Here is a 144,179-nt window from a genome sequence, read left to right on the forward strand (position 1 = left end):
TAGGTGGACAAAATCAAAAGGGGAATAATAGCTCATGATGTAAAAATTATATAAAATTGAAATTAATATCAGCATTCTTTCTTTCTTTCTTTTTTTTTTTTGAGAGGGAGTCTCGCTCTGTCACCCAGGCTGGAGTGCAGTGGCGTGATCTTGGCTCACTGCAAGCTCTGACTCCCGGGTTCACACCATTCTCCTGCCTCAGCCTCCCAAGTAGCTGGGACTACAGGTGCCCACCACCACACCCAACTAATATTTATTTTTACTTTTTTAGTAGAGATGGGGTTTCACCGTGTTGGCCAGGATGGTCTCAATCTCCTGACCTTGTTATCCACCTGCCTCAGCCTCCCAAAGTGTTGGGATTACAGGCGTGAGCTACCACACCCGGCCAAATGTCAACAATCTTAAATAAATTTTTATTGGAACACACACACACACACACACACACACACACACACACACACACAAAGAATGTGGACTCCTGCCCTCACCGTCCACCACACTGGCACCACCTCACTCAGTTGCATCAGAAGTTCATTAGTTGTTCTCTGTGGGTTCTCTTCAGTTCTCCAGAAGATAAAAGAAGCCCTATGTGCTCCTACATCCCTTGTAAAGAGGTCGCCAAGGAAATTCTGCCATTTTCCTTCACAGTCAATGGGGCTGCCCTCAGGCATTGTCATTTGCTGTGTCTTCATGGAGGTCTACGTGGCTTGTCATCCTGCTTGCACAGGCCAGTATGAAGCCGTTCGTAGTGAGGATCTTCCAGGTGGGGCACCACTCCCAGGCATTACCCAGGCTTGCAAGAACCGTAGGCATTACCCAGACGTGTAAGAACCTGAGGCTTGTTATCAAGTCATTTCCTGATCCCCTAGGAGGTTTTGGTGTTTTGGCTGTGCCCACTCAGACTGGTCAGGGTCTCATGCACCTGTGGAAGCTATAACCATCCATTCCCCAGTGTTCTGCATCTAATTACTGCCCCATGGTGGGTTCCCATGCTTTCCTATTTTACTCTTTGTGTACAAAAGTTTCCATGCCCTCCCCATTTGAGGTTTCACGTGGATTCCCTTCAGAGCTTAAATAACGAAAGTTGCTAACTTAACATCTCGGAAGGTACAAATTGAAACACCCTCTGCAGGTAGTTAGGCAGTAATATACAGATTAACGGAGAGTGGGAGTGTCTAGTGAACTGCAGAGCACACGCTCAGTCTAAATAGGTAGGTGTTACTTGTGTTCTGCTGATCTTGTTGGTAATAAATGCCCAGTGTTGCCTAATTCTAATGACTTTTCAAGAGTTGTTGAAAATTTGGATTTTATAAAAGAAAGCATGTGAAACAACTTTAATTTAAAATATTGCTAATGACTAATTTATATTTTAAAAATTACACTGTAGATTTTACATTTAGAAACCAGAGTTACCCTGTGGGTCACAGTTATAACCTCTGGCTAGAATTTACCAATACAGGCTGGCCCAGCTAACTCTCCTGGTGTGAAGAGGAAGAAATGGCTTTTGATTTGATTCCAAGGAATATAAAGCAAAAAAAGAAAACAAACAGGTGGATTACCTGAGGTGGGCGGATCACCTGAGGTCAGGAGTTCAAGACCAGCCTGGCCAACATAGTGAAACCCAGTCTTTATTAAAAATACAAAAAATTAGCTGGGCGTGGTAATGAGCACCTGTAATCCCAGCTACTTGGGAGGTTGAGGCAGGAGAATTGCTTGAACCCAGGAAGTGGAGGTTGCAGTGAGCTGAGATTGTGCCATTGAACTCCAGCCTGGGCAACAGAGCAAGACTCTGTCTCAAAAAATAAATAAATAAATAAATAAAATTAAATACGTAAATAAATAAAATAACATGACACCCATTACTTTCTTAATTAATCACTCTCTTACTTCAATAATCATGTTGTAGAAATTAAGTGATAAATTAAATAATATTAGTGCATGAAACATAGCACAGTGTGCCCTCACTTAACACCATGGATAGGTTCTTGGAAGCTGTGACTTTAAGTGAAACAATGAACAACAAGTCCTCCAATAATGTTGTCTCCTTCAGTGTTGTTGTTTCATTATAACACTGATGAGAAAAAAATACTGGTTTCATTATATGTCACTTTGCTTAAAGTCACAGTTTCCAAGGATGTATTGAAGACATTGAGGACTTACTATAGTTGGCACATGTTGAGTGATTAAACAATGTATAAGTTTTATCTGATATCCTTGGGTCTACTTCTAGACCAAGCTTTTGGTTGTGTTCTAAGCTTTCGGTTGTGCTTTCCTATTTCTGCACTCTTACCATATTCTGTTATTGTGGGTTTATATTTAATAAGACACATCTTAGAAATGGTACAGTATATTGTTGAAGTACATTATTTTAACTCACTCATATATATGCAAATGTTTAGACAGATGAAATGATCATCCTGCTTTTTCATTGGAAGGAGTTTATCTTGCACTTTACAAATGGGGAAACAGAGTCCCAGAAACAGTAGATGGCTTGCTTAAAGTTTTCCAGTTAGTTTGTGGTTGTGTCTGATTAGAAATGATATGGTAGGACTTCTTGTCCAGGTCTTTTGTCTGCACTGAGCCTCTGCAACTCCCCCGCATCCTACTGGTGCACCTGACATTTTCCCCCTTCAAGTCATTCGTCATGATTAAGGTGTTATTTACAAAAGTAGTCTGTATGCACATCACTTTACAAAGTAATGTATTAACATGGCAGTTTATATTAGGTTCCTCAAGTTACACTGGAGTGGGGGGAAAAAAGAGAAAGATCTGGGAGTGAGGTGTCTGGGTTGACGAGCAGTGCCAGGGTGACCTGGGGAGGCAGAGAGCATGTAGCTCCCTGGTAAATGTACTACTGAGAGGACTGAAGGACAAATTTTAATATTTTCTTGACTTTTTCTCTGATCTGCTTTGTCACAATAGTAAAATCAGGGAGACAAGGAGAAAAGAATGGGGGTTAGAAGAAATTTGCTGAATGCTTTGACAAAAGCAGCAACATGAACACAATTAAAAAGAAAAAGTAAGCATAGAATATCTTTCTATTCAAATAGATCAAGGCTAACTCCAACTTGATTTTGTAAAATAAAAAATATGTTGGTAAAGATGTGTAAAAGTTGGAACCCTTGTACATTGCTGGGGAGGACATAAAATGATGTAGTTGCTCTGGGAAACACTATGGTCTTTCCTCAAAAATTAAACATTGAATTATTATATGATCCACAGTTCCATTCCTGGTTATACACCTCAAATAATTGAAAGCAGGAACTCAAACAGATATTTGTACACCCATGTTCATAGCATACTTCTTTACAATTGCCAAGTGGTAGAAAGAACCCAAATGTCCATCAATAGATGAATGAATAAACAAAATGTGGTGAATACATACAGTGAGGTATTATTCTGCCTTAGAAAAAAAATGGAATTTGGATGTATGCCATAACCTAAATGAAACTGGAAGACATTATGCCAAGTGAAAAAGCCAGACATAAAATAACAAATATTCTATGACTCCATTTACTTGAGGTATCTAAGGTAGTCAAATTCATAGAGACTGAAAATGAATGGTGGGTGCCAGGGGCTGACGGGAGTGAGGATGGAAGGTGATTGTTTAATGGGTATAGAGTTTCAATTTGGGGTTCTGGAGAGATGGTGGTTATGGTTGCACTGCAATATGAATGGACTTAATGCCATTAAGTTGAACACCTAAAATAGTTAAAATGGCAAGTTTTATGTTTTGTATTAATATATTTTAGCATAATAAAAAAAGGATTATTTGTTTTCCTTCCCTCTAAGTAAAATTCTAAATGTTTGAGTATCATAGGCTTCTAGTTTGCATTTAATTTGCCTTTCTTCGTTGGAGAATACTAGAAACTCAGGACTACATGTGCTAATTTAACCTATTCCTCCTTTACAAGGAGGAATTGGGGCCTGGGTTTTGTAGTCCACTTTCAGTGAACACTTTTGGGGGAATATAATATAATAAATACATATTACAGTAATAATCTCATTATAATAATCTAGCAGTTCACCAACCTAAGTAAGAAATAAATGTAAATTTATTTTTCTATAACTAAATTTTACTTTTGTGTGCTAATATTCTGGGGTCTATAAACACTTAATTTCAAATTACTTGGTCTTCTGTTTTTCTCTCTGATTCCATCATATTTCTGGGAGACTTAAACTATGCCAAAGACCTGGAAGGAGGGGCAACATTTGGTCTTAGCTGCCATCTGTCCATGACTGTATCCACTGAGGTGTCATTGAACCCACCTGGTCCTTGGCCAATGGTCTATAAAAGTTGCTGCTGAGTCATCCTTTGCCCCTGCTCTCTAGGCGTCCTCAGGTTCAGGCTGCTGTTGCTGGTTCTTTGCCAGCCCTCGAGCAGGCACACAGACATCCACTTCCAAGCTACTCCAGGACTCTGGCAACCTGTGAGGCTGGTCATTCCTGGGCACAAGGCTCTGTTTACCTAGACACACCTTTATAGGACTCAGGCTGGATGGTGAGATCAGGCCACCTCCACCTCACAATGTTACATGGGGTTCAAACACCTCTTAGTGTGACACACAGGAAAAGTGGTGTGGAGTCATAGGCATGATGTTTACTTCTCTCTGCCCTCTTTGATTCTGTTAAGCCCTTTATTTCTACCATGAAAGATCTGCCTGGGAGACCTAAGAAGTGACACATGAGACAGGCAAGAATGTTACCCGGTACTGAAGCATATGAAATCCTTCTCAGACAGGCTGGGGCAAATAACACCTACACCCTGGGTTAGAAGTAACTTGTTTGTTGAGGTAGAGAGGGATAAAGGTGGCAAAATGATAGTTTTGAAATATTGCTTAATGTCCTCACTTATCCCACGCTTTAGCTAGACTATTCCAAGTTTGTTTTCTTAGAAACATCAGAAGAAAATCAGAAAGAATCTGAAAGAAAATAAAAGAGAATTAATTCTTTAAAAAAAAAGAGAGTAAATTCTTAGTGTTTGAGTGTCAAGGGCTAGACCCTGCACTGTCCGATATGGTAGCTACCAGCATATAGCAAGCAGCTATTTAAACTTAAATTAATTAACAGTAAATAAAATGAAAAAGCCAGTTTCTTATTTGCACTAGCCACATTTAAAGTGCTTAATAGATAAATGTGACTAGGTTACTGTATTGTATGGCTCAGAATTACAGATCATTTTTACTGTAGCTGAAATTGGATAGTGCCAGGCTAGACCATAATACTTAATGAGTAAAAGCCATGTTTTCAGCCTTTGGGATTTGAAAAGATTTCCTTTGCTGGGAAAAGAAAAAGGGATGGAGGGAGCATAAGAAAGGAAAGAGGATGATGGGCCATCTGATAAGGGTAGAGTCCACATCTGGAGGGACTCAGTCTCTGTTGGGGAATGCTGCTCACTGATGCCAGCCAGGAACTGTGGAGGAGTTGAGTATTGTCTGGAAGCCATTTAGTCTCCAGTCAAGATTTCATCCTACAGAGCCTACCTTGAGGAAAAATGTTAGGTGTTTTTCCCCATGTCATGAGTCATGGGATGGTTTGTTTGCTAATGTCTGGATTCAGTGCACTGACAGGGTCTATTTGAAGTGTGATGTTGTGGGCGCAGAGGATAATGGTGTAAATTAAGAGGGTGGTAGGCAAGTTGCTCAGTGCTGTTTCTTTAAAAGAGCCCAACAAAGTCATGGTCAACTCTAGAAGATTCAGCATGTCACTGTCCAGAATTATTTTCCAGAGGTTCCCAGAGGGTCCCAGTTAGTTGGCTAGCCATTATTGCATCTGAAGATTGTGGGGATAGAAGTAAAGATGCAAGTGGTGGGTGAATGTAATGCTGGGAGGTTGCCTGTCCTTCTTAAGCTCTGCTTAGTCAATTCTCTTGAGTTGTAATTTTCCTGGATTTTAAGGTGGGGCTCAAAATGGATCTCAGATTGTCCCTGAAAGACTCCTGATTTCCTTAACCCATATTTATCTGGCCTTCTCTTTCCCTGTTCCAGAAGACCCAGTACCTAGTTTTAATAAATATTAGCTTGCAATCTTCACAAAGCCAGAACTGCTCCCAGTCCCATTTGTCCCACTGCCATCAGCTCAGTGTGCCATTCACCAGGTCCAGTGGATGCAAGTGCAGAAAGGATACAGGTAGGTAAGAGCGAATTATCAACCTGGGCCAGCTGGTCAAGGACAAAACAAACAAGCAAGCAAAAATCCGAGAACTGATGTTATTGTCTGTGAACTATTTCCAGCTGAATGGAAATGTTGCATATAACAGTTTTTGAAAGTTTTCAGATAGGAATATTGTGGCCTTGGCTTCTCGTTCACCTTTGCCAGAACTGACACAAAATTGTTTTGCGAAGTGAATTTCATCTTTGGCAATGGTCCATCTCTGCACTATTTTGAAGTTGTGTTTTTATATTTAGGAACTTGTCCTTATTAAACTCATCAACTTTGACCCAAAGGTGTCACTGTATCGACTGTTAAAGAGCACAAGTCTGGACATTAACCAGAAACATGTAATGTCCATGCTCAAACTGGCCACAACTATGGAACCACCTAGTCCTCGTTAATGTATAAACGAGAAAAAAAGTCCATCCCAAATGTTGTAACTAGCCTATTTCTTGTTCCCAGCAACAGAAAAACCACTCTGGCTCAAAATTAAAAGTGGAATTTATTTAAGTAATACTAGGGTAGCTCATGTAAGTGGAGACACAGCTGAAAAAACAAGCTATAGGAAGGACAGGAACCAGAGAAGCTCGTGAGACTTCCGCATCAGCAGCAGTAGGAATTTCTCTCTAGGGTGCTGCTGTGTGATGATTCAGCTCCCACACCCTGAAGACTCTGTATGTCTATTCAAGATTGAAATTCAGGAAGGAGAATTTTGTTGACTTGCTTAAGTCAGGCATCTCTATCCTTGGATTAGTGAACTGCAGCCAGTGGACATTGGGAGGTGTGTGTAGGTGGGTATGGCCAATGAGGGACCCGTGGGCCACCACCTAAATTATGTCTAACACTCTGATGTGCTAGGTTATGCCCTCTGTTCCTTTTTGCTCCTGCAGATTCATTTTCCATCCTTCTCTTCTACTCTGTGTCACAGGAAGTCAACCACTACAGACTACATCACCTACTCATCTGTGCCAACTCTTCTGGCACCAACAGGAAAATCAGAGGGTGAAGAGAAGAGAATCATCAAGATATTTCTTTCCCACCTTTTCCTGGCTGTAAGGCTGCTTCCCTGGGAGCAAGCCCCTTCCTCCACAGCCATAGCTCCACAGGCAAAGCCATGCCCCTTTGGCGATAGGAGTTTTAACAACATAATAATGCCGCTAGATTTTTGGTGCCAAAACATCCTTCTTATATTGTTCTTATCCCTTCCCACATCTTTATACATAGCTTTTTTCTTAAAGTCTGTTTGTTTAAACCATCTGAGTGAATTCTAGTTTATTCCAGAGCCCTGACAAGTAGAACCCCACTACACCATACTAAAAGAGAGTTGTATCCCTGGCCAACACTATACTGACCTTTGTAGAATTGTAGAGTTTTATTGTAAGAACATGTACCCCACTTGGGGGAATGTATAAGATTCAACGTTATTAGATAAATACTTACCTGTTTTGCTATTATCATGTTGTTGGGGTATGCAGGGAGCATGATTCTGCTTGGTCAGGTTTCCTTTAAGGAACCACCCATCTCTGATTCTAAGTCCATGTGGTTTGGATGCCACAAATTCCACCCCAGCACCAGGAGACACAGAAATTTCCCTGGACAGAAGCTGTGGTGGAAGCTGGGGCTTTTTAAAAAAAGGAAATCTGTTCTTTTTGGAGTTGCTAATCTGGTAGAATTTACACCCGGAACTGCTGGTAGTCACTGTCACTTCTGAGTGAGGAGAGTCTTTTTGGAAATGGGGCCACACGAAGGAAAGGCAGCACTGAGATCTGGGGAGAGATTCCTGACAACACTGTGTGAGCACCTGGACCGGCAACACCTGAAATCATAGATTAAGAACTTTTTTTTTTTTTGAGATGGAGTCTGGCTCTGTCGCCCGGGCTGGAGTGTAGTGGCCGGATCTCAGCTCACTGCAAGCTCCGCCTCCTGGGTTCACGCCATTCTCCTGCCTCAGCCTCCCAAGTAGCTGGGACTACAGGCGCCCGCCACCTCGCCTGGCTAGTTTTTTTGTATTTTTTTTAGTAGAGATGGGGTTTCACCGTGTTAGCCAGGATGGTCTCGATCTCCTGACCTCGTGATCCGCCCGTCTCAGCCTCCCAAAGTGCTGGGATTACAGGCTTGAGCCACTGCACCCGGCCAGATTAAGAACTTAACTTTTTAATTTTTTTAGCTTACACACTTTTTGTTACATGAGTCAATAAGTTCCCTTTTATGCTTAAGCCAGTTATAATTTACAGCTGAAAGAGTGCTGACCACTGCAACATATTAAACTTTACCTCTTTTTTAAAAAGATGGCCCACTGTGAGCGAGCTGGAAATGCCTGATCTCCCTTGGTTTAATGGAGAGGAAGGGATCCAAAGACAGGAAGACTGAAATGGTGGAGTGAATTAGTCACTTTACACCTACTCATCCCAGCTGGGACAGTCCAGAAGATACACCCTCAATCATGCTTTGCAAAATAGATTTGTGAGGGTAGCACCTGCATCTTTGAAGAGCCCTGTAATTGCTCTTCTCTGTATGTCAGATCTAACCATGGGAACTGCATAGGAACAGTTACTCAACTACAAAATTTAAATACGATGGGAATAATTGGATCGCAAGGTGGCAGGGGCCAATTGGTGGCACTCAGTCATCACAGGCAAGGTGGGCATAGCTACTGTAATGGACAGCAGAAGCAAAGCAGCAAACAGAATAGTCTGACTCATGCAGAGCTATGGCATTGGCTAATTTATCACATTGTTCCTAGAAGTGAAACTGACAGGAAGCCTACTGCATTTCGTTTTTTTTTTTTTTTTTTTTTTTTTTTTTTTGAGATGGAGTCTTGCTGCGTCGCCCAGGCTGGAGTGCAGTGGTGTGATCTTGACTCGCTGCAACCTCTGCCTCCCAGGTTCAAGCAATTCTCCTGCCTCAGCCTCTTGAGTAGCTGGGACTACAGGTGCCCAACATCACACTTGGCTAATTTTTGTATTTTTAGATAAGACAGGGTTTCATCATATTGGCCAGGCTTGTCTCGAACTCCTGATCTTGTGATCCACCCGCCTCAGCCTCCCAAAGTGCTGGGATTACAGGTGTGAGCCACTGTGCCCGGCCCATTCCTGTAATTTATATAAGCAGAAAACTTCTAGGTCGAATGGACAAAAGACTAATTTGAATTATAAAAACAGAGAATCATGGCCCCTCAATCAGTTTCCAGACTTGAATCAGTTTACAAACCCAGAACCCCGTGAATGAAGGGGAGGCCGGGTCCCCTTGAGGAAGGAACCCACTACACTACTGACAATTTATGCTGTTACTTTTTCTCCCATCCTCCACCAAGGAGACCTCCAGCCTCTTACCAGGGTAACTGTGCACTGGAGAAAGGGAAATGATCAGACATTTTAGGCACTACTGGACACTGGCTCTGAGCTGATGTTGCTGGGGCAAATAACACCTACACCCTTGGTTAGAAGTAACTTGTTTGTTGAGATAGAGAGGGATAAATATGGCAAAATGATAGTTTTGAAACATTGATTCTAGGGCACCCAAAATGTCACTGTGGTCCTCCAGTTAAAGTAGGGGATTATGGAGGTCAGGTGATTAATGGAGTTTTAGCTCAGGTCCGACTTAACAGTGGGTCCAGTGAGTCCCCGGACTCATCCTGTAGTCATTTCCCCAGGGCCAGAATGCATAATTGCCAAAGACATACTTAGCAGCTGGCAGAACCCCCACATTGGCTCCCTGACTGGTAGGGTGAGGGCTATTACGGTGGGAAAGGCCCCATGGAAGCCATTTGAGCTGCTGCCTCTACCTAGGAAAATAGTAAGTTAAAAACGATATTGCATCCCTGGAGGGATTGCAGAGATTAGTGCCACCATAAAGGACTTGAAATACACAGGGGTGGTGATTCCCACCATATCCCTGTTCAACTCTCCCATTTGGCCTGTGCAGAAGACAGATCGATCTTGGAGAATGATAGTGGATTATCATAAGCTTAACCAAGTGGTGACTCCAATGCAGCTGCTGTACCAGATGTGGTTTCATTGCTTGAGCAAATTAACACGTCTCCTGGCACCTGGTATGTAGCCATGGACTTGGCAAATGCCTCTTTCTCCATTCCTGTCCATAAGGCCCACCAGAAGCAATTTGCCTTCAGCTGGCAAGGCCAGCAATATACCTTTACTGTCCTTCCTCAGGGGTATATTGACTCTCCAGTTTGTGTCACAATCTTATTCAGAGAGACCTCAGTCGCTTTTCACTTCCACAAGATATCACACTGGTCCATTACATTGATGACATTATGCTGACTGGATTCAGTGAGCAAACACACTGGACTTATTGGTGAGACATTTGAGTGCCAGAGGATGGGAAATAAATCCGACTAAAATTCAGGGACCTTCTACCTCAGTAAAATTTCTAGGGGTCCAGTGGTGTAGGGCTTGTCGAGATATTCCTTCTAAGATGAAGGATAAGTTGCTGCATTTGGCCCCTCCTATGGCCAAGAAAGAGGCACAATGCCTAGTGGGCCTATTTGGATTTTGGAGGTAACACATTCCTCATTTGGGTGCGTTACTCTGACCCATTTATCAAACGACCTGAAAGGCTGCCAGTTTTGAGTGGGATCTAGAAGAGGAGAAGGCTCTGCAACCGGTCCAGGATGCTGTGCAAGCTGCTCTGCCACTTGGGCCATATGACCCAGCAGATCCAGTGGTGCTTGAGGTGTCAGTGGCAGATAGGGATGCTGTTTGGAACCTTTGACAGGCCCCCATAGGTGAATCACAGTGGAGGCCTCTAGGATTTTGAACAGACTCTCGGCCTGTTACTGGACTTTGGTGGAAACTGAATGTTTGACTATGGGTCATCAAGTCACCATGTGACCTGAACTGTCTATCATGAACTGGGTGCTTTCTGATCTATCTAGCCGTAAAGTGGGTCATGTAGCCTTCCATCATCAAATGGAAGTGATATATACATGATCAGGCTTGAGCAGGTCCTGAAGGCACAGGTCAGTTACATGAGGAACTGGCTCAAATGCCCATGGTCTCCATGCCTACCACCCTGCCTTGTCTCCCCCAGCCTGCACTGATGGCCTCATGGGGAGTTTCCTATGATCAGTTGGCAGAGGAGGAGAAGACTAGGGTGTAGTTCACAAATGGTTCTGCACGATATGCGGGCACCACCCGCAAGTGGACAGCTGCAGCACTACAGTCCCTTTATAAGACATATTGAAGCACAGCAGTGAAGGGAAATCTTCCCAGTGGGCAGAACATTGAGCAGTGCACCTGGTTGTGCATTTTGCATGGAAGGAGCAATTGCCAGATGTGTGATTATATACTGATTCATGGGCTGTAGTCAATGATTTGGCTGGATGGTCAGGGACTTGGAAGAAGCATGATTGGAAAATCAGCGACAAAAAAATTTGAGGAAGAGGTATGTAGATGGACCTCTCTGAGTGGTCAAAAGCTGTGAAGATATTTGTATCCCATGTGAGTGCTCACCAACAGGTGACCTCAGCAGAGGAGGATTTTAATAATCAAGTGGACAAGATTAATATGGAGGGCTCCACCCCTGGGCCTGTGCCCTCAGACCTAGGTGAGGAGGGGCACCCCTGCCTTTGCACCTAAATGTTGCATTTCCTAAGTCCACCCTGGCCAACCATGCCCCCATCCTGTGTCTACAAAGAGCCCTGAGGCCCTAGCAGGCAGTCACACAAGTGGCTGCATGTTGAGAGGAGCACATCAGAGGAGGAACACATGGGCAGCTGGACGTCAAGAGGAAAACACTGGTGTGGGAGATGCTGGTATGCCGGCAGGCCATCAACTGGTGGAATGAGGTAGAGTTTGGCAGGGGCAGTTGGAGGAGAGCCCAGGCCACCAAGCGACCTGACCCCGGGGAAAACCATCTCCCTTCTGGCTCCCCCATCTGCTGAGAGCTACTTCCACTCAATAAAACCTTGCACTCATTCTCTAAGCCCATGTGTGATCCCATTCTTCCAGTACACCAAGACAAGAACCCTGGGATACAGAAAGCCCTCTGTCCTTGCAATAAGGCAGAGGATCTAACTGAGCTAACGCAAGCCCCCTATGGACAACTAAACTAAAAGAGCACCCTGTAACACACGCCCACTGTGCCTTCAGAAGCTGTAAACATTCACTCTAGACACTGCTGTGGGGTCGGAGCCCCACAGCCTGCCCGTCTGTATGCTTCCTAAGACATTTGAGCAGTGGGGCGCTGAAGAAGCGAGCCACACCCCCATCACATGCCCTGCGAGGGAGACAAGGGAACTTTTCCCATTTCAACTGGGGACCTCGCCTGGGATCCTGGAAGGTGAGTGTGAACGAATGTAAAACTGTGGGGTCTGCCTCTCTCTTCCAAGACCCTACCATCTCTCTCTATTTCTTGTGGGTAAGAAGCTCTGTTTTCTTTCACAGAATTTTTTTTTTTTTTTTTTTTTTTTCCCAGACGCAATTTCACTCTTGTTACCCAGGCTGGAGTGCAGTGGTGCAATCTCAGCTCACCTCAACCTCTGCCTCCTGGGTTCAAGCGATTCTTCTGTCTCAGCCTCCTGAGTAGCTAGGATTACAGGCATGCACCACCACGCCCAGCTAATTTTGTATTTTTAGTAGAGACGGGGTTCTCCATATTGGTCAGGCTGGTCTCGAACTCCCCATCTCAGGTGATCCGCCCGCCTCCGCCTCTGCCCTAACTGGGACAGTCAAAACCCGCAGAGTTTATCTCTTTTCTCATGGTTTGAAATGGCTCTTATCTCTTCCTTTATAACGTTAAGAGTTTTGCTACAGGCTGCGGCAAAGTTACCAAGTAAAACGAGCATTTGGCCCAGACTCCAAAGGTGCAAATCAGACCAACTGTTCCTAGAGTTGCCATGTATGCCTCCATCTCCCAGCAGCAAGCACGCATGGCTCAGGGCACCTCTCCTTATCCTTTCCCCTCCCAGCTCGGGTGCCTGGGCATGCCCACAGCAGACAAAGGCTGAGTCCAAAAGCCATGAAGGGGTGGAGACTGGGAGAAAGCTGTAGTGGTAGCCATGACCCCACGGGGCTAATGGACAAATGAATGCTTCTCGCCTGCTGTGCAATGGAACCTTTCCTCCCCTGGCCAAGGAATTCAACCCCGTCTGAATCGGGGGAAAGATACAAGGATTAGAAAGGCCCAGTTACACTAAGCAAGGGTGTCTTCCCCAGGATCTCCCCCTTTTGCCACTTAATCTGTTATTCTCTTTTTCCTTTTCTAAGTGAGAGGGCTCCCCACTTCCAACTCTGTTTCTAATAGGGAAATTAACAGAGGAGTGACCCCTGCTGGCTGATAACTGCAAATTTGGCAGGGTACATTTGAGACACTAAACACATAAAAACAGCCTCTAAAATATCTTTTCAGTCCCAAACTCAATTTCAAGCTCCAGGCTCAGGCCCTAGAAAAAAAAACCAGGTCTGAAGGATCGAAAGACAGGCAATGGCACAATGTAAATGGGCAGGACCAATTTCTGCCAACTGAACCCCACCCCACAGAAGGAGGCCATGCTTTGTGGCATAAACAGGCCCAGGGAACTCAAAGTTTGCTGACACTGGGGAGAAATGACGGCATAGGTGAGGGTGGTTAACTCCTATCCTCCAGGTTTTCCCTGCTTCATGGGTCTATGTCGCATCGATACCCATGGCTGGCACCTGCCAAGGTCACGGGGGCTGAGGAATAAGGGGTGGGGAGTGAAGGGAGGATGCTTGCTTTCTTTCTTCATCTCACCTGGAGTTTTTGCTGAGAGAAGGAAGGGAATGAGGAACGTCTCTATCCCCTGTCTTTCAGAATGGGCAACCAGTTCTCTTCATCACCCCCAGCTTATACTCCTGTGGAGTGTATACTGAACCACTGGAATTGCTTTCACCCTCAGAATCTGGAGGAAAAGTACCTCATAGCTCTCTGCACAAAGGTTTGGCCAAATTATGATTTAAAGGAAGGACTGGCTTGACCTCAGAAAGGAACCTTCGGTTTGGATGCAATTTGGCAATTGGAGCTTTTCTGTATATGTGAGGACAGATGGTCTGAGGCTCCATATGTGCAGACTTTCTGCACCTTACAAGGCAATCCAGACCTTTACCAACAATGTAGGATTGATCTAGCCCTCCTGTTTGCCATCTCAGGGAAGGCTGCAAGGGGCAAGCCCAGAGAATTAAAGATATGAGTCCCAGAGGCACCTCCAGCAGAGGAGCCAACTTCCTCCAGTCCTGGTCCTCTGGGTCCACCCCAACCTTCCTATTTAGCTTCAGCCTCTCACTTACCCTCTCCTAGAAATTCTCACTCTAAATAAGCTCCAGTCTCACTCTTGCCCCTCCAACAGATGCCCAGTGAATTTGGGTCCAGTAAGTTCCAGGTTCCTTTTTCCCTACAGGACTTAAAGCAAATTAAGGGGGATCTTGGAAAGTTTTTGGATGACCCTGATAGATACATAGAGGCTTTCCAGAATTTCACTCAAATATTTGAACTCTCCTGGAGAGACATTATGTTACTTTTGAATCAGACCCTGATGGAAACTGAGAGGGAGGCTGCTCTGCAAGCAGCAGAGAGATTTGGGGATGAGCTTTGCATTACATATAGCATCAGAGAAGGGGGCAAATATTATCCACCTGGAAGAGAAGCATTACCAGTGAATGACCCTAAATGAGATCCCAATGACATAGTGGAAGACTGGAAAAAGAGACACTGTCAGGTGTGCATAATGGAGGGCTTACGTACAACTAGAACCAAGCCTCTCAATTATACTAAGTTGCCCAGGATTGACCAGGGATTTGATGAAAATCCCACTGCATTCCTGGAAAGGCTAACAGAGGCCTTGGTAAAGCACACCTTTCTATCTCCTGATTCAGTTGAGGGACAGCTACCCTAAAGGATAAATTTATTACTCAGGCAGCTCCTGATATCAGGAGGAAGTTGCAGAAGTAGGCCCTGGGACCAGATAGTACTTTAGAGGACCTTCTGAAAGTAGCCACCTCAATCTTACACAATAGAGAAAGGGAAACACAGGAAAGAGACAGAAGCTTTAATGGTTGCCAGGCAAGCCCACAAACCCAAGAATTCCCAGGGTGCACCTGTTAACTGCTAAAGATATGGCAAGAACAGTTATCTCTCTTCTAAAAGTTTAATCGCTCCCATACAAGGTTTAACTTCTTTCACCAGGGTGAAACAACTCGGGGTACAGTGGTGTTGTTAGTATATTTTACTTCTTGTTTCTTTAATCTTTGGCATGAAATTCTTTCCTTGTATAATACACACGTTTAACCCGTGCATACTTACCCTTATAAAACTTGTTATTTTCCTGTCACTTAGAAGCCATCAAACTCGAAACAGTCAGGCAACCAGAACCTCGGATGATGGTTCTCCTTTGCTAGGAACTCTTAGAAAGAACTCTAGGAGGAATCTGACTGCTGGTTTCTGCAAAACAATGCCTTCTGTAAGCAGGAAGCACTAAGCTCAGTTATTGTCCACATTCTAAAGGCAGTTAGATGTACCCCTTCAGAGCGGGGATGTGATATGGAAAGGGAGGAGAAGGGCAGGTACCTAGTGAGGGTTCCACCCACAGGCATGTGCTCACATACCTAGGTGGGGACAGGTACTCATGGCTTTGTGCCCAAATGTTGCACTTTCCAAGACCACCTTGGCCCACCATGCCCCCATCCTGTGCCTATAAAAACCCATGAGGCCCTAGCAGGCAGGTATGCAGGTGGCTGGATGTTGAGAGGAGCACATCAGCAGAGAATCACACAACGGCTGGACATCAAGAGAAATGCACTGGTATAGGGGATGCTGGCATGCTGGCAGGCCATCGACTGGTGGAACGAGGCAGAGTTTGGCTGGGGTAGTCAGAGGAGAGCCTGTGCCACTGAGCAGCCCTTCTCCAGGCCCACTGGGACTTCAGGAGCTGTAAACATTCACCCCTAGACACTGCCTGGGTCGGAGCCTCACAGCCTGCCCGTCTGCATGCTCCATGAGAGTTTTGAGTAGCAGGGCGCTGAAGAAGCGAGCCATACCCCCATTGCACAAACTATGAGGGGGACACCGGAACTTTTACTGTTCCAGGATAACCCATTCTGTGGACAACACTCAGCTCCTTTCCCCAGCCACCCCTGTCATCATCAAATGGGCCCACGAACAAAGTGGCCATGGTGGCAGTGATGGAGTTACACATGGGCTTAGCAACAGGGACTTCCACTCACTAAGACTGACCTGGCCACAGCCACTGCTGAGTGCCCAATTTGTCAGTGGTGGAGACCAACACTGAGCCCTCAATATGGCACCATTCCTTGGGGTGATCAGCAAGCTACCTGGTGGCAGGTTGATTTTATTGAATCTCTTCCATCATGGAAAGGGCAGAGGTTTGCCCTTACTGGAATAGACACTTACTCTGGATATGGGTTTACTTATCCTACTCACAGTGCTTCTGCCAAGACTACCATCCATGGACTCACAGAATGCCTTATCCACCATCATGATATTCCACACAGCATTGCCTCTGACCAAGGCACTCACTTTACTGCTAAAGAAGTGCAGCAGTGGGCTTATGCTGATGGAATTCATTGGTCTTACCATGTTCCCCATCATCCTGAAGCAGCTGGATTGTAAGAACAATGGAATGGCCTTTTGAAGTCACAATTACAATGCCAACTAGGTGACAACACTTTGCAGGACTGGGGCAAAGTTCTCCAGAAGGCTGTATATGCCCCGAATCGGCATCCAATATATGTTTCTCCCATAGCCAGGATTCATGGGTACAGGAATCAAGGGGTGAAAGTGGAAGTGGCACCTCTCACCATCACGTCTAGTGATCTACTAGCAAAATTTTTGCTTCTTGTTCCTGCAACATTACGTTCTGCTGGCCCAGGGGTCTTAATTCCAGAGGGAATGCTGCCACCAGGAGACACAACAATGAATCCGTTAAACTGGAAGTTAAGATTGTCACCTGGACACTTTGGACTCCTCCCACCTTTAAGTCAACAGGCTAAGAAAGGAGTCACAGTGTTGGCTGGGGTAACTGACCCACACTACCAAGATGAAATTAGTCTACTACTCCACAATGGAGGTAAGGAAGAGTACGCATGGAATACAGGAGATCCATTAGGGTGTCTCTTAGTATTACCATGCCCTGTGATTAAAGTCAATGGGAGACTACAATAGCCCAATCCAGGCAGAACTACAAATGGCCAAGACCCTTGGGGAATGAAGGTTTGTGTCACTCCACCAGGAAGAAAACCCACGACCTGCTGATGTGCTAGCTGAAGGCAAAGGGAATACTTAATGGGTAGTAGAAGAAGGTAGTCATCAATACCAGTACTACCACATGACCAGTTGCAGGAACGAGGGCTGTAATTGCCACGGGTATTTCCTCCTTCTTTTGTTAAAAACATGTTTGTGCGTGTATACACTTATACTAAAAAATAATCTTCATTTTATTTCCTTTTTCCTTTATCATGTGACATGAGATTTATTGACTTCATATCAGCATTGAAATATTGTTAACTTTATGTAATAGCATTTGGGTTGGGGATTGGAGCATTTTCAGTTGTATGAAAGATAGTTGTATTATGTTAGGTGGAATTATGACCTTATTATTGTCTTAATATTATGTATGATCTCAGGAGATGTGTATGGGTTCAAGTTGACAAGGGGTGGACTTGTGATGGTTAATACTGAGTGTCAACTTGATTGGATTGAACATGCAAAGTATTGCTCCTGGATGTGTCTGTGAGGATGTTGCCAAAAGGGATTAAGATTTGAGTCAGTGGGCTGGGAAAGGCAGACCCATCCTCAATCTGGGTGGCACCATCTGATCAGCTGCCAGCATGGCCAGAATATAAAGCAGACAGAAAAACATGCAAAGACTAGACTGGCTTAGCCTCCCAGCCTATATCTTTCTCCCATGCTGGATGCTTCCTGCCCTTGAACATCGGACTCCAAGCTCTTCGGCTTTGGGACTCGAACTGGTTTCCTTGCTCCTCAGCTTGCAGACGGCCTATTTTGGGACCTTGTGATCATGTGAGTTAATACTTCTTAATAAATTCCCCTTTATATATCTATCTATCCTATTAGGTTCGTCCCTCTATAGAACTCTGACTAATACAACCCCACAAAAGAAAGGCAGCACTAAGATCTGGGGAGAGATTCCTGACAACACTCTTTGAGCATCTGGATTGGCAATACCCGAAATCATAGATTAAGAATTTAATTTTTAATTTTTGTAGCTTACACATTTTTAGTTACATGAATCAATGAATTCCCTTTTCTGCTTAAGCCAGTTTGAGTTGGGCTTTCTCTCACTTGCAAATGAAAGAGTACTGACCACTACAACATATTAAATTTTACCTCTTTTTTTTGAGAGTTGTCAAGAGAAAATCTTTTGGAATCTTAGATCCAGGAATGACTTTTTTCCCTTCTGAGTAAATAGTTTGTTTTATGGATACTGTATATCACATAAACAATTCTTCATTGGGCAGAAAATTGAGAATCAAATTTTGGATTCACTTCTAATCAGTGAAGGGCTTTACCTCATCATTGTTGTTATATATATATTTTTAAATACACCAACATTATTCATGGCTCTATCTTATTTTTCCTACTTTTACTATTCTTTTGCCCTGGTTCCATCACCTTTTAAATTTTATCTTGCTTTATTTTATCTCTGTAAACTTGTCTAATTAAATTTTTTTTAGCAAAGGCAGTATATAAATAAATAAATAGGCTAAACGATGAGAACACTCTGTATGATTCTGTTTACGTTTCTATTGTTAACCAAGAACATCTGTTTCTTTTCAGAATATATGTCTTTAGTGTATTACAAACATCACTGCCTGCCTATAGGAGATAATGCGTATAATCTTGCATTTTCTAATAGGCTTGTGGCTTTACTTAGTATCTTTGCCCAAAAATATTGTTTTGAGGGGAGAGCACAGGGTCTTATTTAGGTGGTTATATAATTTCCCCTCACAGTAAAAATGTAAACAAGACATGAATGCATAGATTTACTTTAAGTGAGCCACCATGTTGGGATGTCAGCCTAAATTACTGGATTCAGCATAACACCTTAACATTTTGTGTATGTGGTTTCATAACTGTGAGATTCTGTGGTCAGACGATGTCTTCTCATTTCCCATGCTTTCTTCATACAAATTCTCTTGCATGACCATAGCCCGGTTCTTTATCCTTTTGTTCCTTGGTTTCAATAAAGCTCCATCTCTTTCTTCTGAAAGAGATATTTCTTAAACACTTGGACAGGCATGCTATGGCCAGTTCATGTGCCTACTATGGTTCAGTAATTGCTTATGATTTCAGAACCACCTACCACAGGGCCCCTAGATTCTGTCTCCCACTTCCACTGTTCCCAGCAGCAATTCTCTTTCTCATCCCCACTTATCTCCTCTTTGTGTTCAGAGCAGAATTGTACTCGTGCTTTCCTCCTAGCACAAGTGTCATCTCCAAAAAGTCCTTCCTCTTTCTCTATTCATCCACATTCTAAGGTTTTTCAAGATTGAACTCCACAAAGTTCTTCCCAGGCATTATGCTCTGCACAGGTCTTTCTTGTCATCAAACCTTCCTGGAGTGCATATTCAGAGGCTGGCATCACATTATGTGCTATACATTGCATGCATTTTCCTCTAAATAGCATTAAGTGTGTGCATTTGTTTTATGTAAATATTTTGTTTCTCAAGAATAAATCTGGGCCAGGCACGGTGGCTCAGCACTTTGGGACGCCAAAGCAGAAGGATCACCTGAGGTCAGGAATTTGAGACCAGCTTGGCCAACATGTGAAACCCCGTACTACTAAAAATACAAAAATTATCTGGGTGTGGTGGCATATGCCTGTAATCCCAGCTACTCAGAGGCTGAGGCAGGAGAATTGCTTGAACCTGGGCGGTGGAGGTTGCAGTGAGCTGAGTTCACGTCACTGCACTCCATTGGGTGACAGAGCGAGATATTGTCTCCAAAAAAACAAAAAGAAAACATCTAAAGCTTCTTGAGACGAATATTAGGTTTTATTTATTTCTTATCCCCAAAGTATTTAACACAGTGCTAAATGTACAGTACGTATTTAAAGAAAATAAACTAAATGTACTATGAATTAGGAGACCTGAACTTTAGCTGCAAGTTTATTTTTGGTTAGCTATCTGACTCTTGGTTACTCACCATTTTATCTTTTGAGTCTTTTAATTTCTCATTTAAAATAGGAAAAAATAAATGTCAAGGACTTTGCTAAAAGAAAAAATAAATCACATGGGGCAGCTAAGGAAATGCACATAAACAAAAAAAGGGCACATTTTTCTCCTTTGTCTTACTAATGATTGAGAGGTTAGGTACGGAAGGAAATCCCCAAGACCAATGTCCTACTCCTGAGCGTGCACCCATGTACAAACTTGCAGTGTCCCTGACAGTGAAGTGTGGCTGGGAAACTGAGTTCTTTCCAGTGGAATGTGAGGAGGTCATGTGTTGCTGTCTGGTTCTAGCTCACAAAAATTCTCCCATGCTTACTTTTTTCTTTCTTTTTTTCTGAGACAGAGTCTCACTCTGTCGCCCAGGCTGGAGTGCCTTGGCACGATCTCAGCTCACTGCAACCTCCGCCTCTCAGGTTCAAGTGATTCTCCTTCCCCAGCCTCCCAAGTAGCTGGAATTACAGGCACTTGCTACCACGCCTGACTCATTTTTTTAGTAGAGATGGGGTTTCACCATGTTGGCCAGGCTGGTCTTGAACTTCTGACTTCAGGTGATCCACCGGCTTTAGCCTCCCAAAGTGCTGGGATTACAGGCATGAGTCACTGGGCCCAGCCCTCTCATACTTTCATTGCTCTCTTTTCCTGTCAGCTGGTGGAATATAGACAGCTGGGAGGACCTGGTGTGGGTGTTCTCTTTATCTCCTGGGTACACTGCTGGATGATATTTCCTGGATTTCAGCATAGTTAGGTGTGGCCGAGCTCTGGCCAGTGGAATTTGAACAGAAGTCACATGTCCAAATCCCATGCCTGGTCTATAAAATCTTGCCATCCATAATCCTCCTTTCTTTACTCACTGAATAGAGAAAAATTCCAGGTACGTGGAGGAGTGTAGGACCACAAGCTGGAAGCAGCCTAGATCCCGAGGAACATCATGGAAAACAGTGCCCTCACCCCTTCCTGTGAGGTAAGTCAGGAGCTGAGATTTCAGGGTTCATTTATTTTTTTAAATAACAGCCAACATTATTTCCCCTAAGCAATTCATGTTTTATAGGCTAACTAGAAAGACACGTGCCTTAGATGAATATTACCCCAGCCAGCAAAGACTCCTTCTACCCACATGACTGCTTCTTTGAATTTTTGCCCAGTAATTACAAGGCTCTGATCACTGAAATTATGGAGCACCCTAGTCTGCAAGCTCTCTGAAGACATGGGATCATGTTTGTCTTGCTCCCACTGTATCCTTAGCACTCGTTGTAGAGCATGGCACACAGTAGGTGTTCAGTAAGTACTTTTAGGATGACAGAGTCCCTTGAAGTGATCGTGATGTAGGTGTGAGTTTTCCTAGTCCTCTTTGTATCTGTGTCAAGTCGTACCTACTCAAGGACTGCAAATTTATATAAGTACTTTATTATGACAAACTAGGAACTCTCTCTTTGTTGACTTGAAGTAAGAGATATTAATACAAATGGAAAATTATTTTAAAAGGTCAATAATTTTACAATATTAGGGGGTAAGAGCGCTCATAGAACTGAAGTAAGAATCTGTGCTATTACCTGCTCTCCTTGGTAGAAAGTCATATGTAAAGGCAAGCTATTGCATTCACACGCGAAAATACATAAACCACCAAAGCCTTTACTTCTTTTGCTGTTGGGAAGCCCTGGCCTCTGGGGTGGACAGTAATATGCAAAGAGGCATCTATTACTCAGTAGGGAAGGGAGGCCTTGGGCCACCCTCACACGAATTTACTTTTCTAAAGTCTTCACCTGGGTCTTGGTCAGTGTATAGGATATCGGTTTTTATGGAAATACTCGATCCTCATTTTGTCCGTCAGATTGAACTTGCTGTGCAGTTAGCTGAGAAGCGTCACACCTGGTTCTTGGTTCACTAAGCTATGCTACCAGTGGTTTCCATGTAAATGATGGTAGAAACGGCCCTATGTGCCTGAGTTGTTAGAGCTGCCAGCTGGACTCTGAGGGGAGCTGCTTTTCCCCTTGACATTCAGAGCCTATCACCAGCACGGACAAGATCGCAGGCTGTCATGACCTCTGAGTAGGCCCTAAAGCTCCAGCCCTTCAAATGGCTGAGGAAATCTGATGTTTTTGGTTATAATTTGAAAAACTTTTTCAGAAACAAATTACTTATTGGATACCTTTTGTTTTCAAATATTAACATTCAAATATTAACATTCCCCCTCAGTGTAGATTTATAGATCTAATGTAGTGGTTAGTGAATGACTTTTATAAATATGAACTTGTCCAGATTATTAAAAATTCTCTGACCTTTTAGTTAGGGGAAAAAACCCTGAATATTGTTTATTTTATGAGTATTCAATGAAAAATATGTCCTCAAATATTTCATGGTAAATTGGGAATATGTGTAAGTATCTTTGTTAAACTTTGGAACTATTTTTAGACCCTGCTGGTAACTTACTAGGGGAATTGGTTAAACTGTCCAATTTTTTGTTACCTTTGTTTCCTAATTTATTAAATAAAGTTTCAGTGAAGTGGGAGTAGTGAAGACTGAAGTCTACTCTGACAGAAATGGTCATAAAGTTCCTGATAGAGGGTGGATGTTTACTAAAGTGTACCAACAAGTAGATGTAACTAAATCTTGATCATTTGTGAATGATCACACATTGGGCTGTTCTGGGAAAATTAATATTCTGCTTTATTTATTGTTTAAATATAATCCGCATATAGCCCATCAATATTCAAACAATTTAATACAATATGATATATTCTGCATTTATACCACACACAATTTAGTCTTTGATGATTCACTGATTATGTAAATGGATAGTATACAAGGAAAACCAGTTTACAGAGTACAGTGTCAAACATTAAAAATGGGAAACAACAGATAAACATCCCTTCTTCCCCTTTAAAATTATTTTAATTTAATTGTAAAAATTCATATTTGACAACCTTACCTTTATCACAAAAATAGAGCTCAGGAAAATCATCCTGATTATGTGATGGCTCTTCTGGCTTAGGCTATGAATAGAAGGGAGGCTAATAAACTATAAAAACAAATATGATAATATTAATAGGTACATCTCAGTGAGAAAAAGACTCAAGATTCACCAGTGTACTTGGAAGGAAAAAAACCTGTTCTGATCTAATGGCTAAAATACGTGTATGTAAATTACAACTGGAAAGCATCTCCTCTGCACTTGTAAATATGTATGTTACCTGAAGCTGGGCAAGTCATCAGGGGCAGAATGTGATCATTGTTAAAAACAGGAAACATGATATTTTGAGTAGACTTCAGGTTTACTATAGAATATGGAAATTCCCACCAGGAACACAGTCAAGTTCATTGATATTTCCCATGCCATTTGATTATCTTACCCTTCATATGATACCAGTTTGCTTTTTGAAATTTTCATGTTAGCAATTATTTTTTATATTCAAGTCACAGTACTCAGGATATTACAGCTTCTGATATTTGAATTTAATATCCTTATAGGACAACTGCTGAATCCATTAGTTAGCCATCTGGTTTAGGGTAGCTTGCCTGCTATTTCTTTAGGCTTTCAAATTCTTGAAATGTTTTGTACTTATGATCATTTGCATTTTAAATGTGTGCATGTGTGTTCATGTATATACTGACATCTTGCTTTAACAATTCACTCTGAATGAAATGAAAGGGTGACTTCCAAGAAGATTTAGTAATTGAAATGCCAAAGTGATCTCATTACATGGTTTTGTTCCCAAGTGTATTAGTTTCTTATGGCTGCTGTAACAAATTGCCACAAACTACGTGGCTTAAAACAAGACACATTTATTCTCTTACAGTTCTGGAGATCAGAAGTCTGAAATCTGAACTGAAATTAAGGTGTTGGTCGGGCCATCCTCCATCTGGGGGCTGTAGGGGGGATGCTTTTTCTTGTCTTTTCTAGCTGCATTCTTTGCATCACTTGGCCCATGACTCCTTCCTCTCCAAAGCCAGCAGCTTCACATCTTGATTTAGTTTTCATGTTGCCCTCTGTCTGGTTCTGGACCAGGGTCATCAGCCTCTAATTCTGATGCATGATCTCGCCAAGATCACTGGATACAGGATCCCTCTGTTTCCCCCTTATAAAATACCCTTATGATTACACTTAGAGTTTACCCAAATAATCCTAGATAATCTCAATATTCTTGATTTAATCGTATCCACAAAGTCCCTTTTGCCATATAATGTAAGATTCACAGATCTCAAAAATTAGGATCTGTGTATCTTTGAGGACTATTATTCAGTTGTTCAGAAAAGGGTTAGCTCAGCAGGCCCAGGTTGCTCAAATCCTGCATATTCTCAATGTCTTTAGGACTGGCCCTTGGCCTAGTCTCTAAGAGAAGACCTCTGAGTCTGTATAGTATCCTACCTGATACGTTTCTTTGGAAGGTCTTCAGCCACACCAGATAGTTCATGTCAATAATATAATTTATGATGAATGCCTGTTTTTGTGTGCTTGAGGCCATAGGTCAGACTCTGTTGGACCTCTTGGGAGTGGGGGCCTGGAGATTGAGTAGCTCAGGTCAGTCATATGAATGTTACATGCCTATGTGACTGAACCCTTAATAAAATCTCTGGACACTAAGTCTGGGTGAGCTTACCTGGTTCACAACATTTAGCAATTAGCATGTGTTGTCACACCTTGTTAGTGAGAGAATTATGCACTGTCCATGTAACTCCACTGGGAAAGGACAACTGAAGCTCGTGTCAGGCTTCTCCTGGATTCTGTCCAGTATGCCTTTTCTCTTTGCAAATTTCAATAGGTATCTTCTCACTGGAATAAATTGGAACTGTGTTTACAACAGCTTTCTTGAGTCCTGTGAGTCTTTCTATTCAATCTTCTAGCCTGAGGGTTGTCTTCAGGACTCCCAATACATCAACCTACCGTAACTAGTTAGTACAATAGCCTAGAATTGAAGATGATATTAGAATAAGAGGTGTCTGTGTGTATACAGTGTGTTGTGCAAATACAGTATATGTATAACAGAAAAGACCACCTTTGGTAAAATATTAATCTTAATTAAAAATGGAAACATTGTTAGTATATATTAAAAAATTACTGAAAGCCATGGAAATTAGATACTGTATCACTATTGCATGGACAAGTATGGAAACAGGGTAAATATTTTAGTTCTGTATACAAATGTATAAGCCCAAACCTTGGAAATATACACAGAAATACTATGCATGTTTCGGAAGCTTAAAAGTAAAATATAATCCTACATGCCTTTGAGAAATAATGGAAAATAAATGCATTTAATTTATTGTGTTTTCATTGCCAATTCACCTAAATCTAGAGCAAACATAAGAAGCAGAAGGGTGTGAATTAGGCTATTTTCTTTGTGAGAGCAACCATGATCTAATGAGCTGAAAAAAATTACGTCAGAAAATTATTTTCTTTAATTTCGAAGAAGACAGTGTTTAGAAAATTGATTAAGCTAATAAGTTAGATCCTTATGGAATCTGAATTCTTGTGGAATGTTCTTGAATGCCAAAAATAAGAAGAGTTACTATTATTCTGCAGGGAAAATGAATCAAGGAATATGGGCTTGTATCAAGCATTTTTCATTGTAATGCTTTCTACTTCTGAAACTTCAGTGAAATTACTTCAGTAGTTTTTTTCTTATTTCGCTTGTTTGTGTGTGTGTGCTTAGTGAAAACTGGTGAGTGGCTGAATCTTATATGCCTAATCAAATTGGGACAGAGCTAGGCAACCGATGTATATGTGAGAATGAGGAAGTAGGATGAGGTTTTAGAAAATAATCCCCCGATCATAGAATGGATTTTAAACTATCACAAAACTACAGAAACATGACTTGTCGAATTTTGCAGATTTTTTTTTTTTTTTTTTTTTTTTTGAGAGGCACTCTCACTCTGTTGCCTAGGCTGGAGTGTAGTGGTGCAAACTCAGCTTACTGCAAACTTCACCTCCAGAGTTTAACCTATTCTCCTGCCTCAGCCTCCTAGGTAGCTGGGATTACAGGTGTCCGCCACCATGCCTGGCTAATTTTTGTATTTTTAGTAGAGACAGGGTTTTACTATGTTGGCTAGGCTGGTCTCGAACTCCTGACCTCAAGTGATCCGCACGCCTCAGCCTTCCAAAGTGCTGGGATTACAGGCATGAGCCACCATGCCCGGCCAAGTTTTCTAGATTTTTTTAAAGGAGAGTTTGGCTGTTATATGGGCTTGCATGGAATTGTTGAACTAGATTAATCAGATGAATCCTAAATTGGGCCAGAAATGCACCCTCACTCTGAATGTCAAATCACTGGACTCAGGGTGCAAGATAATTGGGTCTGCTGTGTCAGGGTCATGGTGCACATGGTGCACTGCAGCTTTTGGGGAAACTCTGACACTTGGGATGAGTTCTGTTCTATAGGTTTTATAGGCTGTTCTGCTAGAACCATACACACTCAATGTTTCGCAATGTTATTTGTTGAAGCCCAAGAAAAACTTTTCTTACGAAAATTTTCTTATGAACAAACCAATGCAGAAAGTTGCCAAAAACTTCTGCTTGACTTACTTCAAATGACACTCAATTTCATTTGAAAAATCAAACAGTCTTAGGAGGGCCATGACAGACAAGCTTTGGCTGATTCCAGACCAGGGTCATGGGTTAGTAATTCTGATACTTTTATGTTGTACGAATACAGAGGGTGGCTATGAAATTCTGTCAATCACCTAAGAAACTTACTTAAATTTTCTGTGCCTCAGTTTCTTCACTTCACAAATGCAGACAGCACCAATAAATTGAAACTTTGAAATTCTGGGTTGATGCCCCTTCTCTGTCGCCTAAGCATCCCTTGGTACACAGAGCCTCTGCTTACGGACCAGTATATTTTAATGTAGAATTCAGGAGAAGGGTGAGAAGTTGGTTGTGCTTCCTGCTCAGATAATTAATTCCTCTATTAATTCCTAATAGAGGAATTATGAGGTTTAAATGATACAATACTTGTAAAGTATAATTAGCTGTTCCTGGTATATAACAAGCTTTTATTATTAAATGCTTCAGGTGGTGAAACAGAATTTTCTGAAGACCAGACACTTGTACATAATCGGAATTTTCTTCTAGAAGTTAGAGGCATTTTAAGGACTTCATGTGCCTCAGAGAGGAGAAGATAATTCTGAGTAGTTGTTAAAACATGCTACTGACATATATAGCATGATAGAGCATGGGAGGCCTTGGGGATGGGGAAGTATCAACAATTAAAGAAAGTCTGTTGGGTCTGATGTTAGGGTTTATATGTGGCTTTGTTTCTGCCAGGGTCTGTTTCTATGGCAGAATACCTGACACTATTCAAACCAGTATTTGGGAAGCTAGAAGTTTCAGGGACACTTTTTGGTCAATGCCTGACCACATCCTGGGAGGAAAGACTTCATCATACACACATACAATTGAGTGATTTTTGCAGCAAATTGTACCAGAGGATACTATGGAATGCCATTTGGAAAAATCAGACTCTGCTAGAATATGCTGCTGGGAGTGTGAGAAGCTTACAGCAACATTCACTGGAGAAGTTCAGGCTTATAGCAGTCCTCAAATCCTTGCTATTAGTGAAACTAATTCCAGAAAAGCAAAAAAGAGGCAATGAGGCTCTCAGGGACAAAACACAACAGTAGGATTGTGACTAGAAATGGAGCAGAGGTGAGTCTCAGGGTGAGGTCTGAGCAGTGCTCTTCAGATCTTTTTGGATCTCCACATCCTGTACAGGGCCCTGGATGGGACCAAATCCTTCAGTTGGTGCCAGTGAGGGAAGCCTGGTAACAAAAAGAAGAGCTGGAATCATTTGCAAGCCCATCCCTGGTAGCCAGCAGGCCTCACTAAATATAGAAAAGGTTGAGGAGGAAAAAAAATGGTGAAGGCAATGGCTTCCTCTCAAGGCATTATTTGGTGAACCAGTGTACTATTGTTACTTAGACTGCATGATTATTTTGAGAGACTTTGGTGGAGACATTGAAACTTTGAAATTTTGGGATGATGCTCCTTTGCTGTCCCCTAAACGTTTCTTGGTACACACAGCCTCTGCTTATGGACCAGTAGATTTTAATGTGGAATTCAGAAGAAGGGTGCTTCCTGGCCAGAGTGATGGAGACAGAAGCATAAGGAAGAATCCTGCAGGAGTCATGGGAAGGACTCTCTATTCTATATGGGTAGAAATTGAGATTTAGGTCTAGGATAAACAGATTCCCAAGGAATAGAAAACCCATAGCTAATACACAGAATCCAACAATAATGGTAAATATAATAGCTTCTTACTTTTAAAATATATTCAATTACTTGAAATTAACTCTGCTTATGTTGTTTGATTTAATCTTCAAAACGAATGAGAAAATATTATTACTTCCATTTTTATTAATGCTAACTGTGAGGTTCTAGATGATAGAGCCTGATTTCACACTAAAGTGGGACTAATTTGATTTCTTTGTCTTTCCTTGTATGACAAACTATTCAAAAAACATGATTTAAAACCAGTGCTGATATACACTGAGAAGTTCACAGAATTTTCTATAGATTACAGGAGTTACGTTTTCCGAGGGAGCATTGTACTTATCGGTACCTTACCCTTGGCATTTAGTCATGGATTTTCCACATGGCTTTTCTTGCATTACTGGCCTGAGATTTAGATCTGTAAATCTTTCTCTTTAACAAAACAATACTCTTCCTAAGGGTAGGCAAATGTTTCTGTAAGTTACACAGTGCCTAGCCCAATGACATCTGCACAGTGTTACTAAATTACTGACTATTTGGTGATTTTTTTCTGTAATAGTGTGAGATAAAACTGTCTGTAATAGTGTGAGATAAAACTGTCTTTGTTATTTTGTGAATTTTACACAGATGACAGCCTTTAAAATTTTGTATCCTGTGTGATTTTTCTGTAATTTCTTTTTACTAGCATGTGATAAGGACTTGCCTAATAATAAAAAAGCACATGTGCACAGATATGAAATCCTCAGTGTTGGAATTTCCATCTCTCTCTTTGTGAAATATTGTTTTGTAAAATAAAGTAAGTAAAAATCAGCAGTAGCTGGTTAGTGTTAAGAAAAAATGTTATCTGAGTGGCCCTTAAATTTCTAGTTTGTTAGACATTAACATCCTCAGGCGTGCAAGTGAAAGATTCCTAAAGAAGATTTCAAAAGTACTTCCAACGTGTTTAAGACATTATGAGAAAACTATGTGCTAACAGGATTCAGTGACATTGAATGGGGGATGTGTTCCAACAGGTTCAGATGTCTGTTTCACAGCAACAGACCAATATACTGAGACAACAGGGTTTGCAGCAGAGAAAGAGTTTGATTGCAGAGTGGGAGGAGACTCTCAAATTCATCTTCCTGAGACAGAAGTTTGCTCTGTCACCCAGACTGGAGTGCAGTGCAGTGGCACGATCTTAGCTCACTGCAACCTCCGCCTCCCGGGTTCAAGCAATACTCCTGCCTCAGCCTCCCAAGTAGCTGGGATTACCAGTGCCCACCACCACACCCAGCTAATTTTTGTATTTTTAGTAGAGTTGGGGTTTCACCATGTTGGCCAGGCTTGCCTCAAACTCCTGACCTCAAGTGATCCTCCTGCCTCAGCCTCCCAAAGTGCTAGGATTACAGGCATGAGCTACCAGGCCCAGCCCTGGTTTGGGGTTTTTAAGGGGATCATGGAGGGCAACGTGCTAGAAAACTGGGGTCATTGATCGGTCAAGGTAAGGAGGATGAAATCATCAGGATGTAGAAATTGCATTCTTTCATAGGTTGGCTTCCCATGGGGTCCTTCAGACCAGTTGAAATCAATTAGTCCCACTTTAGTGTGAAATCAGTTTCACTGATATGCAAGACATGAAAAAAGGTCTCAAAGGGAAAACTTAACATTTTGTAATGTTCAAGTTGCTGTCTATAGAGCAAGTAAGGGAAACTATAATCTTGTGATAGTGTTTATGTGATTCTGGGGTGATAGTCAGCAAACAACTATGAGGAAGCAGGTCCGACAGCAGGTTGACCTAATGTTAATGCCGAGTGTGCTGCAAACTGGGTTTAATTTTCATGTCTCTCCTACCCTTCTTCCTGGATTAATTTTACAAAGTTTATGGAATGGGTTTAGATTTACAGTATAAATGGAAAGACTTTCAGAGTTTAGCTACTTTCATAGTCTTCTTTATTTCTCAGGAAATTATATTTATTTTTTTCATCTATTGGGAATGATACAGTTAACTCGTTCCATACTTAGTAAGTTAGGAGAATTTTCTTTCCCCCATCCCCTTTCTTTTATCAAGTCAGGGAAAGAGGATAGAATGAGAAATTTTAGATGAAAGATGACTCTTTTTAAAGAAAAGTTGCTTACTTGAAAACATAAACAAGAGTAAATTATTTCCCCAATATCAAATATTGATGATTTCCACTATGACAAATAGATAACTTGACAAATTTTTCCTTTGAAAATATGTTTTTATGTGTTTGACATGGAGGAAAATATTGATTTTGTTTAAACTTCCAGAAGAGTGTTTCACTTGAGTGCTAATTCATGGTTGTGGTAGAAAGGGAGATGCAGAAATACTGTGATATCATTTGTCTTCTTACCCATCATACTCTTAACAATTTTATTTTTTTCATACAGCTCTATGCATTCTCACTTCTCTCAGACGGTCCCTCTGGACTTCTTAACACTTACAGAACACTTTCAAGACTAAAATTTTTTAATCTAAACCATGCATTAAAATTTTTTTCTACAGATAAGAATAAAACCATTCTCATTAATTTTAATGAGTGTTTAATATATCATAGAGTTTCAGAATTTTTTTAACAAAGACTCTTAATAATTGCTAACTGTCAGCTTTAGTATTTTCTCTGCTTCACCCAGTTTCTCAGAGCTGCTTCAGAGACCAAGAAGTGAAATATGTTCTTTTTCACACCTACATTTTCTAAAAATAAAATGACCAACTGATTAAAAAAAAAAGAAAGAAAAAAAACCTTGTGAGTAGTCAAACTGAAAAGAAAGTCATCAAAAATAAATAACAGAAAACATAAAAATATCTTTTATCCAAACTTTGCATTAAAAAAAAAAAAAGCAAAAAAGGAAAGGAATCTGAGTCAATAAAAAGTTATTCACTGTGGTAAAATAGCACCAGGTAGTTTTACTACTTGGTTTTCTCTTGCTCCTGAGACTGTTTTTAAAGAAAGCTCAAGAGGTGTCGGTTCAGTCTCAGCTGGGGTCATAAACTCATTCCAAAGACCCACTAGATATGGTGGTGACCATAATCAATGTCTTAAAAATAAAACCTAGCTGGGCGCGGTGGCTCGCGCCTGTAATCCCAGCACTTTGGGAGGCCAAGGCAGGTGGATCACGAGGTCAGGAGATTGAGACCATCCTGGCTAACATGGTGAAACCTCGTCTCTAAGAAAAATACAAAAAAATTAGCTGGGCACGGTGGTGGGCGCCTGTAGTCCCAGCTACTTGGGAGGCTGAGGCAGAAGAATGGCGTGAACCTGGGAAGCAGAACTTGCAGTGAGCCAACATGACGCCACTGCACTCCAGCCTGGGCAACAGACCGAGACTCCATCTCAAAAAACAAACAAACAAACAAACAAACAACAACAACAACAAAAAAAACAAAACCAAAAAACCCTTTTATTAAGATTTTTAAAATTGTTGATGTTCACTTAGAGATGTCTTTTCACAAAAAATCAACACTATTTTAAAAATATTTTTACAAAGAAAATTGGCAAAATACAGAGAAATTGAAAGAATAGAAGAGAGTATCGTGAATCCCTCATATGCATCATCTAGATTTCATAATTTACTAGTATTTATTAATATTTTACTATATTTGTTACATGTTTCAGATTTATACAACTTTATTACCCTTGTTTTTTTTTTATTTTTTATTGAGCTATAATTTGCATAAAATAAAATTCCTCAGTGTGAGGTAGATAATTTTATGGGATTTGACAAATGCAGACAGTCAGGGAACAAGCACCAGAATCATGATTGAGAACATTCCATCATCCTGAAATTTTCTAATGGTCATTTGTAATCAGTTCCTTTCCTCCACTGAAACCTCAGTAAAACACTGATTTACCTTCTTATTCTATAGTTTTGCCTTTTCCAGAATTTCATATAAATAGAATCATAAGATGTGTAATATTTTGTGTCTGGCTTCTTTCGCTTCATATAATGCTTTTGAGATTCATACTTGTTATTAAACATCAATGATTTCTCCTTTTTTTCTTGCATTAATGCTCCTTCATATGGATATACTAAAGTTTTCTATTCTGTAGCTAATGGACCTTTGTTTTTTTCCCCAGTTTTTTGAGACTCCGTCTCAAAAAAAAAAAAATCAAATTTAATTTTTAAAATAGATAAACACTTTTCAAATTACACACTTTTTCTTAAGTGAGCCTTACTAATTTGTGATTTTCAAGGAATGTATTCATTTAATCTATTTTTGTGAAATTTATTGGCATGATACTCACTTATTACTCATTTATTTATTTATTTATTTATTTATTTATTTATTTTTTAATTTATTTATTTTATTTATTTATTTTTTTTGAGACGGAGTCTTGCTTTGCCGCCCAGGCTGGAGGTGCAGTGGCCGGATCTCAGCTCACTGCAAGCTCCACCTCCCGGGTTCACGCCATTCTCCTGCCTCAGCCTCCCGAGTAGCTGAGACTACAGGCGCCCACCACCACGCCCGGCTAATTTTTTGTATTTTTTTAGTAGAGATGGGGTTTCGCCATGTTAACCAGGATGGTCTCCATCTCCTGACCTCGTGATCCGCTCACCTCGGCTTCCCAACGTGCTGGGATTACAGGCGTGAGCCACTGTGCCCGGCCCCTTATTACTCTTTTAATGTCTGTAGGGTCTGAAGTGATAGGTGGTAATTTGTTTCTTCTCTTTCTCTTTTTTATTTGATCAACTCAGCTAGAAATTTATCAATTTTATTGATTTTTGAAAAAGCAGTTCTGGCTTCATTGATTTTTTTAAAATTGTTTTTTTAGTATTCTATTTCATTGATTTATTTTCTTACATTTGTTGTTTTCTTCCTTCTATTACTGTAAGTTTAATTTGCTCTTCTTTGGCTAGTTTTTTTTTTTTTTTTTTTTTTAAATAAGATGAATGTTTAGATCACTGGTTTGAAACCTTTGTGCTCTTCTGACATAAGCATTTAATGTTATATTTTTCCTATAAATATTGATTTTGCTGCATATCACAGAAACTCTTACTTAAAGTATTTTCTAATTTATTGTTTTTGGTTCTCACTCATACATAGAGTGTTTAGAGTTAAATTTCAGACATTTGAAACTTTTCTAAATGTTTTATTTTTGTTTACTTTTAATTTAATTCTGTTGTGATCAGAAGGCATATTCTGTAAGATTTAAATATTTTGAGATCTATTGAGACTTGTGTTAAGGCCCAGCATATGATCTATGTTGGTGAATGCTTTATATGCACTTCCAAAAAATGTGTATTCTGCAGTTTCTGAATATAGCGCTCTAAAAATGTCAATTAGGTGAAGATAGTTGTTAGTGTGATTCAGGTCTTCTGTATTCATATAGATATTTTTATCTAGTTTTTCTATTAATTACTGAAAAGAGTGTGTTAGAGTTATTAATGATGATTTGGATTTGTCTGTTTTTCTTTAGTTCTGTAACTTTTTCATATATTTTCATCTCTCTTACTAGGAACATAGATATTTATAATTGTTATATCTTCCTGATATATTGAACCTTATATCATTGTCCATAGCAATATTCCCTGTTTTGATGTCTATTTTGTCTGATTTAATATGCCACTTCAACTTTCTTATGCTTTCTCAGTGTGTTTGTATTTTTGTATTTCAAGTGTGCCCACAGCCGGGTGCAGTGGCTAACACCTGCAATCCCAGAACTTTGGGAGGCCGAGGTGGGTGAATCACCTAAGGTCAGGAGTTCCAGACCAACCTGGCCAACATGGTGAAACCACCGTCTCTACTAAAAATACCAAAAATTAGCTGGGTGTAGTGGCAGATACCTGTAATCCCAGCTAGTTTGGAGGCTGATACAGGAGAATCACTTGAACCCGGGAGGTGGAGGTTGTGGTGAGCCAAGATTGAGCCATTGCACTCCAGCCTGGGCAACAAGAGTGAAATTCCATCTCAAAAAAATAAAGTGTACCCCCTTTGTAGATAACAAAGAGCTGAGTTTTGCTTTTATATCTAGTCTGGCAATCTTTGCCTTTTGATTGGAGTATTTGGTCTATTTATATTTAATATAATTACTGATAAGATGGTTTTTAGTCTGCCATTTTGCTATTTGTTTTATATTGATCTTACTTGATTTTGTTCTCTGTCGTTTGCTGTATTTTGTGTGGGTGTGTGTGTGTGTATGGGGGGGGTAACCACGTATTTTTTGTTTCTATGTTTAGTGGCATAAAAAGTTACCCATGTATTTTTGAAGTATCATGTACAATGTGATTCAATTGATATAAAGTTTTATGTGGAGAGATAAGATACATATATATGATACACATGTGTTACAGCCTAAATATTTGTACACTTCAAAATGTTGAAGGTCTTACCCCAAATTTGACTGTGCATGGAGATAGAGCCTTTATGGAAGTAATTAAGGTTAAATGGGGTCATAAGGGTAGAGTCTTGATCCAAAAGGATTTATATCTTTCTCTCCCTTTCTCTTCTTCCTTTCTTTTTTCCTCCCTCTCTCCCTCCCTCCTTCCCTCCCTCCCTCCCTCCCTCCCTCCCTCCCTCCCTCCCTCCCTCCCTCCCTCTCTTTCTTTCTTTCTTTCTTTCTTTCTTTCTTTCTTTCTTTCTTTCTTTCTTTCTTTCTTTCTTTCTTTCTTTCTTTCTCAATAGCTTTGTGGTACAAGTAGGTTTTGGTTACATGAGTGAATTGTATAGTGGTGAATTCTGATATTGTCATGTATTTGTCACCCAAGTACTGCCCATTGTACCCAATATGTAGTTTTTGTTCCTCACTCCTCTCCCACCTTTCCCCTCTCCTGTTCTGAGTCTCCAGAGTCTGTTATACCACTCTGTATGCCTTTGCATATTCATAACTTATAAATGCGAATATATGGTGTTTGGTTTTCCATTCCTGAGTTACTTCACTTAGAATAGTATTCTACATCTCTATCCAATTTGCTTCAAGACTCTCTCTCTCTTTCTTTCTTTCTTTCTTTCTTTCTTTCTTTCTTTCTTTCTTTCTTTCTTTCTTTCTTTCTTTCTTTCTTTGTTTCTTTCTTTCTTTCTTTCTTTCTTTCTTTCTTTCTTTCTTTTTTTGATGGAATCTTGCTCTGTCACCCAGGCTAGAGTTCAGTGGCATGATCTTGGCTCACTGCAACCTCCGTCTCCCAGGTTCAAGCAATTCTCTTGCCTCAGCCTCCTGAGTATCTGGGACTATAGGCATGCACCACATTCTTGGGTAATTCTTGTATTTTTAGTAACAATAGATACTAAATAATTCTTGTATTTTTAGTAGCAATAGAGAGCATCATGTGGGCCAGGCTGGTCTCTAACTCCTGACCTCAAGTGATCTACCTGCGTTGGCCTCCCAAAGTGCTGGAATTATAAGCATGAGCCATCATGCCCAACCTCATTCTTTTTAATGGTTGAAAAGTATTCCATGGTGCCTGTACACCACATTTTCTGTATCCATTCATTGATCGATGGACACTTAGGCTAGTTCCATATCTTACCAATTGTGGATTGTGCTGTGATAAGCATATGCGTGCAGATGTCTTCTTGATACAATGACTTCTTTTCTTTTGGGTAGATACCCAGTAGTAGGGTTACTGGATCAAATGGTAGACCTACTTTTAGTTCTTTAATAAATCTCCATGCTGTTTTTCATAGAGGTTGTACTAATTTATATTGCCACAGTGTATAAGCATTCCCTTTTCACCACATCCATGCCAAGATCTCTTGTTTTTTGACTCTTTAATAGTAGCCATTCTGGCTGGGGTAAAGTGGTATCTCATTGTGATTTTAATTTGCATTTCCCTGATGATTAGTGATGTTGAGAGTTTTTCATATGTTTGCTGTCCATTTGTAGCTCTTCTTTCGAGAAATATCTTTTCATGTCATTTTGTCACTTTTTGATGGGATTATTTGGGTTTTTTCTTACTGATTTGTTTGAGTCCCTTACAGATTCTTGATATTAGCTCTTTGTTGGATGCATAATTTGCACATATTTCCTGTCATTCTGGGGGTTTTCTGTTTACTCTGATGATTATTTCTTCTGTGGTACAGAAGTTTTTTAGTTAAATAAGTCTCATTTGTTTATTTTTGTTTCTGTCCTATTTGCTTTTAGGGTCTTTGTCATAAATTCTTTGCCTAGGCCAAGGTCCAGAAGAGTTTTTCCTCGGTTTTCTTCTAGAATTTTTATGGTTTCACACCTTAGATATAGGTCTTTGATTCATTTTGAGTTGACTTTTGTATAAATAGAGAGATAGGAATCCAGTTTCATCCTTCCACGTGTGGCTATCCAGTTTTCCCAGCACAATTTTTGAACAGGGTGTCTTGTCCTCAATTTTTGTGTGTGTGCTTTGTCAAAGATCAGTTGGTTGAAAGTATTTGACTTTCTTTCTGGGTTCTCTATTCTGTTCCATTGGTCAATGTATCTACTTTTATATGAGTATCATGCTGTTTTGGAAACTGTTGCCTGTAATATTGTTTAAATTCAGATAATGTGATGCCTCCAGATTTATTCTTTTTGCTTAGAATTGCTTTGGCTATTTGGGCTCTTTTTTTGCCCCATATGAATTTTAGGATTGTTGTTTTCTAATTCTGTTAAAAATAATTTTGTTATTTTGATAGGAATTGTATTGAATCTATAGATTGCTCTGGGCAGTATGGTCATTTTCGTGACATTGATTATTACAATCCTTGAGCATGGGATGTATCTCCATTTGTGTCATCTGTCATTTCTTTCAGCAGTGTTTTGTAGTTCTCCTTGCAGAGCTCTGTCACCTCCTTTGTTAAGTATATTCCTAGGTGTTTTTTAAAATTTATTTTTGCAGCTATTGTAAAAGGGATTGAATTCTTGATTTGATTCTCATCTTGGTTGTTGTTTGTGTACAGCTGTGCTACTCTATTGTATACATTGATTTTGTGACCTGAGACTTTATGCAATTCATTTATCAAATCTAGAAGTCTTCTGGAGAAGTCCTTAGGGTTTTTTAAGTGTGTGATCATGTCATCAGCAAACAGCTGCGAACCCAGAAAACATGAGACAGGTCTTAGGTAATTTAGAAAGTTTACTTTGCCAAAGTTGAGGATGAACCTGTGACCAGTCTCAGGAAGTCCTGACGACATGTGCCCAAGGTGATCAGGGCACAACTTGGTTTTATACAATTTAGGGAGACATGAGACATTCATCAACATATGTAAGAAGTACATTGGTTTGGTCCAAAAAGTGGGACAACTTGAAGCAAAGGCAGGAAGCAGGGAGGGAGCTTCCAAGTCACTTATAGGTGAGACAAAAAGGGTTGCACTCTTTTGAGTTTCTGATTAGCCTTTCCAAAGGAGGCAATCAGACATGCATCTTTCTCAGTGAGCAGAGGGGTAACTTTGAATAGAATGGGACGTAGGTTTGCCCTAAGCAGTTTCCAGCTTGAGTTTTCCTTAGTGATTTTGGGGGCCCAAGATATTTTCCTTTCATATAACCATAGTTTGACTTTCTCTTTTCCAGGTTGGGTGCCTTTCGTTTCTTTCCTTTGCCTGATTGCTCCGGCTAGGACTTCCAATCAATTTTTTTTTTTAGTATTTCGTTTTAATTTCTCGGTGAGATTTTTGGTTGTGTCTCTCTGTATTATTAATTTAGTGGTTGCTATACAGAATATGCACCTTAAAATTAGCACTGTACAATATGCACCTTAAAGTTAGCCTCAGTCAATTAAGAGTTAATATTTGAATTACTTTGGGGGAAAGTATAGCAATGTTAAAACAGGCTATTTTTCTTTGCCAACTCTCAGTACTATATTATATATAGTTCGTGTGTGTATGTTGTAAACCCATTATACGGTGCTGTTATTTTTACTTCAAACATACATATTTCTTTCAAAGAAACTAAGAGAAACAACAAATGATCTACCTATTTACTAGTTTTTCATATTTATCATATATTTACTTCTGGGACTCTTCATTTTGTTGATCTGAGTAGTTGCCACTTAGTAGCATTCCACCTGACTCTTCCCTTCTAGGGATGTATCCACTCAATTTTTGTTTATTTGAAAGTGTCTGTTTTTCTTTTAATTTAAATAATAGCTTTGCTGGATATAGAATTCTTGTTTGTTTTTTCCTTTAGCACTTTGAGCATTTCCTTTCAGTTTCTTCTGGGTCCCATAGTTTCTGAAGAGGAGTTAATCATTAATTTTGTTGTGGCTCTCCTGTATATAATATATGTTTTTCTGGCTGTTTTAAATATTTTCTTGTTATCTTTGGCTTTCAGAAGTTTGATTATGATGTGTATAAGGACAATTTGCTGTTTGTTTATTTGAGTTAATATTTGTTAAAGTTCTTAGACCTATAAATTAATATTTTCCAACAAATTTGGGAAGTTTTAAGACATTATTTAAAATTTTTTTCTGCCCTTTTTTCTCTAGTCTAGGATTTCCATTATACCTATTTAGAGCACTTCATATTGTTCTCAAAGTTTTCTGAGGTTTTTTTTTTGGTCAATATTTTATTTTCTTTCAGCTAGGGCCATTTCTATGGATGTATTTTCAATTACATGAATTACTTTTTTTGGTCTTCTGTCTGCTCTTCAGTCCATTTAGCCATTTTAAATTTCAGTTATTTACTTTTCAGCTCTATATCTTTTTGAAAAACATGATTTCTACTGTTTTGCTGAGATTTCTTATTATCACTAGCAAATTTTCTTTTAATTTCCTTTAAATCCAGCATATTTTCTATTAATTCTTTGAACATATTTATAATAGCTTCTTTGATGTCTTTACCTGCTAAATTCAACATCTGGCCCAAATTGGAGGCAGTTTCTATTGATTGCCATTTTTCTTGAATATAGGTCATAATTTTCCATTTCATTGTACCTATCTTTCTAGCTCTGACTGAACCCAACATTAAAAAGAAATCTGGCTAAAGCAGGTGGATTACCTGAGGTCAGGAGTTCGAGACCAGCCTCGCCAACATGGTGAAACCCCATCTCTACTAAAAATACAAAAATTAGCCAGGCATGGTGGCATGCGCCTGTAGTCCCAGCTACTCAGGAGGGTGAGGCAGTAGAATTGCTTGAATCTGGGAGGTGGAGGTTCCAGTAAACCGAGATCGTGCCACTGCACTCTAGCCTGGGCGACAGAATGAGACACCATCTCAAAAAAAAAAAAAAGAAAAGAAAAGAAAAAAAAGAAGTCTGAATTGACAGAGTACCTCAGTCACTCACCTAAGGTATGTATTAACACACTGTCAAGTATCTGTAGGTTTCCATACCACATATCTTCTCTAGCTATGCTTTGTAAGTCTCTGGCTTCTAAAAGAGTAGTCATTGTCACACTGACAATTTACTCTTTATTTGCTTTGTTTGATTAATATAAATAGCTACAGTGAAAAAAATTAAGACCCTTAAAAATATCTATTTAGGACTGGAGTTACTGATATTGATTCTGTTGACCTAGTCTTCATTATGTATTGAATTCCTGAATCACAGAGAGCTTCTTCTTTTATATTATGCAGTGAGTCTTTTCCTATATATTAGATTATATCAACTTGATTAAATTTGATATAATTTACTGATACAAATAAATATAATTTATTTGATACAACTGGCAGTCATTTCCATGGGCAAAATAAAAACCTTTGAATTATCTTCTTATTTGATTAGGACATGCTGTATTTTTTAAAGCATTTTTTTCTCTTTTCTAAATCAAGATTTAGTCATCTTAATTAGAAGTGGTAGGCCCTACAGCCAAATTTTAAATCAAGCCAACAGCCCCAGTTTTTGACATGGCAGTGGACATTGGTATAAGGAAGTCTTCCTTTATTATCATTCTCTATGGAAGAAGGAAGCGGAGCAATTACTATTGCAGAATAATTTAATACTGTTTTATTAAACATGGCCTTTCATCTTGGTAAGGAGTTCTGGGATTCATGAGGATGTCCATTTTCTGTGAAATACTATCTTGTTTAAACAGATTAATTCATAATCTATAGTCATATTATAAAAACATAAAGGAATAAAGATGAACTAAATTCTGAGAAGAGAATAAAGTGTAAGAATCAATTAACTTGCATCCTTTTTAAAAATTATGATACTATTACTTTAATAGTTAGATGTAGTTTTCCTCTTTCTTATCTGAGTTAAGGTTCTTTCTTTATGTCAGGTACTTGACATGTTAGACTAGAGAATAGGAATTAAAACTTGATTAATGGTCCCAGTTTAGAGTTTAAATCATTCAGATACATTAAATTGTTATAAAGTGATGTTTGTTTTTAAATAGTGGGTAGCTCTTTTAGTAGACATTATTTGGTGTTTAAATTACAGTTTACTTTCTCTACACAGGAAGTGTTTTGGAGGAATAGCATTTTGGGCATTTTGGAACACTTCTATGAAAGGAAATGTTTTTTATGTAAAGCTTTCTATGTAAAAGTGCTATGGAAACAAAGTTTTTCTCATACTTCTTTTAATAGCAACTATTATTTTCTCTAAAGGGAGAGAAAAAAATTAAATTGCAGAGAAATGAAAGGATTTTCTTCTGAAACTAGATGAAGTCTTTAATTCAATGGAATATTCATTTTATTTTTCATACTTGATTAGTCCTTTATTCGTCAGATTATTCCATGTTTTCCATATTTTAATGTCTATGGATCTATGTTTTAATATGTATGTAAAAATTTGCTCCATGGCACTTAAGGCACAAAAAAAACTACATCCATTTATTTTATTGATTTTTAAATAATAATTTGCCCAGGCCCCACTTAACCACAATGTTTTAAATCCTCAGAATCATATTATTTTCCCCAACCTCTGAGTTAGCCACATTAGAATGAGGTATACCTCAGGGTAATATGAGAGCCCCATGTTAATGCCTTCCTGGCTACCTCCAATGGATTATTCAGATGCATATTGGAGAGGTGGCTCTTATGACTATGGCCAATTCCACCTCAACCTGCTATCTATTACCAAATGGGCTTTTAGGCTTTCTTTCTGTTCTCCTTCCTAGGAGTCCTGGCTATTATGGTAATACTAGATATGGATGTCAGGAAACCTATTTTTGCAAGCAAAGCAAAAAGGAGCACTTCTGCTTCCTTAGAGATTGGTTGATATTTTTGAAATATACCACTACTGTACTTGGGCAAAGCAAATATCTTACTCATTTTTCTAGAGATTTAAATCTTGCCTGGTCAAGGTGTCTACACTGTTAGCAGACAAAGGAGCACACCCAAGTGGCCAGACACGGAGTTTAATCCCTCCACTCAGTAGCCATTTCTGAGTATTCTCTGAAGCTGTGAAATGGTCATGATAATTTTCTCAAAATCATATTTTTGCACCAAATCTAGAAGCTGTAGTACATGCTGGGGAATGTTATGCTTAGAAGGATTCTTAGCAATGTAGAGGGAGATTCCTATTATCCAACAAAATGCATTTGCTCCAAACACACCACACCTTTATTTAAAAAAATAAAAGCAAATATGGCTTGATGTTTACTCATCAGAGTTGTCAAAAAATTCAACCTCAGTCATTTGGGACTCACTTTTCCCTATTTCTTCAGGGTGAAACAAGATCAGTAGAACTTGCTTAGACTAGAGCAGAATTTCTTAATCTTGACACTACTGACATTTTAGACCAGATAATTCTTTGTTGTGAGGGCTGTCCTGTATATTGGAGGGTATTTAGCAGCATCCCAGCCTCTACTCACAAGATGCCAGAAGCATCATCTGGGTGCTCATGCAGGAAATGTAGAACCCTACTCCTCTACATATCTAGGCATTGCCAAATATCCCTTTGAAGGGTAGTTACTCCTGGTTGAGAACCACTGCTCTAGAACAATTGGGAAGGGGTCTAGTTTCGGTTTTAGTTTTTATGGCTGCTATTGACATTTGTCTTTGACAATGTCTGCTTGTCACTGAAGGCTTGTGCTTCTATTTTCCTTTTGCGGAGTCATAAAATCTCTGTCAAGGCTCCCAGGCTGTAGTACTTACTGCCTAAACTCTTCAGGCACCCTAGCAATGATCCTTCTTAGAGGTCTTATAAGCCCTGAAAATGCTGTGTACAGAAGGCAGAGTCCTTCTTGGGAGATCCTGCCCCCAGCATCTGGGGACTCAGTTCTTTCTGAGCTCAGATTATTTATTTATTTATTTATTTATTTATTTATTTATATTTATTTTTTATTGAGATAGAGTTTTGCCCTTGTCACCCAGGCTGGAGTGCAATGGCACAATCTCAGCTCACTGCAACCTCAAACTTCCAGGTTCAAGCAATTATCCTGCCTCGGCCCTTCCGAGTAGCTGGGATTATAGGTGCCCACCACCACGCCTGGCTAATTTTTGTGTTTTTAGTAGAGACAGGGATTCACTATGTTGGCCAGGCTGGTTTGAACTCCTGACCTCTGGTGATCCGCCCCAAATTTTTGGGATTACAGGCGTGAGCCACTGTGACCGGCCAAACTCAGATCTTCTCTATCTCCTTCAATTCTACAGTTTTCTTTATCTTAGAAAATCTCAAACAGTGGTATTATGAAACTAACTTTGAGAACAATCCTTAATTATCTTGGAAAAGTAGAACCTCACGTCCAGGACACAAAGCCCTGGTTTTCTTGCCAATACCTCAATGGAAACACTGTAGTCTATGTATCCATTTACTCCTTTTTCTCTTTTTAATTGCTCTTCTCTAATTCTCCTCCCTTCCTATGTTATCTCTCATTTTCTTCTCATTTTGTTTTCTTTATTCTGTCTTCCCTTCTATTTCTTCTTCAGAGCGGCAGTTATTGGCACAGAAAATTTAGGAGAATGAATAGGAATCTCAATTGTGTGTGGTGGCTCATGTCTGTAATCTTAGCACTTTGGGAGGCCAAGGCTTGAGGATTACTTGAGTCTAGGAGTTTGAGACCAGCCTGGGCAACCTAGTGAGAACCCAGCTCTACAAAAAATTTCAAAATTAGCTGGGAATGGCAGTACATGCCTATAGTCCCAGCTATTAGGGAGGCTGAAGCAAGAGGATTGCTTGAGTCTGGGAGGTTGAGGCTGTAGTGAGCCATGATTGCACCGTTGCACTCCAGCCTGGGTAATAGAGTGAGACTCTGTTTCAAAAACAAATACAGCAACAGCAAACATGGGAAAGTCATCAATCCTACGTCTCTGTTAATTTGGAGGAAAGGAATGTTAAGGCAGAGATAGGAAGTTATACCCATTTTCCCAGGAGGAAAAAATGTGTTTATATGGGACCCCAAAATCATTTATTGCAAAGTACAAAATGTAATGTTTGAAAATTTTACAATGTCAATAAAATGGTCTGCTTCTTCTTTTCTTCCTTTCAAGTTCATTTCATTTCTTTTCTTCAGCTGGCAGCATTGTCTGAACCTTGAAGTCAAGAGCTTTGGCTTATGTCCAAGGGTGAGGGAGCAGGCTAAGGAGAGCAATTCACAGCTTAATGGAAATATTTTGCCACAGGAGGGAGAACTACGATCATTTCTTGGAACATTAAAAAAAATAACTTTTGAATCAACCTGAAGGTTGAGGCAGGATTAAGAATCATCCATAAATTTGAGATGGAAAAGTTCTTGGCAGAGTTTACAAGGCTGGAAAATCACTAGTTTCCCTTTTCCTTATCCACAAAAGGTCAGTAAGTTTATTTAGCCCTTGGATAATATACTCACCACTTTCTCAGCCGTATTCCATATCTGACCATGTTCCAGGTCCACTCTTTCTGCACTAGCTTCCACCTGCCACCTCCCTGAAGACCTCCCCGCCGGCCCTCTGGAGATCATTGATGAGGTTGTGTGGGCCTGCCCTCTGGTTCTCTTCTCTCCCTCCACCCAGACTGAAGGTACTCAGGCATTCTCCCTAGTTACCGAGAGGGCCCCATGGCTGTGGGGTGAATGTTTCAGGCCTAATATTCCTTTCCCAAAGGTGAGTCCTGGTAAAGAAGTCAATTCTCCATGTTGGGTGAAGACGATTATGGGCTCTGAACAGGTTCTACTCCATATTTCACAAATGCTCAGCCATTTGAAGTGCTCTGCATCAGGGAAAATGCCTCGTAGCTTACCTTCCATAGTCTTGCTTTCGTTCAGTTCATTTGGATCCTTCTTTGGCAGTAATCTGGTATACCTCGTAGAAAAGCCATGGGTATTTCTACCCTGTGTGACATCTACTCTGAATTGTGTGCCTCCAATTGTGTGAATCTGGCTTTACTGGAGTCCCTAAACTTCTCACCACCCTGATCAGTGCTAGGAGGTAACCCTCAAAAGGACAGCTTGATTTCTATCCCCACGGGCCATTCTTACAGTTACTTATGCTGATCTTGACTGATGCTGAACAGCCTGCCCAAACTGCAACCTAATTTACACCCAAATTCATAAGCCAATAGTATTCCAGATGACGCTGCCGTATGTAATAGCATTTTAAGTTAACCCATACTATACTTAGATGTGTAAAAAATGTAGCTACTTAACAATTTTTGGTAAGATATTCCAGGTATTTTAGAAAAAAGGTGTAAATGTTAACATAATAAATATCACCAAACTTAAGAAATGAAATAACTTTAATTCTTAAAAACAAAAACAAATATAACAACAATAAAAATGGGAAACTCATCAATCCTACATTTCTGTGGATTCAGAGGAGTGTTAGTTAGAGACAGGAAGTTACACCCATTTTTCCAAGAGGAAAACATATGTTTATATGGGACCCCAAAACCATTTATTGCAAAGTACAAAATGTAATGTTTGAAAATTGTACAATTTTCAAACCCTTTCTCTGTGGCCCATGCACTTGGTCCCATTTGATTGTTCTCTCTGTCCTCATAGGTTACCACTTATTCTGAATTTGGGCTTTATCATTTGACTTATTTCTTCATAGTTTTTCTTTGTTTTTATACAGTTTGAGATGCAGTTGTGCACAGTCGCTGAAAGCATAGACTCTGGAACCAGACAACCTAGGTCTATGTCCTGGGAATCCCATTTTCTAGCTGTGGCCCCTCTAGAAGTTATTTAATTTCCTTATGTATACTTTGTTTTTTAAAAAATTCTGTAAAATGTGGATAATAATGGTACTGACCTCTTAAGGTTATGAAGAGTAACTAATTGAGTATACATAAAATCTGAGAATAGTACCTAGAAGCTCCATATTAAATGTCTACAATCATTGTTATCTTAAATCCATACTTCTGCATGTTTTTAAATTTCATATGAATGATGTCATATGTATCCTTTGGCAACTCCCATTCTTTGCTTAATATTATGTTTGTGACATTCATCCATGTTGATATATATAACTTTCTTTTATGGTAAGTCTTTCATAGTGTGATTTTACCTACATTTATTTATTCATTCTCCTGTTGAAGGACATCTGGGTCATTCTGTTATTTTTGTAATAATACATAATCCTACTATGAGTGCATTTTATGTGTCTCTTTATACTCAGGAACAAGATTTGTTCTAAGACTTGTACATAAAAATAGAATTTGTGAGTCTTGTTTTGTTCGTTTATTAAATAATGAATACATTTATTCACAATCCAACCTCCCCAGCTCCATCCTTTCCTATAATAATCGCTCTATATAGAGGAGAAACTTAGCTTGTTGAATCAACGTAACCTAGTCTCCTTTGGTTTAAATGGTCTTTTGAATGACTGTTATCTTACCTAGATGGTAAGTTTTCACATTTCCGCTCTTTCCCCTGTGCCTTGCTAAGGTGGCATCTAGGGCCTAATGATCTTGTGGCAGTGTGGGGAGGTGGGAAGGGCCAGAACCTTTCATCCTGCTATCAGGCCTTGTTGACTGCTGGGCCTTCTCTGAGGGCTGCATTCATTACTGGTTGTGGTGGTTTCAGTTGGTCATGAAGTCATTATGTATTGAAGCTGTTTTAACCTAATCTCAAATCTCTGTTGCTTTCCCTGAACTTTAAGTAACTCTGCAGGTCCTGTCTTGCAATTAAGACAGAGGAAGACTTTTGGGCTTTTGTAGGAACTGGCTAGGCTATGAAAGAGCCATGAACACCATCTCCAGCTCCTATAACTCTTCCTTCTCCTGGCCTTAATATTGCTTCTGCACCAGATGGCTATGGCTACACGTGGGGATTCTCCTGCCACTCCCTCCCCATAGACACACAAGCTAGACGGGGAGGTGTGTCATGGACTCACCTGATGGTCTCTCTTCTTCAAACTCTCTGGATGCTTTTATTATGCTTCTCTTTGGGGTTCCATCCCAAGAGAGGGGCAACACTCATATCTGATTTCTTGACTTTATCTTTTTCTGTTATACAGGACATTCACGTGGGCTTGATTCCTATCCTTTTCCTCTTTGGAAAGGAATTCCCCTATGGCCTGTCTTCCTTCAACCAGAGGTGCACGTGCCTAGCCTGGTTTCCTTCAGCCAAAGTAGCTGGCAGGATATGGGGAGCGAGAAATCAGTTTAAGGTTAAGAACACAAACATGAGTTAGTCACAACATTGAACCTATAGCGCAAATGCCAGAATATATCTATTTTTTTTTTTTTTTTTTTTTTAGACAGAGTCTCTCTCTGTCAGCAGGCTGGAGTGCAGTGGTGCAATCTCGGCTCACTGCAACCTCTGCCTCCTGGGTTCAAGCCATTCTTTTGCCTCAGCCTCCCGAGTAGCTGAAACTACAGGCTCGCACCACCAAGCCCAGCTAATTTTTGTATTTTTAGTAGAGATGGGGTTTCACCATGTTGGCCAGGATGGTCTAGATCTTTTGACCTTGTGATCCACCCACCTCGGCCTCCCAAAGTGCTGGCTACAGGCATGATACACCGAGCCCGACCCAAAATATACCTTTTAACAAGTGTGAGGGTACTGCTGATGACAGGCAACTTAAACCTGGATTCTGATAGAAAATCAAAATATGTGGTTGGTGTCATTCTTATTTATTGTGGGACAGACAGAAACTATTTGAAAGAGAACTGCTGGAGCCAGAAATCTAAATTCATTGGGTAATCATTATATACAACAAGGAGTGCATCTAGCAGGCAGACATGTTCCAACCACAGGTGCTTGTGCTGTGGAGCACGGCATGAGATCAGCAGAGATGATGGAATGGTGGGTATCAAGCCATCCCAGGCTGCTAGAGGCAGTCGAATGTATGGCAAAGCAAAGGCACAGGTTCTGTCCACGTGACCAGCAGAGAGGGTGTGTCTTCATGATGCCGCCACAGGATCTGTCACCACTGCACGTGGACAGAAGTGCTGCTTCAGTCAGAACTCTGCTATGATCTCTCTACTGATGTTTATGTGCCTCTCAGGATAAGGTATTTCATAGCTTTTGCTTCATAATAATAAGCTAAAAGAATTGAAGGATCGGGAGAAGTCAAAGTGATCATTTCAGATGGTCACTACCTTGCTCATAAAAAACTATAAACTTGCCAGTATTATGATAGGCTAGTTGGTTTAAGCAATGGCTGCATTTCAGGGGTGCCCAGGGTGAAGGGCTGTATAAACTCTCTCTTTCATACCCATATATGGCTGCTCTCACAGAATATTGATGAATTAATTCAGGTAAGGTAAATGAGAAGGACATTCAAAGAATTCCATGGCAGAAGCAATTTCGCAAGAAGACAAGAAGAAAGCTTATTTAGGAAGCTGTTCGGTTCTTGTGAAAATTCCCTCTTAAGGTATTAGTTATGGGAAGAGGAGTTGGGATCTAGTGTTCAGGAATAAATGCTGCTTGAAGAAAAGGTTCAGGTTAATTAAAGCTTCAACATTTTCACCTCTGAGTGCAGGATAATGTTAGCTAACCAAGTGGCAATTTTATAGACCTGGCTTAATGATTTGATGATGAGCCATCCTGGGTTTTTTTTACCAGTTATGAGATGACAGAGAGGGGAAATAAAGTTAGCTGGAAAGGAAGAAAACAAAGGTTGACTTTCTGGAAGACGTTTTAACTCATTTTCACTCTCTAATAAGATTGTACGAATTTCTGGAAATGGGCAGATACTGGGAAAAGTCTTATAAAAAGTTTATGTGTATATATACTACATATAGCTGTATCTATGTAAATATGCAACATTCAAAGGAATAAATCAAAAAATGAAATAAATTAAAACAGCTACTAAAACATGTTTGAATAAATTTAAAAGGGCAAGGAAGGATGAAAAGAGAAACAAAAATTATTGAAGACAAAAAGCAAAATAATAGAACGGTAGACCTAAATCCAAACACCACACACACACACACACAGAGACACACACATACACACACAGTGTTGTTTTCTGCATTAATATGACAAGTAGTTTGGCCACGTTTCTTAGCCTGTTAATGTTCCATTTCCGTATTTATAAAGCTGAGTTTGTAGCCGGCTCTTTATCTTGCTGAAGGGTTAGGAGAATTAATGGACTCTTATGTTGGTTCTGAATATCAACCTCCGAAAGTGCAGCACCAAATTCCACTTTCCATACCACACCATGAAAATCTGCTAAATGAAAATGAGTGGAAAAGGAATGCTGCATTTCCTTTCTCTAGCATTCTCACACTTCACCCATGACTTTAGCTCCAGTACTGCAGATCCTCTTCTTAGCCTTAACTCTCTTCTGATTTCTGAGAATTAAGTCGGACTTTAGAATTGGCAACTGAGATGTATTCTACTAGTTGGTGTTGACAGATTTTTATTATATTGAGACCAGAAATTTTTTTTTAGCAGCATGCATGTGAAAGTGCAGGCAAGACAGGCACAGAAAAAGAATGCGCTGGTGTGTTAGACAGTAATGCATATGCTGGAACACAGAGTGTGCAGAAACAGGAGAGGACGCAGGAGTAAGATTGCACAGAAGGATACATGTCTCCAGTGAGAAATCCGAATCCCTGTGATTACCATCAGTAGGAGTAAGACAAATGACCTTTATAAATGAGAGGTAGCTTGAAATTTCCTTTTGTTTTGCTATGAGCTCCCTGCTGGTCCTTTATCAGTTTTCTTTCCCTGGGTCTGGAAGGTTCAGGGCTGATTGTTTTCAGCAGACAGCTCAGTTCTCTCCAGCTCTACTCCCCACAATGGTACTAAAGGGCTACACTTATTAGCAGCAGGCCCTTTCTAGGGAAGAGCTACATAATTTTTAAGGGGACCTAAAATAATTTAGTTCAGAAAAATACCATTATGATTGGCCAGCTCAAAAAAGTGCCGCTGAGCAGACTATAATTCATCTGGCTCCTTTAACAGCTACCATTTAAGTTGCATTTGAACAGTGAAAACAAATAGGCTTTCATTGTATGTCTGAAATGTTTAATATAGCTTCAAAGTTCCAGAGGAAAATACTGCATTGCAGCTCTCCTGTTTTTGCAGCGAATCTCTGTTGGCATGTGGCTGCAGAGGAGGGGCCACCACAAAAGCAGCCTGTTTTCAGCTCAACTCAGCAGATCCCTCAGCTCCAGACTATAATGAAAGAAGTGTCCTCAGTTTGCCCGGGGCAGAGGAGGTGGGGAGGGAAGGCTACATGCACAGGTACTAATTAAACCGATTTGGTTATCTTTTTTATTTTTAAAGAATTATTGAATGTTTATCAGGCAATACACTTTCTTCAAATAGCCAGACATTTTTCTTTTTGAATTCTGGAGGACTTATGAAGCAGATTCAAGATGCCCAACATAGTCTGGCCATTCCTACAGGTCTTGCTTAACTTTAACCACACAGATGTATATTCTGGGTCTTGGCCATCAGCAGACTGGCCAGAGGAAGGCCCACTGCAAACTGAGCAAAATTTTGCAAAAGATTTAGAAGATGATGATGTTCATTCATTTACTCACGTATGCATGTATTCTGTATGCATTAATCGAACATTTCTACCATATTCTGGGCACTGGAAATGCAGAGATAAACAGGATCTAAATCATCAACTTCAAAACTTGCTTTTTAACCCATGCCAAATAGCAGTTTTCAAGAATGTCTGGATGTCCCCTCCATCTCCTTACTTTCTTTGCACACTGGGACCTGGGGGTGGCTCCATTGCAGTGTCTTTTAGTCCAATCAGAGCATTTTCATGCCACTTTTCTTTAAGACCTTGCTGCTACATTTCATTTGTTAAGGAGTGGGGCACACGTGGGACATACAAACATCTGTCATGCCAAGATTGACTCGTGCTTTAGGTAATATTATATCTCCCCTTACAGATGCAGACAGATGAGGTAAAGTGACTTGCCAAAGCTCATTCAGCTAGTGAGTGATAGAGCAGATTCCGACTCAGAGTCCTTATCTGCTGCACCTCCTGTCCCCAAGGTGATCTAATATGAGCTTGCTTTGGCATAGAGTGCAACCAAACCAGCAACTCCTGGGACCCTTGAGTACAAATCTGAGGCCTATTAGAATGGCATTGACCTCACTTAAAAACATTTCTTTAGTCTTTCTGTAGCAGTAATTTAGGCTCACAGGATGCTTATTTCTACTAAAGTACTATTAATAGTTTGCCAAAAGTTTGTCTTTTCTCTCTCTTTTCCTCCCTTCCGTGAATTGTGTTATCAGCTGCCCTTATTACAGTGTTGTCTACTTAAAGCAGTTAATGATGGTTTCCTCCTGAAACACAACCATCAGAAATTCTGCTTTAGTAACCCAGAACATTTTCCCTTTGAAGGTATAAAGAGAATTACAAAAAATTTTACTGTATAAGACTTGTGCTTTTTCATAACAACATGAAGCTTCTAAAAAATCTTGCCTCAATTTTTAACAGAGAAGCCTTGTCTATTACTCCAAAAGCAGGTCTGTTTGAGAAAATGTTTTGCAGCTGAGAGCAGTTTGAAAGAGGCTCTTGGTGAGCTTTTGTTCTTGCCTGTTTAACAGCTTAAGGTTTAGAGAAGCCCATTTGAGTTCACCTTTTGCATTTGAGTCCAAAAACTGAATCCATTAAAGGGCTCTCTTGAGCCTGCAGTGAATTTCAGAGCTCCTAGGAGGACGCTCCAGGCTCACTTAACCGGTTTGAAATCGCATGGCCTCAGGCTCCACTGTCTTTATTTGGAGGAGGATGGGAGTCAGGGAATTAGTTCAAAAGCTGTAACCACTTTTTTCCTTTTGTCTCTAATGTCTGTTGTTCAGCATTGGTTCCATACCATTTGCAATATTTTAAGAACCATTCCAGAGCACCTAAGTCATAGCAGTTAGAATTAATATTGTTCTATCACCTTTTCTATTACTTTTCATATTTGCACCTATGTCATCCATATGCATTTGTTTTGGAAACTTGGAGGATGAAAAAAATAATGCAGACTTTCTCTCCAATCCCAGATGGAATTTTCATTTGTTTTTGTTTGTGGTTTTTGGTACGTGTGTGTGCATGTGTGCGTGAGAGACAGAGAGACAGAGAAAGAGAGAGAGAGAGAACATAGAGAACAGAGGGAGGACTATGATCTCTGACAGCCAGATCATGCAAAGAATGGACATACTGAAACTGCCTTTGCAAAAATTATAACAGTGAGAAAATTACGACAGTGAAAATTATGACATAGCTTCTTTCTTGTAAACTTCAAGCTGTCCTTGTTCATTCCTGGGCACAGGTGAACTAACTTTGGGAAGAATTTAGTTCATAGTTTAACTTTGAAACAAAGATGATTACAGCCCTATCCCAAAACAAACCCCTGTCTTTCCCAGGGACCAGTCTGCCTTTGTAGGTCTAACAAATTAGCTTCAAGAATAGAAATTATGTCTTAGGAGTCATGCAGCCAGAAGGTGCAAGATTCTGAACCTTCCCAAATTGCTCCTGGGATTGCTGTTGTAAAATCTAAGATCAGTGCTTGAGATGTTTTGCAGATCCTGTATTCCCATGCACCAGCTGATGCCACCTGGACCGATGCCACCTGGACCCGTAACTGACTCAACAAGTTCTGCAATCCCACCCAGGAACAGAAGACAGCAAGGAAAACCCACTTGGACCCCTGTGATTTCTTCTTTGACCCAAACAATCGGCATTCCCCACTTCCCAACTCCCTGTCTACCAAATTATCCTTAAAAACTCCTGATTCCTGAATTCTTAGGGATACTAATTTGAGTAATAATAAAACTCCGGTCTTCTGTACAGCCAGCTCTGCATGAATTAAACTCTGAAGCAGTGCCATTGGCTGGGGTAATACCCGAGGTTTGTTGCCTCATGCCAAGGAAGTCAAGGACACAGACACATGTGGAGTAAGGTTAACAGCGGAGGCTTAATAGGCGAAAGAAAGAGGAAAGAGAATAACTCTCTTGCAGAGAGAGAGGGGGCACCCACGTGGGTCTTCCAGCTGGTGGTAGAGTGCAAATGGTTTTATAGACAGGCTTGAGGAGGCAGTGTCTGATTTGCATAGGGCCAAATATTGGTTGGACCAGGTGTGACATTTACATAGCATCCGGGGAAACTGGCCTGCCGCACCCTAATCTTATTATGCAAATGGGGTCTTTGCCTGACCAGCACCATGTTGTCGGCTCCCCACTGCACACTGATTGGCAAGAAAAAGGGAAGATGGAGCCACCATGTTGGACATGCCCAGGCCCCAGATAGCCTTTTCTTATTAGCACAGCTGCCGGCATTCACCTGTACAGGTTTCCAGCTTGCTTGTCTATGTCTGCAGCTTTATTTTCCAGGCTGCTCTTTGTTAGAAAAGAAAATGATTTTGAGGCTGCTTTTCATTAAAAGAAAAACCTTACTGAGGACTTCCTTACCCTCACTGTCTGCCTAAATAATTTCTTTTTAACTCCTATATCAACTCTTTCTCTGTTGCAATTCCCTTGTCTTGATAAATCAGCTCTGTCTAGGCAGCAGGTAAGGAGAATCTTTGGGCAATTATAATATTCTCAGCAGAAAGACAGGGAGGTAGGAAATAGGATATGCCCATGGAGGATCATGTCTGTAGTTGCCTAACTGCTCAGAAGCTATGTTTTCCCCAAATTAATTCACAGGCTATGTATATATCATACCTGCCCCGTTAAGCAGAGCTGGACCACCTGAGCTTAGGATCTAGTCTAAGCAGATTTGGAAGGGGGCTGCTCATACTAAAATTCTGTGATTACATTTTAAGTCTTGAAGTGAAATAATAACTAGTCTATTCAGTCGATATGGCAAGACCAGAAGGGAAGAGGTGGCCTAGGAAGCAATTGACACTGTGTTCCTGGGGCTGAAGTATGGAACCCCATAGAAGAAGACAAGAGGGCAGGTGACTGAAGACACTGGTTGTCTTGACAGTGACTGCAGAACACTACTCCATGAATGCTGCCTGGGCTTCAGTCCCACTATGTGCCATGGAAAACAGTATGACTTTGGTTAAATCACTCAACTCCTCAGCCTCAGAATCCTCATTTATGAGACAGTAATGTTTGAAATTCTTGTTCCCCAGTGCCATAAAGAAATAGCACTTGAACATAAATTTAATTTACTCAGCAAGGCCATTTTTACTTTCTGCAGAAAGGGTATACTTGCCAGCAGTTTTGCCACGAGAGTACACCGGACAAAGGAGACAGGGTCATTTATAACCTGATGCATCCACCCTACTGCTGTGTCCAGTTTTCATTTGCTGGAATGGGACCTCACATTCTGTATTTGTCCCAATTGGCTAGCAACTTAGAACTTTTTAAAAAGAGGCAAAGGTAGAGGAGAACAAAGGAAGGAGGACGTAACCTGTAGAATGCTGAGAAAGGTAAAAACACCTTTAAATAAGGAAGAGGAACAGGATATGACCTAATGCTTGCTTGGACCAGTATAAGCATGCCAGGGCAAATATTTAGACTAAATTGTGGGAGCTAAGAACATAAAGTACATTGATTTCCTTATCATGGCTAGCAGATATTTAAGAATGTTAGCACAGGTCTTTGAATAAATTTTGCTTCTAAGAGAAGTTACATTTATTCCTTATTAAATGGCGAGGAAAGTCTTTGAAGAGGAACCTCTACTTTTTACAGTAATAATAATAATGAGACCTAGTTTTCAAGTTTTTGTGAAAGAATTATTTAAGTAATAAGTTTCAGGTGCTTGGCACAGTGATTGGTAGAGAGTGTTATTAAAAAAATGTTGAATATTAATTAGATTATTGTTATTTTTCAGTGACTAAATATGGCAGAGGCTGGCTAGTTTTTTTCCAATTCCATTTTTCTTTGCTCCTGAGCACACAGCTACTACATACACCCAGCCTTCATTATAACAGGTGAGCCCACTGAAATGGGCTATGGGAAATGCAGTGTGGGCAGAAGTGAGGACACCACCTCCAGGACTGGCCTATGAAAGCCTCATGGGCAATCTTTATGATCTCTTTCTCTCTTCCTCCATGTACTGGATGCCATGATACAGTAGAGGACCCCAATGTATCAAGGGATAATAGAACAACAAGTTGGAGGGAGCCTGGGTCCCTGGATGACTGTGTGGATGTGAGCACATTTTGCTTCTATCTCTGCCACCAACTGGACTTGAGCTGGCAATAAATTTGACTATGTGAAGCTACTGAGATTTCTGAATTAATGTGTCAATAGCTAGGGACTTTTGCCTTATGACAGAGGATATGGTAATAACCTGAACATCCATGTTTAAAAATGTTTTTATATTAATTAAACAAAGTTGGCTATGAATCAATAAGTAAATACATGGTGAAGTGGATGGGATAAAAATTATGTGGTATCAGATGTAAATAATCAGGATCAGAACTAATGTAGGACTAGGACAGAGACACTTACGTAGCCACATTAGGAGCTTTTTAAAAAGCTCAATCCTAAGGTGAACCATGCTGGTCCATGTTGGTGGCACAAGTATGTGCTATGCAGGCGACACTGCAATGGGTCGTTCTTTCTCCTGGAGTGTATGAGTCAGTCTTTCACTAGCACCAAGTGCAAAACTGAAAGGTATGGGCTCCTTTCAAAATGCCTTCTGTATGTTACTCCTCTTATAAACTGGATTCAACAAAAGAAAAAAATAAAACACTGAAGGAAATCTAAATATTTTACCCCAAAATATGGTTCCTTGGCATAATGAGTATTGTGAATTAAAAACCCTTAGAGATCAACAAGCCCGGGAAGAAACTTTCCTTCTGTTTACATAAAGATAGGACTGACCCACCAAGGAGAACAATTGTTCCTGTTCCCCTCCTGCTTATCTCATTATCCATTACAGGAAAGATTTCAGACCAAAAATGTAACCACAGCTGAACAGACCCTTTTTCAAGATAATGACTGTCTCCAAGGATCATTTAAATTCCAAAGAGAGCTATTTACAAGTTAATTTCTGTTCTGTGATCCAATCATTCTCCCTAGTAATCACTTATTGCCTCTCAGCAGAATTCCTCTTCTTCCCCTTCTCATACCTGATTAAACAGGACCCAAGCCCCCACTCCTTCTGTAACCTGAAGATGGTATATAAACTTTTGTACCTTATTGGGAGGTTAGGTCTTCATTCTGAAGGCTCCTGTGTGTGCATGCTATGTAACTTTGTATGCCTCCTCTCGTATTAATCAATCTGCTTCACCTCAATGCTTTTTCAGTGAAGTTTTAGCCCCCAAAATCCTTGGCCCCCATAACACCTTCCTCCTTACTCCCTATCAATGCTGAAGCTGATATTTTGCCTGCCTGGCCTAAGACTTAGCATAATATTCTTTAATCACACAAGTGGATTAATTATCAGAAGAAGAAATCAAGGAGGAAATGAGTAGGAAGCTAAGTCAGCATGTGGAAAGTTTGGCCACTCAGAGCATTTGATTAGTATGCTGGTGTCCATGGTTAAAGGAATTATTCTGCCCTTTTCTCCTTGGCCTTCAGTGCTCGATGCATGTGGTTAAATGGAATTCAGGGCACCAAAACTTCCAAGCAAGAAATGAGACAGCTGAAAGACAAGGGTTTGAAAGTAGAAAGGGAAAAGAAATTTAATCCCTTAAACAGAGCTCGAATGTGTGAAGAGTAGAAAGGGTGCTGGGGAAAGGAGCAGCTTGTTATTCTCCAATCCTCATAGCACCTGAGCTCTGGTTAGGAATTTGAACAAGGCACTCTGAGGCTTCTCTTCCCAGCACTCTCAGGTCACTTATGTAACTCAAGAGTTTTCAGATTCAAAAGTGTCTGATTTCTATATTGTTGCCAGCATGACTCAAGCTCTTCACTGACTTTAGTGGGCATTTTAAGCACCTTAATTTATTTCCAACCATCAAATTGTTTTCAAACCTCTTGTTTAGTTCAGAGATTCCTCTCCCACTTAAAATCTGCTTCAGATTGAAGGACAGAGAAGTAACATTGGTTAGCTCGAGTCTTATGCTCTTGGGGAGTGAGTCTGAGCTGTGGTGATGAGAATCTATGTCTGTGGCTATGGTAGGGATTCCTTAGTTTATATACTGACTATCTGGAAAGGCAGTAAGGGCTCTATGTTAGTGGTCAGATTTACAATTACTTCTGAAACCAAGTGAATGGAGCCTTTAAATAGGAAATTAAATCCAGTGCACATAATCTAGCCTTAAAGAGATGGCTTTTCAACTGAGCTCTGTAAGTTAATTCTAATTTCTGAGGTTCCTCTCATATTTTCTTGGATGAATTTTTTTATTACTGTATCTTTTCATTCATGTATCCATCCATCCGTTCATCCACCCATGCACCCATCTAGTTAATGACTTTGCTGAACTCCTTCTATGGGCCAGGCACTGTCTAGATGCTGGGAATACTTGGTATCCTATCATGAAGCTGGTGGAGCATCCCAGCCATCTCCAATTCGTGCCTCTCCCATACTTTTCTTTTTTATTTTTTGGTGGAGTCTTGCTCTGTCACCAGTTTGGGGTGCAGTGGCACAACCTCGGCCCACGGCAACCTCTGCCTCCCAGGTTCAAGCAATTCTCCTGCCTCTCAGCCTCCCGAGTAACTGGGACTACAGGCGTGCACCACCATGTCCAGCTAATTTTTGTATTTTTAGTAGAGATGGCGTTTCACCATGTTGGCCAGGTTGGTCTTGATCTCTTGACCTTGTGATCCACCCACCTCGGCCTCCCAAAGTGCTGGGATTACAGGCATGAGCCACTGTGACCAGCCCCCCATACTTTTCGTTCATACACTAGCTCCTTTCTTATCTAATTCCCATACTGTCCCTGCAAGACTAGTCTGCCAGTATCAAGTTAGCAATTCCTCCCAAATTCTCATCATCATCTTGTCATTTATAGTTGCTATATTCCATTCTACCAACCATCACATTAAAAAAAATTTTTTTTTTTGCCTGTAATCCCAGCACTTTGGGAGGCCAAGGCAGGTGGATCATGAGATTAGGAGTTCAAGACCAGCCTGGCCAACATAGTGAAACCCTGTCTCTACTAAAAATACAAAAAATTAGCCAGGTGTGGTGGCGGATGGCTGTAATCCAGCTACTCGGGAGGCTGAGGCAGGAGAATCACTTGAACCCAGGAGGCGGAGGTTGCAGTGAGTGCAGATTGTGCCATTGCACTCCAGTCTGGGCAACAGAGTGAGACTCTGTCTCAAAAAAAAAAAAAAAAAAAAAAAAAAAATTCTCATCCTTTGACTCTCATCACCAAATTTTTAAAATGGTGATGGAATAGAACTCAACTACTGGAGGTGAGGGTGGAGACGTTGCAGTAGTGGCAGATGATAGAACATAGTTTCGTATTTGGGGTAGGCACCAGGGAAAGTGCAGGTGATTGAAAATTTATCCTTAGAAGACCTCATGGAATATCACAGTTGGAAGGAGCCTGACAGGTTATCTCACTGGAATTCCTAGGAACCAGAAATCTCCACTGCATGTCTATCTGATCCTACCTCTCCACTAATATTTCCAGGGACAGGGAGCAGACATAGCAAAACATTTATGGATTCCCTATTATACAGCTCTTCCATGTATTGCACTAGCTGCCTTTGTATAACTTTCCATAACATTTGTCCTTGTTTTTCCCTCTTTTGAAAACAGGAAGTGTTTCCTATTTCTTTTCTATGTAGCAGCTGTATTCATATGGACTTTTTCCTTCGTAAATAACCAAATCTTTACCTTAATTAACCTCAGCAAAAAAAAGGAATTTAATTATAAGAATGCCAAGTTGTCTACTAGGAACCAAGAAGAGAAATGGACCTAGGAATGACCTGGAATCAGAGAGTCAAAAATATCAATCTTTTCTCTATGTTTCTCATTGGTGATTTAACCTGGCTTCTGTTTCTCTCCGCTCCCCGACTCTCTGCCTCTCTCCTCATTTCCTTTCTTCTTGAGTTCATGTGGCGGAAAGCGTGATTACCACAATAGTCCCCAAGTTTTTTTTCTTTTTTTTTTTTTTTTTTGAGACGAGTCTCTCTTTGTTGCCTAGGCTGGAGTGCAGTGGTGCGATCTCGGCTCACTGCAAGCTCCATCTCCCAGCTTCATGCCATTCTCCTGCCTCAGCCTCCCCAGTAGGTGGGACTACAGGTGCCTGCCACCACGCCCGGCTAATTTTTTGTATTTTTAGTAGAGACGGGATTTCACCGTGTTAGCCAGGATGGTCTCGATCTCCTGACCTCGTGATCCGCCTTCCTTGGCCTCCCAAAGTGCTGGGATTACAAGCATGAGCCGCTGCGCCCCGCCAGCCCCCAAGTTTTACATGTTTCAGATTCTGCCATCTGGAGGACTTCTATCCCCCTCCTCCCTTTATTTTCTGTTCCACAATTGCTGGAAAAGACAGTGATTGCTCTGGTTGGAACAAGTTCTACTGATGAACAAATCTACTGTGCTTGTGGGCTCTGTCATGTAGGAACATGGACATTCCTACTGCAATCATGTGGGAGAAGGGGACAAAAAGAGCAATTTCTAGAAAAAGGGCATGGGGTAAGCAATTTTATACGTGTATCTTACAAACACCATACAAATATTTGAATACAGGAATGATCCTCTCCTGAAACATCTCACCAGTCTACATACCTCCAATTTTCCCAAAATTTTTTCAGTGATTTTGTTTCCACAAAGACAACTCTATCTTGTTCTCTTATTCTTTCAAATTTTATCATGGAAGTGTGGCTTCTAGAACTCATTTCAATAGTTAGAGCTGATCAATACAGAGTTAAGATCACCTCTGCAAAAGCCAGAGGGTTCCTAGGAGATCACTTCCCTAAGAAGTAATCTTCCTAACTTCCCGCACCCTGGAAGCTTTCATTATTGGTAGGAGTTATGATTCCAAATAAATTTTTCTATGTAGAGACTTCAAGATGAAAGACTGAATAATAATATTGGCCAAGGACGATCTGAATCTAAAGCAAAATGAAATCCTATTAATAATCTAACTGGAAAATTTTACCCTGAGAACACTGAGCTACTACTAATACCAAACTTTTAGACATATATTGTCTCCTTTAGTAGTTAAAATTCATGAGCTACAAATGGTAAATGCATATAGCAAATATTTTTTCTTTATATACTATACATCTCATACATAGTGCTACTTAAATGCTATTTCAAAATTTCTTTACGTTTATGACTAGTTTAAGTTTCATTATTTGTTAAATAACAAAATCATTTTCCCCATTGCACTATTTTATTTAATTCAATAAATAATCATTGAGAACACACTAAAGACATATCTAAAAGGTGTTTTGCTAGGTACTGAGGCTGTGAAGGTGAGTATGGCTTTTGAATATCTTATAATCTAATGACACACACACATATGCACATACACAATAGCAATGAGAGGTATATCATAGGCTCACCTAGGCCTGCTACTAAATCAGAAAACAACGAATACAAACCTAAGGCCATATGAAAGGGCATTGACCTGTAGTGCTTCGGGGTTAGATAGATTTGCTCTTCAATGCAGTTTCTGTCAGCTACTCTCTCTGTTATTTGAACAAGTTAAATATCCTCTCTGAGTCTTACTCTTTTCCTTTGCAGAATATAAACTGTATTTATTTGATGAAATGTGTGAGAATTCAATGTCATATACAATATACAATATGCTATTCATTTGTTCATTCCAAAAACATTAAGAAGCTTTCATTATGTTGGAAGATTTAGATAAAAGAGTAGCCAGTCATTGTGTAACATAATACATGCTGTCGCAGGGGACTAGATTTAGGAGTTTAGACTTTATTTTGGAATTAGAAACCATTGATGAGTTTCAAGTAGGATAACAAATTTTCGAATTTCCATTTTAGAGAAATAACTCTAGTTGTAATATAGCAAGTAGTTTGAGCGGGCTGAGTCTGGAGGGCATGAGGCTTGTTTGTAGCTATTGCAGAAACCCTAGGCAAGTGATGATTGCAGACATCATCCACAATGACAAAATAGGACTGAAGCAAAACACAAAAACAAGAAAATTAAACTGAAGAGGAGGGTCCTGTCACAAAATTTGCCAAGCAGTGACTTCCTGATGGACTAAACATAGAAAAGGAGAGGAAGAGGGGGAACAGCATAACTCTGAGACACAGGTGTCAAGAGATTCAGGAAAAGAGGTAGGTTTTCAGTGAAGGATAATGAACTCTGTTCTGGCTATATTGAATTTGAGGTGCCCACGGGACATCTAGGTGAAGATTTCTAAACACATATTTGGATTTTGAAGAGAAGAGTTAAAGAGAGAAGTCTGACCCAGAGATGTAGCTTTAGGTTATGTGAATTAGCTACATTGTCCCCTCAATTGCCATGCTTCGGAATCTACTCCCAGTGGCTACAGTGAGCAGTGTGCACACAGATTGAACCCTGGAAACTTGTGATCAGTATGGTGGATGACCCATCTTACCTTTTATGAGTTCACCAAGAATTTTTCCTACTTATAAGAACATCATGAATCCAGCCATTCATTCACTGCAAATCTAGCACAAAAAGATCGGCAACAAATTCTATTCTGGTAATAGATATCTCAGAGACCAATTATTAGTCAAATGTGGTAACACTGGGACTGATCATATCAGGAGTTGGAAAAGAATGTCTGCTCCAAAAACTGTCATAGAGATGCTACTACATAAGCAAAATAGTAAAAATTGTGGTTTTAAAATTTATCATTAAGAGATTCAGAAATTTTATCAAAAATTCCAGGAAATCAGAGACTTCTGGTAATGCATGAGTCACAAGGAAGGGATTTCTCATCTGCTGGCCAAAGGCTGACTGTCTAGTGATGAAAAGTCATTTTTGCCTCCTCGCCACTGATCTGTCATATTCAGTCAGTTGCAAGCATTAGCAATTTGACCTCATAGATTATTCTCATTGGCTTTTCTCTTCCCTTCAATTCCTTGCTCTGGCACTAATGATCTCAACTTGAGTTTTCACACTAGATTCCTTCCTGCTCTGAAGCCATTCTGCACATTCTAACTATACCACATTATTCCTTCCTGCTGTCAAACCATTCTGCATTCTAACTATACCACATTAATTTTTCTAAATCTTCCTAAACTTGACAAAGTCCAGGCTGTCATTCAGAGTTCTTGACAGTACACCTCTATCCTGGCTTTTCTACAACCTTCATTCATTCATTCAACAAACATTACAAATACATTTGAGAAGTTGGAAATTTTCTAAAAACATCTTGCATTCTCTTCTATCTACAGTTTTGCTTTGTTTCTTCTAGCATGTCCTTTCTCCATCTTCTTCCTTATCCATTTGCCTCCTCACTGAGCTCTTACCTACCTGTAACACCCACCCTTGTCTTAGGATGCACATCCTTATCACGCTAGGTGGAAATCCCCCCAGCCTCCTTTTTTCTTAGTAGAGTCAGGTTTTGCAATGTTGCCCAGGCTGGTCTTGAACTCCTGAGCTCAAGCAATCCTCCTGCCTTGGCCTCCAAATGTGCTGAGATTACAGGTGTGAGCCACTGTGCCCGGCCCCTCTTTTTTCTTGGTTTCTTTTTTCTTTTCTTCCTTTTTTTTTTTTTTTTCTTTTTTTGAGATGGAGTCTTGCTCTGTTGTCCAGGCTCAGGTGCAGTGGTGGGATCTCAGCTCACTGCAAGCTCCATCTCCTGGGTTTACGCCATTCTCCTGCCTCAGCCTCCCAAGTAGCTGGGACTAGAGGTACCTGCCACCACGCCTGGCTAATTTTGTTTTTGTATTTTTAGTAGAGACAGGGTTTCACCATGTTAGCCAGGCTGGTCTCAATCTCCTGACCTCATGATCTGCCCCGCCCCCATCCCGGCCTCCCAAAGTGCTGGGATTACAGGCGTGAGCCACTCCACCAGGCCTTCTTTTTTTGAAAGAAATTTTATTATACAGAATTTGTCGTATCTTAGGTTGAGGGACTTATGTAAAAATGTTATTTTCTCTACTCAAATATAAGTTCTCAGGGCAGGGAAATGTTACTTTCTTTTACTTTTGTATCTGGTACAGTGTCTTCCACACAGAAGGTACTTATTAATTGACTGTTCAATGCATAATTGAAGCCACAAATTGTCACCCATTCTTACTTTAAATTTATCAGTTTTAGCATTCTTCAGAGCTGTCCCTCCTTCCCCAGGAACAGTCAGTTTGGCTGGGGGATTATTCTGATAAATGTTCTGCTACAAATGAGTCTTATCTTTCATTTAAGTAATTGAAATTCAATTATTCAAATAAAACTTACTGAGAACTTCTTAAACCTCAGACACCATGCCAGGTTCTGAGGTTACAGATCGCACGGTGGCTCACGCCTGTAATCCCATCACGTTGGGAGGCTGAGGTGGGCAGATCACCTGAGGTCAGGAGTTTGAGACCAACTTGGCTAATACAGTGAAAACCCATCTCTACTAAAAATACAAACATTAGCTGGGCATCATTGCCAGCACCTGTAGTCCCAGCTCTTCGGGAGACTGAGGCAGGAGAATCGTTTGAACCTGTGAGGCGGAGGTTGCAGTGAGCTGAGATCGTGCCACTGCATTCCAGCCTGGGCAATAGAGCGAGACTCTGTCTCAAAAAAAAAAAAAAAAAAAAAAAAGAAAAGAACAGAAAAGAAAAGAAAAGAAAAAGTCCTATAAAAAAATCATGAATGTAATGCTGAAGGATTTTTGAGAAGGGAGCGCTATCCTTACTTGGGGAAGGTGGAAAATGATCGACACATCACTTTGTATAACACTTTACTTACTTGCCAATGCAGGTGTTTTCTTAACATTCACTCAGTAGAATTTATTGAGTACTCAGCGCTGTGTTTGTGTACTCTGCCAGTAGCTGAAATATGTTTATTTTTATATAATTAATAAACATGTTTACATAAGATTCAGGAATTTAACTTATTGTATCATACATTATTTTAAACACTTCATAGACAATATCTCATTTAATTTTTATGACAATTTGATGGAATATTACTAAATATATCCATTTTATAAGTTCAAAAACTCTCAGGCACAAGGACCCTAAGTTGATTTCTTACAATCACGTTAATTGGCAGAACTGGGATCTAAACACAAATTGTTCTGCTTTCATAGCCCATTTAAAAAACTTATCATATTACACTTTCAAAATCATATTGAAAGATCACAAATTTTAAAAAATTTTGGAAAAATTACGCCAATAATTTGACATTTGAACTTTTTAAAATTGATTAAAGTAAGCCTAGAAAGACAGTCACTTTTTCTTTAGGACAAAAAACAGGTTCAATGTAGTAAAAAAAGCATTTCGGATACTACTTAAAATATGAAACAATCAGTAAACCAAACCCTCCTCACAAAAGAAATGTGTAAGCATTGTAAGATATGTGTAAACATGAGATTCTTGTAAATATCAGAGGAGAGAACTACTTTATGTTTTCATTCTGAAAATGACCATATATTTTCACTTTATTGTTATATTTCTTTTATTGTCAAGATTTAACTTCTATTCAGAACTACTAAAGAATAGGATTTCTGTTGTTGCAAACCTTTAAAATTATTGTAATTTATTGCCTTTCCCCTTAGCTCTAGTTTTGGTGGGAAGGATGTCTTTAATTATAAACCCTAAGTCAAGACTTTCTCCTTCGAGTTCCCATAGCTCAGAATCCTCCCTTTGTTCCTGTGACAGTCAATTTCCAATAGAAGGACTTGGTTCTCAACACTGTGGATTTAGATAATACTTTTTTTTTTTTCCCATTTTCTTAGTTGTAAAATACTTATAACTTAAAATATACCATCTTAAAAATTTTTAAGTGTATCATTCAGTGGTATAAAATATATTCATAATGCCTACAAGCATCCATTTCGAGAACATTCTGGAACACCACCATTCATTTCCAGAACAATTTTTATCTTATGAAACTGACACTCTACAGCCATTAAACAATAACTCCCCCTACCCTACTCCTCACTATTCCTTAGCAACCACCATTCTGCCTTCTTTCTCTGTGATGTTCACTACTCTACGTACCTCATTTAAGTGGAATCATATAATACTTGTCTTTTTGTGATTGACATTTTGCACAGCATAATTTTCTCAGGGTTCATCTATGTTGTAGTATATATAAGAACTTCCTTCTTTTTAAGGCTGAATAATTTTTCATTACACACACACTTTCTGCTTATCCATTCATCTGTCAATGGACTCTTGGATTGCATCTACATTTTACCTATTGTGAATAATGCTGCTATGAACATGGGTGTACAAATATCTGTTCTAGTCTCTGCTCTCAGTTCTTTTGGATTGCTGGATTATACAATAACTCTGTTTTTTTTTTTTGGAGATGGAGTCTTGCTCTGTCACCCAGGGTGGGGTGTAGTGGCATGATCTCAGCTCACTGCAACCTCTGCCTCCTGAGTTCAATCAATTCTCTTGCCTCAGCCTCCCAAGTAGCTGGGACTACAGGTGCATGCCACCACACCCAGCTAATTTTTTGTATTTTAGTAGAGATAGGGTTTCACCATGTTGCCCAGGCTGTTCTCGAACTCCTGAACTCAGGCAATCCGCCCGCTTCAACCTCCCAAAGTGCTAGTATTACAGGCGTGAGGCACCGCGCCTAGCTACGATAACTCTATTTTTAATTTTTAGACAGCCAGCCATTCTCTTTTCCATAGGGACTGTATTATACATTCACCAACAGTGCACAAGCATTCCAGTTACTCCACATCCTTACTAACACTTGATATTTTTTGTTCTTTTGATAGTAACCATCCTAATGGGTGTGAGGTGCCATTTCATTGGCGTTTTGTTTTGCATTTCTCTAGGGATTAGTAATGTCAAGCATATTTTCATAAGTTTATTAGTCATTTGTGTATCTTCCATGGAGAAATGTCTATTTATGTCCTTTTCTTATTTTCGAAATGAGTTTTTGTTGTAATTGCTGTTGAGTTTTAGGAATTCTCTGTGTATCCCAAATATTAATTACCTAGTAGATGTATGACTTGCAGACAGTTTATCCCATTTTCTGAGTTGTGTTTTTACTCTGTTGATAATGTCTTCTGATGTAGAAAATTTTAAAATTTTCATGAAGTTAAATTTGTCTATTTTTTCTTTTGTTGCTTGTGCCTTTGTCGTTATATCTAAGAAATCATTGTCATACTTAATATCAAGAAGCTTTACCTTATGTCTTCTTCTTCTAAGAGGTGTTATAATTTTGGAGCTTATAGTTAGGTCTCATCAATTTTGAGTTAATTTTCGTTTATGGTGTTAGATAATGGCCCAACTCTATTCTCTTTTGTATGTGAATATCCAGTTGTTTCAGCACTATTTGTTGAAAAGACTGTCCTTTCTCCATTAAATGATCTTGGCAATCTTGCCAAAAAATTATTGACCACACATATGTAGGTTTATTTCTGGGCTTTCTATTGTATTCCATGGGTCTACATATCTGTTTATGTGCCAGTACCACATTGTTTTGATTACTGTAGCTTTTGTAGTAAGTTTTGAAATCAGGAAATCTGTGTCCTTCAGCTTTGTTCTCATTTTTTTTTTATGATTGTTTTGGCTCTTCAAGTTTCCTTGAAACTCCTTATCAGTTTTAGGATGGGTTTTTCAGGGTTTTGTTTTTGTTTTTGTTTTTTTTTACAAAAAGTTACTGAAATTTTAGTAGGGCTTAAATGGAATCTGTAGGTCAGTTTTGGGTATTACTGACATTTTAACAATATTAAATCTTCAAATTCATGAACATGGGATATGTTTGCATTTATTTATGTCTTTAATTTTTCCAGCAATAATTTGTAGTTTCCATTGTACAAGTATTTCACCTCCTTGGTTAAGTTAATTCCTAAGTATTTTTTTCTGTTTGATGCTATTGTCAGTGAAATTGTTTCCTTAATTTCCTTTTATTTTATTATTATTAATTATTATTATTATTTATTAATTTCCTTTATCTTTTATTTCTTTTACTTGCTTAATTGCTCTGGCTTGAATGTCCAGTACTGTGTTGACTGGAAGTGGTAAAAGCAGGCATTCTTGCCTTGTTCTTGTTCTTAGAGGAAGAACTTTTAGTCTTTCATTATTGATTATAATGCTTACTGTGGATTTTCATATATTTAATTTCTAGTTTTTTGAGTGGTTTTTAAAAAATAATGAAAGGGTGTTAAAGTTTTTCAAATGCCTTTTCTACATCAATTGAGATAATCTTGTTTTTTTTTGTCTTCATTTTGTTAATGTGTTATATTACATTTACTGACTCGTGTATGTTGAACTATCTTTGCATTCCAAGAATAAATCCCACTTGGTTATAGTGTATAATCATTTTACTATGTGGCTTAATTTGATTGTTAGTTTTTTTTTTTTTTTTTTTGAGTATTTTTGTATTGTTATTCTTAAGGGATATTGATTTATAGCTTTCTTGTAGTGTCTTTGTCTAGCTTGATATCAAGTTAATGCTGTCCTTGTAGAATGAGTTTAAAAATGTTCCCTCCTCTTCAGATTTATAACAACATTTTAGAAGGCTTAGTATTAGTTCTTCTTTAAACATTGGGTAGGATTCACACACAAAGTCATCAGGTCCAGGGGTTTTCTTTGTCAGGTATTTGATTACTGATTCAATCTCCTTACTAGCTATAGGTCTATTCAGATTTTCTATTTCTTCAGGATTTAGACTTGGTAGGTTTTGTGTTTCTAAAAGTTTGTTTATTACATCAAATTATCCAGTTTGTTGGTGTACAGTGTTTCATGCTACTCTCTCACAATCCTTTTTATTTCTGTAGAATCAGTACTAATGTCTACACTTTCATTTCTGATTGTTAGTAATTTGAGTCTTCTTTTTTTTCTTAGTCTATCTAGCTGTTCATCCCATTGTGGTTGATACTTCATGCCACTGAGGAGATATTTTGTATGATATCTATCTCTTAAAATTGATTAAGACTTAATTTGTGACCTACCATATATTGTAACCTAGAAAATGTCTCATGAACACTTTGGAAGAATATGTATGCTATTGTTGTCAGGTAGACTATTCTGTACATGTGTGTTAGATCTTGTCTCTATTTCTATACTTATCTTTCATCTGATTGTCTTATTCACTATTGAGTGTGGAGTACTGAAGTCTCCAACTATTATTGTGGAAAGGTCTATTTCTCCCTTCAATTTTGTCAGTTTTTGCTAAATTGGATGGGCTGCTATTACATGTGTAAATGTTTATAATTGTTATGTCCTTCTGCTGGATTGAAATTTTATTAATATGTAATACTCTTCTTTGTCTCTTATAAACTTTTCTGATTTAAAGTCTATTTTGTCTGATATTAGTATATTCTATCCTGCTCTCTTTTGATTATCCTTTACATAGTCTATTAGTCTGTTCTTGCACTGCTATAAAGAAATACCTGAGGCTGGGTAATTTATAAAGCAAAGAGGTTTAACTGACTCACAGTTCCACATGCTGTGCAGGAGGGGGCTGGGGAGGCCTTAAGATTCAATCATGGTGGAAAGGGAAGTGGGTATGCTTACATGGTCAGAGCTGGAGGAAGAGAAAGAAAGGGAAGGTGCTACACACTTATAAACAACCAGATCTCAGGATAACTCACTTACTGTCATGAGAACAGCACCAAAGTAGAAATCTGCCCCCATGATCCAATCGCCTCCCACCAGGCCCCACCTCCAACATTGCGGATTACAAGTTGACATGAGATTTGGGTGGGGACACAGACCCCAACCATATCACATAGGGTATCTGTTTCCATCTTTAACTTTCAACTTACTTGTGTTTTGATCTAGAGTTAGTTTCTTGTAGCCTATAGTTGGATCACTTTACAAATTCATTTTGCCAATCTCTTTTGATTGAAAAGCTTAATGAATTTACATTTAAATTATTTACTGCTAAGAAGGACTTACTTTTGTCATTTTGCTATTTGATAATTATATGCCCTATGACTTTTTTGTTTCTTATTTTCAGCATTATTGTAATTTTTTTGTGTGTTTAGTTGACTTCTTATAGTGAAATGTTTAAATTTATTTCTTTTGTTGGTGAATATTCTATAGGTATTTTCATTGTGGTTACCATGAGGATTACATTTAGTATCCTAAAATTATAGCACTGTAATTTGAATTTATATCAGCTTACCTTCAATAGCATACAAAAACTTTCCTTTTTACAGCTCTGTTTGTTCCCCTTTTAGTTGCTAATGTCACAGAGTTACATCTTTATATATCCTGTGTTCCAAACATAAATTAATTACTCTTTTAAGTGTAGTTGTCTCTTAAATTATGTAGGAAACAAAACGTAGTTAAAAATCTAAGTTATAATAATACCAGCTTTGAGACTGAGAATTGTTTTTTAAAAAATGTATTAGCCTCTTAAATCATGTAGAAAACAAAAAGTGGACTTACAAACTGTTCTTACTCTAATAATTGAGCTTTTATAATCACTCATGTATTCACCTTTATTGAGATTTTTATTTCTTTATGCAGCTTCAAGTTACTGTCTAGCATTTTTTTCATGTGACCCTGCAGGACTTCCTTGAGTGTTTCTTGCAGGACAGGTCTGGTAGTAATGAACTCTGTCAGCTTTTATTTATCTGAAAATGTCTTAATTTCTCTCTTACTTTTGAATGGCATTTTTTCTGGATATAGGAATTGAGAAGTTTTTTCCCACTTTCAGCACTTTGAATATATTTGCTGCCTGCCTTCTGGCCTCCAAAGTTTTTGATGAAATATGCTGATAATATTAGTGAGGCTTCCTTGTATACTACAAGTTGCTTTTCTCTTGCTGCTTTCAGGACTCTTTTCATCTTTTGAAAGTTTGATTATAATGTGTCTGGTGTGTGTCTCTTTGAGTTCCTCTTACTTGGAGTTTATTAAGCGTCTTGGATGTATATATACTCATGTCTTTCATCAAGTTTTGAAAGTTTTCAACTATTATCTATTCACATATCTTCTCTTCCTTTTGCTCTTTGTCTTCTCCTTCTTTGACTCTCGTAATAGCCATGTTGGTTGGCTGTTTACTTTTCTTTAATCTTTTTTCTTCCTGTTTTTCAGATTTGATAATTTCCATTGTCCTATCTTTAAATTTGTGGATTATGTTTTTCTGCTTGCTTAGATGTATTTTTGAACCCCTCTAGTAAATTTTTTTAATTCAGGTATTGTACTTTTTAGCTCTAGAATTTATTTTTTGTTTCTTTTTTGGTTTCCTGGCTCTTTATTGATATTTCCCTTTTTTTCTTACATGATTTGCTTTGCTTTCTCTACATCTTTCCTTAGTTCTTTGAGCATATTTAAGAGAGTTGATTTAAAGTCTTTGTCTTGTGTATCTGCATCAGGTCTTTTTCAGGAACAGTTTTATTTATTTGTTTTTCCTTTGAATGAGCAATCCTTTTCTGTTTTTTTGGTGTGCCTTATGATTTTTTGTTAAAAATTTAACATTTGAGTCAAATAATGTGGTAACCCTAAAAATCAGATTCTCCACTTACCCAAGGTTTCCTGTCATTTTGTTATTTTAAAAAATATTGTTGTAGTCTCTCTCTGTGCCTGGAAGCATGCTGAGGTGTTAACTTAAGGTCTTCCCACGTCTTTTCTGAGTCTGTGTCTTTTTCTGGGCAAGCATAGTTATTTAATAATTTTCTCCATATATGCAGTTGCTTTTTGATATGGTTTGGCTGTGTGTCCTCACCCAAATCTCATGTTGAATTGTAATTCTCAGTGTGGGGAGGGAACTGGTGGGAGCTGATTGGACAATGGGATGAATTTCCCCATGCTGTTCTCATGAGAGTGAGTGAGTTATCACAAGATCTGATGGCTTAAAAGTGTGTGGCACTTACCCGCTTACTCTCTCTCTCTCTCCTGCCACTGCATGAACAAGGTGCTTGCTTCCCTTTCTCCTCCCACCATGACTGTAAGTTTCCTGAGGCCTCCTAGTCATGCTTTCTATTAAGCCTGTGGAACTGTGAGCAATTAAACCACTTTTCCAATCACTGTGGAACTGTGAGCAATTAAAACACTCTCAGTCTCAGGTAGTTCTTTATAGCAGTGTGAAAACAGACTAATATAGAAAATTGGTACTAGGAGTGGGGCATTGCTACAAAGATACCTGAAAATGTGAAAGTGACTTTGTAACTGGGTAATGGGCAAAGTTTGAAATAGTTTGGAGGGATCAGAAGAAGTCAGGAAGATGTGGGAAAGTTTGGAACTTCATAGAGACTTGTTGAATGGTTGTGACCAAATAGCTGATAGTGGTATGAAAAATGAAGTCCAGGCTGAGGTAGTCCTAGATGAAGATGAGGAACATATTGGGAACTGGAGAAAAGGTCACTCTTGTCATGCTTTAGCAAAGAGACTGGTGGTTCTGTGCCCCTGCTCTAGGGATCTGTGGAACTTTGAACTTGAGAGATATAATTTAGGGCATCTAGCAGAAGAAATTTCTAAGCAGCAAAACATTCAAGATGTGGCCTGGCTGCTCCTAAAATCCTATGATCATTTGCATAAGCAAATAAAACTTACATTTAAAAGGAAAGTACAGTGTACAAGTTTGGAAAATTTGCTGCCTGACTGTGGGATATAAAAGAAAAGCCCATTTTCAGGAGAGAAATTCAAGCTGACTGCAAAAATTAACATAAGTAAAAAGGAGCCAAATGTTGAAAGACAAGACAATGGGAAAAATGTCTTCAGGGTATTTCAGAGATCTTCAAGGCAGTCTCTTCCATCACAGACCCAGAGGCCTAGAAGGGAAAAATGGTTTCTTTGGCTGGGCTTAGGGCCCCACTGCTCTGTGTGGCCTCAGGACATGGTGCCTTGTGTCCCAGCCACTCCAGCTGCAGCTATGGCTAAAAGGTGCCAAGGTACAGCTCAGGCTGTGGCTTCAGAGGGTTCAAGCCCCAAGCCTTGGCAGCTTCCACATGGTGTTGGGCCTGTGGGTGCAAACATGTAAATGTGCAGGCAGAAGCCTGCCGCAGGGCTGGAGCTTACATAGAGAACCTCTGCTAGGTCAGAGTGGAGGGGAAGTGTGGAGTTGGAGCCCCCACACAGAGTCCCCACTGGGGCACTGCATCAGGAAGCTGTGTGAAGAGGGTCACTGTCCTCCAGACCCCAGAATGGTAGATACCTTGACAGTTTGTACCATGTTCCTGGAAAAGCCATAAGCACTCAATGCCAGCTAGTGAAAGCAGTCAAAGGGGCTGTTCTCTGCATGCTGTGGGAGGGACCTGGTGGGAGGTGATTGGATTATGGGGCCAGATTTTCCTGATTGTTCTCATGATAGTGAATTAGTTCTCAAGAGATCTCATGGTTTAAAAGAGCACAGCACTTCCCTCCTTGCTCTCTCATTCCTGCCACCATGTGAAGAAGGTGCTTGTTTCCCCTTTGCCTTCCACCATGATTGTAAATTCCTTGAGGCCTCCCAGACATGTGTCCCATTAAGCCTGCTGAACTGTGATCCAATTAAACCTCTTTTCTTTATAAATTACCCACTCTCAGGTAGTTCTTGATAGCAGGTGAAAATGGACTAATCCATTTTTGAATTATTATTATTATTAGTCTTTACTATCTGGCTCCCCAAATAAGAAAAGGAGAAAAATGAAGGGTGCAGGAGGGTGCCAGCCCTTTAAATCTTCTGAAAGTCACTTCAGCCAGAAGAGGAGGGGCTTGAAATAATGAGAGGAGATGCAACAACAACGGCTGTCTCATAATCAGAAACAAAAATCAGTAATCAGAGATCAGATCTCTAATATTTGGAAGACTGGGTGCCTTTTGCCCATAGTGACTCCCTCTAGCTACATGCAAGCTGCTCTTAGAATATGCATACGGCTGCCTGCCAGAGATGGGGGTTAGTTATGAATTGCTGCTACTGTGCTAATTGGTGAAATTGACTAATTGGTGAAAAAAACTAACTGCAATTTTCATCTGCTATGACCTGAATGTTTGTGTCCCCCAAAATTCATATGTTGAAACCTAATGCAATAGTATTAAGAGGTGGGACCTTTACCGGGTGATTAAATCATGAGGGCTCCTAGTTCCCTTATTAGTGCCCTTTAATAAAAGATGCCTGAGAGAACATTTTTGTCCCTTCTACCATATGAGAATACAAGAAAAAGATGTGGTTTATGAGGAAGCAGACCTCACTAGTTACCACCAGTGCCTTGATATTGAACTTACCAGCCTCCAGAACAATGAGGTATAAATTTCTATTCTTGATAAGTCTAAAGTATTTTGTTATAGCAGCCTGAACAGACTAAAACATCATCCAAGATGTTCCTTGAAAATTGCAGTCTTTCAATAAACTACAGAGTTCCAAAATAGTTACATCAGACAGGTTCTGCCAGTGCAATTGTTGTATAGGTGGAAGACAGATTCCTGGTGTTTTCTATTTTGCCATCTTCACAGAATCCTCTCAGAAAATTTGATTTTATTATTTTATTAGACGGAAGAGCAATTGGAACTTACCACTTGTTACCCTATTGATCCTTAAGACTTTTTAAAAAATTATTTCCCTGTGAGGAGATCAAACTCTAGATTCTGAATTTCCTTTATCTTTTAAATAACAATGTAAATGTATTTATTTATACCAAGAGAGATGCTAAGTGGCTCAAAATATCCACATTGCTTATTTATTGTTTCAGCTTCATAAGAAGTAAGCTTGCTTCCTAAAAAAATCAGCAGGTTATTTGGTAGATTATGGAACAGTATATATATTATGAACAACTATATATTTATTAATAATGTATTCATAAATACACTTAGAAAGTCTACCAGTATATAGCGAGTTGTTAACAGTGTTTACATTTAGAGGTTGAAATTATAAGGGGACACCCACTCTATGCTTAATTGCTTTTTTAAAAAAAGATTCTATATTATCAAGAAAAAAAACCCTTTAATACAGATATTTACATTTTGAAAGGAAACCCCTACTGAATTCAATCAGATAAAGGAAAGTGGATTATCTTGAAGGAGACTGCCAGCCCAAACTGGTGGGTTTGGTCTTCCATTTTCAAATGAACCAGGGTAATTGCAGTATGCATCCTGAATATTCTTTCCTTTGGTCATATTTGCTGTATCCTTGACATAAGGATACACTGGAACTTTCTCTTATGAATACCTTTTATCAGTTACCAAAAGTTTCCATTCTAAAGAGCATTCACAACCCACCTAGCGCATGGTAGATGTTCAATAAATATACTGGATGAATGACTGCATGATGACGTCGACACACTTTCATAAGTCACGTTCAGGTGAACACCAATTGTCACGTCCTTCTCATCAGTTATCCACTGAAAGTTTGGGTTATCCTGGGAGGCTCAATAGAGCTCTTGTTTATTGATTCTTCTACCTGCTTTTTACATTTGGCAATACAGATTTATTTTAGGGTCTCCAATACTATATCCACTTAACACAGGTGATGTCCGTGTTTGGATGGGAAACTTTTCATACCATGACCTTAAGTAGTGTGAGGGAGCTGTAGCTGGCAAAACTTCTCGCGTAGGAAACATTGCACCAAGCTGATATGGAAGATGAAAATGAGTAGCTGAGTTGCTAGGCATCAAACTTTCAAGTGCTGACAGCTATGGGCTTCATGGTACTTGGATGCTAACAGAAAGTAAGCCATTTCCATTATAAAAACATCATTAGAAGTGTATTGAAAATATTGTAACCAGAAATGAGGTGTGAATTAGAGGAGGAGAGAGAGGTAGAGGAAGAGAAAGGAAAAAGAGAAAAGAAAGATAAGGTAGGAGGAGGGAGAAATAATGACCTAAATTTCAATAGCTAGAGAGAACTGCAGTTAACATTTTGATGTAAGAACAGACACACAAATACACACAAAGTCACTTCAGCACTTTCTGTAAAATTGGCAAGTGCACAAAACTTGGACAAGATCCCATCAGTTGTAAGCATGTCAAGTTTACCATAGTTGAGAGGCATTTAGGAAGATGTGTTTAAGATACAGTAAAGTTTATGCCCAAGTACGAAAGAAGGGGAAAGGAACAGTTGGGTGAGTGGCATTTCTAGGAGTCATCAATCTCCTAGGTGTCTGAAAATAGACATCATAGAAGAGAAGGAACTGACTGAGTAGATTTGGGACCATTAGCAGAGAGTGAGAGAAAAATAAAAATGGCCTTGTACGTGAGAAAGTTGAGAAAAAAGTACTCTGATGGGACAAAGTAGATTAAAACTAGGAGCTTAAGATTTTAAAATACAGTTTCGTAACTATTAGGCAGAATATATAAAATATATACTATTTTTATAATTGATAATTATGACATGGGGATTACTTTCGGAGGGGATCAAGGGGTCACTTTAGTCATAGGCATTATTGTCTGCCACTTTATTTCTTGGTGCTGCTACACATTATACAACATGAATACTTGTATAGTTATGGATCTTTGGCTTCTAAGGTAAGGCTTGTTATGGGTTGACATGCAGGTATGTGATATGGAGCTGGTACTTTAAAGAATATGTTTGTGTGGAGAGGATGCAGACAGAGAAGCCATGAGTGGTTTCTGTGGGTGCCCTAAGAAGGAGAGGATGACTGTGTAGCACATTCTTGAATTTTCTTATTTTTCTGTCTTCACTCTATTTCTGATCATCACACGTGATGCAGTCATAAGGAGAAAAGGTAAGTCCAATGTGTCCATGATAGGGTAGTAATATTTTTGTTCAGTAATTTTATAGCATGCACATAGCATGACAATATGCTAGACTGATAGCCACTGCTAATTGTATCGATCATTTTCCTGTGTTACAGCTTGAGAATTTTCGTGATCTATAATATTCACATTTCCTTCTTTCCCACATTACATAAAGGCTGAGAGTTGACTGAAAGTCTGCTGTGGGCCATCTTCAAGTTCACTCCATGTATCCTCTCATTTCTGGACCTAGGCTGGTGGAGTGGCCCTTATCTGGGACATATGTTCTTGTGGCAGGAGGCAAGAGCACAAGAGATTGTGCTGACATATGTAAAACATCCATTGACATAACTGGTCTTAACAGTGGGGTAGAGGGTATATTCTGCCTAGAAGGAGGCTTCATAAGGGTGGAGGTTTATAATCTGCTTACAGAGGAGGACAAGAGTAATTGTGAGTAATACTAAGATATACTAAATTAATCAGCTAGAGCTTAATTTTATGATAGTGGTCTTTGGGGGTACTTGGGGGTACTACCATGGGAAGGAAAAAAGTCTTTGATTGCAGTTAAAGCAAAAGAAAAGATTCTAAAAGTGTCTCATGTCCATCCATTCCTAATTTTATCACATAATTTTACCACAAAAATTAAAAATGAATTCAATATTTAAAATGCAAATATTAGAAATGCAAAGAATATAACAATATTAGAAATGCAAAGGAATGCAAATATAAATTATGTAATTTATCTTTTTGACATACCTTGTCTGTGGAGACTTGTGCCGACATAATTTCATCTTGTTTAGTTTGCAGATAAAAAGATAATCCCTGATACTATGTAAATTACATTGTGAAAAGCTCTTCTACCATTATACAGAAAAAAAATAGCTGGCCTTCTTACACTATCTACTAGTAGTAAAGGAAACGAAAAAAAAAAAATACTGTTTGACCTACCTACATGTTTCATCTCAATTGAGTTAACAATTTATCCTCAATAGATTTTTCTTTGGATTGCTTACTTAACCATTTTAAGATGACATGCAGCAGTTGTACTTCAGAAGTATGCTATCAGCAATCTCCTTCTTTATAATAACTGTTCTCTGTAACCAAGTTCCCACTGCCTGTGGTTGAAAAGTCTAAGATATTAAGGTCTAAAAATTGAGGTTTTAAATTGAAAGGAAAACAGCTCAATTTTAACTATAGTGCAGGACTTTGGTTTTTTAACATTATTTTAAAGAAATCTTTGTAAAGAACGTTTTCAAATTTGATGTTTCTTTTACTTTAGTTCTTTCAGGGATTGAAATAGAAGTATTAAGCTTACAATGTTAAGGTTCATGTGAATATGAATGCATATTTTGTTAGTGTAGTTATTTTCCATTGGAGCCTTTTACAACCAATAAGAAATTAATAATACCATCATCATATGCCTTTGTTGATTGTTGTGTTTGGGAATTAAGTACTAAATGGTATTTTACCATCCTTTGTGGAAGACCAGAGTCAAACTCCACCCTCATTTAAGAGGCTTTCTTCAATTGCATTGGTCCTCAATATACTCTCTAAACTGTGAGACTGTTTTTTTTTTTTTTTTTTTTTTTCCTTCTCACAAAATCTGTCATGGTTTCTAAATTGTACAATTCATGGGTCAGAGCCAGCCCGAACCTGTTTACCCTTGTCCCAGCTCCCTGCATGGGCTTGGCAGGTAGTGGCTCTAAATCTGTTTGTTGAAGGAATAAACGTGTTTCAAGTTCAAATTGAAATGAAATATTTCAAGTTCAGTTTTTTTTTTTTTTTAAGATGATACAGCTATGAATTCTTTGAACCAAGGAATGTATGGTATTCCTATATATGTATTGAGGGCCCCACCTGGTACCTTGCACACAGCAGATAAATTGTTGAACTGAACTAAACTCTTCATTTTAACCACAACTTACTACTGCCCACTTGTGTTGACAAAATCCCTAGATACTTAAAACTGAAATGAGCAGGGTGGGCATGGTGGCTCACGCCTATAATGCCAGCACTTTGGGAGGCAGAGGCAGGCGGATCACCTGAGGTTGGGAGTTTGAGAGCAGCCTGGCCAACATGGTGAAGCCCCATTTCTACTCAAAATACAAAATTAACCGGGCGTGGTGGCACATGCCTGTAATCCCAGGTACTCGGGAGGCTGAGGCAGGATAATCACTTGAACCCAGGAGGCGGAGGTTGTGGTGAGCCGAGATCTCATCCTTGCACTCCAGCCTGAACAACAAGATTGAAACTCCATCTCAGAAAAAATAAATGAAATATTAGACAGTAGATGGGACAAAGAAAAAAAAATGGGATGAGTGATTATTTTTGTGAATAAAAATAGCAATTGATATTTGGAGAATATCATATTTGAATCATGAACTCTTTAAAGTTGGAAGAAGGCTTTGAGGCTTTCCCAAAACATCTAGGACATTATGTATTCCAATGTCACATGGCTTTGGTTCCAGTCTTGAATCCTTCCTAGGTGTGGCCTTGGTCCAATTATCTAAACCCTCTTTGTCTCACCTCTAAAGTGATCATCTTGAATCACCTCTAAAAATGATCATAACAGTATCTACTTCATAAGATTGCTGTGAGGATTACATGAGGCAATGCAAGAAAAATATTCAGCCCAGTATGAGGCAGAGTAAGTACCTAACAAAAGCAAGTTATCATATTGTTGTTTCTGTTGAACACCTCTGTCATGCAAAGAACCATGGGAGGATGCAGGAATAAGAAATGGCCTCAGGCCGGGCGCGGTGGCTCAAGCCTGTAATCCCAGCACTTTGGGAGGCCGAGACGGGCGGATCACGAGGTCAGGAGATCAAGACCATCCTGGCTAACACGGTGAAACCCCGTCTCTACTAAAAAGTACAAAAAACTAGCCGGGCGCGGTGGCGGGCGCCTGTAGTCCCAGCTACTCGGGAGGCTGAGGCAGGAGAATGGCGTAAACCCGGGAGGAGGAGCTTGCGGTGAGCAGAGATCCGGCCACTGCACTCCAGCCTGGGTGACAGAGCCAGACTCCGTCTCAAAAAAAAAAAAAAAAAAAAAAAAAAAAAAAAAAAAAAAAAAGAAATGGCCTCAGAAGTTCATTACTACTGCTATTGTTTTTAAAAATGAGCCTTTTTTGAACACTTATTATTTAGTTGACATTATGTAAAATATTGAATCCATTATCCTCATGCTCAACACAACTGTTTAATGAATGTGGAAACTGAGGCTTAGGAAGGCCAAATAGCTCACTCAAGGTCCCCCAAAAAGTAAGTGGAAAAGATGGGATTCAAATCCAGTTCTCCCGGCTAACGCCTGCAGTTTGTGCTCTCTCATAGGAAACACCTCTAAAAGTTATGTAAGGAGGGAGCAACGACAGTTCTATTGCAAAGTAGGTATTGTTAGGAAGGGGAGACCATTTTGCGTTGGGAGTGATTGTGGAAAACAGGGAAAGTGACATTAGATGAGCAGAATTTTCATAATGAAAGGTAAAGGGAGAGTTGTAGTTTGAACCATATGAACTCATTTTTGAAGGTTAAAAAGTCAAATATTCATAATTTTATATGATTCCACCTAAGAAATATTTGTGGTAAGAGTGATGACATGGAAAAGACTTAAAAAATGGGGAGTTTTAATCCTTTACCAGGCTCACCATTTTCAAATGAGGGCTCCTGAACACTATAGAGAAAGGGGAAAATCAGAAACGTGAACAACTTAGACTACAGGGATTCTGGGAAGAGGATAAGAATCATTAATCAGATGAAATTCAAGAATAAATTGCTAATGCCATGATTGTTTAGGGATAGGTATTTTAAGCCAGTTTTAATATGTCTTTTTATTTTTAGGCAACTTATGTAAGATATAAACAAATGATTTACTTAAAATTGTAACAAACAGTAGGGGCAATGAAGATGTTTCTAGGTTTCCATGAAACATTTTAGGATTAATCCAAGCACGCAACATTCATTATTTCAAGAAGAGATATGTATCAGACATAAATAACATTGCAAAAATCTCTTCTGCATTAAATTCACCAAGAAGATTTCTTTGACACAAAGTATACAAACCTCACTCCATATAGGAAAAGAAATATTTTATACTTTTCTGATTAGAAAAATAGAGACCAAAGTGGGCATTTAAAGGCTATCTGTATTTCCATTTTTGGAATGGACTCATCTGCTTTGCTGCTGGAGAGTCATCACTTATCTGGAGAGTTAACATTTCTGCTCTGCACTTTGTTCTGAATGAGCACAGCCTGCAATGCAGAAACAGTTTTTAAGAAAGAAGCGAGAGTGACATTATTCGCCAGGAATCTCAAGGACAGGGCTCTTTCCACCCCACCTAAGGTCATGCTCCAAGGCTCTTTTTTTTTTTTTTTTTTATACTTTAAGTTCTAGGGTGTCTGTGCACAACGTGCAGGTTTGTTACATATATATATGTGCCACGTTGGTGTGCTGCACCCATTAACTTGTCATTTACGTTAGGTGTATCTCCTAATGCTATCCCTCCCCCCTGCCCCCACCCCACGACAGGCCCCCGTGTGTGACGTTCCCCTTCCTGTGTCCAAGTGTTCTCAAAGAATTTACGTTTTATTTCTGGAGACCTCTGGAGATGAGAAAAGGACACTGATGTATACCAACATTGTTATATACGAGGCAAGGTTCTAGATCCTTTAGATACTTTATTTCATTTAACTTCTCCACAGTATTATTATTACTACCACTATTGTTATACTACTATTATTTTTAACATGTAAAACTGGAAGCTTAGGAAAAAAAGAGGCCTACGGTCACATTATTTGATTCAAACCCTTGTCTTACTAACTGCAAAGTCCATTCTCCCTGTTTTACCTCACAGTGAGTGCCTCGTAGTCAGAACTCTTCCACCTCAGTTTGGTCTACTCATTGCAATATTTAACAATTCTACTACCAACACCGTCCCCCTAAATCAATAGCTCATAATTGAGAGTAATTTTGTCATCAGAAGACATTTGGCAATGCTGGGAGACATTTTTGGTTGTCACAATTTGGGGCAGTGAAAACTGGCAGGTAGCTGATTGAGTCCAGGAATGCCGCTGGTCACCATGCAGTGCACACGACAAAGAATGATCCCACTCCATTGTCATCAGTGCCAAGGTTAGGAAGCTGTGGCCTAAGTCTTCCATGCTTCTTAATTCCCTCACCCATCCCTGTATTTTCTTGTTCTGGAAATTTTTGCCTACCTTCTGACAATCCATATTTATTTCTAGACAATTAGAAAAGCTGAATAATTAATGTAATCTTCTCATTATGAAACTTTCATTAATATATTTTGTAGAGGTGATTGGCTAGACACTGCACAATGAAATAGATCTGTTTCTTTCTATTAGGAGCTTATAACCTTAGGCAGGCTTCTTTACTAAAGCCTAGAAGAGAAGCCAGCAGGAATACAGCTGTGCTAAAGTCACACACATCGTAGGGAAGGCTTTACATTCTCAGAGGTTAATGAGAAAAGGAAAATGCTTTTCAGGTGAAGAATGGAGGGTTATGGGGAGGGCAGTGCCATATCCCTTGGGGGAGCCAAGGAAGTCATCACCTTCTCCCTGTTAGGTGTAGGATAGCCACGTGGAGGATGCAAAATTTCAGAATCTACCAACAGTAGGAAGAAATTTGTCCCGGGGGCAGTGCCGGATGTACACTGAACATACACAATGCCAATACATACAGGTATGCACATATTTTTTCTTTTACATCTTGTTTTTGGTTTTACTAATGAATAATCCTGCAAATGATCTAACTCTCTCTTGTCCTTTGCTTTGCCTGTGTAAATACAGCAACAAGCAAACAGTGATGCAGTTATACCCTGTACTTGCAGCCCTCTTAATTGTTTCAAATTCTTTAAACGAAAAGCTAATATTTATTTGCCATTTTTTACAAAACAGCTTTATTTGGGACATACACTCACAATCCTCCAAGAACAAATATCTGTATAGATTTCCACAAGGCCCAAAGCAAACATAATTTATGAAACGACAAGCCTCCCAAATCCTGTATTCTTAGATTTCTAATTCCGTTAAGTGTGGCTTTAATATGCAGTCTAAGGCCTTTCCTGGTTGCATTATCTCTGAGCAGCCACAAGAGGGAGTCTGAAGAACGCAATCCTCTGTGGAACCACGATTCCAGAAACCATTTCCTTTAGTCCACAGCAGAAGCATCCGCAGCTTCCTGCATCCTAAGCGGACGAAGAGACCCTTAGAACAGTCACTTGCAGGTCCTCTTAACGTTCAGTTTACTCGGAAGAGGGAGAAAGGGAGGTTCTGAAGGTTCCTAGAAATTTCCTGTCCTGGGTTTGTAAACGATGCCTGAGGGAGGTTTGGCAAAATCTGCTCACACAGGCATTGGGCTCCATTTGATTTTGCTGAATTTTTACCATGCCAGAAACGGTCAAGGCTACTGGGGTGACTCGGGGTTTGAGTGGATTCATCACTCTAAGTTTGATTTTTCCACAGTGATTCATTTCCTTCAAAAAGGATCTTGATGATTTAGTTTGCCTTTGGCATTTTCAAAGGAAGAGAAATCAACATTCTCTCTTTTCTTTCAAAATAGAACAGGGAATGGAAATCAGAGCCCCAGGTCTCCTCCCCTTGCACCCTCACTCTGTTTATGTGCTGTTGCCACAGGTGGGTGTCCTTCAGAAAGCTCAAGTGCATCCAAGAATACTCAGACAATTTCTATCAGGTAGGGTACTCAGGAAAGAGGACACTGGTGGAATATTGGGGTCTCGTAGGACAGTAGTTCTCAAACTTGGGCATAGATCAAAATCACTCAGAATACTTCCTTGTTCACAGAGCTCAGTTTCGATTCAGTAGGTCTGAGATAGGGGCTGAGAATTAGCATTTTTAACAAGTTCTCAGGTGATGCTGAGGTTGCAGTTTGGAGAACACACATTGAGAATCACTGCTCTGGGGAGTATTCTATAGTCCCTAAGATTTCTCCATTAATCCTGAGAATGGGACCTGAGAATCTGCAGCACACTGGTCACAGTAACGATGTGCTCCCACGTGGGACTGGTGCCTGAGATTCTGATCCCGGCTTCTAAGGCAATGACAACTATTCCCCACTCACATCTCCTTCCAGACTCTAATGCTCCATGAAAGCTAGACTTCCGAATTGAACAAAATCTTCAGACTGCTTCCCCAGAATTCTTCAAACCACTGAGCTTCCCTGCCACAACGTCTCACAACCCTGCTGATGGCTGTGGCCTCTGTTTTAAAATCTGAATGCATGGGAGGATGTATAGGCAAATGCATTCTCTACCAAGTGGATGCAATTTTCTAGAGTTTTATGGATTGACTCAATTTCTGGGTGACCTTGACAAGTTACTTAATCTCTGGGTATGTTCTATAAAATGGGAACAATAGCTGCGCTTACGGATGGGTGCGTGGGTTGAATGACCTAATGCTTAAACAGTGATTAGAACAATGGCTCTCACATTGTTCTCAATAAATACTAGCTATTACTGTTACCCTTCACCTTCACTTCTAGTATCGATTTCCTTATCTGGAAACTTGAACTAAAAAGCCTCTCAATTTCTGAGAGTGTATTCCTGTGCTGTGTTATAGGAATGTTGGAAGTATGATGGAGTTACCTTTAAACCTTTCACCTGGCTGAATGATATGGCCTGACCGCCATGCAGAGGTCAGTGACCAGGTGTAAAGGTCAATTATAATTTCCAAACCACATAGCTTCTTCCAGGTTTATTAATTTTGAACAATCTGTGGTGCTGACCGTATGACCTTTGTAGCAGGTTAGAACTTACTTGAAACCGTTATTCTTTCTGTGTTACAAAATAACAGGAGGACAAATAGGAAATGTGGTCCTGGTAAGATCAATGTGCTCCTAGCACACTGCTGTGTAATTTGGGGAATGTATTTCATGTGCCTGTATCTGTTCCCTGAGTGATAAAATGGGTTAACAATTAAAAGCTGCTTCAGGATTACCAATCAGGTTTTCCATATTATATGACTAAGTATTGTTGAATTACAAATGCTCCTCAACTTACGGTGATGCTATATTCTGATAAACCCATCATAAATTGAAAATATGGTAAGTAAAAAATACATTTTTTACCACAATAAACCCGTGATGAAGTAGAAAACTTGTAAGTCAAACCATCCTAAGTTAAGGACCATGTGTGCTTATAAACTTTAAACAAATATCTTTTATATGAATTTTCATTTTTACCTTTTAATTTCTTAAACATTTATTTACTGTATAGGTAGTATTGTCAAGATGTAAAATCCAACATGTTGAAAGGGTAAACAAGGAAAAACAAGCTTCCCTCCATACTTATCATCTGCCTACACAGTCTCTATCCACTGAGACTTCGTTTTTTCAATTAATAGACACTATCTATTTGAGCAGTTTTAGATTTACATAACAATTGGGTGGAAAGCACACAGAGTCACCATATACTGCTGCCCCACATAGGCACAGCCGCCCCCTCTAGTTTCAACATCCCACACCACAGTGGGACATTTGTTACCATCAGTGACCCAGCATTGACACATCATTATTGGCTGAAGTCCACAGATTACATTAGGGTTCACTCTTGGTGTTGCACGTTCTGCGGGTTTTGACAAATTTATTTTGACATGTATCCACTGTTAGAGTATCACACAGAATAGTTTCACTGCCTTAAAAGTCCCCTGTGCTTCAGCTACTCATCCTACCTTCACATTAAAGCTCTAGAAACTTCTGATCTTGGTACTATTTTCATAGTTTTGCCTTTTCTAGAATGTCATATAGTTGAAATACTAGAGTATCTATCCATTTCAGATTGGCCCTTTCCACTTAGCAATATGCATTTAAGTTCCCTCCGTGTCTTAACTTACTCATCTTCAAATTCGTCTTCACCTATTTCTATTCACCTATTCAAGGACGTCTTGGTTGATTTCAGGTTTTGGCAAGTATGAATAAAGCGCTGTAAATATTCATGTGCGGGTTTTTGTGTGGATGTAAGTTTTCAGATTGAGACTTTTAAAACCATAGCTCTCAGATATAAGGAAATCTTAACCACTTGGGACATAGGACTGTCTTTTATCTCTCACATGCATCTTGTATTGAAGTCGGTTTCAAGCAGCTAATATGATCACTGCCATAGTGTTTTCAACAAACATTTCTTAAAACATGTATCCTTTAAACATTTTCTTCTCTAGGCTGACTCAGTAAAATATTGGTTAGGATGCTCTCCCCACCAAGAAGCTGAGGTGAAATTGAAATGTTACCTGTTTGATCATCCTCTCTTGCCTCTGGATCCAGATAAGGCTCTCTACTGATGACATAACCATCATCCCAGTGTTCCCAAGTACATAATCCTCTGTCTGACTGGCCTATCCTCAGCCACACTCACCATATCAACCTCCCACCTTATTCCTGTATCCATGGCTATGTCACTCAATATCCTTATTGCTATTTCCCTTACTTAATAAAAGCTGCTATCTTCCTCCCCTACCTTCAGAATATTATACAATAATTTGCCTGTAAGAGGTGTTTAGTAAATATTTATTGCTAGCACAAATGTTGTTGACACTGTTGCAGATAAGAACTATTTGACTAATCAGATTCTGTATCCCCTTGCATGAAAGATGCAGATTCATAAGAGGCACTTCTGGAAGAATAACAATAGCTATCATATTTTAATATTCACTACATATTAGGCATAATGCTAAGCATTTTCACATGTTACCTCACTTATCCTCATCAAAATCCCTATTTGTTATTATTACTCTCATTTTACGTATGAGGAAACTGAACCTTTGCAAAAATAAATAACTTGCCTGAGGACCTATGCAAACAGCCCATGTACTACAAGAATTCCAAGATACATATCAGGACCTATGGCATGCAAAACCCAAACAAATTTTAATTGATCTCACCTGTCACATTGAAGTGAATTATTTAAGTCCTTGTCAATATAAATTTGAGCTTCTGGTTATTTGGTTAGTGTTTGTTTTCCTCCAAAGACTGTAAGCTTTGTGAAGTTAGGGACTGTTTTGCTACATATACAGATGGTCCCCAACTTATGATGGTTCCACTTGCAATTTACTGACTTTACCATGTGTGAAAGTGACATGTATTCAGTAGAAACTGTACTTTGATTATGCATACAACCATTTTGTTTTTCACTTTTAGTGCAGTATCCAATAAATTACATGATATCTTAAACACTGTATTATAAAATAAGTTTTGTGTTAGATGATTTTGCCCAACTGTAGGCTAATGTGTGTTCTGAGCACATTCAAGATGGGCTAGGCTAAGCTGCGATGTTTGGTAGGTTGGGTGCATTGAATGTATTTTCAACTTAACAATATTTTCAATTTAAGATGGCTTTATTGGGTTATAACCCCATAGTAAATTAAGGAGCTCTTAGCAAACTGGCCCATCATAGGTATTTTTAATCTATAAATGACTTCAGCCTTCCTGTGAGTCAACAAATTCATCTCTTGACACATCAACCCTGCTGAAAAATAAGGCATTTTGGAACCTGATATGAACAGTCATCACAAGGAATGTATTATTATCATCTCTTAGAACCATGGTACCATTCCTATGTTTCATTCTTCAGGTTAATTTCTGGTATAGATCTTTGAGGGAGAAAAACTGGGTCTAGTGAAGCATATTTTCTAAATGATTTGTGCAATATTAAGACCTTCACGTCTATTCTTAAAATTCTAACCATACTTATGTGTGCTGGTTGCTGGGATTACATTATTGTGCCTACCCATAAATTATCAATTTTAACCCAGGAAGGAAGAATTTATGTTCTCACAGTTAGTGGCTCAATGTATATATGAACCAAAAATGGCTATTAGAGATTTGTGTGCTATCACAAAGGACAGTGGAAGCAAAACTGGAGTGTATTATTGTACTCTTTTGAAAAGCATTGTGTTTTTGCTATTGACTTCCTATTGCTTAGAGTTTCAAGTTTTAACTTCTCAGCCTGGCATTCAAGAAACTCCATCTGATGACCCTAGCTTACATGCTCACCTTTATATAATAGTCCTCAATAGGGCCTCTGGGCTGCTGAAATGGATTCCGCTGTCCCTGTCTTATGTCAGGGTCATTTTAATCCACACCTTGCTCAGATAGCATGATTTGTTCTCTTCTCTATCTATCCATACTTTCTAATTCCTCAAAACCAAGAATAAATGCAGTTTTCTGTTTTCTCTCGATGACTTCAATATATACTAGGAACTTGATCACAACTTAGCAGTGTGAATAAGGGCTCAGATTCTGATTTGGGTTGAAACAAGTCTTCATTATTTGCTCTCTAGGTCGTCTCGAGGGAGTTACTAATTTCTCCAAATATAGTGTCCTTATTTGCAAAATGTAAATAGATAAAATTACCTTATAGAATTATTAAAAGAGTAAATTAAACTTTACATATAAAATGCTTAACAGTAAACACACAGAAATCAAAAACTATAGATTGTTTTGAATTCCTTTAAATTATTTCAAATGTTAGCTTTGTAAATTAGATTGTAATTTCTTGTGTGAGAACTGAGATCATAATTTACATTTTGAATAATCACAATTGTAATTGCTTAATACATTCTTTTAGACCCAAGTAATCGGAGAATAACATGAAGTTAAAGGAAGATGTAAAAACTTTGGCATATGGTTCTCCAGTCAAGTCTGCATTATACTTCAACCTATTATAGTCAGGAACACAAGAGGAGGACTGCTCTATTAGTGGTGGTGATGGAGTAGGATTTTGTGTTGAATTTTAGTAATGTGAGGTTCAGGAAAGTATAGCACCTTCAATAAGAAGCCAATGGGGAGTAGGATTCACAGGTCTGGCAGTGAGAGGAGAGACAAGAGCTGGAGATACCAACTTCTGAGTGGTAATTGAATCCATAGGCAGGCAGAGTACCACCTGGGAGGGAAATGTAGCATGCAAAACAGAGAGGATTTAGGAGCAAGGATTGTAAACTTGCTTATAGGCTGCACAGATGATGATTAGTTTGCAAAGAAAGTGAAAGAGCGAGTAGAAAGATAAAAGTAAATCAGTGGTAACGCTGTCCCCAGTAGAAGAGAATATGAAGAAGATGGGCATGCTTGATGTTGCCAAGTGCTTCTGAGGGGCCAAAGAAGTGAAGGTCTATAACAAACATTGTGTTTATCAGCAGGAGGCCACTGTTGATCTTTGTGGGAGCTCTCAGAAAGTTATTTGAAGTAGATCAAGAAGAGAATGGGAAACAAAAAAAATAGAGACATCAGGTAAAGAAAACAATTTTAAAAATTACTGTTAAAGAGTGAGTAGAGACCGGCACAGGGGATCTAGAAATAAATGTGAGCTTTATTAACCTTTTTCAGGGGAGAGTTTTGAGCATTAGTAAAAGCCAATAGGGAGGTTACAGATCTGTTACAGGTTGAATTGGTCCCTCTATATTCATGTATAAAAGTCCTAACCTCCAGTACTTCAGAATGTGACCTTATTTGGAAATAGGGTCATTGCAAGTATAATCCATTAAGATGAGGTCATACTGGCTTAGGTTGGGTTCTAATCCAGTATGACTGGTGTTCTTTTAAAAAGCTGAAATTTGGACATAGAGATGTTTCCATGGAGAATGCCAGGTGAAGATGAAGGCAGAGATTGGGGTGATGTTTCTACAATCCAAGGAATACCAGAGATTGCCAGCATTCCACAAGAAGCTAGGTGAAAGGAATGGAATGTATTCATTTTCACAACCCTAAGAAAGAACTAATCTTGCCAACAACCTTGATTTCAGACTTGAGCCTCCAGAACTGTGAGACAATGACTTTCAGTTGTTTAAGCCACCCAGTCTGTGGTACTTTGTTCTCGCAGCCCTAGAAAACTGATACAAGATCATAGGAAAAAGATAAACATACAAAGGATAGTTGATGGTATGAGTTCCTCAGAAGGTAAGAATGGGATGCAAATTGGTAAGAAGGCTGATAGAATGTAATCAATGTGGGTAGCCTATTGTTTGTTATTGAAAAGGTAAAGGATTTCTCATCTGATGGCTTCTATTTTCTCTGTTAACTAGAAGGAGAGGTGTCTAATCAAAGTGAAGAAATACAAGGGGGAATTTTGAGGACCTAAGTGAGTTGGCCTCAGGATTCAAGTCATTCATAATCTGCTCTCTTGTGTAACTCCCTTCAGCACCAGCTGAAGTCAAAGAGAAGTAAATAGCTGAGTCATTCAGTGCTGGAGTCTAGCAGGACAAGACAACTAAAATATAGAGCATCGAGAAATGTCACTGAAACAATATCTTGTGGAATCTAAGCCTACAAGCTGGGTTTGAAGGATACGGTTGATGGTTTGAAGATGGTAAAGGAGTCCTAATAAGTTTGCAGAATGGCAGGAGAGGTTGAACAGGCAAGAGAGGAGAGAGATGTGGTCATGGGACATCTGATGATGGGTCGTGACAAGTCTCAAGACATGGCTATTGGAGCAACTAGACCAAGCCAGGGAAGGGGAGGAGCACAAAAAAACTGTGAGGCATGGGCCGTAGATTACTCAACAAATAATAATTGAATGTTTATTATGTGCCAGACACTACTCAAAGTGCTAGGAGTAAAATTGTAAACTAAACAGGCATAAATATCTACCTTGCAGAGCTTCCAGTGGAAAGTGTCAAATAATGAAAATATTATTGAATATGTCAGATCTGTAAGATAATAGTACATTGGAAAAATTAAAATGGTGGTACTAGATCTGTGTGTGTGTGTGTGTGTGTGTGTGTGTTACCATGTTAAGAAGGGTGGTTGAGTCATACTTCCTGATAAAGTGATATTCTATTCAAAACAGGTGAGAAAGGAAGCTATTTTCTTGTCTGGAGGAACATTTCGGAAAAGGAGAAAGGCGAGTAAAAGTCCTGAATCCATATACACAATTCCATTCTAGCTCTTTTGAAATAAATGGGTGTCTTTCAATGTGATTGCCAATATTTCTATGAGTTTCCTCACAGAGGGTGGCCTCAGGAAGATTCTCACAGGGGAGGCCTCGCAGATGTCCTCACAGGGAAATCACACAGTATCCTCACATCTGTCTTTGCAGAGAGAGGCCTTACAGCACAGGTGTCCTCACAGGGGGGGCCTCACAGGGCTTCCCTAACACATCTACTGGTAGCTTCTTTTTTTTTTTTTTTGAGACGGAGTTTCGCTCTTGTTGCCCAGGCTGGAGTGCAATGGCACGATCTTGGCTCACTGCAACCTCTGCCTCCCAGGTTCAAGCAATTCTCCTGCCTCAGCCTCCCGAGTAGCTGGGATTACAGGCATGTTTCACCACCCCGGCTAATTTTGTATTTTTAGTAGAGACGGGGTTTCTCCATGTTGGCCAGGCTGGTTTTGAACTCCCGACCTCAGGTGATCCACCCACCTCAGCCTCCTAAAGTGTTGTGATTACAGGCGTGAGCCACTGCGCCCGGCCATGGGAGCTTCTGCTCTAGTTTACCCATCCTGTTGGCACACTGCTTCCTCTGCTGCTAAGACCCTGGTGGGCCTGTGTTCTCTTGAGCACAGCGGGCCTCCCTGTGAGGCTATCGGATACCCCACTGGCCTGCCACGGAATGCTTCCTATCTCAGGTGCAAAGAGTCAGGGTCCTGGCTGTTGCCATGCCTCTGGGAAGCTACAGGACTTGACTGCTATTGTAGGTGGTGGCTTCGCCACCAACCCCACTTCTTTGCATGACTGCCACTGCCACTTCCAACTCTGGTCAACAGTACAGACTAGTCATATCTTTCCGGAGGTTGGGGCCACATCGTGCCTATCACTGGAAACAAGATGTTCTTCCAGAAAGAGGAGGGAAGTCCTGGTCAAAATCTTGTCTCATACCTAGCTCTGAGAACAACTACCTGGCATATTAATTGGCACCACTTTTTTTTTTTTTTTTCCTGGAGAGAGCCCTATCACAACAGGGCACTATCTTGCCATCACTTCAAAGAAAAAAACAAAATACTCTGACAACGATACATTTCTCAAGGTCTAGGTTATTTGGTCATATTTTCAGTTATCTTTTTACCATGGGAAAAAATTAAAATGTGTTTGAACATTTTTAAAGGGCAAAAATCAATTGCATAGGTAATGAAAGTTTTATTATATAAACAGATACATTGTAAGAGGCTTTACACTATGTTGAAGTGGATATAGTTGAGAGAGAGCAGTGACATGTTATATAAATCAGTGATAAATTAGTAATTTTATAAAAATTTATCTTAGAATCTCAGCATTTACAGGGATTTTATAATGGGGAATTTTGTAAAGTTGGATTAAGAGATTAGATATCTCTATTTTCTAGATGAGTCTATTCAGATTTCAGGCTATAATAAACCACATCTCCATGTACATTTAGAAATAAGTGAGCACTCATGTGGGTCCATTTGACTGAGTTTAGTGGAAAATTTGCCAGTTGAATAAATTGCAGTTACTACAAATCGTATGAAGTAGAGGAATAAACTGAAAAAATTTTTTAATCTCAAGAAGAAAACAACAGGGGCCTATTTAATTCACTACTTAGAAGATGAAAATTTTGGAAGATTTTATGTTTTTAAGAGGTTAACTATTTCAAAAATATTCTCCCATAATTTTTAGACCTAACCTGAAAGTTTTTGAATGACCGGAAAAATAGACTAACTTATCATGACCAAAACCCTATAATGACCATGTGCTACGCAGCTCAAGCTAAAATTTCCCACGGAGAGGTAGCTAGTGAGGCGTGGGGTTTGGGAGGTGCTGTGACTTGCAGCAATGTAAACAGAGTTGCATTCTTCTTCCACCGAGGATATTGATATTTCTGGTCTAGGTCATTCTCTGTTCTCAGGACCCCAGTGTTCACTTTCACAAGAAATATATACATTTTTTAATACCTTCTGTTCACCTTGTGATCCATCTTAATCTCTCCTTGCTCTTGTGACTTGCTTGTTTCAGGATTTGGGGACCACAAAGCCCACAAAGTCCTTTCTCTTCATAACCTGCCATCCAAAGACATTTTTGATGCTCAAACAATTCCCTGCTGTTTACAACTTCAGAGGTGTCCTCCAAATAATTTTCCCCTCTTAACTTCAATAGTACTGTTTCTACTTTTCATCTGACTTAGTAGCTCATAAATCAAGAGACAGGAGAGGGAGAATGAAAACCACCTTTACTATAGATTCTTTTATTTTTCTCTTTTTCAGGGGTTATTTACTGAAGGATAGTTTTCCATTTGTTCTTACTTTTATATTTTCACATCTTTTTTTTTTTACAACTGAAACTTATGGATTTCCTTCACTTCTCTTTAAAAACTTCTGCAATTCCATAGAAAATATTATTGAAAAGTATTGTAATAATTGACATATTTCTTGTTAGTAAACTTATTCTAATTATCTTGATTCATATTTATAAACTCTTGAGAGAATATACATATTTCTCACAAAATGGGTATGTATAATATTTAAAAATAAAGTAGAACCTTCAAGAGCATTTTGTTCTTCGCGGATTTGAGTGTACAGTAATTTGATCATTTCCTTAAGTCATGGGTCTTACCTTTGTCAGTAAAGATATATTCAGTTTCAGCAAGAGAAAACCCATACTCAAACTGGCTTATCAATAGGATAGTTTATTATCTCATGTGATAGGAAGTTGAGGAACAGGGCTGCCTCCAGGGGAAGGAGAGAGGCTCCTGTTCTATTGTGTGCCTTCTCTTGGTTCTGTCTACCTCTGTGTATTGGCTTCCTTCTTAGGCTGTGAGCAAGGTGGCTGCAGCAGTTCCAGATATAACAAAGTCCAGTGCACAAAGAACTATCTCTCCTTGTGTTTCTTTGTTAGAACACAGAAACACATTCCTAAATGCCCTCAGACAGATTTTCCTTCACTTTGAATTGACGACTAGGATTGAATCATGTGCATATCCCCGAATCAGTCATTCGCAAGGGAAATTTGAAATACCATGAGTGACCTCCGCTATTCATTTGGGGTGTATTTGACTCTAGGCTTCCCTTTTCACTTTATGTCAGTCACATTAATAATGTGGGGGCCACATAAACTACTAAAATACACCACAATTTCAGCGTAATATGGTATTCTAAGATGGTTGCCCATTTCATGTTCTATGGCCAGATTCATTAAGGATTCAGCTGCATTCCTGCGCGGCCTGTGCTCATTCCAAGCAAAGCTGGAGCTGGGAGGAGAAGAGGCAAAACTTCTTTGGGATATTATTAACTCCCAGGGTTACTCTCCCAAGTACATTAAAAACTGGATGCCTGTTGTCCAGAGAGGAAAGTAATCTAGGGATGACTGCAACTCTCCCTTGCGTTTAATTCAGTGTGTATCAGGGAAGCTCATAAAACAGTCTTCCAGATTACTGATATGTAACTCTATTAGAATTTAATTTACTGTAAGATAATTATAGCAAGGTCTCTCCGTGTAAGACCAATAAGAAGTGAACAAATTTTCCCTCAGGAGAAAAGTTCCTCCCCAGACGTTCACCTCTATTCACTCAACATGAGCATCATCCTTGATTATTCCCTTTTGCTCATCCTACAGCTCGAATTCAGCAGGAAAACCTTCCATTCCACTTCCAAATGGATCAGAATTCCTCCACCTCTCTCCAAAGTAGGCCACTTCCTAGTGACCTGGAGAGGGCGCTATTGGATGGACTTCCTCGTGGTCTGTCCTCTTCCCCCAACTCTGTATTACTGCTCAGCCTTCCAACCCGTTCCCAACACAAGAGTCCAGGAGAAACTTAAAAAAATGTAGACTTCACATCACTTCTTAAATCCTTTAATAATTTTCCATTGCATTAAGAATAACATATATATGTACTCTTGGCTGTGGCTTGTAATGTATGTGTTATTACTCCTACTCTCCTCTGTATTCTCACCTGGTACATCCTACCTTTGTTTCAGCCACACTGGGCTATTTTCTCCTATGGGACATAGTTAAGTATTTCCCCATCACAGGACCTTCAGTCATTCTCTTCCCTTTGCTTTGACCATTTTCCCCCTGTTCTTTGGATGGCCTTTTCCCCCGCTTCTGAGCTGGTCCCAGCCCAGTCATTACTTTCCCATTGTGGCTTTCCCTGCTCACGAAATAGAGTAGGGACCTTTTTAGGGGCCTGCTGGGCCTCCCAAGCATAAAAATGAAATTAAAAAAAAAACTTGAGTCCTTTCAAGGAAAATTGAAGGCACCTGAATAGCTTTGCAAAGTAAATGACCAACCTGATAAGCAAGACGATAATAATAGCTTAAACAACAGCCACTCAAGCAAATTAAACAAGATGTTTGGTTCTCTATACAAACTAAAGATAATATCTTGACATGTGTAACTCAATTGTTTTTTAGAAACCCAGATCCCCACCACATGGAAAATGCCAACTACTGTCGTGTAGGCCTCAGATAAGGGGAAACCGAGGACTAAACTCTGACCTCTGTTCTTTGCTCTAAATATCTTCCTGAGAGGCCTGGAGGAAGTGACATCCACAGGCCAAACTGTAACATTCCCTTCCATTGACCCCAAGTTTTTGGACAAAGCTTTGCTTCCTTAATCAATTACAAATCAAAGAATCTCTGAATCCACCAATGACCTGTAAGACCCCACTCCAAGATATCCTGCTTTTTTGGGCCAAATCAATGTGTGACCTTCATACATTAATTTGCAATTTTGCCTGTAACTTCTGCTTTCCTGAAATGTACCCCTGTCTTTAAAAGCCCTCGTCTGTAAGCCATCAAGGAGGTTGGGTCTTAAGTGTGAGCTGCCTTTCTTGCTTGCTTGGCACCATGAGAACAAATGTCCTTTTTTTCTCTTGCTGCAAACCTCAGTGTCAGTGTTTGACTTTACTGTGCTAGGTGAGTGGACCCATGGTCAGTTTGCTAATGCTCACACTATCTATACACACTTTCTCCCTTGGGTCGGGAGTGGTAGCATAATTTTAACCTGTTCTTTACCTTCACAAGCCTCTTCCCAGTTTGTACTTGTGTGCTTCTTTGTTTCCCTGTTTATTATCTGTCTCCCTCACTAGACCTGATGCTCCATGAGGGCCAGGTTGGTTTCATTCTCTGTGGATAGGGTTTAATGAATAACCCCCCTGTATCATGGTGATTCCCTTGAGTATGGGTAATGTCTCTACCCCGCTAGCACCTAACAGAATGTTCCCCACATACTATGTCCCTAGTATGCATTTATTGTTGAATGAGTGGGTACCTATTGTTAGAAGACTAAAAATTAGCATTTGACTACAGAATCAAGAATGTAGGAATGGATTTCTCATTAATTTGAGAACTTCAACTGTATCACTGGCAAACATTCCACAGGGTTTGTGATGTTTTCAGTAAGTTTAGAGCCATGATAGAACATCATTTTTTTTTTTAATGAGAAAAGATAATACTTGAAAAGTCAGAAAGCCAGAAGAAAATAATTGCAAAACAGGTGAGTAGGAGAATCACCTCATCCAAATCTAACCTGATCATGTGAAGCAACCTCACAGACTCGTGGAAGGTTGCAAACAACTACAGATAAATCTGTTTGGTGACATATAATAAAAGTTTGGCCTTGTCAGTTTTAGCATCCCATTTCACATTACCCCATGGCTAGCTGAATCATTTCAGACATATATTGTTAGCACTACATAGTACTTATGAACCTAGTTTAGTGCATTCACTCATTTAAGGCTTCCACAACCTCGTCAGATAGATTTTATTATTACAACGATTTTACTGAAGCATAGAGAGGTTAAGTGACTTGACAAAGATCACTCGGCTAACAGGTGGCAGAACTAGGCTGTAAACACAGGCCTATAATTATCAAAGAGTAAAAGACTCCCTTGGAATGAGCACACTGAGGAAACTAAAGATGAATGTGAATTAGAGTTATAAATGTTAATGATTGTTTTCTTTCATAATTGTCATAGTTCTCTGTATCCCACAGATAGTACCTGTGTCAGTAGTTTTTGTTTTCATTTTTAAATAATTTTAGGCAGGCACAATGTAATATGTAAACATACAAATGCAAAAAATATAAAATTAAGTGATTTGTATTATAAAGAATTTTTGCTTAGTTCCTTGAAGTAGCATCCTAGAGGTACTATTTGATAGCTGAACATTAATTGATTAGTAAATTGGGGAAAGATGAAGGGAGAAGAGTAATGGACCAGACTGAGGACACCTTGGGGTGCTCTGCCCTGCTTAGCTCTGCAGCTCTTACCTTCTCTGGGTCTTAGTTCCTCGGCAAACTTAGGATACTGGGTTAGGTGCCGTCTCGCTCAAACTGACTCTAGCTTTGTATAATTTTGTACAAAGGTACTGATATGTTAATAGAAAAATAAAGGCCAGGTATGGTGGCTCATGCCTGTAATCCCAGCACTTTGGGAGGCTGAGGTGGGCAGATTACCAGGTCAGGAGATCGAGACCATCCTGGTTAACACGGTGAAACCCCGTCTCTACTAAAAATACAAAAACAAACAAACAAAAATTAGCCGGGCATGGTGGTGGGCACCTATAGTCCCAGCTACTCAGGAGGCTGAGGCCAGAGAATGGTGTGAACCCAGGAGGCGGAGCTTGCAGTGAGCCAAGATCGTGCCACTGCACCCCAGCCCAGCCCGGGCGACAGAGCAAGACTCTGTCTCAAAAAAAAAAAAAAAAAAAAAAAAAAAGAAAAAAGAAAAAAAAAACTATGTAACTATCCTCTTATTTTTGACATGGGTTTTCAGGAAACCATCCTAATCCTATCAGTTCTATCTTCATAAACATTCTAGTTCCAACTAGAAAATTGCCTCTAGTCTTAAATACTTTCTAACCAGTTTTTTACACTATTATTGGATTTTTCTTTTTGAGATAAAATTCTTGGCTTTTCATTCTCCTGCTTAGGGTCCTTCAATAGCCACCCTTTCACTGAGATATGTCTGTGACCAAACTCGTTCCCATTCTACCTTGAACTTTGTGCTCCTCTCTACCAAATCATGTGCAGCTCTTTGAACTTCACCAGCTATCTCACATCTCTATGCATTTGCTCTGGTTATTTCCTCTGCCTGGAATGCTACCTCTTTCTGTCCCTTGTTTGTTTGGTGGACACTTTCAAGATTCAGGAAGATGTCAGCTCTTCTGTGAGCCTTTCCTGCCTGGACATTCTTCCATGCAGCAGTTTCCCCATTGCCCCGCCCAAGATAGAACTGACTGTTCCTTCTTTGGTGTTTCCACTGTCCCCAAAGCCAGCTTCTCTACCTGAGACATGTTAACATTTATTGTCTGTGTACTTCTCCTAATGCTCTCAACAGTAAAGAACATGTTACCTTCATCTTTGCATCTCCAGCATTTAGCACAGTGCTCCATATATGGTAGCAACTCAGTAGATACAAACAGATGAATAAAAAGATGAATGCAATTTGAATGAATGAAAAGGCATCAACTGTCTAAACAGTTGTTTCAATTTTTCAAGTTTTGGCCTAATGCTTTCAGAGATGGCAATGGAAGAGAAAAACGTGTGAAGAGTGAAAGAATGTTGTAGGGAGAAGGTCTTTCATTTCATTGTGTATATTGTTTTCAGCTGCTTCCGATACTATGATCTCTTTTGGATCTTATTAATGAAAATTTCAAGTATTTGATATGATATTAATAATGCTCCAATATGTATTTTGAAAACACTCCTAATTTTATTTGGACAGAAAACTAAAAAGGCTGGACGAGAGTGCACATGCTGCAATAGGAATTAATTTGAGAGCGTAGTGGTTCAGAATACAGTAATTATTTTGGGCTGTCTTTTCAAATTCAGCGAACTCAGATACTTATATGATTTTGAAATATTGCAGTAAATGGACCAAAGCCGACTCCAGTGTGTGAAAGATAGATTTTATACACATGCTTACATTTTTGATTAATTTATTCATTATTCAACCTACATTCATTGAGCACCTTCTTCTGCTCAGCTGTACCCTAGATGCTTTGGATTCAAAAAGATGGATTGGCGGATGGCTCTTTGGTTGTTCTAGACAAAGTCCTTGATGCTTGGAGAACGTTTTGCATTCATTTGTTGTCATGGTGATAGTTGCCCCACACAGACTGTCCAGGCACCCCAGCTCCTGTTGAATGTTCTGTCCTCTTCACCGCCTTTCCAGCAGTCCTCTACTAGTTCCTCTAGTGTATGGTATGTGCTCCCACCTTTGAGCTTTCCAACAAGTCTTTTCCTATTTGAAACCCTCTTATCAGAGAACTCAACTCATCTTTCAGACTTGCTTGGGTCAGTTCATCAAGGGAAGCTTTCCCTGATCCCCTAATCAGACCAGCTCTGGGGCTGTAGTGGTGCTTCGCAGGCCTTATTGATATCACAATTAATTAATAATGAATTTAGCTGCTTAATATCTGGTCTTCCTGCTGAAATATAATGTATACAAGAGGATGATCTGTGTACCTGTTTTTCCCCGTCTACTTCCAGAGTTCAGTCACGTGATGATATGGCGAGATTTGTAATAAAGATTTGCTGAATGAGTAAATGAACTAATATTGACAGAATTGCTAGGATGGACTAATTCCTCTTTGCCCTCTCCCAGCCCACGTCCTGCCTTTCCTCATTTATAATAAAAAATGCTTAATGGCTTAATGATACTCGGAGAGCAATTCCTTTTCCTAAATTGAATCGTACATGTTTGAACTCCCATAGTACATAAGGCCCTGTGGCTGTCAGTGACACTTGAGTATCCTTTTTACTGCTTCTCAAGTGGAAGGAAAGAACAGGAGAAGGAAGGTGATCCCTTTCTTAGCCAACCCAATCTTAGAGAAATAGAAAAGATCAATTGTGAGTATAACAACAGCAATCTCTTTCCCTGCATGAAAGAATCATGTTGCTCATTCATGGTTAAAGTAGGATTTTAAAATAGCCAATCTAGCAAAGGCAATGAGAATCAGGAGCAGAGACCAAATCATGTAACAATTCATTTTAGAAAAATGTCCTATAAACCGATCTCACAGTTGGAACTTAAAAGGCCCCAGATACAATCATGTTCTGTAGAGCCCCTGAAATTGCCTCTGGCACTAAAGAGATCCTAAGCAATATTACTCAGGGAGGAAGAGGAATAGGGCATCCATCACATTGTCATGCTCTGCCCTGTTCTCAAATTACAAAGTCAGACTCAGTCCAGAGTTGAGGGATGGTGTTCTTATTCTGCTTTTGTCTACCCTGTGTAGGTTATGATGGCTGGCTGGGGAGTGTGCTCCTCCAGCTTGTTTTTAGAGAGTCCATCTCTCTTGATTACCTCGACATCCCTTCCTCCTGGCCTGTGAGATCTCCTCCTGTATGCTGTCTCATGTTTCCATATTAAGGTGGCTTTAAATATCAGGCTGCCTTAAAACCCCTGAAGTTTTCTTTTCAGAAGGGGTTTGGAAGTCTCACCAAGCTCACTGGCAGAACAGAGCATCTCTTTACTCTATGGAAATAGACTAACTCAATATGACATCATTTCTGCTGCAGCCTTGTCTGCTTCCATGACTTTTGGAAACCATATTCTAATGAAAATCCAGTGACACTATTTCTTTGGTTCTGACAAAAATCAGAATTGTACCCACTCTTATAACACGTTCTCTTGCATTTCCCTAAGACTCCAAGGGTTAATATCTTTTAGGGTTTTATCATGCCTTTCCAGACTGTCTTTTTGCTTCATCTATATCAATGGCATCAGTTTCACTTGGAGCAACACGATTCTTGGCCCTATCCCAGAGCTACTGAATCATTAACTTTGGAAGAGATGCCCTGCAATTTGTGTTTTAAAAGTTTATACAGGTAAGCTTGGTGGAAGTTTACCTTTGCATTGACTGATAACAAAAAAAAGGCTTCTTCATTAATTTAATAGTTCAGGAGAAATTGAAACTACTGGGGAGACGGAGGGCCTATTGAGAACCATCCCAGCAACCTGACCACAGCTGGTCTTCCTTCGACACCATGAACCACACTTTCCAAACCTTCTTCACTCCTGCCAACAGCAGCCGCTCCCGCAATTATGAGATGCTCAAGGAGGAGCATGAGGTGGCTGTGTTGGGGGCACCCCACAACTCTGCTCCCCCAATGTCCACCATGATCCACTTCAGCAGTGAGACCTCTGTGCCCGACCATGTTGTCTGGTCGCTGTTCAACACCCTCTTCATGAACTCCAGCTGCCTGGGCTTCATAGCATTTGCCTACTCCATGACGTCTAGGGACAGGAAGATGGTTGGTGACCTGACCAGGGCCCAGGCCTATGCCTCCACTGCCAAGTGCCTGAACATCTGGGCCCTGATTGTGGGCATTGTCATGACCGTTCTGCTCATCATCATCCCGGTGTTGATCTTCCAAGTCTATTGATAGATCAGGAGGCATCATCCAGAACAGGGGCTCTGCCCGTGACCTATACCCCATGCACTCCATCTTCCGTTCCTTGCCCTGCCCCTGGAGCCAAGTCCTGTATCAGCCTTTTGTCCTCACACACTTTTATACAATGGCATTCAATAAAGTGCACATACTTCTGGTTAAAACAAACAAACAAAAAAGTTGAGAGCCAGGTGAGGTGGCTCACACCTGTAATTCCAGCACTTTGGGAGGCCGAGGCAGGTGGATCACGAGGTCAAGAGATGGAGACCATCCTGTCCAATGTGGTGAAACCCCATCTCTACTAAAAGTACAAAGATTAGTCGGGCGTGGTGGCAGGCACCTGTAATCCCAGATACGTAGGAGGCTGAGGCAGGAGAATTGCTTGAACTTGGCAGGCAGAGCTTGCAGTGAGCTGAGATCGCACCACTGCACTCCAGCCCAGGCAACAGAGCGAGACTCCATCTCAAAAAAAAAAAAAAAAAAAAAAAAAAAAGTTCAATAAAGATCATGAATCAATGGTTTAACATTCTCATAACAACTATATAACATAATTTAAAGCAGATTTATTTATGCATGAATAATAAATACACTAAAACTATGTGGTTGTATCAAATGAGTCAGTATGTGCAAAATACTTAGAACAGTGTTTGGCACATAATATATGATGTACAAATATTAGCAGATATTAACATTATTATTATTTGGCTCCACAGGATATTCATTAACTAAGTATAGCCACCCCTTGCCATTTTCTCCCAGAGAAGATTTAAAGGGACTTACCAAGACAAAAACTAAACAACAGTTAATAAATTTGAGAGACAGTAAAAAATAATCACATTAAACAAAAAGAAAATGAAATTTTAGTGCACGCCATAGAAATACCCATAACGAACTCTTCAAATTTTAATTATTGCATCTACTTTATATTATTCTGTGTACGTAAAGTAAATGAACTGGCTAGCTGTTCACCCAATCTTTTCTGTTTTCTTTCTGGGCACTTCTTCACCTGACCCAGCAAACCCTCCCCTTCTGTCCTCTACTCTTTCTTTCCAAGGCTCCAGGCTGCAGGTTGGCACCTACGATGACCTTGCATGATGTTAGAGCCCATGACCACCTGGGTCCTTAAACGCATGAAGCTAATCTTCCTGCTGGTCCCCTACATGCTGTATTTATCCTGATTTTAGCAGAATAATACATAGACTTCTTCTGTAGTAATTTGAGCTCCCTGAAATAAAATATGGGGTAATTGAATCTTACACTTATTTAATTCTTCTGTAGTATGAGTGTTAACATGAAGTGGCCAGAGATCTGCTTTAAAGTTTCACCCACACGCAGTTCTATGGCAAGAGTCAAAGTGAACTACATCAAGACGGGCATATATAAAAGATGCCATTCTTTTTCAAGGCACCATGCATATCCAAATGGTATCCTTCTATAAGGTATGAAAACAGCTAGTTCCTCTCTGTCAGAATAAAAAACTATGGAATTGTTGTGGAAGTGGGTTCTCTCTTCAAACTTTAGAAATGCATTCAAATCTCACCATTTACCAGCTCTATTACCTTGGGGCAGCCAGTGAACATTTCCAAGGATTAGGTTTCCTCTTTAGGAAATGGGGATAGAGCTGTGAAGATTAAATGAAATGAAAGCATTGGAAAGTGCTTCTCATGATGCCTAGCCTATTGATGCCTAGCATTGATGCTAGTCAATGCTTTTTTGTTATTTTATACAGATCAGGAATAAAGAGGAGAAGGACAGATTAGTACCTTGTGTCAGAGAACCTTGCTGAGTTGGCGAGGCTGCACCTCTTGTCAGAATCATACTGCAAGATGGAAGTTATATGCTAGGCATGAAGGGAATGCCTTTGTAGGAGAAATGAGAAAAAAGAGGAAGGAAAACTTTGTCTTTCTATATGCAGACACTTGCATAACATTTCCTCCTTGAGTTCTTGAATCCCAATGAGAGAAATGAGCGTATGTTTGGGAAGAAGGCTCATGAATTAATATTTTTCCCAATGGAGAAGCTCACAGAAACTTTGAAGTGTTTATTAAAGAGTTGATAATGAGGAGAAAACTTTTTGAAAATCATATTAAAAAGTACCTCCCAAACTGCTTCAATAATTTAACCTTGGAATCACAAGGCTCTACTGGAATAGAAAGAACACATTTTTCTCTTCCCCCAACAGGCCCGGGTGTATCGCATGCATGCTGATAACTCTGATGGCCTCTTGCTAGGAGTTGGCAGTGGAATGATACCCTTTTGTGACCAATCGAATAATTACTGAAGTAGAAATTTGTAATCCTGATATCAAATATTTCATAATGACATCAATTTAAACTTAATACTGCTCTTATCTTTTGACCAAAATAAGGTTTAATATGTTTTTCTCCTACAGGGGGTGAAATAAGGAAAGACTTTATTATACAAGATAATTAAAATTCTTCCTGAGGTTAAAAGTGATTTAAAAAGAATCACAACATGAGATAATTAGGCCTTATTAGACACTTTATCTGCTTCACTGAAGTCACTTTTTCCAGGATGATAAAATGTGCCTTTGTCTTTTTTTAGAAAGCTGGATACCAAATTTGGGGAAAAAAATGATCTTTCCTCCTCCTCTTAGACTCAGCACATGACTGTGTGAATGGATTTGTGGAAATAATTTAATGACAGGGTTACAGTTTCCAAAAGCTAGACCTTTATAGAATGTGATGGTTTTCAAGTACTTATTCATTTTTCTAGTGGAATTACATTTTACCCTCTATTTTTAGTTGGTTAACAGAAAATGATATGAATTTGTGTTTTCTGATTTTTTTTTTCTCCTGATAGGCAGAATAATAACAGGTTAGTGTTGGGATATTTAACAAAATCCTTTTGTTACTTGACAGACTCGTTTATGCTTTCTTATGCTATAACAGGTAAGGCAAAGAATGTCAGTGTTTGTGTTTTTAATGTCTAATGAACATACAATAACCGTGCAGCAGTGGATGGTATTTTTTAGATGAAAAGTCGTTCCGGCATTTAAAGCACATGAGGTTTTTGTAAGAGGAAACAGGTACCCTACGAGCATGGGAGTTTTGCCAGAGTTCTAAACTGTATCCCTACATGAGGTCTGATATTGCTTTTCTATTCTGCTTTTAGGCTCAATGATGATGATGCTATGACTGCCGCCCTCTGCTAATGGCTCTTTGGGCTTCCAGTGGGTATTTTCTTTTTTTAACAGTGTTCAAAGCAACTAACAATAAATGAATGAAGTACTGGCTTGTGCCCATAAGTTGGTATCCAACTTATTTTTATCTATTGACCAATGGATAAAAGGAAATTGTTATACTTTGCCTTTAAGAAAACATTTTGGTTTTATTGACAATGACTTGTTATATAGGTTTTTATCCGATCTTTCTGAGTGACCTTTTCCTTCAAGAAAAGGCTATGGATAGATCAGTGCAGCAGGGTTAGGTAAAAGATACAGGTCTCTTTGAATGAAAGCTAGAAATATAGAATTGTTAAGCAAATGTCTATTTCAAGGTGACATCTCTGGAAGAAAAATAGTATACTTCGATAGAAAAATAGCTTCTGTCATACTTTTGTGGGGTCTATTGTAAATGATATAAAGAAAATTGCTGCTTTAAAGAGAAACTTAAACAGTAAAACAAGAATGGAATGGAGCCAAAATTGTGAGCATAAATGGAGTTACATCAACAGTATCCATTAAGTGAGGTTTTCAGCATTCACATGTAAGAGTACTGCTGCTTTTCAGAGTAGCAGTGCTGTATACACTTGCCTCTCCGTCAAGCTGGTAGGTCCTGTCAGGAAGCATATGACACCTTCAGGGTCCTGGCGATGCATAAGAGTTAATAAAAAATGCACAACACAAATACAGCTTAAGCAACGATTACAAAGCCAGTGTGCACATAGCCACTATCTAAGTAAAGAAATAGAACACTGTCAGCACAGTTCATTGCTGTATATTGATTTTTGAATCAGGTAAACTTGCTACATCTTCATTAATTCTAATGATTAATGGAATCTTTTAGATTTTTCTATACCCACCTATATGATCTGTGAGTTATGACAGTTTGGTTCCTTTCTTTCCAATCCTTTTACCTTTCATTCTGTTTTTGCCTTACTGTAGTGTCTGGGGCCTTCAGTACAATGTTGAATAGAAGTAATGATGTCATCCTTGTCCATTCCCAGTCTCAGAAGGAAATGTTTGATGTTTCACCATTAAATATAATGCTTGATTTTCTAGGTTGTTTGCTAATATTTATCTCAACAGGATGCTGAATTTTATCAGTTGTCTTTTCTGGCTCTGCCCAGGTCATCATAATATTCAACAAATGTGCTGAATCACATCAATTGATTTTCTAATATTAAAACAACTTCGAATTCCTGGAGCAAATCAAAGTTGGTCCCATTTTATTAATTCTATGTATAGTTGGATTTAATTTGCTAACATTTTATTTAGAATATTTGAATCTCTGTTCATAGGTGAGATTGGCCTGCTATTCTTTTGTGTGTCAAGTTTTTCACCAAGGTTATCTTGAAATGTATCCTCTTTTTCTGATCTCTGGAAGGTTTCTTGTAAGACTGGTGTTCTTTCTTTTTTAAATATTTAGAACAACTCACTAGTAAAGCTATCTAAGCCTGCAGTTTCTTTGTGGGAATGTTTTAAAGTCTATTTATTTTTATGTCAGCTTTCTAAGTTACGTTTTTCTAATAATTTGTCACTTTCTTCTGTTTCCATTTTTTTGCATGTCGTTTGTGTTTTCCTCATCTTTAATATCTGCAGCAACTGCAGCATTGTCTCCTTTTTTTTTCCTGGTATTGATTACTTGTGCTTTTCATTTTTTCTCCTTGACCAACCTCTCAAAGCACTTATAAATTGAGCTTTTTTTGGTTCTCATGTGTATATTTTTTTGTTACATGTATAGTCATGCCTTTATTATTTCCTTATTTTTCATTACTGGATTTAATTCACTCTTTTTTTTCTAACTTATTGATCTGGAATCTTAGCTCATTAAATTTCAAGCCTGTCATCTTTTCTAATAAATGCATTTAAGTATGTATTTTTTCTTCTAATTCCTGTGTATTCTCAGTTCTGTGATAAATACTAATTTTGTTATTCATCATTTCAAAAACTCTCTATCTTTCTGATTTCTCCTTTGATCCATTGGTTAGTTAGATGCATTATTTCTCAGATTAAGCCATATTGGGAAATTTTAAGAGTTATCTTATGCTTATCAATTTCTAGCATAATTACATTGTAATTGGAAAATATACTCTGAGATTTCAGTTCTTTTAAATTTGTTGAGATATTCATTTTGGTCTATATATTGTTATTACTAAAATAATTTCATGCATTTTTGAAAATAAAGTGTATTCTGCAGTTATTGAATTTGATCGTTCTACATGTCCACTGATTTCAGGTTTATTAATTATGTTCTTCAAATCTGCTCTATCCTTACTAATTTTTTTTTTTTTTTTTTTTTTTTTTGAGATGGAGTCTCGCTCTGTCACCCAGGCTGGAGTGAAGTGATGTGATCTCGGCTCACTGCAACCTCTGCCTCCTGGGTTCAAGTGATTCTTCTGCCCCAGCCTCCCAAGTATCTGGGATTACAGGTGTGCCACCGCGCCTGGCTAATTTTTTGTATTTTTAGTAGAGACAGGGTTTCACCATGTTGGCAAGGCTGGTCTTGAACTTCTAACCTCAAGTAATCTGCCAACCTTGGCCTCCCAAAGTGCTTGGATTACACACGTGAGCCTCTGCGCCCTACTTCCTTACTGATTTTTGTCTGATGCTTCTTTCAAATACTAAGGGAAGTGTGTTACAATGCCCTATTGTAACTATGGATTAGTTTCTCTGTGCATTTCTGTCATGTTTTATTTTGTTTTGGAACTATATTATTAGGTGAGTGTGATTTAGAATTGTATCTTCCTTGTGAATTGAACATTTTATCCTTATGAAGGAGCTTATTTTTCTTTCCTAGTGTCTTTTTTCTTAAGTTTTATTTTGTGTGATATTTATATGCTACATCAGTTTTTTTGTGGTTTATGTTTGCATGACATACCTCGTTACATTCTTTTGCTTTAAATCTTTTTGTCCTTTGTTTTATATCTCTCTATTTTTTTTTTTTTTTTTTTTTTTTTTTTTTTTGAGACGGAGTTTCGCTCTTTTTGCCCAGACTGGAGTGCAACCGCACGATCTCGGTTCACTGCAACCTCTGTCTCCCGGGTTCAAGCAATTCTCCTGCCTCAGCCTCCCGAGTAGCTGAGATTAGAGGTATGTGCTGCCACCTCGGCTAATTTTGTATTTTTAGTAGAGACAGGTTTCTCCATGTTGGTCAGGCTGATCTTGAACTCCCGACCTCAGGTGATCCACCTGCCTCGGCCTCCCAAAGTGCTGGGATTACAGGTTGTGAGCCACCCCGCCCAGCAGTAAATATCTCTTTTAAATGCATATATTTTATTTAAAAAAAAGGCTAACAAGCTTTGTCTTTTAATTGAAACTTTATAATCTAATTACATTTAATGCACTCATTTATATATTTAGCTTAATTCTACAATTTGCCTCTGTTTTATTTGACCTGCTCTTTCTCTGATTTTTTTCTTATTTCACTTGAATTATGTATTTTTAATCATTCAATTTTCTTTACCTTATTAATTTAGAAGTCTATATTCTTTTTTCTGTTCTTTTAGTGATTATTTCTAGAAATTAGCAAGCCTCCTTGACTTATCAAAATCCAATGTCTGTCTGCTGACGAGTTGATGGGTGCAGCACACCAACATGGCACAAGTATACATATGTAACAAACCTGCACGTTATGCACGTGTACCCTAGAACTTAAAGTATAAAAAAAAAAATTATACTCTTCTCCAAGATAACACAAGAATCTTAGATCATTTGTTTAACTTTTGTCATTTATTTGGTAAATTTCATTCTCTCTCAAAATATATTTTAAATCCCACTAACATTATTATTTTATACACTCAATATTAATTAACAATATTAGTATTATATATGTGTACTATATTTATACAGAGAAAGAGAGAGAGAAATTTATTTCAAGGCATTTGCTCATGCAATTGTGGGAACTGGCAAGTCTGAAAACTTAAGGCAGGTCAGCAGGCTGGAAATTCTCAGGTAGGAGTTGATGCTACAATCTTGAGGCGGAATTTTTTCTTCCTCAGGGAAACCTCAGTTTTGCTTTTAGGGCCTTTTAACTATTCCACATTATTGACAATAATCTCCTTTACTCAAAGTCAACTGATTGTAGATGTTACCCACAACTACAAAATACCTTCCCAATAACATGTAGATTAGTGTTTGCTTGAGTAACTTGGTACTATAGCCTAGCCAGGTTGACACATAAAACTAACTATCACAGACTTCATTTAAACATTTATTAGAAAGCTTTTAATATATTCAATATCTCTTACCATCTCTTCTGTAGGTTTTATTCTTTTGTCTCTATATTAAATTGTGGATTTTTTTTTGTCATGTACCTTCAAAGGTACTAATTCTCTTTTCACCTGTATCTAGTCTACTGTTACATTCATCTGCTTTTAAAAATACTGTCACTAAAGCTTGTCTTTTACTTTTTTTAACCGCAAAAAACCTAGTTATTTTATAGTACATACCTGTTATTTCTAATATCTCAAGTTCTTGTGGTCTTTCTGTTTTCTGTTGTTTCTGTGGGTATGTTTTAGTTTATCTTGCATCTTTGTATTTGTGTTGTCTGTATGGTTGCCTTTCTGTGCTGGACATAGTGTTTAAAAAATTATTTGTAGAACGAATTTGAGGACAAGAATGAGGGTATCTTCCTCCTTAGGTGATTTTTATTTGCTTGTCAGGTGCCTGGATGTGTTGGCCTTTCAAGATAACTTTAATCCATGTTTAAGGAATGAAATATCCTGGGCTATCCAGATGAAAGAAGACATTCTAAAACTCTTTCAATGCTGGTTTTAATCTGTTAACATTTACTACTGGGATGGATACAGCCTTTAGGAAGCTTGGCTCAAAGTAAGTTGGGAGATTATTTACCAAGGTTACCATCCTGCAGATCAAGACCTTGACTTTTCACCTTTAGCCCTAGCAGTTTGCCAGAAGTCCATCCCTTAGGCTCCTGTTTTTAATCAGCGAAAGTGGCCTTGAGTTCCTTTCTCACCGTGCTGTGTTAGCCTGCTGGGTCACCACCTGGCAATTCCTTACTATCTTGTTAGTTCTTGGATTCAGTTTTTTCAGTGTCCTCAGACGGAAGGATGGTCCCAGTTTCCCAGGCCTTTATTATAGAAAGTAGATGCCTCCTATTTGTTCATTTTTGATGTAAATTATATCTTATTTAGCTTCTTAACTGGAACTTTAAACACGTAGTAATTTGCTTACAAAAAGACTAATTACCTATGAATAACCTCTTTCTGATTTTACCAGTTTTCCCACTTTCATTAATTAAACATTGTGGAAAAGATGAGTTGGAGTAAAGATAATAGACTTACATGAGAAACTGATAAGTCTCTTCTAGTTGTAGAGAGTTTGATCACTGACTTGATCTTTTCACCCCAATTCGTTGTTTTCTTTTTATCCAAATTGTTCCCTTTCTGTCCTCTTTTATCATCTTCATGCTCTTGTTGCAAGGACCTTACAGACTCAGATGACTCATCTAATCCCTTTCTAATTCATCTTCACTTTGCAGGCTCACTCATACTGATAAGGCTGAGGGAACTTTCATATCACCTATAGGTAGAGCCTGTAAGCAATCACTTTTCAGGTCATCTTCTTTGTAGTGTGCCTAAGGGGCTCTAGGCATGTATACTTTCTTTAGTGTTTTCTAATGTTAATGTATATTGCTCATCTCTCAATTCTTGACTCATACTCTACTTCTCCATTGGAATCATTTCCCTGTTTTGAGGCCTGATCTCTTGACTAGTCCTCTCTGTATATGGATAGAGCATTTCCCTTCAATTACACTTGCTGCTTGATATCTTGCAAGGAGTGAACTGAGTTCTTAGACACATGGCCTTACTTCTGTTTGCAACATTCTATTGCTTTGTCTTACCTCAGAGACTGAATTTCTATGGCCGTTGGAGTTCTTCTACACCAAGCCAATGTATACCATATCTCTTTGGATCTTCTGGTTTGTACTGCTGTGTTCCTGTCCCTCTCTCACTGGAACTACCTGTCTTGATTTAGTCTATTTCCTACCATCCTGAGCCATTAAGGGCTCAAGAAGCCCACCTTTGTGTTATTTTTTCCATCTTAGGCTTGAAATACCAGTGGAAACTATGGTTTTGTTGACACTGGTATTTTTGCACTCTTTATTTTGTTTTTTTTCTTTTTGCCATTTACCTCTTGCAACTTTTCTATTTCCTATGGCTACATTCCTTATCTTGCACCACACTGTTGGTTTTGATGTTTTCCCTGCTATTCATTCATTGCAATTTAAGTTACATTTATGTTATTTCTGTTCTCTACACATTCCTATTTTCTGTTGTTCTTTCCTGCTGTGCTTTGGCCATATATTCCTTGAGAACAGGTGACTTTGCACGGCTAAGGTGTTATGCACTGGCCACTATAGGCTTGATTTATTTGAGCTTCTAACTTCCCTGTCATGTAGTTGTTACCAGGACTTTCTTAGGAAAAAATTGGCCACCGGGGGGACTCTCCTTTCTGGAAACAAACAGTTCTGTATCTGGATATCAGCAATGTTCTCATTTTAGAACAGCCACCCCTATTGCTGTATCATAAGATCGAAAGAAACATTTATCATGGGACTCAATACTAACAGAAGAGATCTTTTTTTTTTGTTTGTTTAACATTGTTTAAAACAAGCATATAAATAACCCAAACAAAACTCTACTAATCACTCTGTGTTCTGGAAGTCGTCATTAAACTAGAAGGTTTGGAGTGGAAAGGTATCTTTTGTAGTAATATGAGGAAGCTAACCATAGAGATTACACTAAGAAATTATTATTTTGGATCATTAACATCTGTGAGAAGCTTGTACAGTGATGTTACTCATCTCATAAAGCATGTCTCAAAATGAAAAAAAGGGGAGAAGAACTAAAAACAATGAAAACATTTTTAGTTAAAAATTCTGCCTCACCCACATAATGCAGTTTGTCCTGTCAGAATTCGTTGCTTAGAGCCACAAAGAGCAATGGGAGAATTTTCTCTTTCATTTAAATTTGCATCCTCACTGCCAAACAAGCTGAACAATGATTCACATGAGAATGATTTTTCTTAGTATTTATAACTCAGTCCATAATGACTCATTGGGGAATTTACAGACAAGAACATTTTTAACAAGAGTCTCACTGACCTGTTAGAAAAGGTCTCTGAAAGGTAAAAATTGAGGGTAAAGAAGAAAAATTTCCCCAGAGAACTTTATACAGTTTTGATATCGTCAAGAATTACTGTAGTGATATAGCTTTCCCTTTTAGATGAGAAAGAACTTAGTTACTTTCAGGGTATGAAGCAGATAGAAAGGTCACGATTACCACTATGATTACAGACACCTACACACTATTTCATGGAGTAATGAAATAAATGAAGAATTTACCACAAATGGATACACATGTGCTTATAAAAATCACCAATACCATAAATAGCAATGAAAGTGACACTAAACGTGGACTAAAGAAGTACACCTAATAGAAAAAATTGGAAAGTATTGCTGCCTCCTAAGTTTCTTCCAGAAAAAGTTAATGAACTGATTTTGGAAACACAGTTGAGAACATCTGGTTGAGGGTAAATTGAGAAGGAAACAGATGTGATGTCACTACTGTGGATGACTGGACAGTGAGAGGAGGGAAGGATGCATTCCTCATACAGATTATAAAACAGGTGCAGGAATATGATCTGGTTGTGATACGAAACTTGAACTATCCAGACATCTGCTGGAAGCCTTATTTTGCTAAAAGCAGGGCTTTGATAAACGCTTCAATTGCCTTGATGAGACTTTGTTCTTCAAGAAGAGAGAAGTTGTAATATGTAGAACATTGGAGCTAATTCTTACTAGTAAGGAAGAAGTCGCTGGTGATGCAGAAGTAATGGAAGACATCTCAGATTTCATAATAAGAAAAATATAAGATAATTCCCATAATAATCAGACATATAGATTTTTGTTGAAAAAACCCAAATCAAAACAAAATCAAAGAAAAGTATAGTTGATTGGCAGGTGTTTATGGGGGAGAACGTGGTTCAAGATAGGTAGAAGGCTCCAAACATAGAAATTCAGAAAACAAAATATAGCCCCAATGCACTTGAGGATGTAGAGATATAAAAAGAAATCAATGTAGCTGCATAAAATGCTGTCTGCTGCGGTCTAATTTTGTAAGAAATCCACTAATATTGCTTTCAATATTAGACTTAAATATCAAAAAGGTATGAAAGATGATAGAAAAACTAAAATCTAGAATTTTCACAGACATTCTCTGCTTGAGAAACAGAAAGGAACTAAAGCTGGGCTGAAGCAGTTCAAGGATGGTGGGAAAGTTGGTTCCCAAGCTGGCCCTGTTTAAATATTATAGGCAGAACATCATTTCCTTCAAGTACTACCATTCACTAGACTTACAGGCTTCATCTCTTTTATTTGGGTTTATAAATGTGCTGGAACTTTGTGGTGCTAATTTGGACAGGGACAGGAAAATATCAAGTTATGGATAAGTATTACTTTATATAGTCACTGGATCAGGTGCTATAACCATCGGATCAGTCTTACCTGATCATATTCTGTTGATAACAGAATGCCCAGTTACTTTGCAGGCACAGAGCTAAAAAGTTGTAAGTCTAACAGTAAGAGTATGGACAGGAAACTTTGACCTCTTTTAAAAGCAAAGAGTCTGTTTTCTAGGAATGTCTGGGGAGAAGAACCCTCCCCATACCTTACTATAAATAGTCTTTGAAGTTCTTGCAGTCAAAACCTGCTCTGCCAGTGCATCTGTATAGCAACCTGTACAGGTTAAAACTTCCCTAGCCCATACGACTTGCCCCAAACACCAGATAAGAGAGATGTATTTGAGCATCACCTCCTGTTTCCTTGCTGGTCAATCTCACAATAAGGCCTTTATGTTCTCAGAAACCGGTACCATAGTATTGGTTTCTATGTGCATCGGGCAGTGAGCCCTTTTGCTTGATAATAGTGCTGGCTGCTGACCAAGGGATGCCCTTCATCGGCCACTGGTGTTTAGGAGAGCTGGCATAGGATAAGACTGGGTTGTGCTTACCTTAGAGGTGGTCAGGTAGTCTGTGAACCACGGCTCATGATCCTGGTTCATTTAACTCCTGGTTCCTGAAGCAATGTGTCACAGTAACAAGAACCTTTGCTGAACCATCACTTATTTCTGTCCCAATTGTCTCATGCCTTCTAAGGACTCTTCAATCTCTCTTTTTTTCTCAACTTCTGTCACCCTACCCTATCCTAATGAGGGAAAATTATTCTTAGACTGGGGGGATATTCCTTTCTCTTCACACCCTATTGTCTACACAAGCAACCCATAAACCTTGCCTGAATCAAGGAAGTAAACTGAGAAATGGTAAGGAGAAAACACATGGGAGAAAACACACTTTTTTCCCTAAAAATTATTTTGTCTTAATGTTTGAAAAAATAAACTTATTTTTAGATTTTAGGTTCACATGCAGTTGTAAGAAATAATGGAGATCCAGTATACCCTTTACTGAAATTCCCCTAATGGTAGGTAACATCTTGAAAGCTATATTATAATATCACAGCCAGGATATAAACACTGATACAACTCAACAATCTTAATTCTGATTTTTCCAGTTTTTGTTGTACTAATGTGTGTGTGTTTAGTTATATACAATTTTATCACATGTGAAGTTTCCTGGGGTCACCATCACAGTCAAGGTGCCCAACAATTCTATCACCAAAGAATTCCTTCATTTTGCCCTCTCACCACCATTACCAGTTCCCTTCAATGCCCTCTTTAGAAGCCCCAGGAAGCCCATTCATCTCTTCCCCATTGCCAAAATTTTGTATTTTCCTGTCTTTTCAAAAGTGTCACACAAATGAAATAATTTAGTGTGTAATCTTTTGGGATTGGCTTTTCTTTTTTCTGAGCAATTCAGCATGTTTTAAGAATTAAGAGAAAGAAGGAAACCTCTATTTTAGAGACAGATGATCACAGAAAGACAGACATGCACATTCTCATTGGCTTGCTTTCTTTATTGAAAGTAATATTCAAAGTGGAAAGGCTAGAATAGACCATATGTTGCCAAATGTATATGATGAGTTCCAACCTGTATTCTAAGTTGCAGATCCAGATTCTCACTTCTTTCTGGAAAGTTCCACATGAATCACTTGAAGAAAACTAAAATGCAATGTGTTCAAAATCAAATGTGTCATACATAATCCTTTCCCCACAAAAACATCCATCCACTGCTCCACTTGTACTTCCTGCCTTAACTAAAGCTGCTCAAATCCCTAAATTCACCAGTCTTATCTTACTTCTGCTACCCACTCCACCTCACCTCATAGTCTCAATGTCATCAGCATCTTAATTTTTCCCAACCATAAATACCTCAGCATTGTGCTTCTCTCCATTTGCATTGCTGTGTCTTTTTTTTTTTTTTTTTTTTTTTTTTTTAGTAAGACCCTCACCTTCTCTCATCTAAATGATTGCAAGGCATCTTAACTGCTCTTTCATCCCTCTCCATTCAACATCTCATTACCCCATTGTTGTGATTATCCTTCTAAAACAACAACCTGATTGTATAATTCCTCTAATATTGATTATTTTTAGTGCAATCTGTAAAAAAAAAGGGGATTGTTTCCTAATGCCATATTTCCCATAGAGGCCAGTCCTAGACTTTGCAACTCCATGGTTCGTTTCAGCAGTCACATTTCTAAGCCTACATAAGAAACACCTTTGAAATCCTGTCCTATCTACATCATACTTTGAAACTGCAGCAACCAGTAAGGATAGAAAAAAGAGAAATAGGTAATTTCTCATAATGGATGAGGGAAAGCTGTACTCTAGTGGTAAAGAGCTCACTATCAGTTCGGTCCCTGAGATATCTTCCATGAGGTCAAACTTCAGAAGTCCTGCCTTGTCCTCAGCCTTCCTCCTACTCTCCATCATCTGCCAAGGACTCCTTTCCCAGGTGGTCTTTGGGCATTTCTGGTTACTTCCTGTACCTATGGTGTCCAGTTCCCTGTATCCCCTTAAATCTTAGCCAAATTTTATTGAACCAGAACTTCCCCAAGGGCAGGCAATCACCCTTGGGATTTTGATCTAGAGGAGAGGGAATCAGTAGTAGTAGTATATGTGGAAAGATATACCCAGGAAGTATAAAAGACAGAGAGAGAGCTGAGCTGTGACAACTGGTGAACATCAGTGCAGTGAACATAACAAAGTACAGCTGGAAAACACTGAGAAAGCTGGCTTTTGGAGTTGTTGGATCATAGTCATCCATTTTGTCCCTAAATTGGATTCCTTCCCCAAGAGACCTGTCTGTATGTCTGTTTCTAGATACTGAGAGATCCCTGTTTCCAGATACTGAGAGATCCCTGTTTCCATTGCTAGTTAGCATAAGTACCAGGTTAACTATGCATGAGGTAACATGAATGAACCTCTCTGTTCCTTGTGGCAAGCAGAAATTTTTTTCAAAAACAGTCTTTGTATTATTAATATTACTCTCTGAAAATAACTGGGTGAGGTTGCACAATTAAAAAATAGAGACATGTTGGCTTTTCTGATGCAAAAAAAGTACTGTAGTCCTGCCTTATTTGTGGAAGGTATATTCTAAGACCCCCAGCAAATGTCTGAAGCTGTGCTTGGTACTGAAACATATATATACTATGTTTGCTCAATCTGATAACAGAGATGAATTATAAATAACTAATGGGCAGACAGGATCTACAATATGGAGATATTAGACAAAGAGCTGATTAATGTCCTAGGCAGGATAAAATGAAATGACATGAGATTTCATCATGATACTCATATAGTACACCATTTAAAACTTATGAATTGTTTATTTCTAGAATTTTCTATTTAATATTTTCAGATGGCATTTGACCATAGATAACTGAAACCAAGGAAAGTAGAACAACAAATAAGGGGAGATACTATACAGGGAATTGGCTGAGTGTGAATTCCAGAGCAGACAGAAGTTAATGTTTTCTGCTTCTTGTTGGCAAGATGGCTGAATAGAAACAGCTCTGGTCTGCAGCTCCCAGTGAGATTGATGCAGAAGGTGGGTGATTTCTGCATTTCCAACTGAGGTACCCAGTTCATCTCATTGAGACTGGTTGGACAGCGGGTACAGCCGATGGAGGGTGAGCTCAAGCAGGGTGTGGTGTTGCTTCACCTGGGAAGCACAGAGGGTCAGGGGATTTCCTGTTCCTAGCCAAGGGAAGCCATGAGAAACTATACAGGGAGGAACAGTGCACTTTGGCCCAGATACTGCACTTTTCCTATGGTCTTTGCAACCAGCAGACCAGAAGGTTCCCTCCGGTGATAGACTTGGTGGGTCTACCCCCATGGAGCCCATCAAACTAAGATCCACTGTTTTGAAATTCTCACTGCTAGCACAGCAGTCTGAGGTTGACCTGGGTGCTCGAGCTTGGTGAGGGGAGGGGTGTCTGCTATTGCTGAGGCTTGAGTAGGCAGTCTTACCCTCACAGTGTAAACAAAGCCATCTGGAAGTTCGAACTGGGTAGAGCCCATGACAGCTCAGCAAGGCTGCTGCGGCCAGACTGCCTCTCTAGGCAGGGCATCTCTGACAAAAAGACAGCAGCCCTAGTCAGGGACTTAGAGATAAAACCCCCATCTCCCTGGGACAGAACACCTGGGGGAAGGGTGCGGCTGTGGGTGCAGCTTCAGCTGACTTAAACGTACCTGCCTGACAGCTCTTAAGAGACCAGTGAATCTCCCAGCACAGTGTTCGAACTCTGATAAGGGACAGACTGCCTCCTCAATTGGGTCCTGACCCCTGTGTATCCTGACTGGGAGGCACCTCCCAGTAGGGGCTGACAGACACCTCATACAGCAGAGCTCTCACTGGCATCTGGCGGGTGCCCCTCTGGGATGAAACTTCCAGAGGAAGGAACAGGCAGAAATCTTTGCTGTTCTGAAGGCTTTGCTAGTGATACCCCGGCAAACAGGGTCTAGAGTGGACCTCCAGCAAACTCCAGCAGACCTGCAGAAGAGGGGCCTGATAAACAGAAAGGAATAGTAGCAACATCAACAGAAAGGATGTCCACTCAGAGACCCCATTTGAAGGTCACCAACATCAAAGACCAAAGGTAGATAAATCCACAAAGATGGGGAGAAGCCAACACAAAAAGGCTGAAAACTCCAAAAACCAGAATGCCTCGTATCCTCCAAAAGATCACAACTCCTCACCAGCAAGGGAACAAAACTAGATGGAGAATGAGTTTGATGAATTGACAGAAGTAGGCTTCAGAAGGTGGGTAATAACAAACTCCTCCAAGCTAAAGGAGCATATTCTAACCCAATGCAAGGAAGCTAAGAACCTTGAAAAAAGGCTAGATGAATTGCTAACTAGAATACCCAGTTTAGAGAAGAATATAAATGACCTGATGGAGCTGAAAAACACAGCATGAGAACTTTGTAAAGAATGCTCAAGAATCAATAGCCAAATCAATCAAGCAGAAGAAAGGATGTAAGAGATTGAAGATCAACTCAATGAAATAAAGTGAGAAGACAAGATTAGAGAAAAAGAGTGAAAAGAAATGAACAAAGCCTCTAAGAAATATGGAACTATGTGAAAAGACAAAATCTAAATTTGATTGATGTACCTGAAAGTGACAGGGAGAATGGAACCAAGTTGGAAAACACGCTTCAGGATATTATCCAGGAGAACTCCTCCAACCTAGCAAGGCAGGCCAACATTCAAATTCAGGAAATACAGAGAACACCACAAAGATATTCCTCGAGAAGAGCAACCCCAAGACACATAATCGTCAGATTCACCAAGGTTGAAATGAAGGAAAAAATGTTAAGGGCAGTCAGAGAGAAAGGTCAGGTTACCCACAAAGGGAAGCCCATCGGACTAACAGTGGATCTCTTGGCAGAAACCCTACAAGCCAAAAGAGAATGGGGGCCAAAATTCAACATTCTTAAAGAATTTTCAACCCAGAATTTCATATCCAGCCAAACTAAGCTTCATAAGTGAAGGAGAAATAAAATCCCTTACAGACAAGCAAATGCTGAGAGATTTTTGTCACCACCAGGCCTGCCTTACAAGAACTCCTGAAGGAATCACTAAACATGAAAAGGAGCAACTGGTACCAGCCACTGCAAAAACATACCAAATTGTAAAGACCGTCAATGCTATGAAGAAGCTTCATCAACTAACAGACAAAATAACCAACTAGCATCATAATCACAGGATCAAATTAACACATAACAATATTAACCTTAAATGTAAATGGGTTAAATGCCCTAATTAAAAGACACAGACTGGCAAATTGGATAAAGAGTCAAGACCCATCAGTGTGCTGTATTCAGGAGACCCATCTCACATGCAGAGACACACATAGGCTCAAAATAAAGGAATGGAGGAAGATCTACCAAGCAAATGGAAAGAGAAAAAAAAAAAAGCAAGGGTTGCAATCCTAGTCTGTGTTAAAACACTTAAACCCACCAAGATTGAAAGAGACAAAGAAGGCCATTACATAATGGTAAAGGGACCAATTCAACAAGAAGAGCTAACTATCCTAAATATATATGCACCAATACAGGAGCACCCAGATTCATAAAGCAAGTTCTTAGAGACCTACAAAGAGACTTAGACTCCCACACAATAATAGTGGGAGACTTTAACACCCTGCTGTCAACACTAGACAGATCAATGAATCAGAAAATTAAAAAGGATATCCAGGACTTGAACTCAGCTCTGGACCAAGTAGATTTAATAGACATCTACAGAACTCTCCACCCCACATCAACAGAGTATACATTCTTCTCAGTACCACATCACATTTATTCTAAAATTGACAACATAATTGGAAGTAAAACACTACTCAGCAAATGTAAAAGAAGGCAAATCATAAACAGTCTATCAGACCACAGTGCAATCAAATTAGAACTCAGAATTAAGAAACTCACTTAAAACCGCACAACTACATGAAAACTGAACAACCTGCTCCTGAATGGCTACTGGGTAAATAATGAAATGAAGGCAGAAATAAAGATGTTCTTTAAAACCAATGAGAACAAAGACACAATGTACCAGAATCTCTGGGACGCATTTAAAGCAGTGTGTAGAGGGACATTTATAGCACTAAATGACCGTAAGAGAAAGCAGGAAAGATCTCAAATCGACACCCTAACATCACAATTAAAAGAACTAAAGGAGCAAGAGCAAATACATTCAAAAGCTAGCAGAAGACAAGAAATAACTAAGATAAGAGTAGAACTGAAGGAGATAGAGACGTGAAAACCCCTTCAAAAAATCAATGAATCCAGGAGCTGGGTTTTTGGAAAGATCAACAAAATAGATAGACTGCTAGCAAGACTAATAAAGAAGAAAAGAGACAAGAATCAAATAGGTGCAATAAAAAATAATAAAGTGGTTATTACTACTGATCCCACAGAAATACAAACTACCATGAGAGAATACTATAAACACCTCTGCAAATAAACTAGAAAATCTAGATGAAGTGGATAAATTCCTGGACACATACACCCTCCCAAGACTAAATCGGGAAGAAGTTGAATCCCTGAATAGACCAATAACAAGTTCTGAAATTGAGGCAGTAATTAATAGCCTACCAACCAAAAAAAATCCAGGGCCAGACAGATTCACAGCTGAATTCTATCAGACGTAGAAAGAGGAGTTGGCACCATTCCTCCTGAAACTATTCCAAACAACAGAAAAGGAGGGAATCCTCCCTAATTCACTTCAGGAGGCCAGCATCATCCTGATACCAAAACCTGGCAGAGACACAACAAAAAAAGAAAATTCAGGTCAATATCCCTGATGAACATCGATGCAAAAATCCTGAATAAAATACTGGCAAACAGAATCCAGCAACACATCAAAAAGCTTATCCACCAAGACCAAGTCGGCTTCATCCCCAGGATGCAAAGCTGGTTCAACATACACAAATCAATAAATGTAGTCCATATCATAAACAGAACCAATGACAAAAACCACATGATTATCTCAATAGATGCAGAAAAGGCCTGCAACAAAATTCAACACCCCTTCATGCTAAAAACTCTCAAAACTAGGTAGTGATGGAACGTATCTCAAAATAATAAGAGCTATTTATGACAAACCCACAGCCAATATCATATTGAATGGGCAAAAACCAGAAGTATTCCCTTTGAAAATCAGGACACGACAAGTATGCCCTCTCTCACCACTCCATTCAACAAAGTATTGGAAGTTCTGTTCAGAACAATTAGGCAAGAGAAAGAAAAGAAGAAGTCAAATTGTCTCTGTTTGCAGATGACATGATTGCATACTTTGAAAACCCATCGTTTCAGCCCCAAATCTCCTTAACCTGATAAGCAACTTCAGCAAAGTCTCAGGATACAAAATCAATGTGCAAAAGTCACAAGCATTCCTATATACCAATAAGAGACAAACAGAACCAAATCATGAGTGAACTCCCATTCACTATTGCTACAAAGAGAATACCTTGGAATCCAACTTACAAGGGATGTGAAGGACCTCTTCAAGGAGAAGTACAAACCACTGCTCAACAGAATAAGACAGGACACAAAGAAATGGAAGAACATTCCATGCTCATGGATAGGAAGAATCAATATCATGAAAATGGCCATACTGCCCAAGGTTGGTTATTTGTATATTCAGTGCTATCCCCATCAAGCTACCATTGACTTTCTTCACAGAATAGGAAAAAACGACTTTAAATTTCATATGGAAGCAAAAAAGAGCCCACATAGCCAAGACAATCCTGAGCAAAAAGAACAAAGCTGGAAGCATCATGCTACCTGACTTCAAACTATACTACAAGGCAACAGTAACCAAAACAGCATGGTACTGGTACCAAAACAGATATATAGACCAATGGAGCAAAACAGAGGCCTCAGAAATAACATCACACATCTACAACCATCTGATCTTTGACAAACTTGACAAAAACAAGCAATGGGGAAAGGATTCCCTATTTAATAAATGGTGTTGGGAAAACTGGCTAGCCATCCACAGAAAGCTGAAACTGGATCCTTTCCTTACACCTTATACAAAAATTAACTCAAGATGGATTAAAGACTTAAACATAAGACCTAAAACCATAAAAACCCTAGATGAAGACCTAGGCAATACCATTCAGGACATAGGCATGAGCAAAGACTTCATGACTAAAATACTAAAAGCAATGGCAACAAAAGCTGAAATTGACAAATGGGATCTAGTTAAACTAAAGAGCGTCTGCACAGCAAAAGAAGCTATCCTCAGAGTGAACAGGCAAACTACAGATTGGGAGAAAATTTATTCATCTATCCATCTGACAAAGGGCTAATATCCAGAATCTACAAAGAACTTGAAGAAATTTAGAAGGAGAAAACAAACAACCCCATCAAAAATTGGGCAATGCATATAAACAGACAATTCTCAAAATAAGACATTTATGCAGCCAAAAAACATGAAAAAATGCTCTTCATCACTGATCATTAAAGAAATGCAAATCAAAACCTCAATGAGATTCCATCTCACGCCAGTTAGAATGGCAATCATTAAAAAGTCAGGAAACAACGGATGCTGAAGAGGATGTGGAGAAATAGGAATGCTTCTACACTGTTGGTGGGAGTGTAAATTATTTAAACCATTGTGGATAGAGTATGACAATTCCTCAAGGATCTAGAATCAGAAATACCATTTGACCCAGCTATCTCATTACTGGGTATATACCCACAGGATTATAAATCATTCTACTATAAAGACACATGCACATGTATGTTTATTGCAGCACTGTTCACAATAGCAGAGACTTGTTACCAACCCAAATGCCCATCAGTTATAGACTGGATAAAGAAAATGTGGCAGATGCACACTATGGAATACCATGCAGTCATAAAAAAGGATGAATTCATGTCCTTTGCAGGGACATGGATGACGCTGGAAACCATCATTCTCAGCAAACTACTACAAGAACAGAAAACCAAACACCACATGTTCTCACTCATAAGTGGGAGCCGAACAATGAGATCACATGGACACAGGGAGGAGAACACCACACTGGGGGCCTGTTGGGGGGTGGGGGCTTAGGGGAGGGATAGCATTAGGAGAAATACCTAATGTAGATAATGGGTTGATGGGTGCAGCAAACCACCATGACACATGCATGCCTATGTAACAAATCTCCATATTCTGCATACATACCCCAGAACTTAAAGTATAATAATAATAAAAAAAGAAGTTAATGTTTTCTTCACTTACTAGCTGTGTGACTTTGGAGGTGGCGGGCGCCTGTAGTCCCAGCCACGTGGGAAGCTAAGGCAGGAGAATGGCGTGAACCTGGGAGGCGAAGCTTGCAGTGAGCTGAGATCCGGTCACTGCACTCTAGCCTGGGTGACAAAGCGAGACTCCGTCTCAAAAAAAAAAAAAAAAAAGGAAACTTACTCCGTATCTCCAAATTGGGTTCCACTTATCTATAAAGTGGAAATAGTATCAGTCACCGTCTCAGAGGGCAGTGGGGAAGTATAAAGGAGGCTATGTAGGCAAAGTACTTGGTATAGGGTTTGGGGCATGGAAATCACTTATTCATTACTGGGAGTTGTGAGAGGAAGGCCTAGAAGATAGCTTGCAGGTTTATGTCTGGGTACTAATCACCAAAAAGGAGATTAGAAGAGTATTTGGGATTACTCTTTGGAGTTGCCACAAGGTGGGTGTGGCTGGGTCTTTATGCCTCCCATGTCAATGAGTTATGGAATTCAGGCTACCCTGGGAAGCCCTTGGACCTGTGTCTCTCTTCAACTGAGGCAGTTCCTTCTAGATGGCTGACAGCTGGGAGCTGTTCATCAACAAACATTCCCAAAGCTAGGGGAACAAGCTCTTTAGTCCTCAAAGCTTTAGTCCTTTAGCGTGGGATCTGGGTGGCTCATGACACAGTACTCAAGGTTGTATACCACTAGTACTGTTGTATCTACTAGACTCATTTACATTCTCAAAGCAGCTCCTTGGGAGTTTAATAGTCTCTTTTCTTGGGAGAAACTATAAAAAACTTAGAAGAAAAGGTAGTGGCCCTGTTGAGACATGTGGTCTTGAGTCCACAGCCAATACTCATTTCCTTCCTTTATGATCTGATCTAGATTCTGCTAACCTTCCACTTTTATGATGGGTGATTTATTGGTTGAGCTCATGAAGGGCACAGACCCTTTCTCTGAGGGATGCTAGCCCCTGGTTACTATGCCTGTTGAGTCAATTGCCTCTGCCAAGATGGCAATTCTTCTTGCTTGCTGTCCCCTTGACTCAAGGGGCCTGAAATGAGATGGCATCAGCAGCTTAAAGTTCTCTTCCTGTGTCCCTCATGGAAGTGTATCTCTTTGGAAACCAGGACCTCTAAGTGCATGGAACTCAGGGTTAAGATGATAGGAAGCACAACTTCCCTAAGTGGCCACTGGGAGTGATGGTAAGTATGACCATTCCTGCTTCTACTCCTTGGTTCCAAGACCCGTATATTCTTAATAGAAATAGAGCACCACATAATGGTTATTGTTTTAGTGTCTATAATGTGTCCTGGAGGATAACACTATCCCTACTGGATATCATCTTTGTTGGTGCCTCAGCTGAGTCTTTAATGGGCAATTTCATTGCTCTATTAGTCCAGCAGCTAGCTTCTGGGAGGGGTAGCATAGGATAGGTACAGGCGATACTATGTCATGTGTCCTTTGATGACAAGTGGGTTCCTTGCTCTGATGTGGTGTTATATGAGATGCTGTGTTGATGAAACAAACACTCTCAAAGCCCTCAGTTGAGGCTCTGCAGGAAGGAAAGACTGAGCCATATCCAGACTATATGGCAATTCACGATAAAATACCCTCCAGGACAGAAGGGCTCTAATAGAGTCAACTTGATACCCTGTGACTAGTTGTTCTTTTCAATGTGTGGTTGGGCCTCTGCCTCAGCATCTATTGCTGGCAGGCTAGACATGCAGCAGCTGCAAAATCCAGATTAGCCTTGATAAGTGGGAGCCCATGATCTTGGGCCTATTAATAGCCTCTATCTCTGCCTCTACAGCTGCTCCATTCATACACCCCTTGTGTCAGAGGCTGACTGGTGTCAATTTGCTGAGTCTTTGTGTCCAGTTGGCTTTTTGGTGGCTCTTTTATGGTGGATATTTTCTAGTGGATGTTGACGTGTAGTATTTAGATCTTCCCACTTTATGTCTCCTGTTTGATTCATCACATACCTCTACTATAGTTTTCCTAGTCCATGATGTTCTGATAAACTTATTTCTAGGCACCTGACCAATCAGTTGAGGCATTTGCAACTGCCCATAAATTCTTAGAAATGCTGAGCTAACTTCAGGCCACTTTTCCTTCCACTCAAAGTAGTTGATCAAATGCACCACCTGAAAATAGGCCTAGTTGGAGGATTCCTTCTCAGCACTGTCCTTCAGGGACACTTTAAAGTTCAAGTAGGTATATAGGACAGCTGCTGTCCATTTTCAGCTTGAACCTGTTAAAGGAAAAACTTCAGCTGAATTAAATTTAAAGGAGTTTAATCAAGTAATCAACAATTCACAAATTGGGCAACCCTCAGAATGATAGCAGATTCAGAGAGACTCCAGGGATAGCTCATGGCCAGAACAAATTTATAAACAAGAAAAGAGAAGTGGCACACAGAAATTGGAAGTGAGGTACAGAAACAGCTGTATTGGTTGCAGGTTGGTCTTTGCCTTATTTGAACACAGTCTGAACACTCAGCAATGTATAAGTGGTTGAAGTATGGCTGCTGGGATTGGTAAAGACTCATTTTTTGTTAGAGGGGCATGCTCCTAAGTTAGGTTTTTAATCTTGTCTACCTATTAAGTTAGATTACAGTTTATCCATAAAGAATCAAATAAAGAAATATGGAGTCCTTCTCAGGCCATTTTTAGTTCACTTTAGGAATTCCTCCCTTTTGGTCATTTTCTTTAGCCACCAAGATACAGCATGGTACTGGTATAAAAATAGGCATATAGACCAATGGAATGAGAATAGAGAACCCAGAAATAAAGCCAAATGCTTATGCTCAACTGATCTTTGACAAACCAAACGAAAACATAAAGTGGGGAAAGGAAACCATATTCAATAAGTGGTGCTGGGATAATTGGCAAGCCACATGTAGAAGAATGAAACTGGATTATCATCTCTCACCTTATACAAAAATCAACAAGATGGCTCAAAGGCTTAAATTTAAGACCTGAAACCATAAGAATTCTAGAAGATAACATTGGAAAAACCCTTTTAGACATTGGCTTAGGCAAAGACTTCATGACCAAGAACCCAAAAGCAAATGCGACAAAACAAAGATAAATAGATGGGACTTAATTAAATTAAAAAGCTTCCGCACAGCAAAAGAAATAATCAATAGACAGACAACAATCAGTAAACAGACAACCCACAAATTGGGAGAAAACCTCTGCAATCTATACATCTGACAAAGGACAAATGTTCAGAATCTTCAAGGAATTCAAACAAATCAGCAGAAAAAAAAATGCTGAACATTGCTAATTAGTAGGGAAACGCAAATGAAAACCATAATGCAATACCACCTTACTTCTCAAGAATGACCATTATCAAAAAATTTAAAAAAGTTGATGTTGGCATGGATGTCATGAAAAGGGAACACTTTTACACTGTTGGTGGGAATATAAACTAGTACAACCACTATTGAAGACAGTATGGAAATTCCTTAAAGAACTAAAAGTAGCACTACCATTTGATCCAGCAATCCCACTCCTGAATATTTATCCAGAGGAAAAGAAGTCATTATACGAAAAAGATGCGTGCACATGTGTTATAGCAGCACAATTTGCAATTGCAAAAATATGAAACCAGCCCAAATGCCCATCAATCAACCAGTGGATAAAAAAAGTATTTTTTTTATATATGTATACACACCATGGAATACTACTCAGTCATACAAAGGAACAAAATAATGCCATTTGCAGCAACCTCGATGGAATTGGAGTCCATTATTATAAGTGAAGTAACTCAGGAATGGAAAACCAAAGATCGTATGTTTTCACTCATAAGAGGGAGCTAAGCTCTGAGGATGCAAAGGCATAAGAATGATACAATGGATTTTGGGGACTCAAGGAAAAGGGTGGGATGGGGTGAGGGATAAAAGACTATATATTGGGTACAATGCACACTGCTTGGGTGATGGGTGCCCTTCAATCTCAGAAATTACCACTAAAGAACTTATTCATGTAACCAAACACCACCTATTCCCCAAAAGCCTATTGAAACAAACAAAAAAAGATAATAAAAAATGTACTCATTTGTAAAGCCCTGTCATATAAATTACGTTTTCTATAAAGAGATGGAAAAAAAGGAAAAGATAATTTGGAAGCTGAAATTGGATTTTGGGAAGCCTATCTAATATATTAAAGGTTTAAAACACTTGATATTATGAAATAGAATTCCAGGTAACCATAAGTCATTCATTTAGCCAAAATGATGACTGAAAATTGTAGAAAAAGAAAAACCTTTACTCACTGATAGAGGGAAGACTAAGCTTTCCAAACAATCTTCTGTTAAAAGAAAAACTTTAGCTGAATTAAATTTAAAGGGGTTTAATTGAGCAATGAATGATTTGTGAGTCAGGGAGCCCTCAGAATCAGCAGATTCAGAAAGATTCTAGGGATGCCTGGTGGTCAGAACAAATTTGTAAACAAAAAAGAGAGATGATGTACATAAATTGGAAGTGAGATAGAGAAACAACTGTGTTGGTTGCAGGTTGACATTTGCCTTATTCGAATACAGTTTGAACACTCAACAGTGTATGACTAGTTGAAACATGGCTACTGGAATTGACCAAGACTGACTATTATTATAGGCATATACTCCTAAGTTAGATTTTCAATCTTGTCTACCTATTAAGTTAAGTTACAGTTCATCCACAAGGACTCAAATATAGAAGTATGGAGTCCTTCTCAGGCCATTTTTAGTTCACTTTAACAAACCCAAATACCTAGCTGACTTATTCATGAACAGCACTTTTTATTTTTTCTTCTTGATTTTTGGTTCTGTCCACAAATGTAACCGTGTGTATTAGTAAAGGAAGGGGCACAGGTGCAACAATGGGGCACATGGGGTCCAGGTTACCTGCTCATTCAGCCTGCTTTGTCTCTTCACTCCTGCTTATACTTAATCCCTGTTATACAACTTGCATTTCACAATGGATTGCTGTAATCCATCCTTCTCTGCTGAAGATTGAATGGCCTTGCTCCAGATCCCTGGAGGTCTGTGTTGTAATTCTCCCACTGGAGCTTGTTATAAACTCCACACAGTATCCTTCCCCAAAATGGATAACTCTAGCATCATAGGATATGGCTGCTATGGATGCATTTTATGGGTCACACATCAGGGCTGCTAGCACTTGAGCCTAAAACCTGCTCAAAATAGAATCCTCCCCTGCTCTAGGTCTCTCTCAAAGCTGGTAGCCTTCTGTGCTACCTGATATTGGGAACAGTATTCTCAGGTACAATATGTTGCCTCTAGAACATAAATAGTTTTACCTTGCATAGTGCTTTCTTCTTTGTGGTGGATAGCGTGGGATGTGATAATTTGTTATTTTCTTAATGGGCATTTTCCAAATATAGACCACTGTACTCCTAAAAATTTTATTAAAGGATCCCTGAACATCACATTGCCTGAAGCTCATGCATCTTATCAAGGACTCGTCATACTCTTGGGAGCTCTGAAGCTAGAATGGTTGATCAGGTTTTCTCCAGTTGGCATAACAGGGTCTGGCCTTTATTTCCCACAATGATTTATGTCCCCACAGTGAATACAGCTGTCTCAGGGTGAATTGACTCTCTTCATGGGGACAATTACCTGAGAAGTCAGCAGAAAACCTTCACTGGAGGTGGGGGAGAAAGTCTTTAATATTTGAGGGTGGAATTTAGGTGATATAGCCCAGAGTGACAAATTATTTCTGCAAATTTCTGTTTTCTGTTTTTGAATTTTCATTTTTTTTTCGAGTTTTTAACTTACTTTTTAGCTTCTATTGGTTTTTTTATATGTATGTCACTCTTGCACTTAAATTTTAATTTCAAAAATTTTAAATATTTTAAGTAGTCTTTTTCTTGATTTGCTTACGTAATAGTTGCTAGGCAAAGTGGAAGCAGCAGAGATAAACATCCTTAACAGGGGAGCCTGGCAATCACCTTGAACTCTTTTTTTACTGCCCTTTTGCTGCCCTCAGTGGAATTCTCCTTTTTTGTAGTGTTATAAAAGCCATGGTCCTCTCAGGAGATTTACTGGGCTGCAACTCTTTCCAGGGCCACAGACATCTTTTTGCAGAGAGCTCTTGGGCACTCCTGGCATGGAGATGTTTCTCATTATCTCACCTATTTTAATTAGGAGGAATAATATTTGACACACATTAATATCCTCTTCTCTTTTGCATTTTCATGGCTTAATATTCTTTTATTCAGATGGAACCCTCCATCTCACAGGAGATGAGGATAAGGAGGAGATAGGGCCTGGGATGGAGTTTAGGACTGCTATCATGAGAATACAAAGAGAAGACATGAATAGTTACCAGCTAGTATCCAAAAGAGGATTTGCAACAAGACTGCCTTAAAATCTAGGCTCTTTGTAGAGATTGCATTAGCATACTAAGAACTAAAACTGGTAGTCAGTGAACATTTATTTTCTACCCTGAGTGTAGAGAAAATATTTCCTCTAGCAATTCTAGACTAAGAAACCTGCTCTCCTAGCAGATGGATGTTATGGTAAAAGAATAAGCTGAGCCTAACCTGAGAGATGAAGAGAAGTAAAAGGGAATCAGATAGGAGAGAGTAGAGCAGGCACTAAGGTTTTAATCAATTCCAACACCTGATGTGAAAGTGACAGTAAGGAAACTTTCAGGTAGACACATGTATGTAGAAAACATCAGTGCTAGTGGCAAGTGACCTGATTCCCCAGGTGGGTGGGCCTGCAAGACTCTAGGCACCAGAGCCTAGAAGAAGCCCTAAGCAGAGCATTTCCAACATGGTGCAGGGATTTGCCAAACAGCAGTGTTGAAGGGAGGCAGGGCTCTGGTTTCTCTTTTCTGGGTTGAAGACCCTGTGGGAGGTATGCGCTGGATAAGACCGGGCAATATGGAGAGCAGAGGGGATGGCTTCCGTAGAGCATACCTGACATCCTGATTGGGTAGCAGAGTTTATGAGATTAGATCTTGGCCACGTTGGCTCTCATGTGTCTTGGATGGGACCTACCTTCTCCACAAGGGAGTTAGCTGAAAGTCTGATTTGAGGTCTTTCTGGAGAGTGTAGTCCTGATGTCAAGCATTGTAGAATATACTGCTGCCAGGGTCAAAATTAATTGGAAGTCACATCCAAGAATGAAGGAATCTTCAGAGCTGGGGAAAGTTGAAGTGGGTGAAATAAATGAGGATGATCACTGGTACCTGAGAGAAAGAGAGAGAGATTTCAAATTAGACAGCTAGAGAAGAGAGCAGGGAGAGGAGAGAAAAAAGGAGAGAGAGAGATTGGGGGAGAGAGAGAGAGGGAGAGAGAACTACAGTACACATCTGATTCAACAGCATCAAATTAGAAATTGACAGTGAGGGCCCACTGGACAGCAGAAAGACATCAAACGCAGTTTCAGACCCTCTAACTCTGCCTAGACCAGGACATTTAAGCCATGTGCCCCCATACACTCAAACACTGGTTTGTAGGGGAGCAGAAGAGGGAAACAGAAATCTTTTAGCTTTACATTGGAAGAGTGAGCATTTACCTGAAGGAAATTTTAAGTTATTGACTGTCCCCCTACGCCTGTATCACGTACATTTCTCAACCGATAGGGTTTGTAAAAGAGATCCAATAAATTTAAAGGCATTTTAAAAAGCAGATCTGTGTCCACTTGAATTAAACGTTTGGACTTGGGTTAAGTAGAATCAAATTGTATGAATGACAAGAGTGAAAGGGCAAAAGGAGATGATACATGAGGAAAGTCCCTCCTAATATTTTTCTGGCCAAATATGTCCTTGAGCAATGTTGAGCTTCCTGGTAGACATTCTTGGGGGAAAATTTATGGGTGCTGCTATAAGAGTCATCTTAAAAACAAGTTCTAGATTATGGGAAATAAAACCTAGTTGACTCCCACTGGTAGATAGTAATCTTTCTTATTCAGATGGAACTCTCCATCTCACTGGAGATGAGGATTAGGAGGAGACAAGGCCTGGGATAGAGGTTAGGACTGCTACCATGAGAATACAAAAATAAGGCATTAATAGTTATTGATGGTAGAAGGGACAGTACTAACTGAAGGGAGAAAATATCCTTTTGCCATTTGAACCAGTGCTCTGCTACTCACTGAGAAAGCTCTTGTGGCCAAGGGAGGCAGCTGAGATTGGACTTCCTTAATACTTCGTACTGTTTTCCAAAGGAAGGATTAGGCAATGTAAAAGGTGATCTGATTCAGATCGAAGGCTGTAGTATAGATTCGCCCAGCTTCATGAACGTTTCTACTAGACCTCTCACATGATTCATTTAGAGGGTTCAAATGATCAGGAGGTTCTTTTCTCAATGAAACCTGTTCCCCTCTAAAACGGCTTTTCAGTGTTCACTAACAATCCAGTCTGAGGAGACAGTCTTTGCATAGTCTGTGGGACAATAATAATAATAATAAAAAGACCATGCAAACTGAATCTATGCAAAGCAATATTAATAACTAATGAGAAAAATTACAATTGTCCTCAATTCTTAAAAACGTTAAAACACTAAAACTCTCTTCCTATAGGTTGCAAATATATAGCAAAAAGGAAAAAAAACAGCTAAATTAATATTTACTTATAACACCATAATTTAAAACATTAGAAACATTGAGAGTTGAAGTCCATTATTTATTTGTAAAAAATATATATATATCAAAAATGATTTGAACAGTGCTTGCCTTCTCACATAACTTACAATGTAGAATGAATATCTTTTCTATTCCTTGGTGAATTGTCACACTCTTTTCTAAGTTTGGATTAGCTTCCAGCAGTTTATCTTTTGTGCTTTTAATGTGAAATATTTATGAGATTTCCTTTAATGTGAAAATTTTTCCTGGCATCACTTCCTCTATGACGTCTTCCTCTTTTCTTTTTTGTCACAAATGCTTTGCTTATGTATGCTGGTAAGTTGTTCCCCTTAGCTAAATTCCACTGGTTGCATATCTAGACTCTCTTGAATGGCTGCGGTGTCAATGTTCCCAGTCAACTGTGTCTTCTGTGCTGTGTATGTTTGATTTAAATTTTACTTATACCGTTATCACTTTTAGTTTCTTCATTGCACTTTCGTCTTTGTTGGCCAATTCTTTCTTTTGATTATCTATTTTCATGAAATGTGACGAGTTTATTTCCAAGATACCTGAAGGCAACACAATTACACACTGTGTGAACTGAACCTCAGATACCACTGGCCTGTCACCAACAGATTTTGAAGTAAATGATGTGGTTGTTCACCGATCATCAGTGCATCTGTTATTTACGTAGTGATTTGTGAACTGACGAGTTAGCAGCAGTTTCTGCTTTATGCAATTGTTCTGTTAATAGACTGCTATTGTGGTAAGTAAATTTAAACTGTGTTGTTGGGAAACTGTTGTTATTTAACTCACCTGTGATAACTGAAATTCATGTGTATTGGAACTGTGCAAAGTAAGAACTATCTGCAAATAAAGCAATACTTTCTATACCTTCACCTTCCTGGAGGCTTAGAACTTCAGGATGATTCATTTTCTTTCTTTTTTTCTTAAGTTGAGGTAAACTTTACATATAGTAAATGCACAGCTCTTAAGAGTACAATTAGATAAATACACTAATTATATTTATTGTATGTAACTGTTACCTGAATCCCATTCATTTATTGACTCCTCTTTTCCTGTGTGAAGGTTTTTCTTCTGGAGTCTGTACGAATCACCATGAGACACTCCAGTTTGGGTATTATGACATAAAAAGTCTGTAGATTATCCCACGTGGATTTTGATGAGCTTGGGGAGCCTTTTTATTTGGGCCAGATCACTCAACAACAGCTGCAGTATTTGAGCCACCAAATTTTAAGAAGAAAAGCTGTATTCTTATGATTAGATTTTTTGAAAATTGCCACTTCTTAAGATTCCTTTTTGAAATGTGGTTCATTGGGATTTCAAAAATAAAGATCTAAAACCTGATAGGTTTTAATATTATCTCAATGTTAATAGCAATGTTTTATACCCATGATTTCAAACGTTTTGTTTTAAGGGCAAAATAACAGAGGTAAACAAAGGTAAGCGAACCACCACCACCCTGCTTATTCTTAGGACTTCAAGGTGTTTGGTTTCAAAGGAAAATCCAAGAGCCTTTCCTGGAGAAGTTGCACTTGGTTTAAATAGGCTACTGGATGTCTGACTTGATACCAATAATCTGAACTGTTATTTATTGTGAGTTCTCCATGGTGGAGGTAATTATCTCTGGACATCGAAATGACCGGATTGGGGCGTGCTCCACACACCACCCCTGGGACACTTTGCAGAAGAGAGGATTGTGTCTCTGGAACTCTTCTCCTTTGTAAGTTGAGTTAATCTGAATGAATAATTCTTCACTAAAAGAAACAGATCCTGCGGAATGAAAGCACATAATGGAGCCCTAGGGGTGATCTGAGAAGCAGAACTATGGTGATCTGAGAAGCAGAACTATAATTATCTTCTCTCTGCTTACTGGCATAGTTAGGAAGGATTCTTTGGACTAGGCAGAAAGTGATCAATTTCCTCTCATATTATCCTCAACCTGCGGCCTATTTGTACTCCTGATTGAACTATTGGGATAAAAAGGTTAAGAAGAACAAAATGGTTGGAGAGATTTTTGAATTTTTATGATAATTTCTTGGTGTCCCAGGATCTACTGAATGTCTCAAGAGAGGAACTGTTTCTTCCACTTCACAAGTTATAATTTTTGACTTGATAAAGAATGATGGTAAGTGAAAAACTATATTGCTAAAATTACTGGTGCAACAAGAAAGAGGGAACTCAGGAGTTCCCACCTGAGTTCTTATCATATTTAAATTATAAGAGTATTGTTTCTCCTAAAAATATCAAATAAAATCTTGAGGTAAGACTTGTGTTTGATGCTCAGAACTGGGAGTAAATATATATCCTGGGGTTGTGTTTCTTATAGATGAATATGGTGAGTGAAAGAAAATCTTGAGGTAAGACTTGTGTTTGATGCTCAGAACTGGGAGTAAATGTATATCCTGGGGTTGTGTTTCTTATAGATGAATATGGTGAGTGAGGTGCTAGAATAACTGTAGATTCTGGGGTTCTGTTTCTCATAGTTAAATATGGTGAGTGGGGTGCTGGAAACCCATATCCTGATTAGCAGTTGGAATAATTATCTTTATTGTTGCTAATGTTGTTATAGTAATATATGCCCATGGAAAAATTTGAAATCATGCAAAAAAGTATGAAATGAAAAATCTCCTATGATATTACTCAACTGTAGACCCACTTTTTAGATACAACCACTTTTCACAGTTTCTGTTAATTCTTCTGGTTTAAATCTTATGTCTCTTTCTGTATTTAGCAACTTTAAACAACATCTGTTTACACCGTAGTATAAAAAGGAGACATTAACTTACTTCTGTCACCCTTACACTTTTCTCCCTACTCATAATTTTTGATAATTATAATATTCTTTATTCTTGTACATTTATAACTTTAAATATTATACTTCAATCCATTTCTTAATTAACCTCAGATAGTTAACTTTTGATTTTGTCTATGTAAAGTGAGAAAAATTTCAATATTTTTATTTATAAATTTTCAAGGATTTTAATGTTTTTCTACAGTATTATAAATATAGTTAAGAATCCTATTTTTGTCTTTAGGTTACTTTTAAACTCTGAGGACCTACTATTTAGTGAACAATCAAGCAGTAAGATGTCACCCATAGAAAAGGAAATGTGTTCCTGTGGCTTCAACGTTTTGTCTTTTTCCTACCAGGTTCCCCTTTTTGTGTGTATGATACATTCAGCTGTCAGTGTTTTTGAGTTACTGACTTGAATACTGTTCAATTATCTCCTGTAGTGATTTTTTTTTACATAAAATATATCTGTGAAAAAGTTTCAAAGTTTTTGCATGTCTTTATTTTGTGCTCGAATGTTATTAGAAGTTTAGTCATGTGAAGAGTTCTAGAGTCGTATTGATTTCTCCCCCTTGGAACTTTGAAGACATTGCTCCATTGCTTTTCAACATGAACTATTTTGAATGAAATATAGTAATATGATTATTTGTTATTTTTGTTTTCTCTTTCTGGATACTTCTAGAATTTTCTCGGTATCTTTGTTCTTAAATTTTTATAGAATGCGTCTAGGTATAAAGCTTTTCCAATTATCTTTCTGATACCATTTATTCTAGTAATTTTCTTCAGCTCTAAAATATTTTCTTCAACTACATCTTTGACTATTACTTCCCTCCTATTTTTTTTTCTGTAGTTTCTTCTTGTTTTAACTCATCTTATATGACATTTCTCTATTTTTAAAAATCTTTTTGTCTTTTTTGCTAAAAGGTTAGGAGAGTACCTTGACTATCCAACATTTCTATTGATTTTTTTCCAATCATATTTTTACTTTATAAAATCTTTTTTGTGTTCGTTGATTGACATAATTTTTGTTTTATAGATGGCAGTCTGGTTTTCTGGGTATCATAACTGTCATTAATTAATCAATTTATCAAATTTAGATTTTTAGAAAAGTTGTCTTCCATTCCCCTAAATAATCTTGTTTTACTCAAAATTACTCATTCTCCTTATCTTTTCAGTTTTCTTTCATATTGTTGATACTTCTCAAATGCTGAGCAACTTCTTATTAACTCATTTTAGGATTACTTATAAGGGTCTAAGTTGATTATTATAGTTAATTGGTGTTGATTTCTTCTGCCATTGTGCAGGTCTTTTTCCTCAACGGGGGTCTGCTCCAAATGGAAAGTTGGTTTTGAGCTCCGTGAATCTGGTTAAGGCATGCCAATTGGCAAGCTTTGTTTCTGGCTTGGCAAGCAGAGATGACAGGAAAGTAACTCTGCTCTCTCTGGGTTTAAATGAGAGAGGCTTTACTTTGGTCTGTAATATTTATGCTAAGAATCATTTTATTCCACTTATTTGGAGCACATTTATTTTTCTCTTTCATTTATTCTTTCTTTTTTTGGCTCTTCTACAGATATTTTCTCTTTTATTTCTCTTATCCACAGCAAGCCTTGAGTTTCTCTGGGAATGATGGCTCTCATACCTCTGAGGAAAACACATGGATTAGGTAAAACTTCATAAAATACAACAAAGGAAGTTAATTTGGTTTGAGGAAAACTGCTTGCATTTTGTAGTCTCCAAATGTTTTTTCAGATTTTAATAATGTAAACAGTGGTTGCTTGCTTGGAATATCTGATTGAAGATCTAAAACTAAGTAAAATTCCTCTTGAAGACTTCTAGCTTTCTAGATTTTTAAATGGTTTGTTTGCAAACTATGGGCTCTGTATTTTTTCCATTTGGATGGGCTCATAGAATAGTCAGTAGATTATTAGTAGTTTTTTAAAAAGTGATCTACTTCATTCTATGTCATAGGTCCATTATTCAATCCTTAGCAAGGTATTCTCTATTTCATGTGATAAGTCCATCGATTAACTGATCAGTTTTTAAAAAGTATTCTTCTACCTTGCCCTGCATTATAGGTCCATTGGTTAACTAGGCGTGTCTTCTGAGCGCTATTAGTTTCCTTCCAAACTGTTTTTAAATGTGTGCTTCTTGGGCCAATGTCCTACATGATGAACATCTGGGTTTTAAGTTTTACTCATCTAATATTGACAATTTTCACCCATGACTTTACATCGTAACTTTGTGAATAAAAAAAGTACTTAACATTTTTTTTTTGATATTTTATTGGCCTTTGATCCAGGGAGAGTTCCCAGGTATTAACCAAGTCCAAAGTGGACAAAGTTTTTCTTAAAGGAGTGTAGAATAAGTATTTTAGTCTCACTGTCATAAGGTCTCTATTGCAGCCACTCAGATCTTCCATTGGAACACAAAAACAGCATGGATAACATATAAACAAATGGGTGTGGTTGTGTTTCAAAAAATTTTTATTTACACATCTGGCCTGTGGACTGTAGTTTTTCAGCTTCTAGACTAAGCCGTATAAAACCAATATAAACTTCTCATTACTGAGATTCACAAAGAAACTGCATTCTAATACCCCCCGCCCACACAAAATGAGGTAGTTGGTGCCTACCCCTGGTTTGAGAATAAGCTCATTGAAAATATGCTAGTGTACAATAGGCATATATTTTCTTCTTTGTTATCCTGATATTATAATGACTTGAAATTGCTTCTGGAGTAAATAGATTCATGCTATTTAGAATCGAAAAATAGATATTTTTCTTTACATCAATAATGTGAGTTTCTGTCTCAAGTTACAATTGATTTTGCTATCAAGCTGTCTTAAAAGATGAATCTGCATCATTTCACTATTCTAGATCCCAAATGATCATTTTTGGTCAATGCCTTCCAACATTTAATTGACTTATATTCATTATGTTTTCTCAAATCGTTCATTTTCATGAAGATGTATTTTCAGCCAATGTATTTTTAAGAGTTCTCTAAGAAATTACATTGTTCAAAGTTGGACACTGTGAAGGCTATGAGAGGTTCTATATTGTTTGAAATGTTTACAAGATATTGTGATTTAAGATAGACTCTATGACACAGAATTCTTGGATCTTTATTGCCTATTTGTTCTTGCCTCAGGATAAAACCAGAACTGTTTCCTTAGTAAGCTGTGGCTTTCCCTCTCAGGTACTACCTTTATGCATCTCTCTTCAGGGATAGACAGTAGTCTGATATTCAGGAACATATCCTGATGGAATTCATTTATTTTCCTGGGGTGTGAAAGGATTGAAGGATGAAATCCTCTTCTCCACTTAGATGATCACTAACACATATAGGTTCTGCCTCTTCTCAATGTTAGATAATTTGAAATTGAGTTTTCTGCTTTAAAATTTTGACAGCTCAAATGTGGAAAAATATAATTCATGGAATATTTCTGAATTGATATTAATATATTCTTTTTATTTTTAAAATTTTTTTTACCCTATCTTATGGTGCAGAATATATTCTTTAAAAAAAACAAAACAAAACTCTCAGAGGCCTGGTGTTCCACAGGGGCTGCCATGGTAGAGAGAGGGTAAGGGGTGTGACAAGTCTGTTGATGAGTGGGTTCTCTGGATTCCCCATCCAGGAATCAAACAGATCAGCTCCACACACAGTTTCACATGGATAAAAATGTCTACTGCTAAAAAGTTTGGGAACCATTGGCCTAGAGACAGTCTAATCCTGGGCTCTTAGCTGTCAGAGAGCTGTGTAATAAGACCACAGTCTTTCAGTCTTTCATGTAATTGCTCTTACGGAATTGTAAGAAACAGTTTACAAGAAACAGTTAAATGAATCTCACTAGTCTATTCTTGGTGAGTCTATCACTGAGAATCTTGCCTTCCATAATGCATACAATATCCCTCTATGAAGCTCTATTAAAGATTTTTCCCTCTTGAACCAGGACACTGAGGCCCTTCTATTCAATTGATTTTATTAAATTTCATGGACATTATGCATTTCACAACTATTAATTAATTAGCCATTAGGAATGTCCTGAATTTGGACCTCTCCTCTGGAAACTAATTACATGCAGTTTTGCACACTTGGTTTACACATAATTTTGTCTAAATTTCTTTCATTTATTAATTGTATGCCTCCATGCCTCTATTTACTTTTATCTGGATGGTTGTATGTATTTCTTTGAATTTATTTAAATTCGTTTGTATGAAAGGAGTCGGTCACACAGGATTCTCTGGTACAAGGGATAGAAAATTCAATCCAAGGTGGCTTAAAAGAAAGGAGAGCTTATTCTGTTATGTAACAATAACAAAAATTTAGGGATAGGCCTGGCCTCAAATATTGCCCGACGAATGGTTCATGCAAATGTCACAAGGATCAGATTTCTCTCAGGCTTTCAGTGAAGTCTTCCGCTGTATTGGTTTTATTCTCATACAAATTATCCCCTTATATGACAATAATAAGATGTCTATAAGAGCTCCAGTTTGGATGATCCACCTTCCTAAAAGTGTCCACTAATATCCTAGAATTAAGTCTCATTTGGTATGATTCAATGGATTTTGGTAAGTGTCCATTTTGGACCAATACTTGAGGTCTGCAAATAGAATGTGGTGTTTCTAGTCCTGGGTCACATTGTAGACCCTGGCCGTGGTGTCAGCAGCCTACGAGGAGGCACAGATGGGTGGTTTTCTCAAATCCAAAGCAGAATATGTTTTACACAAGAAAAGAAGTAATTGTAGGAGCAAAACAAGGAAAGAACTGTCCATTTGTTGGGATATAATTAAAAATGTAATGATAGTGAGTTATTTTTCAGCACTCTAAAAAACAAAAGCATTGAATTATTCTCCATGGTCTCTGGAATGGTAATTTGTAGAGGATAACCATAAAATAATGGAACTGGCTTTTTAGCAAACATGAAAGAATTTATATATTCAAGTGAGAATAGCATTTTAATGTCATTACCTTGGGGATCTATACACATAATGATAATAACTACCACTAATTGAATGTCTGCTCTTCCAGGAATTTTAGGAATGTAGCTAAAGAGAAAATAACATTACTTTAAATGCTGACCACCAAATTCTTCTCAGAAACAGTCTCTCTGGGCATAACAAAAATGTCCTTCTGAGTGAAAATAAGAGGTAATTAAACTGATTTTTGAAAAAAATACAACAAAAATTTTGGTGTTTGGGAGCAGAGAGGGAAATATGGGGAAAATGTTGGGTATGAGAGGAATCCATTTTAGTAGGAAAGTTGATTGGGAGCAGGCAACAGCCTTCAAAGTTTCTAATATTTACCTTAAAATCTGTTAATATTCTGTTACTGTCTACTAGACATAAAGGCTTGAGTGAGTGGTGGTGCTTTGGGGAAATCAGACAGAAAAAGGGGCTGTGCTTCCTGTGGGGTGGCACAGTTAGAGAAAAGAGGAAGATACAAGAGGCAAGATGTGAAAGAGATCAAAGATTTAGTAGAAATAATAATTTAGAAGAAGAGATGACTATGGAAGTGGGACTCAATAGAACCTTTGGGATTGAACTTTCCAGAGGTCACAACACGAAAAGGAAAAGATGATCTCAGTTGACAATTAGATCAGAAATATGTCATTGCAAATTTCCCCAACAATCCTGTATTAGTATCCATATTTGCTGATGTGCAAACTCAGATTCTGAGAGATTAAGTGACTTGCCCAAGGTCACACAGCTTATATACTGGCACATCTGGAAGTTATTTCCAGGTCCGATTCTAAAGCACATGCTCTTCCTTTATACTACAAGAGTGGTCGATATTTCATCTTTACTCAACATTGTTTTGTATGCTCATCATTTACATTTGACTTGAGTTATTTGATGTTTATAATAAAATATATAACTGCCACTGAACTGAAACACTTATATTTTCACGCTCTTCCAAAAGGAAGATCAACATAGAATGCCAATTAAAATCAAATAAATACTTGTTGAGCATCAAATCATAAGAGAAATTAGTTAAGATAAATATTTATTCAGAAAAGGTTAAGACAGCCTTAAGGTTGTTAAGAAAGATAATTTTCAGGAAAAAGTTGTAATCCTGACTCATACAGATACAAATATTTAAAAATGAACAAGTTACAGAATTTGCTTTACTCATTCAATGAAGTAACATGGCCAGTGTTATAATTGGTTGAAAAGAAAAGTAAAAAAGCCATATGTATTTGGAATAAAGGAATTGAATTGCGAGCGGAGGCAAAACTAGTTTTTCTACAGCAGAGAAAGGAAACCAATGAAAACTCTGCTGGACAAGACATAATTTGTGCACTTATGAACTTAGAGAGAGTTGTAAAATAGCTTGAAGAAAATGAATGGCTAGACTCTGATATCCTAGAAGGGCGTGCTATATAAAGATCTGCATAGTGTTCCATTTAAAAGCAATTAAAAAAATTTTTTTTACTGAAATAGACCAGAAATACTTAAAGCTTTGGCTAAAGTGTTCTCCTCTTTTGGGACGAGCATGTTGAGATATGTTTGGGACACAAATTGGGGTAGGTCTACTCTTTGTCTGTCCCATATCTGTGCTTTTTCGTGGCTGACCAATCCTCTTTTCATATGCACATTATTTATTAAAAATATGAATATATTAAGTCTGATTTTAATCAAGTCTTGCAGGCCTTGTGAGAGATTGTGTTCCATATGGCTCTATAATTTTGGCCCAGTAAATATCCCTCCACATCCTCTAATCTATTAATATTTGGTACTGGATTTGAATGGCAAGAGCTCAGACAGTGAGGTCAGATGACTCCGTCTGAATCTTTTATACTGAATTTTTGGATAGCGAGTAATGAGAATTTGGAGAGATGAGGGACACCAATCCTAAATAAAAATGTTTATCTAGATTTATCCATATAACGGAGGTTTGGAAACAAAGGGCTAACATGTTGACCTTACAGTTTAATGTCAGAGAATGATGAGAACCATCATATGTACTTTATCTCCAAACTTTTGTACCTTTTAAGGAGTATCTATAGGAGTTTTGGTTGACGGTATGTAATTAATGGTATGAATAAGGATAGGAATGATTTCTGAGAGTCATTGCTGGAGGAAGTTATGGGGTTTGAGATAAACAAAGGTGGAATTACCACAACAGTTGATGCAATATTCAGCGTACTTTCTGACACGGTCCCTGTAAACTAGGTGCTGAAAGATCATCAACAGAAGCTGATAAACCTGTTACACAAAAGAGACGAATGTGTGAAAATAGCATATTGAGGTTACTGAGACATGAGTTCTCAGGGACACTGGTCAAGTGTAGGCATGAACCCTGCATATCATGGGGTAAAAGCACTAGAGTAATAGTGAGAGGTCAAGATGTACCAGATTAGATTAGGCGAGCCTTTGGAAATGAAGTCAAGAGAACTGAGTTGATCTCATGAATCTGGGGATTTAAGACCATGAGTTACATCACATAATAGGAATGCTCTTCAATTTATGCATGGTGAAAGGTTGGGTCCTTGGACTCTGAGAGTTCCAGAGTCCTCATTTGAAGGAATAAGGCCTTTGATGTGCAAGAGTCATGGCAAGGAATCTGGGTCCTGTGACCCATGTGACATTGGTATGGCCTGACTTGCAAGACCCAAGGTATGAGGGAGACTTGAGTTCTACTGGGATTTGAGGAGAACAAGACTTTTGACAAGGTGAGATTAATTTCATTAAATGTAATGACAATTTTTAAAAACACAATTCCATTCTTAAAGGTTGAGGAGTTTCCACTCTCAAGGATGCATATGAAGAATATATTAGAGCATATTATAATAAGGACATAGCCTTACAAGTTGACTGCTTTGAAGTGCCTAAAAATCTTACGTATAGATTTGTAAAATTCAGTCACATTAATATTTTATATCTCTTTGTGCATTGTAATTTTTTGTGCATAGTATATTGTGGTCTATTGATGATCTGAAGCAAAAATTAAATTAATGCATCATTTCAAGATTTACTTGTTATAAAATCCTCTTTTGTGAAAAGATACCTTTGTATAAATAGCACTTATCTTAATGTAGTTTTAAAAGATATTATAACCAAAAGGAAACCCTTCCTCAAATTCCTTTTATCACTTTTAAATAAAGCTTTAATCAGAAGACATTGACCTGCTCTTGTAAAAACTGCCTTGGAGAATCACGGTATCTGATTCATAGAATTAACTATAATAGCTTCTCCAATGCCATTGTACCCTGTCAGGCATGTACTTCTTCAAGGACTTCTGAGAATGCACATGGACGGACTCCGATTGTTCAAATATGTGCTTAGTAAATTTCTCCGGTGTCTTTGTCAGATTGGAAATAGTGTGTACCCTGACATTACATCCTGCATAGCATGTTTTCAATTTCTTACAGTAATTTATCATGACATAGTCTTGTGTGTATTCACGGTCTTCTGTGCCAGTGAGTTTCAAAACCTGGGACGGTGATCAACAATACTTTACGTAGTCTTTTTGCAGGTTCATTTTATAGGGTAAATTTTTTTTTTGATTTTTTTCAATTAAATTAAATACATTAACTTTACATTTCTTATTCTTCTTTAATAAAAAGTCTTGAAGCATTAGTTCAGCAACTCAATGGTTTTGTAAAGGACTCAAAGTTTTTTTTTTTTTTTTTTTTTTTTTTTTTTTTGTCTTTTTGATCTGTTCTTATCTATTGGCATAGCACTAGGCATCACATTCTTATACCAATATTCCAAGATGTGAGAAAGATGTAGGGCTATGATCTTTTCTCCTTATGAGATGCTATCATTTTATTCAGGGATGGAAGTCCCACACTGACTTTCCTGTAAAGTTCATTGGCCAGAACTGGGTCAAGTGCCTACTCCTAAGCTGTTGACTGGTGTAGACCATCACACAATGGAGGAGGGGCCGTTTGTTTGGGTAAGATTATAGAATCTCTTCTGCCACTGGAATACAAAATTCAGAACTCTCCTAGCAGGAAATAGATGGGAAAGGTGACAATGCTTGTCGGATGTGTAACAGATAATGTTTTCTGTCATGCTGATGCAGGTGTGTGATGAGGGTGTCCAGGGGAAAATAAGGCTGTAGGAAGATTGGTTGTCAGAGTACAGGTACTGCACATTGTAGAAGAATAACTTAGAGGCAATGAGTCAAGTTAGAGGGAGAACTTAGGCATAAGGGCAAAGTAATGAGTGTCCATATTAGGCCATGGTGGTGGGAATCAAGAAAAAGGAAGCAATACAGTATTTTAAGGAGAGATTCTCTTCATAGGATAAAAACAGTAAATTTATATGGAAAATACAAGTCAACCAATACATGATGTTTAGGAAAAATTTGAACACCTAATTGTCTACCAAGAAGAGTTGACTTTAGGTGGGAGAAATCTGTGAATATGTGGTCCCTTAATATAGTGAGATTTCAGTGGGTCTGCGAAGGGTTTTAGAGAAAAGCAAAACAAAATAATTTGAGCATTAAGGTTATCTTCCTTGGAATATATATATATATAACATTTTATGCTTATTTTAAAATAAAAACACGTTTTAAAGGGGAGAATACTGGAAGAATGAACAACTTGTGATGACTGGGAATCAGAAAAGTCAAGGAGGAATTGGAAGGAGCCCTCGCAGGAGGTAGGGAGAGCTTTCCAGCTTGGCTAAGGGAACCCCATATTCAGGCCCATTCTTTCCTTCTGATATCCCATTTATGTGGCTCAACTGCCTATATTCAGTAAATTCACCAAATAATTTGCAGCTCTCCACTTACATAATATAAATCCAGCTCAAGGAGAAGATGCTTGGACAATTTAATAATAATAATACAATCTTGATGAGAACTGGTATTTTTTAAAGATAGGAAAAAACCCCTAAATCTCTGACATTGTGACTGGGTTTAGCTAAATGAGACTGGAACCTCAGGAGAAAATTAGAGAAAAGCCTGGGATAAAATCAAAAACAGCATTTATGATAAATCTGGTAAACAGCCTCTTTGTATCATTGGGAGGAAAATACACACTAAAAATCCTGTTATGGTTTTAGACATTTTTTAGAAGGTTATTTTAATTTAATTAATGAAAAATCATAGGTTAATTGCCTCCAGCTTTAATGTGAGGGTATTATGCATGCAGGCATATTTTATTTATATCTCCACTGTTTGATGTACACAATCAATTCAAAAAGGGATAATGAAGAGGTGTTCTGTCCTGTGTAGAATAATAATTAGGGACTCTAGTACGGAATATTTTTTATTAATTGCGCAGCTCAGTAAACATGTTTGACATAATGCTGAGAAATGCATTTGTCAAATTTCACCAATATTTTTTCTTGTTCTTTCCTTTTGCTGTTTCTAGCTTTCTTCAGAATTATTTTCATACTGACACCTTTTTTACCTAGCTAGGAGACCCCCAAAGCCCTAACAATTTGATTTAGAGACTTAGGGCCACCTGCTAAGTTAGTTGCATTATGAAATTCAGGAAATCATATTGGACATCTGGCTGCTGTTTTCAAAAAGATTCACCTATGTTGTTAGGGAAATGGGAATCTGATTTTTTTTTCATAGATGGGTAGAGACCACGTCAGGCTGTAATGTAGAATAAATTATGTTAGTGAAGTATCTATGGACTTTTGATTATTATATAATTTGTTGGTATTTTCCACACCTCATCCCTGGCTTTTAGAAATGTTATTTTCTTTACTAAGGATTTGGATATGATGTATCAAGTCTTTTCCTCCCTGTGAAATACAGTCATGGATTCCTCTTCATCCAAAGTACAAACTAGAATTGCTGAATAAGTTTTACTTTGTAACTATTCTGTACTGCTTTGGGCATTAACCACTTTAACAGAACATTTTGTTCAATCTTGGGAAGCAACTTGAATTCAAATGTTCTCTTAAATTTCTAGTGCATATTGACTGAAAAAGTACACCACTTTTTTTTTTTTGTGGGCAATAAGCATATCTAAAAATTTCTAGAATGTTCTTTCTTATCAATCTGTATAGCCAGGATCAAATTTCAAGGAGTTGGAATATAATGCCAAAAATATGCATGTCTTGGCTCCTTTTCCTGCTTTGACACTTGCCTCTTCTGGAAAACATTTTTTACTTTTCTATTTACCCCCAAATCCATCACCTCACTCAAGTCTTTTCTTGTAGCTAATTTTTCTACATTTTTTTCTCTCCAAGGTTTCCATACGGGTATCTCAGCAGGTGTAGTATATCTTGTTTAAGCCAATTGTTTCTAATTGCCACATGATGTAGAACTTCTGTTGGGCCACCAATGCCCAGCAATGATTCTTTGGCTTCAAATAAGTCATACATGTGAGATTTATGGAGAACCATATCGTTCCAAAAATCAAATGTGAATTTCACAGCTCTTTCTCTTAATGTCCAGTTCAAATGGAGCCGAGGTGAAAGTGACTGTAGTAATAACATTCAAATGTTGTCACCATCTGGTGCCTGTTTGGTGGCCTATGTTATACGAGCAGGTGGTCCTTGTGTATCCTTGAGTGGCCAGCTGTCCACGTCACAAAAGCCACTGTCACATTCAGTGTTAATTGGCATCTTGGTTGTAATGATCTGTGAGAAGCCAAGGCTGAATAGACCTCAGTATATTATTTTTCTTTGTCCTGAGAGCTCTGGGTCAAGGCTGACAAACATTTTTCCTCTGTCTTCTTAGCCTTATTTCCTATATGAAAGTCTAAAAGGGTCTAGTATAAGCACTATCTATTAAATCAATCTACAGAAAAGCAAATACACATTTTATTAAGCTAGTGATTCTCGATCAATGCAGGAGACCCACAAAGGAATCTTCTTCAAGGAAATTTCATCTTCAGGACGTCTCTGCTTCAAGAAACTTCACAGAATTTAGAAAAGTTTGGTTGCCGATTTTGATTGCTTTAA

At 38.8% G+C, this 144,179-nt stretch overlaps 1 long non-coding RNA gene and 1 pseudogene across 1 annotated transcript; both read left to right on the plus strand.

The window, feature by feature from the left end:
* Positions 1–21,195: 21,195 nt before the first annotated feature.
* Positions 21,196–52,480, plus strand: LOC140712311 (uncharacterized). The gene is made up of 2 exons (XR_012093838.1): positions 21,196–21,297; positions 52,216–52,480. It is a non-coding gene; the product is annotated as an uncharacterized lncRNA (long non-coding RNA).
* Positions 52,481–99,096: 46,616 nt separating this feature from the next.
* LOC119624805 (interferon-induced transmembrane protein 3 pseudogene) lies at positions 99,097–99,566 on the plus strand (annotated as a pseudogene).
* Positions 99,567–144,179: the final 44,613 nt, after the last annotated feature.

Source organism: Chlorocebus sabaeus, chromosome 8 (genome assembly GCF_047675955.1).
Source record: "Chlorocebus sabaeus isolate Y175 chromosome 8, mChlSab1.0.hap1, whole genome shotgun sequence".
Taxonomy (NCBI): Eukaryota; Metazoa; Chordata; class Mammalia; order Primates; family Cercopithecidae; genus Chlorocebus; species Chlorocebus sabaeus.